This window comes from Nothoprocta perdicaria, unplaced genomic scaffold (assembly GCF_003342845.1).
Source record: "Nothoprocta perdicaria isolate Ctin4 unplaced genomic scaffold, notPer1 scaffold_150, whole genome shotgun sequence".
NCBI classification, from domain to species: domain Eukaryota; kingdom Metazoa; phylum Chordata; class Aves; order Tinamiformes; family Tinamidae; genus Nothoprocta; species Nothoprocta perdicaria.
In genome coordinates, this window is record NW_020454650.1 from 1,720,345 (window position 1) to 1,859,476 (window position 139,132).

The 139,132-nt window shown below is 40.5% G+C and overlaps 5 protein-coding genes across 6 annotated transcripts; 2 read left to right on the plus strand and 3 right to left on the minus strand.

Moving 5' to 3' along the window:
• Positions 1 to 12,232: 12,232 nt before the first annotated feature.
• Positions 12,233 to 34,043, plus strand: NPHP3 (nephrocystin 3). The gene is made up of 27 exons (XM_026034814.1): positions 12,233 to 12,589; positions 12,837 to 12,962; positions 13,876 to 14,026; positions 14,953 to 15,105; positions 15,605 to 15,738; positions 15,986 to 16,146; positions 17,799 to 17,946; positions 18,328 to 18,402; positions 18,923 to 19,111; positions 20,439 to 20,542; positions 21,129 to 21,243; positions 22,112 to 22,255; positions 22,784 to 22,881; positions 23,382 to 23,484; positions 24,069 to 24,151; positions 25,115 to 25,253; positions 25,993 to 26,157; positions 26,624 to 26,718; positions 27,217 to 27,339; positions 27,734 to 27,923; positions 28,063 to 28,304; positions 28,729 to 28,804; positions 29,584 to 29,711; positions 31,070 to 31,310; positions 32,470 to 32,595; positions 33,481 to 33,596; positions 33,797 to 34,043. Exons 1-27 carry the CDS (start codon positions 12,233 to 12,235, stop codon positions 33,975 to 33,977), a joined length of 3,963 nt encoding a protein of 1,320 aa, XP_025890599.1. The 3' UTR covers positions 33,978 to 34,043.
• A 2,384-nt stretch (positions 34,044 to 36,427) lies between these two features.
• On the minus strand, positions 36,428 to 44,625 carry UBA5 (ubiquitin like modifier activating enzyme 5). Its single transcript, XM_026034816.1, has 12 exons — positions 44,492 to 44,625; positions 44,149 to 44,194; positions 43,962 to 44,051; positions 43,353 to 43,462; positions 42,765 to 42,851; positions 42,079 to 42,163; positions 41,296 to 41,400; positions 40,952 to 41,079; positions 39,799 to 39,934; positions 39,300 to 39,375; positions 38,532 to 38,638; positions 36,428 to 37,934 (listed from the first exon to the last, which is right to left on the minus strand). Exons 1-12 carry the CDS (start codon positions 44,623 to 44,625, stop codon positions 37,851 to 37,853), a joined length of 1,188 nt encoding a protein of 395 aa, XP_025890601.1. The 3' UTR covers positions 36,428 to 37,850.
• A 130-nt stretch (positions 44,626 to 44,755) lies between these two features.
• ACAD11 (acyl-CoA dehydrogenase family member 11) lies at positions 44,756 to 72,611 on the plus strand. The gene is made up of 20 exons (XM_026034822.1): positions 44,756 to 44,892; positions 46,953 to 47,052; positions 47,305 to 47,430; positions 48,580 to 48,741; positions 49,171 to 49,335; positions 51,095 to 51,242; positions 51,942 to 52,063; positions 53,087 to 53,193; positions 53,336 to 53,462; positions 55,554 to 55,631; positions 56,020 to 56,158; positions 56,271 to 56,378; positions 57,588 to 57,686; positions 67,965 to 68,031; positions 68,782 to 68,867; positions 69,097 to 69,168; positions 69,922 to 70,076; positions 71,297 to 71,413; positions 71,881 to 71,990; positions 72,248 to 72,611. The coding sequence occupies exons 1-20, from the start codon at positions 44,756 to 44,758 to the stop codon at positions 72,360 to 72,362; spliced, it is 2,340 nt and encodes a 779-aa protein (XP_025890607.1). The 3' UTR covers positions 72,363 to 72,611.
• Positions 60,816 to 64,511, minus strand: ACKR4 (atypical chemokine receptor 4). The gene is made up of 2 exons (XM_026034824.1): positions 64,424 to 64,511; positions 60,816 to 61,901 (listed from the first exon to the last, which is right to left on the minus strand). The coding sequence occupies exon 2, from the start codon at positions 61,886 to 61,888 to the stop codon at positions 60,836 to 60,838; it is 1,053 nt and encodes a 350-aa protein (XP_025890609.1). The 5' UTR covers positions 61,889 to 61,901; positions 64,424 to 64,511; the 3' UTR covers positions 60,816 to 60,835.
• Positions 72,612 to 73,492: 881 nt separating the features above from the next.
• Positions 73,493 to 117,352, minus strand: DNAJC13 (DnaJ heat shock protein family (Hsp40) member C13). Of its 2 annotated transcripts, XM_026034871.1 has the most exons (56): positions 117,285 to 117,352; positions 114,353 to 114,428; positions 113,684 to 113,833; positions 113,304 to 113,345; positions 111,937 to 112,137; positions 110,737 to 110,943; positions 110,568 to 110,663; positions 110,333 to 110,424; positions 109,450 to 109,616; positions 109,268 to 109,347; positions 109,017 to 109,186; positions 108,214 to 108,313; positions 107,795 to 107,902; positions 107,100 to 107,255; positions 106,441 to 106,497; positions 105,150 to 105,271; positions 103,928 to 104,003; positions 102,837 to 102,932; positions 102,544 to 102,687; positions 101,360 to 101,374; positions 100,635 to 100,717; positions 99,352 to 99,505; positions 97,093 to 97,196; positions 96,858 to 97,017; positions 95,742 to 95,804; positions 95,269 to 95,370; positions 95,034 to 95,138; positions 94,033 to 94,235; positions 93,515 to 93,599; positions 93,146 to 93,300; positions 92,183 to 92,228; positions 91,833 to 91,987; positions 90,944 to 91,145; positions 90,090 to 90,205; positions 89,167 to 89,245; positions 88,471 to 88,606; positions 88,113 to 88,297; positions 87,475 to 87,549; positions 87,236 to 87,355; positions 86,327 to 86,506; positions 85,286 to 85,453; positions 84,575 to 84,688; positions 84,231 to 84,347; positions 83,541 to 83,718; positions 82,625 to 82,716; positions 82,212 to 82,311; positions 81,658 to 81,732; positions 81,420 to 81,532; positions 80,948 to 81,117; positions 80,526 to 80,568; positions 79,448 to 79,621; positions 78,335 to 78,514; positions 77,930 to 78,070; positions 77,453 to 77,596; positions 76,569 to 76,668; positions 73,493 to 74,268 (listed from the first exon to the last, which is right to left on the minus strand). In XM_026034871.1, exons 1-56 carry the CDS (start codon positions 117,350 to 117,352, stop codon positions 74,171 to 74,173), a joined length of 6,738 nt encoding a protein of 2,245 aa, XP_025890656.1. In that variant the 3' UTR covers positions 73,493 to 74,170. The 2 variants fall into 2 exon arrangements, with proteins under 2 accessions (XP_025890656.1, XP_025890657.1); XM_026034872.1 differs by lacking the exon at positions 101,360 to 101,374.
• Positions 117,353 to 139,132: the final 21,780 nt, after the last annotated feature.

The following is a 139,132-nucleotide window of genomic DNA, read 5'->3' on the forward strand; positions in this document are numbered from 1 at the left end:
TTTAGCAATGTGACATAGCACATATTTTCCCATAAATCTACACTCCTTCTATGTGTTTTTTAGTCTAAAAAAAAAAAAGAATAATTGAAATAGACATTCAACTACGTTTTTCCACTTTAATTTGTTTTGGGGAATTTTAGCTTTTTTTTTTCTGGGAAAAATGATTCTCTCCTTCCAGATTTCAAGCTAATGGGTCTGTGTGGCAATTATTCCTGCATGACGAGGGCAGTAGGGCCTAGAGGGTGGGAGCTGTGGGTTGCTGGCACCAGCAGCACTGCCGGCTTTGTGCAGAACCCACAGATGAATGAGTCTCATCCACACGTGTACCCAGAGGTTTCTGTGCAGCTTGTACTAGAAACTGATAGAAAAAACACCAGCCAAAAGAGTTGTTGAAACGAAATCAAGAAGTGGATGTGTTTTATCTGAAGAATGTTCAGACGAGCAGCTCAAATTCCAATACAACATACTCTAATAATTCTTTCCATCTCTGTTATCCAGTACATTTCTGTCACCCAGGAAAGGCTGGTGATAGCAGGCATTTATTAGCTGCGTTTAAAAATCCACCATCTTCCTAAAATCTTGGTCATTCTGGTAGAGTCTGTGTTTCAATTTCATATCCATTTTAACATATATTATTTAGAGACAGGTAGCTAGAGCATTATAGCAAAGTAAAGTGAAAGTGTCTCAACAGAAAGAATATGTGAAAACTAAGTAACAGACAAAGAAAAAACAACTTACACCAGAAACAAACACACTAGTTAAATGAGATATCAAGATTTAGGTAAGATACTGCTGAGTAGTGCAAATAATCAAATAGACTTTTAATTATAAAATAACAATAGAATAATCTACAGAATTTTGTTGTTACGAGTCTAGGAAATAATAATTTACTATAAAAAGTAATTCTTCAAGGCACTTAATGTCTTCCCCCTCTAGTTTCTCCTGTAGTTAATTTCCTATTCTCTTTCTGCCAACACTACTGCTTACTACTTACCCTTGCAAACCAGCTGAGGTAATGTAACTATAGAGTAAAACAGTAATTTCTCCCATTTTCAACATTCCCTAACAAACAAAGGGTTTTTTTAAACAAAGAACTGTGCATAAACACAAGAAAAATGAGGTCCAATTTTGGCACGGGCTCAAGTAGAGGGCAAGACCAAATCATTACTGTTTTAAGAAATCTGGTGAAAAAGCAGTTAAACTTCTATGTCATACAGAAGCTTTTTATTATTGTACCTGTCATTTAATCAAATTACTACAACACAAGCAGGCAGCAAAGCTTTGCTTCGTTATGCTGTGGCCTGATGAGCCAGCTCCAAGGCACAGTAACAAAATGGGCTTTAGACACAAGCAAGCACGCAGCTGCTTATCCATAGGCAAGTGCAGTTGCATGAAGCTCCATTAACATCCACTTCCCAGCTCCTCACTTCCATCCAAACCTGTTGCCCCGGAGCAGGCTTCTACTCTCCTGATTCCTCCATCTCCACTTGTTCCCCCCTCAGCTGCACAGAGTTTTCCCGAAGGAAAACTTAACAGGAAGAGAGACAGGGCCCAACACATGGAATTCCATAAAATTCCATAAAAACAGATTATAAATTAAGCTAACAAAATGCAAACCTATCAAAGAAGTTAATCTGCTAGTCTAATACTGGCAGCACGGAACATGTCTCAAACAATTATCTTTACCTGCTAAACTTACTGAGAGGTTTCAAGATGACAAAGAAATAACTGATCTACCATTTGCAAGGGCTGATTATTTTCTGTAGATTTTGTCATGGATAACATTCCTCCTTTTATTCACACAGAATTACAGAAGGAGGTGTTTTAACAGGAATTTGATTGTTTACTACATCTGATGTTCACCATTTTGTTTTAAACAACTGATAAGGGTTTAGTTCTCCTCCCGCAGTGACTCTAGAAGCGTGCTGTAAGAAGCAAGCAAGCTACCCAAACAYTCAGCACATTAAGAATTCCCTAAGGTGTGACTAACTAAATAGGTAGCTTCTTGCAGCTCATCACAATTCACAGGACTGCGCTGAAATGCAAACTCAGAAGGCCCAAGACCAAGTGCACAGTCTCTGCCTAAGCATCACTGAACACAATGCATGCTCAGTTCTCTTGCTCATCCCCCACGGGCTTCAGGCACTGCCTCCCATCTGTGCTCTCATCTTTTGCCTGTGAGCTGCATATTTGGGCTGGCACTCTGCTTGTCCACCCTTCTGAAAGGTCCCTGGGGCTTAAGGAGACACTTTATGTGTAGAAGAGCATTTTCTATAAACAGAGTCCTATGTTGCAGCTTGACCAAGGACAGGCCAACCCTTGCAAAGATGAATCCAAACACTGCAGCTTCCCATACAGGGGAGCAACTGACTCTGTTAGTACTGTAGTTTGAACTGCAGCAGCAAGAGGACAAGGACACAGCCCATTTCCTGAGCACAGCCTGCCTAGAGCACAGCTGAGGACCCTGGAATCCAATTTCCAAAAGGCCTTACTGCAAACAGAGTTTGGAGAACTTGACTGTGAGGGTAAGAGTCCTGGAACAGGCGGCCCAGGGAAGCTGTGGAGTCTCCTCTGGAGATCTTCCAAACCCACCTGGATGCCACCCTGTGCCACATGCTCTGGGTGTACCTGCTGGAGCAGGGGGGTTGGACTAGATGATCTCTAGAGGTGCCTTCCAACCTCAGCCATTCTGTGATTCTGTGAATCTGTGAGAGATTTGGAGCACCCGAGTTTGCTCTTTACTAAACACAAATACCCACACCTCAAGGCGCCTGGAGAGCATGGAGAAAGCAGGGACAAGGATCACTCCCTCAAGATGCTGTAGTTGTTTGTGGTTCCTTTGCAAGCTGTCCAGCCACTAGTGGAGAAAGAAAAGCTCACTGCTACTGGAGTTCCTGATGCAACCTGGCCCTTAACCCAGAAACTACAACTGGTTTCTTCCTTCATCTGTGTACAAAATACAACTGTAGCAGGATGACCAGGGACTCTGCTTACTCTGGGCTTCTCTTCCATGTGGCTTAATTTTCAAAGCAAACTCTGAGTGTTTCAAGTAGTCTCAGGCTTTCTTTTAACAGGTGCATAAGAATGAAGCAAAAGGCTTTAAGGAGGAGGAGGGTATAAAGCAATATTTGGAATGTTTCTTGTACTGTTAGATATTGGCAGAATTTATTCTAACGTATCACCTAATGTAAAGCCATGTCATTGGAAAGGCTTCACCACAGACTGCAACAAATTGTTTATTCAATAAAGGTCATTCAACTAGTGCTGCTCATCATTTAGCTTCACTGTGCACATAAGCCCAGCTCTGGCATTTAACAATCAAAAGGCAGGTAAGGTTACTATTTCCAAGGCAAAACTCTGGTAAAATTGTTTTGAAGATGCAGTGTGAAAATGTTTCTTCTGATTGACGCTTTTAACAGGTCTGAGCTATGCTTTTCATGGCTTTGTTTACCCTTTTTAAGAACGAAGTGTCAATTTGGTGTTTCTAAATACATTGAAAATAAGAAGTGTTTTAGAGCATATTTTTCCCTCTGAAGTTAATATAAAAGCTCTTAAAAAAGCAGAAAATTTCAAAAGTCTTTGCCTGATTTGTTTTTGTTAGAAGCTGCTCTGGGAAGTTTAATCTCTTTTCGCATTGCAGCTTTCTCTGTACAGAACTGAAGCTTTTAGTAAAAAATAAAAGAAACATAGCCCTTGTGACTGCAAAGGCAGCTTCTAATGTACAGAGACACCAGCAGGTATTAAAGGCTGCATCTCAGTCCAAGCGTTGTCTTTTCCCAATGATTTGTGGTACCTGTGCTCTGCTTCCTACCAGAGGAGATAATAAGAGATTCCAGTTTCTCAGCTGCTTGAGCCTTTCATCCATGTTGACTCTAAGCTGAAAAGCTCTCTCTGATCTTTTTCCCCCTTCTTTACCATACCTGATATTTCTTTACACAATACAGTTCAATAAAAAAAGAAAAAAAAAAAAAAAAGAAAAAAAAAGGAGTGAGGGGGAAATGGAAAATAAGATAGAGGAGTGAGTTAGGAGTTAAGGGAATGAGGGACAAACAAAAGTCAAACTTGGGATTTCTGGCTATTCCAACATCTATGTTTGAGTAGCAGGAGTGAGGAGACCTTGCTAGTAGCTGCCTGGTTGTGTTACAATTCCTGAGCCATGCACTGAAAGATGGTGAAAGGTGAAACTAAATGGGAATGAACTCTTGGAGGCAGGAAAGATCGGTTTTTGGAAGAGAAAGGAGCACAAGGTAAGCAACTTTAATTAGTATTAATGTATCCAATTGTATCCAATTAATTAGTATATCCTTTGTTTTGAAGTCTTCAAAATATTTTTGGTAATATCTACTGTAATACTCAGCTGTGAGATGCTTCTGTATCTACTACTGAACTGTAGAGAAGGTTGGCTCAGGAGCAAAGCACATACAGACAGCCTTGTTATGTGAAAATAGAGTTGTCATATTTTCCTAACAGAAGTACTACAGACACACTGCAGCTTGCAGAGCTTGGTCTGTAAACCCAGCATATCCCAAATCGAGCATGTGCCCTCCCTTTGAACAGGTAATCTGTACAGCAGCTGCACGGCGAGCTGACAGCTCCTACAGCACCAGCCTAGGTGTGCAGTCACTGCAGAGCTGCTCAGCGTGCCCATGGAGGGTAATCTTCAGCATATCTCACTATACAACGATGAGCTGGACCTACCTGATAAGAACTAGAACCACTCGATACTGCGATGATGCTCCCCAGTCCCAGATCTCCAGAGGCTCACAGGATCACAACTGGATTTCCTATCTGGTGACAACCCTGTCCTCTCCGCAGCTACATCTGCATAGTCACAGTCCACAAACTTAAGCTACTCCTAATGTGGAGACACAAGGTACTAACTAACACAGCATAAAACTCCACAGGTGCCCATTTCTGCCGTGTGTGCTCCAAATGAGTCTTTTCTCCCCTCCATTCTCTCTCATCACAGCTCATTGCTACAAAACTCCCAAAGTGAGATGAGTTACAGCATGAACCTGGAATGTGATCACAGACCTTTACACCTTCAATCTAAAGTCCTCAAAGCAGAGTTACTRTAATGGCATGGCTCACATGTTGCAGAGAAAAATTAACTAGATCTTTCACTATGTTTTACCCTGTTGTTCTAATTTCAGCCATGCCACAACATAGATCATTGTGTTTAAATAACACYTGTAACTCAATATAATCTATATCTGACCACAAAGCCTTTCTTCASCTGAGGTACATTTTTAAAATGATGTATGATTAAATGAGTGTATGTGGCTCCACTGTTCTTCAGCCTTTCCTATTCTGCAATGCTTATCTAATCATTCTGTGTGCCAGTCAATTATAGCCTCAGGATACTCAGAATCTGCTGCAGCTATAAAAAGAGAACCATCATCTTCATCAATGCATGTCTCATACAGAGAATCTAAAAACTACCAAAAAAAAAAAAAAAAAAAAAAAAGTGCTAGAAAACCTGCTAGCCCAATAGCCCAAGATATCTCTTAGAAAACCATATAAACTAACTTAAGTTACACCATGCAGTAGTTTAGAAATAAAACTCTGCATCATTCCATTGTCAGATCCTTGTCACAACTGCAAAATTAATGCAGTACCCAAGAAACCACAAGCTCTTTAAAATAACATGACCTTTGCAGGGAATGCTTGAGATTCCTTCATTCCTCCATTAGCAACTTYCCCACTGTCCAAGTTAATCGTTTAAAATGGTACCCTGTTCAGCAAAATAAATAATAAAATACATCTGCTTTCAACAGTTAGCAGTTCTGGCTGCACAATGAAAACGGGAGGGATAAGGGAAGACTGTAGAAATTCAGTACTGAATTTTCGGGGGCCTTGCTCTGGAAGGCAGGAGTTCAGGGCAATTAGGCTTTTCTGTTCACAGCTGAAATCAGAGTTTCAAATGTTACCAGAATCAAGTTATGTGACACTGTAGGTGCTAAGAACTGCTGGGAAGCTTCATTTTAATTTTCTCTCTTTCTTTGGCCCCTTGAACCGTGCCCTCTCTCATGAGCAACATGCTAAGTCTCAGAAGACTGTTGCAGAAGGTCCTAGCCCACTCTTCCCTACAGCCATGTGGTCAGGGCACTCTTCTAGAAAACCTTCATCTAAAAAAGATGCAGGATTGAACTGATGTAGGCTAAAGCAAAGACCTCGGTGCCAACCTTTGAGCTTGTGTGGCAGCACCATTTCCAGATGCRTTTTTAAAATTTTGCTGAACTTCATAGCATGCTCAGATAAAACCTRCTAGATGTATCCTTTGGGAATATAGTTTTGGGTGCCTAATTTGGAAATCCACATTAGGGTAAAATATTTGGACACCTGTTTCCAGCAAAGCAGATGTTCTTTGTATGAACAATGCCACACTCAAGTACTCAGCAAATTTCACTTAGATCCTATTGAACTGCACATTCCCAAGAACGCAGGAAGGTTTTGTACAGAGCACTCTAAAGCTGCCTTWAAAAAAAAGTATTCAGTGTAATCTTCAGCACGTTTCTTCTATGTTGATCCCATGTTGGTTACCTATGTAGTTCTGTGGCTCTAGGCTGAAGCAAAAAATAGTGAGGGGACAGCAACTGCTTGATACTAAGAGTTGTCCTTTTTCCAGATTATTTGGACATTTTCCTTCCTTTCAGACCCATTTCTGGTGATCAGGACTGTTTGGTCCTGGGGCATAGTGCCCACACACAACAACCAGCCACTTGGCTTGAGATGAAATGACCATGAGACTTCAAAATCTGAGATGTCCTTCTTAGTTCAGTGATGATAAACTGGACGCTCAAAAGCTCTTTTCTAGCTGGGATGATAACTCATTGTTGAATTTTCAGTTAAAGTCAGTTCAGATTTATGGCAAAAAATAGTTGCTTCTTCTGAGATTTTAATGGAGAAGTGTCACTGAGTTATTTGTCATGAAGATTGCAAAAGTTTATCTTGTCTGACATCCTGAGTCTATGAAGGTGAGAAGTTTGCTTCTGATTAGGAATCATATTATTCTAAACACAGTTTCTTTGCTTTGTATTGAAACATTTCAAGTGCTTGCATTACAAGCTGGTAAACATAAGCATGATTAAAGTTATTAGGTAGGTGCAGAGGCAGAACTTGCCTTTCCAATGGTTTCAGACTAGTTTTTCCATTCTGCAAAAGACTGCAGTATCCTTCCTACACAAGGACATTTGATTCTTTCATGTAAAAATCAGTGCACTGGGAATTATTTAACATCAGGAAAAAAAAGTCCTCTTTTCACTGAAATCAAGGCAAAACTACCAATTAATTGAATGGAAACAGTATTTGGCTATCAGAACTAGCAGGAATCATGCTTTTTCAAATAATGTTATCTATGACTGATACTGTAACTTTAGATAAACTTTGTTATCTGTATACCATTCTCTTTTGTACTTCAATTCCAAACAACTTCCAAAACTGTCTTATTTTTTAAGAAGCACAGTCATAGCTAAAACCATGTTACCTTTGAAATAAGACTTTCTTAACTCTATAAGCAATTTCCTTCTTTTYTTCCTACCTAGTCAAACACCCCCATTTTCCTGAAGTCTTGCTGTCCTCTAGTGGTGAAGGACCATGACGTTCAGAATTATGGGAGCTTTTAAAAGCCAATGTCCTCTCCTTCATCACGATTTTCATCAACTCTGCAGGTAATTTTCAARCCTCTCAAGAAATGAATTCTTGAAAGAAGCTGCTGATCTCAGCTTGATAGACTATAATAAAATTACTGARTGAAATGTAATAAGTTCTATAGCTATTTGAACTTGTAGCCATGCTCCAAGATAGAATTCGTTAGATAATTTACAATTAAGCACCTGTATATTGTTTTATTTTTAGTTCAGGAACAAATATCAGACTCACTAGAAATTCTCATCAAATATGCCTGTAAACATACATTCTCTTAAGACTTCGGACAAGATTTCCAGCACATTTCTTCAGACTTCAGTTGCAGTCCTATGTTACAAAGGTGTTACAAAGGATTATGGTGAAGTCCTGCTTATAAATGGAAACTTCTAACTTGCTGATCTAATGATGAACTGTGATCAGCTTCTGAGGTATGCCCACGTACAGCAAATTCAAATTACCAGAACCCCACRTTCACAATTTCATGTTGCATCACTGAAAGACTGTGCAAAAGTGCAAGTCACTCATATGACGGATATAACCCCAACCATGCTGGGCCACGTAAAAGAGGGGAAGGAGGACCTACCTCTCCATCCTCCAGCAGGCATTTCCTCAGCTGCCAGACAACACTGCCGTACTTTTTGGCGCCAGGCAGGACCACGCTGTCCAGTCACAATGCCTGGGGAATCATGGTGATGAGCTGCTGCTGCTTAGCACATTGGCCAGAGAGCAGGACAGAGGCAGATGCCTTCCATGCAGATGAACAAAATGCAAGTGTCACAGAAGGACTAAGAAAACAAAGTACCTCTCATGCTCAGAGCTTAAGATCTTGCAAATTCAGACTTTTTTTTTGGAATGACAGGGGTACTAGATTCAAAAAAATGGTCCCCTCAATTAGAAGATTCTCACTGACTTGGCTGTGTTTTACACCAGGCCTCATGCTATACAAAAGGAAGAAGCTGACTGAACAGACAAGTCATCTGGCTTATCCAAGCTTGTGCTTCAATGCACAGACTAGATAGAGCAGTGGAAAAAGTCAATCAGCTAGTGAAGAACAGCCCCATAACAGGTAACCTTTCAGAGCATGGTCTTCATCATCACTATAAAGAGAGGCAAAATATATACTCTTGGACAAAACTAATCTTTTAAAAAATACCATGCTACATCCTCTTAACCGCATGTCTTCAGCAGAGCTCTCCTAATCGTGTTGTGGTGGATACAGATATTTTTAAATAACAAATGACATCATAAAAAATGGTTAGCTTGTTTCAGTGCAGGCACAAGCAATTTAATAAGGATTTATGAAGGGCTTCCAAGATACTTTGCTTCTGCCTGTAGCATATAATCTTAAAAGTTACTCCAAAGTCTGAATTAAATAAAAGATGGTGTGTTAAAGTTTCTTTAGCTGCTTTTCACTTAAAGCATCTTCTGTTTACATATCATTACTAACATTTATTCTAAGCATAATAAAATTCATATTTTTAATGGGTAGTCAATTGGTGGCAACCTGTAATCTCAAATGATATTCCTCTCACCTTACTGCTTCTTGACCTTGTATGTTAAATTTTACACGAATACAGGGGTAATAACACACTGAATATATTATTTTGCTAAAGACTCTTTCACTAATTTGGAGCTGAATGTACTAATATATGTAAAAGTAAAGTACTTTTGTTTCCAGCAGAACTACACGTGTACTTTCATTTTAAAATTTATAAAAGATGCTGCACAGGGCAAACTCAGAAGATTCTGAAACCAACCTTCTTTCAGAAGTACAGTTCTTGCAGCTGTAGTTATCTCTGAGGGACACATCCACAGATCCATGGATTTTGCTTAATAACATTCAGCAACAGTTCCTAAAATGAAATAAAGTCAATATAACAAAAACAAAACAAAAAACAAMMAAAAAAAAAAGCACACAATAATACAAGGATATATTAAAGACAAAAGCTATGGTAATGCTTTTACAAATAACATGTAGGTATTTTTAAACTTTAACCCAGTAGTTTTATATTTAAGAGGAAATGAAGTTTTAACGATGTTCACACCAAGTTGTCTGTGCCATATAAACACTGTCGGACCAAGTACTGAGATCTATGGGCTCCTAAGTCACCTATTAAAAAAAAAAAAAATCAGTGTGATTGGAATTCTGGTAGAGCAGTTGTTCTGTGGTGGATCAGGAGTTTGGATTGTATATACACCACAAAAGGGCAGGAAGAAAAGTGAAGTTTTCAGAGGGACCAACTGTATTCCAAATGTCTGCCCTGACTGAGGAAGAACTTGATGACATAATCCACCCTCGAATGACTAGACCTTGGYCTGCTCCTGTTGAAGGTTAAAAAATGACTTAAGATGATAGTGCCATTTTTGAAGAACTTGATCTGATAATTTCTCCGTTCATAAGTTTTCAGGATCAATTTATTTTTGAAAGCTGAGATTGATTGTCCTCAGAATTTCTGAGRCACGATTTCGAACAGCTGTATACAGGTATGAACAGTTGGATGKCCATCTGAATGGTACTAATGGGAAATTTAAACCAATCTTTGTAAGTTTACAAATTAGATGTTCAAGTAAGCTATTTTAATCTCTACGCATTAGGAAAAACAATCCAAGAAACAACAGGGAAGCAGAGTAATTTTTCTGTTTAGCAAGGCTTCTGTTAATAGAGACTCTCCTCTCCATAAAACCTCTGTAAAGTATCTGGAGTCAATGTTAGAAAAACAGCATCTACAGATCTTCCAACATATTAGAAGACACTGTCTTACTGATTTGACCATCAAGTAGAAAGAATCAGAAAGAATCCAGGAGTTTTTACAATGCTGCACATTTTAATCTAGGCTTAAAWCCTGGCGATTTTGACTTTCATCAGCTCAGCTCCTGAAAAGAATTCAGTTCAAGCACAAGCACAAAGACATTTTTAATTATTCCCAGAGCTCAGAGTGCAGGAAAGTAGAAGGACTACTCATGCCTGATGCCARCGTGCAATTCCAGGAGCCCTGGACTCTTGGTTTGTTACAGGTTTCTAAGCTCATTTGCTGAATCTGCTAGGGTTGCACCAGCCACACTCATGTCAGTATTAGGGAAGACAAAGCAGCGCCCCTCGTCTTCCCGCAGTTATCTCMTACTTCCTATCCATCTTAGTCACTGAAATAAGGTCTAACTGGAAAATCACAAATGATATATAGACAAGAGATTACTCATWGTATACAAGAATAAGTAACTTTTCCCTCCAAAAGATGTTGAGATCCAGAACATCACTGAAAAGRTATCTCTAAAAGATTTCCTTTTCTCCTCTCTCTTAGGATTGATCACAGCCAAACACCAGGCACATATGCTGGGCAAAATTTGCTTTRAAGTAACTATATTTTGAATTTTCATGTTGACAGTAAAACAGTTTCTGAAATTTAGAAGTGATCCTTGTGAGTCTCGAGGATCTATTTTTCCCAAATACCTGGGAGGCACAAAGGAAGCAGATGAGGCAAGGAGAGGAATAGTACAGACCTGGGCCTGCAGGATAGCAGACTCCAGCTTCTGTCCAGAGAGAATTCACTTCCTTTAAAAACCAGTTGTTACAAATTTGTAGTTTCTAAGGATGAATTAAGGGACAGGAAAACCCCTGGCTGCCTCATTCCAGAAAGAGGAAATCTTTACAGGGTGAATTTGAAGGTTTAAAGAGTTGTGGAAGYAGAGCAAGACCAAGCAGCTGCAAGGCCTGGACTCTGGTGTGAGGCATCACCAGCACAGGCTTCTCAGTGAGGCAAGYACCAGCAGTTCTCACTTTTTCTTCTTTGGTGCTGCTCTCAAAAATCACCATTTTTGGGTGCTGAGGGAGAATCCTGCACGGAGTCCCTCTCTGGTGAAGACTTAAGTTGTTGGTGCCTGACCTGGAGGCCCATCCAAGGCCGCAGGGCTGGGATGCGGCAGCTTCTCCTGGCGGCAGTGAGTGAAAACATYGCTCTCGGAAACACGTGTTGGGGAGCCCACCACCTCCTGCCTCAGCGTCTTCACCAGGAAAAGGGGCTTGAAAAGCTGGGAGCAGCTTTCACATGAGTGCCCTCAACACATCCACTCGCCCCATCCCTCGTGAGGACAACTTTTCAGGTCATTGAAAGTAAAGTAAAGTAAAGTAAAGTAAAAGTAAAGTAAAGTAAAGTAAAGTAAAGTAAAGTAAAGTAAAGTAAAGTAAAGTAAAGTAAAGTAAAGTAAAGTAAAGTAAAGTAAAGTAAAGTNAGTAAAGTAAAGTAAAGTAAAGTAAAGTAAAGTAAAGTAAAGTAAAGTAAAGTAAAGTAAAGTAAAGTAAAGTAAAGTAAAGTAAAGTAAAGTAAGTATCTATTATTAAAGTATGTATTTATTAAGGACAAACTGAAAGCCCGGATTTTTTCAGGGAGAACTTCCTCTCCCCGTCCCTCCCCTCTTCCCCCTTCCCCTTCCCCGCCCCACGCTGGTCCGTCCCCCTCTTCCCTCAGGCCGGGCCCAGCCCCCGCCGTGGCCGGGGCGGAGGCCGCGGGACGGCGGCGGCGGCGCCGCTTCCCCCCGCCGCGTCCCGCCCCGCCCCGTCCCGCCGCGCCCCGGCGGCGCCGCGGCCGCCATGGGGACGGCGTCGTCGCTCGTGAGCCCGCTGGGCGGCGGCGCGGCCGAGGTGATCGAGGACGCGTACGGCGGCGGCGGCGGCGAGGCCTGCGAGATCCCCGTGGAGGTGAAGCCCAAGGCGCGGCTGCTGCGCGGCTCGCTGCGGCGCGTGGGCGCGGCGCGCGCCGGCGGCCTCCTCGGCGCCAGCTTCAAGTCCACGGCGTCCGTGCAGGAGCTGGAGGGCGCCGCCGAGTACGAGCGGCTCCGCAAGGAGTACGAGATCTTCCGTGTGAGCAAGAGCAACGAGGTGGCCTCCATGGTGAAGAAGGAGGCCAAGCTGGACCGTGAGAACAAGCGGCTGCGCGCGGAGCTCCAGGTGGGAGGGCGCCCACTCCTCATCCTGCTCCTCATCCTGCTCCTCGTCCCGCTCCTTGTCCTGCTTCCCTCCAAAAACTCGTGGCAGGGGCAGCAGGTGCTTCCCAGGACAAACTGCCCTCGCGCCATGTGGTTGACGCAGTTGTGGGCATGGCGGGTTGGGGCCTCAGCAGTGGGAATGTCACCTCTCGGCCTCTCCATTGCTCCCTGCCTCCCTCCTGGAGTAACAGCGCGTTTGATCCCTGCAGGCGCTTCAGAAAACATACCAGAAGATCCTCAGGGAGAAGGAGAGTGCCTTGGAAGCCAAGTACCAAGCCATGGAGAGAGCGGCTACCTTTGAGCATGACCGGGACAAGGTCAAAAGGCAATTCAAGGTATGGATCTGATCTTATCTTATCTTATCTTATCTTATCTTATCTTGTCCCTCTGTGGAAGTGACCAAAGGAAAGGGTGATGGTGCTGCATGGTCCCATTTGCGCAGTGAGCTCTTCATGAGGCCATCTCCTTCTCAAGAAAGTTGTGCTGTCATAGCTCTAGCTATTTTTTTTTCTTCAAGATAATCCTACCAACCATCYCCACAAAACAAAGGCAAAATTTAGGTTAATGAAAAAATAACTCTTTTTTTTTCTCTTAAGAGGCTATCCAGTGGTGAAKCGCACAGTAAATTCCTGTGTCATTCTTACACTGGTCCTTACCGCTTTCACAGCTGAAAGTGACAAGTGAACACAGGCTGCCTGGCTGCTACCTGTTGAACGAATGTATATATGTAAGCACAGGCTTTAATTACTTCTGGGTAAATTGTATATTTAGCRTAGTAATGCTGAACACTGTTAGCTAACAGGAGAGAAGAGTGCGTGCAGYACATCTCTTCTGGCTGCCAAAAGAAGAGACCCAGCTAAGGAAGAGTGTTAAGGCTAACTTTAGGATCACTTGAGAGGCCACRTGGATGCTTCTGTTTTTCCTTGACTGCCAAAATATGGCAATAGGCCCAGTTTTTGCTCTGTATAATTTACTCTGTATTTCCTCATACTCCTAAGGCAGACTCTGAACTTGCAGAATGATATACTAAGGGGTAAAAGAGAAATGTTAAAAAAAGATAATTTTTAGCTATGTTTTCCAACTAATTTTCATGCTCCTGATGTCTTTTTGTTCACATTTTCAAGCCTTTCCATGCTAAATGAATGGTAAAAACTTATATTTGTAAGTGGAAGTAGATAATATCATTCRAGGAACTGATACTGAATTTCTAGAGAGTTACGATTTGTACCTTAATTTTTTTTCTTATAGATTTTTAGAGAAACMAAAGAAAATGAGATTCAAGACTTACTGAGAGCCAAACGAGAGCTAGAAGCAAAACTTCAGAGACTACAAGCCCAAGGAATCCAAGTGTTTGATCCTGAAGAGTCTGATTCTGATGATAATTGTACAGATGTTACGGGTGAGAGTTCCATCTTTTGCATTTGTGGCTGCAGTCTATGATTGAGAAAGCCTAAGACAAACACTTTTATTCTGTTGATAAAAGATTTATTGGACTGGGCGTAAAAGGATTCTTTTTTTTCTTCATTTTTCTTAAGGGATAAAAGCAGCTGACTTTACAGCCTTTGTTTGYGTTGTGGAGACCCTAAATTTCTGGTCATATTCATGGATCAATGAAAAAAATGGAGCATTGTCTAAACACAGTGACTTGAAACTTTTGAAAGTTGTTCTATGAACAGTTCTGAGTTTACAGTTCAACTTGTTTTCTATGTATATTTTTTCTATCTTTTTAATATTAAATTCAGTATTGATTTTTTACTTCCCTTCCTACTTTTTTTTTTCTAAATCCTTTTCATTTTCTTTATTTTCTGCATGAAAGTTTTATGTAGTGCCTTGAAAGTCACATATTGGTTGGTAGAGCTGCAATCCAAGCATATGGGCAAGAGACCCTGTGAAAGCTCTTTCACACAGTRCAGAAAATTTATCTGAATCCTACAGCCACTTCATGCTGTTTTAATTGCAGAACTTTGCTGAACAAATGCTGAACAAAGATTTTTGTGACRTGCACAAATGACTGCAACAGTGCTGTGAACTGCTCTCCTTTAGTTGATCCAAGTGAGCGTTTGAACCCACTAGATGAGAGCAACGCATGCAATTAATAACAAATTCTGGTTATTTTGTTTTTTAGCAGCATGGCTTCTCAGTGCCTTTGAGCAAGTGCCCGGTTAGAGCTAGAGCCCACAGTGGTATCAGTGAATCTGCTCAGGGAGAAAACATTCTGATCAGTAGCATGTGAGAGCAGATTTCAGCTAGGGTGTTTAGGGCTGGTGTTTTACCTTGTTTACTGACAGTGAGGGGTTTACTTTGCTTTGTTTTTTTGATCCTTAGCTACCGGGGCACAATCTGAGTACTGGAATGGAGGAGCTTTGGGCAGCGAGCCGTCCATGGGGAGCATGATGCAGCTTCAGCAGTCTTTCAGAGGACCTGAGTTTGCTCATAGCTCTATAGATGTTGAGGGACCTTTTGCGAATATCAACAGGGGTAAGTAGTGGTGTACGTGCCAAGTTGTGCCTRTGTAACTGGTGACTTATGTGCAGCAGGGATTTTAGCAAATAGAAGTAATAACTGCTTCACTATGAAGCAGTGTTATTTATTATTCAGTTTAGCTGAAATGCACTTAGAGCTGGGAAAAAAATGTTGAATTAGGGGTGATCTTTATTATTCCTGCGTGTTTTCATAACTATAAACTTGGTTTTGTGGATACATTTCATCCATCCTATTTTAAATGAAATACAATTGTAGCAATAATATGAGTACATTTAACACTRTCATACTTTGCCACATTGTCATATTATATGGTTTTATAAAATTACGAATCCTTTAAATTTAAAATTTTAAAATTAARACAAAAATAGTTGAGTAAAAATATTGCTACTATTTTAAATAAGATGGGCTATTCATRATGTTAATAGGTGACTTATTATCTGTTCTATAGTGTAATCATATCCAAAGATCTCTGTTTCTGTTTTTTCATTTGTAGATGACTGGGATGCTGCTGTTGCTAGTTTGTTACAGGTTACTCCGCTGTTTTCCCACTCCCTGTGGAGTAACACAGTAAGGTGCTTTGTTATTAGTACTGATGAGACTCAGCTAGAAGTGGACGTCTTCATTAGGGTGAGTACCTCACAAACTTACATTTGATATGCTGAGTTTCATTTTCACTGTGACACTAGCTCAAAATTGGTCCAGTATTCCACAAAAGTTTTAATAACTGTMATATGATTTCAATAAAGTTAGAGGTAATGTTGTCAATGATATGGGGGGAGAAACTGTGCAGAGGAAAGGAACTGGGATTTATCTAGTAATCCTTTCTGTTATGCAGATGTAGTAATAAAGCACAGTTATTGAAATTTGCTTTCAGGACTGCTCACCAAAACTTCAAAGAATCTGTGAAACAATGGGATACTTCTTTCAAGTTGTTCATTTTCCAGCCGAAAATGAAAGTCGTTTTAAGGCTGCAAGGAAATGGGAAATTGAAAAAAGTTCATTAGTCCTTTTGCTCCTACATTTAACATTGCCAAGGTAAGTGTTTTTCAGGTTTGCAAAGAAAAGGGAAACTGGCAACTATGTGCAGTGCATAGCTTATTAAAATGCATGGGATCCATTGCTCAGTACATTTGCTAATCTTGGACAGGAATACTCCTTCATTGACACTCCTTGATACTCCTCCAAACTTCAGATTTACTAGTGCAGATAGTTCAAAGAATGCATCAGCTTCATAACATTTCCTTTCATCCTCTATTGAAAAACAGCATGAAAGATGCCTTCATATTAATATGCAAATATTATAGTTTCCAAGAACAGCACTGCCATGCATATTGCTGGAATTTTAGGAATTGAAGATGGTTGGGATGAATGGCTTCTGTGTCTCTCATTTCCTTATCTATCTCTATGCCTGTTTTATTCTGTTATGTATTATTTTCTGTCTCTGGCTCTTTCTGGACTGATTTCATGGCTCTTCTGTGTGATATCTTACAGGAGAGTCATGAAGACTACTTCCATTCATTTGTATTGTTTCTATTGTATTTTCCTTTCACTGAAGAGAAAAATAAAAGAGAATAGAAAAGATAATATTCAGGATCATGCAATGATAACTCCAAAATATCTGTATGAAAGTAAAAAATAAAGAAGTTATGTATTTCACAACTGCCATATGATTAGAGATCTTAAATTAACAAGACATGTTCTTTCTGTCTATAAAACATAACTTCCCTAGAGAGCTAAATGCCAGCAGCTAAGACTTACAGCATTGGAGTGTTTCTGGAAACAGTTGGGTACAACAGAAGATTCAGGCTTGTGTTCATAGAGGAGCTGGGCTAGAGCTGCCATGCTTTTATGCCCTTAGGAAGAAGAGTGTGTCAGCAGCTGTGGGGGCGTTGACGCCGCGAGAGACGCTGTCGCCAGATATTCCAGTTTTATATATGTGGGCCACAAGTGTTTACGAATGAAATCCATATTGAAAAATGTCTCAAAAAAAAAAACTTATAAAGAGGGCTTCCTGCCAACAATAGTCTTTTAAAATTTCTCATACGAAAGCTGTGATGAAAATTGTAGTGCTCATATGAGAAAATAATGTCTGCCACTGTGAGCATCCTCACAGTGTAGTGTTGTATAATCCTTTCTACAGAACTGCAACAGCATTGCTGTATACAGTAACATGGAATTGTAGTGGTTATTCCTTGACACATACAAATGCAAAGCACTTTTGAGATCAGAGGTCTGTAAGTTTCCAATTAGTGTAAATTAAGAGAGCTAGCTTATGTCTAATAAATGCAAAGAAGTAGTGAAGAAGTAGAACTAATAAGTAATGGCAGGACATAAATGTGACACTTCCGTCACATGTGAATCTATATTATTTTGATGTAAGTCAATTACTTTTCATTCTGTATATTGATGTGATAGGAACATCAACTTTTAATTTAAAAAGCAGCAATGTAATAATTAATAAGTGATTTTGATTTTTTTCGATAGAAGTAGCAAAAATCTATCTTTTAGCTGCTCTGTGCTTCAGAGTTTATCTTAAATTCTCCGATGAAATAGYTGGTTGCTCTTATAAGAGGGTAAATGACTTTTGAATTAGATTTTGCAGTGAAACCTGTCTTTGGAGCTTGTGTTGATTGAACTATTTGCCACAGCAGTGTAATATAGCACAAGAATGCTGATTTCCAATCTAGTTGTTTGCTGGAGGACTGTGAAGAAGCCTTCTTGAGAAATCCAGAAGAAAAACCCCGGGTGATTTACCGCAGAATGGAAGATGGCAAAGACAGCTCAGTCCTGGTGCAGCAGCTAATTGAGCAGATTCGTTATGTGAACAAAGCCAAGGTATGATACCTTAATGATGGCTGGGGTTTAAAAGGCTGCTTTGCTTTTAGGAACTGTGCTCGTAGCAGCTGATTTTAGGAGAAGTTGCATTACACTCATTCTGGATGCTCATTGTATAAGTAGACAGATGAAGCACATTTTATGAAGATAATGAAATTTTCATTAGGAAAAAACACTGCATTTTCACTGCAAAGCCCTTTGTTGTCAGACTAGATASCCAATTTTTTAATGCTTAGGCAAGATGAATCCTACCTAAGAATTACAAAAGAATGGAATTTAGATATATTACAGAATGTTTTTTGTGGGTAGTCATAAATACTGTTCCCCATTAATTTCAGAGTTGCTGCATGCTTTGTCATTTGCTTTTTTTTTCTTTTCCAGATGATTGATCATATGGGAAGTGTTGAAGAAGGAGCATATGAAATCTATAATTGTGTGGAAAAGATAGTTAAACAGGTAGAATACCTGATGCATTTCACCTTTTTTTTTTTCTGTTCCCACACTTGATTTCTGATCTCAAATGTTGCTAAATGCTACTTTACTGTAATTCAGAGGTTTATCATTAATACTTGGTTAGCAAGGAATTCTGCAAGTGGGAAGAAAACCCGGCTGAGCAATGCCTTACAGACAGAAGCAATGGAAAAGGATCAAATAGGATTCTAAATTCTCTGTTAATATCATGCTCCATTGTTGAGATGGGAAGAATAGTATCAGGGGATAAGGAGAGGATGCATAATCTTTATCATCTCCTGTGACAGATTCTTCCTCTGAGAGGACTAAAACCACTGTCCTGAGATCTTGGCATTCAGTGTTCACTTGGGATCATTTAATTACTCATTTAGTTACGTTTATTGTAACCTAAAAGGGAATGGGCCTGTTGCTGTTAATAGAGTTGCAACCATTTACAGGAGAATTTAGAAGGGTATTAAAAGTGTTTAAGATTGTACTTTCTCCTAGTAATTTTCTTTTTACTCAGGATATATTGGGCTGTGAAATGACAGAGCTAGAAAGCAAGGATGGAGATGATGGAGATAATAAGGAAGAGTCCAGTGCTCCTGAAGAAGAAGTTTTTGGTGACGTGCTGTGGGATGCACATGATGAACAAGAACAGATGGAAGCTTTCCAGCAAGCCTCTAGTTCCACATGTGAGCTGGGATTTGAGAAAGTAAGTATGACAAATGTGTATGGATGAAGAGAAAGCTATCGCTCACTCTGTCTCTTGTGGGACAAGATATACTTCTGCAGAAGGACCTGTGTCTGAGAGCATCCCCTTATGACTCTTATTCCTTAGGCTAGAAGAGGCCATATGTGTTAATGTAGATGATGTTTTCTGGCAGTTACACCAGTTTGCCGGTTCCTGATGAAGAATTGGTTGCATTGATGAAGAAGTGGTTGCTGTTTTTACACTGGAGGAAAGCACTGTAACCATATGCCAGAAATAGGATGTCCTTCTCGGCTTTTGAAGTCTGTAGGAAAGACTCTGAATGTGGTTTTTTTTTTTCTTCTTTTTAAGGAAATTAGAGCTCTTTCTTGACACCCAAAGTTTTATCTTTTGGAGATCACTAATGAAAAGCTTTCCTCCCATCTTGTAGCTACTCATGTGTGAGAACACAGGAAAATGAAAAGTAGAGCAGTGCTTAAAAACTCAGTATTTTTTTCATTATTTGAAATCTGATTTTAAAAACATTTCAAACTAGGGATGTCAAGAGCAGGTGTATAAACAGGGAAAACAGAGGAGTGTATGAAGAAGAAATTCGCAAGTGGCCTTTAGCAAGGACTGATATTGCAACTGGATTTGTGCTGCAAAGATTTCTTTGATCTTGTGCTATAGGATAAGAATACAGGTTCTTTATTATTATAATTATTARCATCTTATTTCTTCCTTTGACTTCATTGTTTGTATTTTAGCAATGGGTTCAAGAAATGTACCCTCTTTGCTACATGCTAGAACAGTTCAAGAAATAAAATACTAATAGAGTATTACACATTGTAATACACATATGTGCATCTTAACCGAGTTTCTACTTCCCTTGTGCCATGACAAGCTATCCCAAGTGGATTAATGTTATTTTATGGTGCTAAACTCTTTCACAAGACCCATGGGCATTCATGTGGTTGTGTGCATGGTGCCTCCAAATGTAATAGCAGGTGTCGAATCTGAAGGCTGAGTCCTGATAAATGGGACCTGATTGCTTTGCTGTAACACCACCAACTCAGTTTATTAGCCCTAAAAATACCTACTGAGTCAAAATTTTTAAAGTTCATATATCTTATGTTTTCTTTAAAATAGATAATAAATTTAGTATTTTTAATGCTTAGCTAACAAAGTTATTTCCATATGTGTTAAGTTACATTTTAGTGTTTATTGCCTTACCTCTGTTAATCTGCACATGCATCTTGTAAATTAGGCAATTTATCATACCTAGCAGAATAGCACATTTCTTCCTTAAACAGTGAAATACCTTGTAATTTTTATTTTTATTTATTTATAGTATTTTGAACGTCTGAATGACCTAGTAGCAGCACCGGCACCTATTCCACCTCTGCTTGTATCAGGAGGACCAGGCTCTGGGAAATCTCTCCTTCTGTCAAAATGGTAGTTAAAAAATATTTTTTCCCTGTATGAAATTCAAGGAAAAAGGTTCCCATTACATTCTGGGCATTGTATCACCTTAATTAGAAGTAAAATGGCAGAAATTAGAAAAACACAGGCTAAAGTAGTAGAGCATCAGATGGTTTCAGCAACTCAATAGTTTGTCTTTTTCTGATACTCAGTGAGATCCTTTGGAGACTTTTACTGGAACTAGTGGAAGGAAGGGGCTGACCTAATAATTTATCCCAGAAATGCATTTTGCAGTCACTTGTAGGCTGTGGCAGAATTTGCTGCCATAAAGCTAAATTGATAGTGTCATTAGCTCCTACAAGCTTGATAACATGTGGCAGTTTAGTGCCAGGAAGGGCAGTTGCTAATGGCTCCAGTTCTGGGGAGATCAAGAAGGGAAACTGACATAAAAAATCCAATTACATCTTACAAAATGCCTGATTTACTATCTCTGATAAATAACCCAGCACTGCTATCTAACATCCTCTACCTGCTTTGCCAAAACTGATAATTTTTATTTGAGATGAAAATATATTTGCAAAAACATGGTCTGTTAGATGCTTTTTTCTTCACTCATTAGGATTCAACTGCAACAGAAGCATTCGCCAAACACCCTAATTCTTTATCACTTCGTGGGGAGGCCCATGTCTACCAGCTCAGAATCTGCTCTGATAATTAAACGCCTGACTTTAAAGGTAAGTTGTATTATCATTTACACTGCATAGCTTGATTCTTTAGAAAGGGTCAGTAAGTGTGTGTCAAAAGCAACAAATTTTTATGGGCTTTTCTACATCARCTAAGAATAATGCAGATGAAGGGCATGATAGAAGTGGGAGCTCTCATCCTATATACTGAATGCAGACCAATTAAAAGGCATCTGTGGGATTTTCTTAATAGACTAGTGTTAGGAGTCATGCTGATGATGACCAATATTGATGGCTTATACAACCATAGAAACTTCTTCCAAAATTTCCTACCATCTGGCCAAAGAGAGAAGCAGGTGGCATCTCTTCTGTCTGTGCATTTAGAAACCTGAGGCTGCAGTTGCCACTTGGCACCGTATTGTTCCTAGACTAGTCTCTCTCCTATGTTAATTTATTTTTGAAGTGTGTGTTTGATATGTAGGGAATAAATGAGTATTTCTGTGCCAGAGTCTGAGCTTTTTTTCCTTTGCATAATAGCACTAAAGACCTCACAAAATTAAACCCTTTAGAAACACAAGATCAATTGTTTGCCCCTTAAAATTTCTTCATGTGTTTTAGGGATCTGCATATTTTAACCAGTCCAACTTTTACGCCTTTTTAAATCTCCAAATTCCTTGTCCATTGTATTAAAAAAAAGTCCCTCTAGAATTTATGCACTGAGTTCTGTAAGTATTCTTAGCTTTGAGGATTTGCCAGCTTTATTCATGTAGTAGCAGGAAAGTAAACTCTGAGCTTRTTCAGCGAATTTGCCCCAAGAATGAGTGTTTTCTTTTTTAACTCTGGAGCCCATAGGTCTGTCTTCAACTTTGCTATTTGGTTTTTAAGACAGAATTTTTAATATATTTTWATAATTCTGCAGCTTATGCAGCATTCCTGGCTGGTGTCACCGTTGACATTGGATCCTGCTAAACTTCTGGAAGAGTTTCCCCGTTGGCTGGAAAAACTTTCTGCACGTCACCAAGGCAGCATTATTATAATTATTGACTCTATTGACCAAATACAGGTATATTTTCAAAATACTTGGCCATTTGCCGGTCTGAAATAAGCTGCCACGAGTCTAGTGGGTTCAGCAGTATCTGTGTAACAACAGTATAAAGGACATATATAGAAAATAATTTGAAATTAGTGCTGATGGATTAAAGTAGTATATTGTTTTTATAGTAATATTTGTGGGGTTTGTTATTTGTTGGGKTTTTTTTTTGTTTGTTTTTAACCATAATATTTGAGCGGTCTGGCTRCATTATTTATGCAAAGGATCAGGGTTGTGAGCAGACCTAGGAGGCATGTGAATAGCCTAGACCTTATGCAGAGAGCTTTTGAATTATAATATTCTAGCTGCTTTATATAATACTCAGTCATGCTGATACATACCAGAAATTGAATCATAAGCTATTTTTAAGGACACTGGAGAAATTAAGACCCTTTTTACTAAGATAAAGTAAAAGTTGATGAAGCCTATCGACTTCTTGCTTTTTTTCTCCTCCTTTTTTTAACAACCTGAGTGTTAAGTAACRAAAATTTTGTTTTTAAGCAAGCTGAAAAACACATGAAATGGCTGATAGATCCTCTGCCAGTGAATGTGAGAATGATTGTATCAGTGAATGTAGAAACGTGCCCCCAGGCTTGGAGGTATGTTATATTTCTGGGATGTCTCCAGAAAGTTTGGGTGAAAATTGCTATTTTAAAATGCACTTAGTGGTTGAAGAACAAAAGGCCAAATTTATCAAGATCTGAMGATGAAATGAATACAATAAGGTTCCAGAAAGGAGAGGAGCCATAGAGAGGAATAAAGGAAACTTCTGTAATGATACTGCAACGAGGAGAAGTTTTCTCTGTTGTAAAACTGTACTTTTCTTTTAATGGATCTTTTTGCATGAGCTTGTGAAAAGAGAATATTGAATGTAGTCATGTGTACATTAAGAACACTATTACAGTGATGTAGATTCAGGATAAGGCTAAAAATGGAACTTTGACTTGTGAGGATTAGAATTTCTTAGTAGCAGAGAATAGCTTCAATTACTGYTTTGACATCAATCTTTAAAAAAGTCTACAACTTTTATGTCTTTTTTTTCCCTCTTGCGTGCTCTTTAATGAGGTCTGAATGTAACTTTTTTCTCTGTTGCTGAAAGGTTGTGGCCCACTCTTCATCTTGATCCACTGAATTCCAAAGATGTTAAATCTCTCATTAGTGCAGAGTGTAACACTGCAAATGTTAAATTGACTAAAGAGCAGGTATGTCCATTGTAGATCTTTAAAGGTTCCTCACTATACTATAACTCTTAAGGAAAATATGGGAAGATGAAATAAGCAGAGCCACCAGAAGGAAGATTATATTCAGCCAACTGAAGTGTGCTGGTCAGGACAGCATGCAATTTGAATAATTTTTACCTCAAGGCTCATAGCACGAAATRCAGATGGAACAGCATAAATTATTAACAAGAAAGTGCACAGTTGTACATCCTGTTGTAAACATTCTCTTTCATTTTAGAACTGTAAAAGCTTTAATGTTGTGTGATACTGTGACAGTGATTGGCTGAATGGAAAAAGAAATATTTTGTCTCTTTGCCTCATGGSCTGATTCTGTAACATAATCTTCATCTTTAGTAATCTAATGATTAGGCTGTAAGTCATTTGATCCTAAGTTTGAAAGGAAACTTTGACCTGCATGCTTCACTACCTGAGAAAACATGAAGTGTGTTTTTGAAATAGCTCTCTTATCACACTCTTCAGATGTTACAGATAGACACATATCTACAACTTCTATTTTCTTCTCTAATCATTAACTTCTGATTGGTATGGTTCATTTTCCTTTGTAGGAGAAGAAGCTTGAGAGACACTGTCGTTCTGCCACAACTTGCAATGCCCTATATGTCACTCTTCTGGGTAAAATTATTGCCTGGTAAGTTGACATGATCTTGCAATTATTTCGCTGACCACTATGTCAGAAGACTCCAAGTAGCTTTGCTGTGTTTTTTGATACGTTGATGTGACAGAATGAATCCTGTTAAGAAGTAGAATAGAATAGAATAGAATAGAAAGTTGTTCTCCTTTCGCTGGCTGTGGATTGAGTGGGAGAAAAGATCAGATAATCTTTTTGTGACCTTTGCAGTTTCAAGATGAAGTGAATCCAAATAGTTGTTTTTTATTTTTTGGTGGTTCTGATTTCTGGGTGTATTGGTTGCTTTAATATTGTTTGGAGGATGTGGTATTGTTTGATTAAATGGTTTACCTGAAAGTGGTTGGGTTTACTGATGCGCCAGGTGGTTTGCATTTTGTCTTGTAAGTTTAAAAGGGAGCTCAGCAACTGTCCAGTCTGCCATCCTGTACACCATACTTTGCCCTGTAATTCCTGCTGTTCAGAAGATGAATCTTCTGTGCAACAGAAKGTATAAGAAGGGCATTAGCTTCTTATTAATCTAGATTTTATCTTGTTGAGAAAGSAGAGGCAATGTTGAGAAATACTGAGACTCTCAAAAGATCATACTTCAATAACTTAGCCTGCCTGATTTTCATTATTTTCAGTGATTTATGCTCTACAATGCTTAATTGCTTTTGAAAACCTTGCTCTATAAATGCATTAAAGGAAACAGCAGCATCTAGTTTCATGTTCCTATATTTCTGCAGCATGATGTTATCACTCTGTGTTCTTGCTGGAGGAAAAGAACGCTGCAGCTTGAGAGTGTTGTAGATATTTAGAAAAATCAGACAATGTGACATCAGGCGTCATATTTTTGAGTGTCATCTTGCCAGGTGCTGTGCGTCTTTTAAATCCAGGAGGAATTCAGTGCACTTTAGAGATAAGAGTTCATCTTGCTGAGCCAGATTGCATGTGCTGAAGCAAGCTTTTTGTCCATCTGCTCAGTGCTGGAGGTACAGGAAATATTGACSAAACCCTTCAGCAGTGTTTCCAGTGCCAGGACACAGTGTCACTCTACAGGCTTGTTCTGCGATCAGTTCAGGAGTCTTTGCGGAATGATAAGGAGAAGGATCTTTTGAAAGAGGTAAGCAGAGAGGGCTTCAGGATTCATACAAGAAATCTATATTCTTTCCTATAGACAGTTTTTATTAAATGAAAAKTAAATACAGGTTTGTGTTGGTTCGTAGGGACAATTAGATTAGACAATTAGATTACTGCATTTTTCACTTAGAGACAGTTGTGTTAATCTAATTTTATTTATTGCATAAATACAGAACATACAGCCTCTCTGTCTTAAATTTCAACAAAGGTATTATTTTACAAGACAGAACAGAACCCTGTCACAATTATGTGGTATGACATCCGCACTCTTTTTGGTGTCCTGATCCGATGAGCAGCTATTATAACTGCTAAAATTTTACCAGATGTTTTTAATGTAAATTCATTGTATTTACTTTTTAGGCTAGGCCTTCTTTATAACAGTTATCTGCTAGAAAAAGGGACTCTGTTATCAGAATCTGTTTCACAGGTCAGAATATTGTAAGGAGTCCCTTACAATAATGAAGGTATTGATCCCCAAAGTGTTTTAGARTGAAGTTCCTGGAACCAATTATAATGTAAATGTCAGTTATTTGTCCAAATTGGCACGTTATCTGCTAAAATATGAGTCAGTTAGCACTGAGGATTGCTCTGTGAGGACAGAAAGGGGAAAGAGTTAATGTGGATAGTTGGTAAATGGTAATATACAATGATAGGCAAGATTTTCCTTTGGATTTCAGGCTGAGCTCGCTAAGTGTGTAAGGTGCTTTGTCTGCTCTCTGTAGGTGCTGTGTGTCATCGGGGTTAGCCACAACGGAGTGAGTGAGTCAGAGCTGATGGAACTTTATCCAGAACTGTCTTCAGCAGTGCTTGCCTTGCTCGTGCACAGCCTGCACAGAATGTGCTTGCTCACCTATGGCTGTGGTTTGCTAAAATTTCAGCACCTCCAGGTGAATCTTATATTTCTAAATATGTGTGGCACTCCACAAGTGCAAAAGCTTTCGTGCCAGCTCYGTTTTTGAGTCTGTTAAGTGCGGGGAGTGTTTGGGTGCATTTTTGTCCACTCAGCTTTACACCCAGCTACATCTCAGCAGAGTTCATCTAGATTTCCTGTCTTCCTTTCCAAGAAATGTGACTAGAATTAGACTAGAGTTCTGCTCCATTCATTGCTGATTCCATGTGTCCTAGTTTCAAGGTCTGAAAACAGGAACTTAAGGGAAGGGAAAATGATCTGCATAACCCGAGCTGTGGTCTAATACAAGATGATCTGTTTATGGTATCTTTGGCATGGAAAGATTTTTTTTCCACAATACAAGACWTGTTAATAATTGAATCTCAGTTTTCTGTGAATCAACAGAGATTATTAAACAATTTAAATAAATTTATTTTCTCTCAATTCTGTTCTTCTTTTTTTAGGCTTGGGAAATGGTGAAATTAGAATATATGGAAGGTGAAAATGCTATTTCCACCTATAGACAAAAATTAGTAGACTATTTCACCAGGCAGCTAAGGTAGGTCAAAATTCTTCAAGTTCTCAACTGCAGGCTTTATGGCTCTCAGATATTTTTGTTTTCTTCATATACTTTCTTTGGCTCAATCAAGATCGAGGACTATGGTAGGTGTGGTGGACATACAAAAAAGCTACTGAGTGATGAGATGGGACATGAATTCACATTGCATCTGTTTTTTTGTGGCTACCTCCCCTGCTCTTCCCCACCTTCCTGGGTCTTTTAGCTCCATGTAAATGCTAGGAAATTTGAGGTTTCTTGAAGACAAAAGGAAAGACTTCCTTGAATGTAGCAGGTAATAAGCACATACACAAGAGGAGGTCCCGCAGAACAGCTGAAAGGCTGCAGGTTCACATCCAGCCTGGTAACTGTTTTGCATTTACAGTCCTGACTTGGTCCCAACTCTGGCTGTGAGCTTCTGCGCGCCTGGTTTTCACTTCAATTTGACAAGTTGTATTAGGCCACTTGAACTTTGTGTTTTGTTTGTTTTTCTTTCCATAGTCAAGACCGAGTGACTTGGAGAAGTGCAGATGAACTTCCGTGGCTCTTCCAGCAACAGGGTGACAAGCAAAAGCTACACAAGTGTCTTTTGAATCTCTTTGTATCGCAGAACCTTTACAAAAGGTACCAAAGTAGCCACTGCTTTGGTGGGTATAAACATTTCAAAGTAGTTTGTATCGAATACGTGAAATGTGAGGAAATACCTAATTATCACCTTTGAATATAAAGAAATAAGAAAAAAAAAAAAAAGGATGAAAGAAACTTAAAGTAGTAAGAGGCTAAATGTTAATCTCTTGATGACCCTGTGTCCTATGAAAGTTCTTTCTATTCTGTTATGAATGGGGCCTAGTAAATGAACAAACACTGCTGTTGTGCAGTAGTCCATCTGTACTGTCTCTGCAGTGTGTTTTAGCCAGAGCAAAATTAATGTTTGTGGCCCTTTTCTTTTAACCTAGTGTGAATCTGAAGAGAGAGATCTCAGAGATAAGATGAGCTTCTTATTTCCTTGTTAAAACAGGGGACATTTTGCAGAATTGCTGAGTTACTGGCAGCTGGTTGGGAAAGATAAAAGCTCTATGGCAGCTGAATATTTTGACTCTCTGAAAGAATATGAAAAAAGCTGTGAGGGAGAGGAAAGTATGATCTGCCTGGCTGATCTTTATGAGACCCTGGGACGGTTTCTTAAGGACCTAGGTCTTCTCAGTCAGGTGAGTACATTTAGAGACTGTAACAGCAAGCAGGCAAATTAAGCAGAGTTCAGTCTGTACCTTTTTTCAGCACTTGTTAACTATTGCAGTGCCCAGGATGTTGCCTGCTGCCTTCATAGCCTCTGTTCCCCTGTTGCAGGCTGTAGCTCCCCTGCAACGTTCCCTGGAGATTCGAGAGACTGCCCTGGATCCAGACCACCCAAGGGTGGCCCAGTCACTCCACCAGCTGGCAGGAGTTTATGTGCAGTGGAAGAAGTTTGGAAATGCTGAGCAGCTCTATAAGCAGGCGCTGGAAATCTCTGAAAACGCTTATGGAGCAGAACATCCCTGCGTAGCCCGTGAGCTTGATGCCCTTGCAACCTTGTACCAAAAGCAGAACAAGTAAGATTAACTGCACTGGTGCTTTTGTTTCCTGTGGAGGTCTGTAACCTGGACCTGAGTTTCTTCTCCTTGAAGCCAACATACTTGCATGGCTCCTTTCCTTGATTTTTCCTAACTCTCCATGTAGAAGTGACCATCCTATGTGTAGTCTTGGGGCAGGCCACTCAGCAGCCTGGACCTTTGTCCCCAGGATTCCAGCAAGTCAGAGTTACCAGAAGAACGCTATTTGGCTTAAGCATTTTGTATATTTTTACCTTTTACAAAAAGTGTATTTTTTTTCCAGAATTCGTAAATAGCTTTGGAATTCAAATGGAATCTCTTCTCTCAAGCAACTTAGAAGCTTTCTAGGCTGCTGTCCAAAATATCCCCTGATGCTGTTTTTGGCATTTTGCTGGCACTGCATAACATCTGCAATTCTTTTCAGGTATGAACAAGCTGAGCAGCTGAGGAAGAAGTCCTTCAAAATACGCCAAAAGGCAGCAAGGCGGAAAGGCAGCTTGGTAAGGAAATACTTGATGTTTAATAGAAATGCAGTAAAGCTGTGGCTCTCTCAAATGCATAATAAAGCGTGTCTCAGAGCTGTTGTAGTAATCTAATCCTCAAGTGCTTTTGATAACTGTGAAGGAGTATATATGGTCAGGTGGTGTAGCACCTAGCTATAACTGTGGTGGAAGTGGAAAGCTGCAAAATGCGGATCTTTCCCTGGTGCTTAAGTACAAAAGTATTCAGATCACAGGGATTTTGTCACATTTGGTTATGAGTTTTGCTACACAAATATTTTTATAGAAACTGCAAAGGTCAAGAATTGGGTGGACTGTGTAACAGAGGCTGCATTTCTTATTTTTTATTGGTTTGCCTAGAAGTGTTTTTTTCAGCATTTTGAAGGATAATATTCTTTTACTACTTGCATACAGGATTCAGAGCAGGAAACTAACTTGATTTTTATTTGGAGTTGAAGTTTTTTGCTTTTTTTTAATAAGAATTTAATCTAAATAGATTATTTGAATTAACTGGGCTTAAGGAACTTAGCCTGTATGGTAGAGGGAAGACAGAGCTATAAGATGATGCAGTAAGTTAGCCTGGAAGTCTGAGTTATTTTCTGGAAGCATGGTGGGCGAAAATCACTGTTAGACTGTAAATGAGCAGGATGCCAATGCCTCTTAGCCTGGAAGTAAGAGGTAGGTAGAATTACTGTGTTTCTTTGGCACAAAACTGCTTGGCTTTTCCATCCTCTGGAGGTGGTGACAACTGGCTTGCGTTGCCTTGTGTTTTGCTGCAGTGTGGCTTTGCTCTCCTGCGCCAGCGGGCCCTGCAGCTGGAAGAGCTCACGCTGGGCAAAGACACTGCTGACAATGCTCGAACCCTCAATGAGCTCGGCGTCCTTTATTACCTGCAGAATAATCTGGAGTAAGTTTTGCCCTTTGGGACACATCCATTGATTTTTCTCATAGATCTCAGTAGAAGCAAAGCATTGGGTACAAGTATTAAATCTGGAGACAAGCTCAGAGAGAGTGCTGTTCCCCATTTATTCTACAAGTTTTTTGTTCATTGTGAAATTCACTTATATTTTCTAGAGCAGATGCCATCAGGGAGTATTGACCAGCAGAGTCAGTGCATTTCCTGAATTTAGGATTGATGTTCTGCAGTTCAGGTTTAACTACCCTCCCTTTGCAATGCTCCTCCTTGAACAGAGTATTTGCTGTTACAGCACTCAAAACGTTGGCCTTTTCAGAAGTCACAAGTTTAAGTATTTATTCAGCATGGTGAAAATCAGCGCGTGCTTACCCTGCAGGCCACGTAAGGCCAGAAGAGGACAGAGTGACAGAAAAGCCACTTTTTTTCATGGGAGATTGTGCTTCTCTTCTAAATCAGCAAGACCAAGATTGATTTTTTGGTCAGTGACAGAAGGGTGCATCATTTTATCAGTTGTTATACATTATCACACTTGCTCTTCTAGCCCTTAAATATATAGAACACCTTTTGGCACTTGTTAAGAGCTCCAGAAGTGGACCCACAGTTCAGTACATGGTCTCTTTCTCTGTAGTATAAAATGCATTTTTCCAATTTATTAAACCGACCTCTTGGGAACAGAGTCACACAGAAAGTGTGTGTGTGTGTCAGGATGACAAACTACCTAGTTGCAATGAATGCTGCCAGTATTATGTGGGGATCACCCCTTGTTTGTGATAGACAAGTCCTGTGAATTTGCAGTGGATTAATACTACACTACTGAGATAATAAAGTGTGATAGGGAAATGCTAGAATGGTGCTTTTCAGAGAAAGTCTTTCCCACAGCATCACTTCTAAACAGATCCTGCAATGAGAATCTAGCTCATAACACACACAACTCCTGTTCCTGTCTCTCCATCTTTGGTGTTAAAACTATCTGCTGAACCCTCTAATTTGTGTTATCATCTTTAAGGTTAGTAGAAGAATGTGTGAGCCTTAACTCGCTCAAATGTTCAAGTATTGCTTTACTCAGGAAAGCACCTGGCTGCTGTGAGGAGATGCACAGAAACGTGTTAATGTGCCTTCCTTCTCATGGTTAGCCCACATGGCAGGGTTGTGCCTGGCCAAGGTCTTCACTTCCTGCTCAAATGCCCTGCTAATCCCATGCACGCTTGTCCAGGGGGAGTGAAAGCCCATTCCCAGATGTCAGAATTCCTGCAGTTTCCCAGGCAGAGTTTATTCCCTCTCCAGCAGCCACTGCAGCCCCTGCAGGTGTCACCAGTTTCCCGGCAGTGCTGAACACGCGTGTTTCGCAGGACAGCAGAGCTGTTCCTGAAGCGCTCCCTGGAGATGAGAGAGAGGGTCCTGGGGCCCGAGCACCCAGACTGCGCCCAGTCCCTCAACAACCTGGCAGCCCTGTACAACGAGGAGCAGCGGCACGAGCAGGCGGAGCAGCTCTACGAGAGAGCCCTGGACATCCGCCGGCGGGCCCTCGCGCCCGACCACCCCTCCTTGGCCTACACCGTGAAACACCTCGCAGTGCTCTACAAGAAGATGGTGAGCATCGGCCTGCCGTGGGCTTCTGTTCATTTATTTATGTAGAAATACTGTCTCCGATAACTGTAATCAACGGCTGAGCCCTGATTTGAGTTTTGATGTTGCTCGAAACCCATAACTCTCCAAAAACAGATTCACAGATTCGAATCAAACAGCTTTTCTGTCAGCTTGAAAGAGCATAAATGAAAATGCAGGGTGAACCAGTCATACAAGGAAGAGCGGAGGAAGAAAAGGGACAGGAGTAAAGGAAAAAGAGACAGGAGTAAAATAAAGACAATTATTTACAGATAAGTGCTGAATCCACATGGCTTGCTGAGCATCACAACTGGAGTATGGTGATGCTTTGGAAGAAAAAGGATGAAATTTGAAGTTTGTAATTACAGTAAAGTTTGCAGTTACTGATTTTGTAATTGTTATTAAGCATGAGAATTCACTTTCGAATAGTGGAAACTAAGTGTATTTCTCAAGTACATCCAGTTAATGTGTGAGCAGATTCAAACTTAGAGCAGAATAGATTTACTGGGAAAATAATAATCTACAATAAACTATTTGGAAAAGAAGAGGGGCAGGGAACCAAAGTCAAGAAGCTGAATTCCCAGCAGGTGAGATGGCCTTGAGCATGCTGGTGTTCCTAAGGAGGTGCTGTGAACACCACTTCACTAAATAGAAAACTGCTCGAAACTGCTCAAAAGTTAAGGCACCTACATCCTCATAAAAAAAAAAAGGCCCTTTAATACCAAAATAAATGCTCTAGTCTGTCATTTATGGCAGGATGAAGGAATGCAGATGGAGAAAATTATTTAGATAAAAGTAAAGCTGAATCTTTTTCTTTTAGTCTTCTGAATTGGACACAATAGAAAACAATATTGAAAGAAAAGGAGGATGTAGCCAGTAGTAGATACAGTCAAGAAGCACATTCCCAATCCTGCAGCACACTTAACTCTTAAATTAGATGTAAGAATTTCATTGAAAGTTGAATTWAGCAAAACTAGGTCCTAATATTCATAATAAAGAATCTCAGCTGAATATAACTATGAATTGACCGAAGTTGAACCCTTCTAATTTGAACTCCTCCGAGATTTTTATTGTGAAAAGATTTTACTGTTTCCATTCCAGTACACCAAGATAACAGAGTCATTTTTTCTCGGTTGTTTTCTAGGGGAAACTCGACAAGGCTGTTCCTCTGTATGAGCTAGCTGTCGAAATTCGACAGAAATCATTTGGCCCCAAACACCCTAGCGTAGCTACTGCTTTGGTGAACCTTGCTGTTCTCTACTGTCAGATGGTGAGTTCTCATGCTGTACATGCTTATTATTCCTTGCTGAAGCTTTTATTTTTTTAGTGGCTGCACCTAAGGGATATGGAAGGAGCGTAATTGCATTTGAAAGAGATCTCTGTGTAGGACTTGCCAGTTCTTAGGTTCTGTGTTAAAAAGCTGGCAAGGGAAATGGATGTAGGCACCCAGTACCTGCTGTGACTGGTGCTATACATGGCCGCTTGGGCTAATGCTCTTTAAATTATTACTGGAATAGAGTAATTGCCCCTGAAGAGCAGTAGCCCCAGCATGATGGAGCACAGCAACCCCCCGGGCTCACTGGGAGATATTACCCATTGAAACCCATGGCTCTGGGTGACACCAGTGCCCACCCTGATCAAGCGTGGCTCTCTGTAACTAACAACCTGATCTGGCTCCACCACTTGACTTGTAGCCCATATTAGCATGAGATTCCCAGAAAAGCGGTCAGCCTGTGGCCAAACCTGACAGTTTTAGAAGTAAGCTGTAGATTACTTATTTTTCACACTTCTGTAGCGTGCCTAGCTAATTGTGAACAGGGATTATAGCTGGTTCAGGAAAAGTGCTTAAAGACCATTGATAACTCAAAATATTCAGGTATGCAGGCTGAAATTTTCAAAACTGCCAGAAATTTTCAAAACTGTCTAGACCCTAATAAAAGACCCAACTTTGTTTGCAAGTGAAAGTCAACTGCTCTGGCAGTCACAGTCATCTTCATCTGACAATAGTAGTTTAAAACAAAACAGAACAGAAATCCTCAAAAGAGCTTTTCTGCTTGAGTATGGATGAATTTCTACGTGCGATGTACTGCAGGGATGTAAGAAAAGAACAACTGTAAAACAGCTCTCTAACAAACGACTCTTCTGCTACCCAAAGAAAAAGCGGATGGAAGCTTTACCTCTTTATGAACGTGCGTTAAAGATTTATGAAGACAGTTTTGGCCATATGCATCCTCGTGTGGGAGAAACTCTGAAGAACTTGGCTGTGCTCAGGTAAGATTTTTAGTTCTGGGCATAAAAAGGGGCAATTACTATTAAAAAAGAAAAAAAAAGTAGATAAAATGTGCTAGAATTGCACATTTGTTAAGTAAGCAGACAGCTTTGAATTTGTATTTAGCAGGGTGTGCATTTGAGACATGGAGTTCATGGAGAATTTTCTTTTGTTTCAATTTTATTTTACTCTTCTCCCAAAGCTACGAAGGGGGTGATTTTGAGAAGGCAGCTGAACTTTACAAAAGGGCCATGGAAATAAAAGAAGCAGAGACTGTGCTGATAGGTGGAAAAGCAACTTCCCGGCACTCATCAAGTGGAGATACGTTCAGTCTGAAAAGTGCTTTGTCACCAAATGTTTTCCCAGAACATGGACAAAGGTGATATAAAGCTGTTCAAAGGTAAAGGCAGTAATTTGCAGCAAAGTTAGACTTAAAAATACTTAAAAACTCTATGCTTCCTGGAATGAAATAGTATTTTGGTACCTAAACATTCCAGAATGAAAAGAGGAACATGTTTAACATGGAAATCCTTTCATGTTAGCTTTATGGACTGTATGGTACAAGCTTAAATTTTTCAATTGTATATAGACATGCATGTGAACACCTTGCTCAAGTTAAACTTGATGTCAAAAATACGGTACTTTGATACCTSTTAGGTCAAGAGCTGGGACTATAATGACAAAGACAGGTTAAACTAATTGTATATACTCCACATGACACTTATTTCTACATTGCAATAGCCTGGCTTAGGGCAGTTATATWTTTTTTTTTGTTTTGTCTTTCTGCCTCTTCAGAGGATTTTAAAGTTATTTCTGTATAGATGGTAGTTTTTAGAAAGCCAAATACACCTCCACCTAAATTTTTATTTGCAGCTTGATTTCAGCTTTGAACAAGCTTATATTCCAGGGATTTGTGCAAAAATAACAGTTTCTCTGGGGAAAATTAATCTAACTGCAAAATAATCTACAGTTAAAGATATCCAAAGGGTGCCAGATTCAGCTATGTTTAATAGAAGTATTTCTAGTGAGCACTTAGAAGGGAGCTCACGACAATATTTCAGATGTATCTGGTGTCTATTTGATMCAGGATGGAACTGCAAACGGCCCTTACCTCAAAGGGGTACTTGTCTTCCACAGTCAGTTGTGTTTTTATAAGGGAGTTTATTTAAACTTAGAAATGATGTAATGTTTTGGTAACTTGGCAAATTACCAGTTTCATAGTGTTCTGAAACATACAAACCTCAACTTCATCTTTAAAATTAAATATTAAATATATAATAAAAAACACTAAAGTAGCACTTGAAGGTAGTGCAATATAGCTATAGCTCRTTTGTAATAGATTTCTTCACATTTTTTCTTACTTCAGAAAACAGGTCCCATCAAAGCCATTTATTTACTATAGGAGAACTATAGGCTTGTCTCTGAAGGATTGCTACAGTATTAAGGAACAAATAACCCCCCCAAAAAAGTATCTCCCTTCTTCACTCAGAAGCCCCTACTTGGTCCTGTTACACACTCTTCTGCAAGGGCAGTGTTGCAGAGCAGCAGGTGCCTGCTCAGATTTAACATACATACATGTAAAACATGTAACATAACAATGGTGTCTTCCTCCCTTCAGTAACGGTGCAAGGGAAGAGAAACCATCAACATCCTATTAAGCTTTCCCCAGCAAATGATTCCTAACCCTGAATTCCTAGTCTTTCCTTAATTTACTTCTCTTCCCTCTATTCATGTATGAATTTAATAGCAGTTCTTTTTGAAAGAAAAAGCAGTCCCTAAAAAGCAGCAAGTTGTAACCACCCCTTGTCCATCAGCAAGGCCAAGGAGCAAAGTTTGCTTTCCCCGGCCCCCTGAAGAAAATTTCTCATGGAAAAAGGCATCGTGCGTAAGAGTGGAGGCTCCTGGTGCTCACAAGCTTAAGGGAGGCTCTAGCCCCAGCTGCCTATGCTCAATGCAGTTGCTCCTAGGTTGGAGTTTTACCTCATTCATGGAGGAGTAACTTACTCGTATATCTGCTATAAGCCAAATGCTGTAATATATTTAATACCTCTGCACGAGAGCGTCACCTCAAGAGAAGGTCTTCAGAYGCAAGGGAGACTTCATACAGTCACAATCTCAACCTCTCACTAGCATTTGTGATGCACTGTAAAAATGGAGTGGTTTTAAGATTGCCAAATAAAAGTACAAAGCTCAACTAACTGTTGCACTATGTTTCATTTATTGTATCACAACAAAAAGTCTTAATTTTCCATTAAGTTTTCCAGTCAGAATGATTTATGYTTGTAAAGCCTTTTTAATTGGAAAAATTATTTTTATTTTATTTTTAGTCCAGTACTGAACTGAATTTTGCACCGTTAGTACACTCAAATTATTTAGCAATGATTTCAAGTTTTTGCTTGTGATTTGAAAGTGAAGAWGTAATAGAAGAAGCCTTTGCATGCTCCAAAAGTGTGCTGACAACATTAGCTTACTCCTAAAACTGTGCATGAAATAAAACTGTAAACAGTTGCCTATTGTAAAGCTGGGAACYGCAAGGTAGCAGTAATGCTTGCAGCCAGAAAGACTCTTCATGGACATGARTCTGCCCTTTGCCTCCCCCTCTCCAGTCACATGGGTGCCTTGTTTTCATTGTTGCCAGAGGAAAGGTTGTCTCTCCTAAAGAAATAATTTAAATAGAATAGAAATAATTTTGAATAGAAATAAATTTGGATCCAGCTAATGCAGACTCTGAAATGATAGATTCTGGACTCTCAATGTTAAATCAAGTGTTTACCTTTTTAAGGGCCTCAGTCTTTGTTTTTGTTTGCCCTTGCTCTGCGCAGTTAATTCCTAAACTCTGGTCTCTCCAGAAATGAGCTCAATGTTCTGTTTTATACTGTAACACATTTCCTGTCCAACAGTCATCAGTAGCCTCAGAGCTGACTTTTGTTTAAATATACTATCACCAGGAGTGTCTTCAAAATAGTAGATAGGTGTTGAATACTGTTACTGTCACATACTAGGCAGTTCTGTGTTGGTATCAGCCTGCTCTGAAAAGGCTTTTAGAGCAGAATTTGGAAATACTGGCACTATGTTACAGRCCAAAGTGTACATTCCTCTAAGCTGAATCTAAATAGCAGTAGAGTCTGCAACAGGTAAGGAGAGCAGATAAAATATCTTGGTTCTTCCAGGATATTGGTCGTCTCTCAGGTAGCGGCACTGCAGAATGCAAACATCTACAGGAGAATTTACAGGTCAGCTTAACACATAATTATTTAAAAGTTAGTAGTACTGTACTACTATTTACAAGACAAATACTTCAGCTAATCCACTGAAGACACCTTCAACAGAACAAGTTTAGAGCATCTACTTTCAGAAATTTTTATAGGCAACTCAGATTAATGGTTCTCTAACATACCCCATGAAATGGGTTTGCTTCAGAAATAGTTACAGTCTTAGAAAGGAACAAAAGTAAAAGATTTAGATTTTCAACAAGAGACAAAATCTCCTATGCATTCCAGTGTTACTGGTAATTCTTACAGATTTCATTTTAAGGATTATTTGCAGCTGAAGTGATGACATGTTAATACCCTGCCAGCTAGCACAATTACCTTCTAACAAAAACCTCTTGGGCCTCGTTATGGCCAAAGCACCACCTCTGGGGAAACATATATGCAGCTAGTTAAGAACACACAGGAATAAAGCTGCCAGAAACAGAGAAATTCAAAAATATTCCATCACAGTGATGAAAAGGCTAAAAACGTTGCATTACTCAAAAAATAACCCCAGCACAATCCATGTCAACAACCCAGCGCTGTGAGCAGTAACTAGGACATATGCATGGAAGATTGGAAGCAGCAGCAAGAGTGAGGCACGACGAGCAGCCACGGACCTACAGGCTCCACTGCTGCAGAGGGCATCTCACTTGTCCTGTTATCTGCTCAACTGCCGACACGAGATTGCAGATAACGGGCCATGCTCTCAATAGTTGACTCATCACCTTTAATTTTCCACTGAATAGCTGGACCCTAGACACGCTGAGAAGTTAAAACTTAGAGAACTTAAATAGCACTTTGTATTTTGAAGACTTGTGAATAGACAGACAAATAAATACGAACAAGGTCACTGTCTCTTCCCCTCACCCCAAGTAACAGTTCCATTTCTTCAGAAGTTCAAGGATAAACTTCAGTGGAAAAAAACAAGACAAAACACAAAAGGTTTTTCTTCCTCATAATCCAACGGCAATCCAAATTCCCAGAAATTTGATATATGTTTTGTTACATGCTTTTCATTTTGGCCATGAGTTCTTCTAGGCTTTCCTCGGACTCTGGCACCATTTCATCAGTTACAGCATTCTGTTCCTATCAGGAAAAGGAGAAAAAAATTAAGAACAGCAGCACAGCCGCACAAGCCCTTCTCTCCACCCTACTGGCTTTACCTCAGTTATGCCCTCTTCTGGGAACCAAGAAGCCAGCTCTACTATCAGGCTCCAGTGACTTAACAGCAAAGACTTAACAAGCGCACGCCCCTTTCTCAGGAGGATTTAGAACATTCTAGCAGCAATACATACAAACTGTGGCCCCTGGACATATTCATTTCACTGTGACTACGTAATCCTTTTAAAAGGCAAGCGTGGTAAAAAATATTAATCACCAAAATAGCAAGTGAGAAAGTCCTGTTTGCTTACAACTAGTACAAAAAATATGAAATAAAATCACTACTGTCATCTCAGAACTATATTCACACTAAATAAAGTTGTTTTTCAGAAGGACAACTGAGATCAGACCATAGAATACTCTCACAGAATGGGCTTAGATACATTTTGATTGGAATTGTTTAAAATGGAATTTTATTGTAGGTTTAAATGGTACTGAAAGTGATAGCTATTATAAATTTGATGTGTAGGATTAAAAAAAGAAAGAGTATTCTAAAAGAATAAATTGTGGAGTACATATTACCTTGTTTGGGATAGTGTATGCTACAGTAATCCCCTCTGGAAGATCTGGTACTGGTCCAGAAGCAGCCTTCAGCTCCTCTTCTGAAGTTTCTGATACTAATTCAATGCCTTGACATTAAAAAGAATTGAGAGGCCAGTTAAAAAAAAAACATGAAATAATTCTTCAATCAATATGTTCAGAGAAAAACTGCAGTCACCTTTCTGAAATAGAGAAAAGTGAATATCTTCTAACTGCTTCATTCCCATTCCCATTATCTACCTTTAGATTATATGAAATATTTCCATATCTCTACCTTACGGGCAAGAATTGCACTTCTATAGGACTTTATTTTCTCACAGGTTGAATCTTACCGTGAGGGCAGCTTTCCCAATGATATGGGAAAATTATTCTATATATAATGTCATAAACGAAATCTGTGTAAGCCTTATAAACATGTCAAAAATGCATAAAAATAATTCAAATTTAAAATGATTATGAACTCAGATGATTATGAACTAGGAGGATGCCTTAGGATAAGTAGTGGTGGAAATAATAAATGCTCTTAAGTCTTAAAAGGAAAACACTAATTGAGACACAAACCCAAGACTTGTTTTGTGTATTAAAGGTACCCACCATGTAATGAATATGCATTTTGACATCTTCCTATCTTCAGATCATCACCTAAGCTTTAAACAGTTAACCCTTCAACCTAAAGTTTGCTCTATATACTAAAAATGCAGCATCAATTTGTGTTAACATTGCTATCCAGCCATCCAGTTGATTACTTACCCCAGTCATTGTCTTCATGTACTACTGCTTCTTCCTGTTCAACTACTACTTCTTTTGATTGCACAGCTTCTTTCTTCTGAAGAAAGAAAAGAAAAACACACACAAAAGGACTAAAAATACATGCAACAGTCTGACTTTCAGTAAGAGCAAGGAAGATCAAATTGAATATTCACATGTATTATAATATTTAGGAGTCACAATTTAGAACTTCCTTAGGCAAAAGAAGGCAAAGTATAAGCAAAAACAAACTTTTAATACTCAAAGACAATAATATATGACTACAAGAAAGGCTAAGCAATTACTGCAGATAAATCTTACCTAACTGCATGCATGTCACTTTGCCTGCCTTTAATGTAACTAAAAAATATTTCTAAGAGTTATGTAATCATGTGAAGATAAAGCCACTGAAAACTGGAATAGCAATGACAGTTTTCTTTTGCGAGAGCTTCACAGCTTGCTCTATTCTCAAGACTTTACTAAATCATAAGACCATTTTTACCTTATAATTTTCTTGCTGTTTTCTGCAATTTTGGTCACTGCACTGTGGGTTTGGCTTCATAGCCATAGTTGGAAAGAAATCTTGCATTGCGTTGTAACCAAGATAGTAACTCACAGTGCCAAAATTCAGCAAATACCTAGAAAAACAAAAATGAGAAAGTAGGTCCTTATACAAGGATACAATCAAGAGAGTTCAATTGCTCAGGCAATCACTTTTTTTTTCCCTCCCCCAAAGGACACCTGAGCGGCACATTCACACCACAGACCAGAAAGTGAAGTACTGGAAGGTTACTGCAATTGTCCTGAAATGAGCTATGGTCACTTGAGTTACTGAAAACACCATAGCTGAATCAAAACAGAATCAGGTATTTCAGGGCTGTTTTGGTGTGAGAACGAGTCAGCTACAGTTTCTGACAAAATATGTTTAAAATAAGGCATAAGTAATTCTCCTACGCCTAAACTCATTCCTACCGGACAGATGCAGATGCCAGCATTATGAAGGCAGTTTTCAATAGCTGAGTAGAACCAGCCTAATTACCCTCTCTCCAGGGTCAGATGTACAACACAAATGCAAGTTAAATTTAAGTGCAACATTTGAAACATTTGTGAAATGAAACATTTGAAGTTAGTCTTCATTAAAGACCAACTGCTGTTGCTATGCAATATCTTAATAAAACGTTAAAAAAAAACTACAAAAAATTTCCTTGCAGAGGGATGCAAGTTCTTTTTTTCTTTTAATGAAATAGTATTTTATATTGCAAGAGAAATTGTTTCTTCTTTGCTCACATACAAAATTTGAAGGGTGAGTTTGCCCTCATTTCTGCCTGGAAGTCAATAATGTCAAATGGAAACTTGTTTAAATAAAGAATTAAGAGGAGAAAGAAAACCACACACACACACGCGCTGCATGTGTACATGCTAAAAAACTCCTAGGAATTAAGACCTTTCCCTACCCCTAAAAAGTTCTATTAAAAATAGCAATGCTGAAATAAAGTCTTCTGCGATTCAAGCTGTAACATTAGACAGGGCTCAATACATACAAATACCTTTGGGAAATAAGCCACAGATACTTAGGAAGAAGCAGACCAATCATTTTGAAAAATCTCCTCAGAGTTCTTCACCCTGCACCGAGCAGCAGCAACTCAGCCACTTACTTCAAAACATTCTGCACAAGAATCCCYGCCACAACACCCATGGTGGTAGGGAGACTGGCTGCACAAACTCCTTCTCGCTTTAACGTCTTCTCATCAATATTTGCAGCAACTACAAGTGGAGGAGCACACTGCGGGAAATAAAGGTTCTGTTTAAAAATGCATTAAATAAAAACACAGATCACACAACCATCGTATTCTAAGCTACTCCCATCAGCTGTGCCAGAATGCGACGCATTCACCAGCCAGTTGATCTTCATACTCCCAGTCCCATTTTAAGATGAAGGGAAAAAAAAAAACCAACAAACAAACCAACCCAAACGGCAATCGTGCTGAGTCGTGCGTACCGCAAAACAGGCGGATTCACCAGGTATGATCAGCTGTATATGTCCTGACACTGCATTTTCACTCACTCCAGATTCCATCCAGATTTGTCCAAGTTCATTGCAGGCCTTAAATAAATAAATAAATAAACCCCAGGAATGTACCTATCAGCAATGCAGGAGTTTAACAGAAAAATAAGTTCTAAGTTAAGACTGATCAAACACAGAACTTTTCTATCTTAAAGCCAGCAGATAAATAGTCACGAAGAATAAAAAAGGCAGAAAACATAAAAGTAAGAATTAATGGACAGATTGTCCTAATGAAGGTAGACCTTTGTGCTTGCATGAAGACCTGTTAACCCAGTGTTCTAAACAGGTACTGGCATTAGAAAGACAAGTAGTGTGATTAGGTGCACAACCATAAGACATTTTTAATAGATAAAACCATGTATAGCTAATTGTACACTTCATATGACTTTTTAAGGAAGATTCAAGATTCTAGACTGAAATTACATTTAAAAAAAAAAAAGATATGGAAATTCGGAGAGTTTACCATAGTCCTTTAGGGACTTAGCTGATAATGCGGAGGAAAAGTCTACAGTTGTACTCACGCACACAGAGTGCTTCACCCAAGAACTAGATAAAAGCTTAGATTAATTTAAAGAAATATGAAGAAGAACTTTCTCAACAGAATTTTGTAAATATTCTGTCTTTTCTCTAGCCCCCTGCAATTCACAACTACTGCAAAGACAAATTATTTACTGCACAAGTTCACTGAGAGTCCAGGCGTGCCCCGGATGGCCTTACCGTGTTAATCGCCATGCGAGCTTCAAAGTTGTCCACGCAACTCAGAACGAGGTCAACGGGCTTCCCTTCCTCTAGGGCACCATTACTGAAAGAAATATTCATTTGCATGAACTAGCCCCATGGCTAGTGGGCCAAAATACCAACACAGCATCAACATGCATCTTGAAATTAGAAAAATACACAGGAAGCCAATTTCTAACAAAACTTGCAACTTTTTTGCACTTGTACAACTAGTATTTCAGTAGTAAAAAGAACTGCCAGGAAGAGCAGCACACTGAAGCCGGGTTCAAATATACAGGTATTTTAGGTTAAGGGAAGGTTTTTACAATATACATCTGCATCTGCTTTCTTTATGAAGCATATTTCAAACTACCAGAGCAGACAAAATGTGATTTGTTGTGCTGCTGTAATTGGAAAAAATGACATGACACTTAGCTTAACAACGTCTGATTGTTGGAAATCTAAAGATGTACTAAAAGAAGTATTACAATTTTATAGCTAAAGTAAATGTTTTCTAGCACAATTTCTTGGGGACCATGAAGAAATGTGTTTTCATATATACATATTTCCCACTGATTTTCAGTTGGAATTTACTAAATTACAAGTTTTCAGTGAAAATGTGAGACCCTATTTAGAACCAAACACCAGAAGTTAGTTAGTGTTCTGCTTTTGTTGTCAGATTTTACCTTATTCTATCCATGAAATGTTGAAAGTTGTCCAGCGTTGTGATGTTGTAGTTATGTACTTCAAACTCAACATCAGGGTTAATATTCCTTATAGAAAAAACAAAATGAGTCAACACTAATAAATATAAGGATAACTTGCACCCTACTTCCTAACTTCACAGATGTTGCGTATCTTGAACTTCCAGTTGCCTCTCAAGCCTAATATGCCCATATAGACAAAAACTGGCAGATGAGAGAAAAAAAAAAAAAAAGGAAGCACAAATGGAGTGGCAAAGCAATTTTACAAGCAATGATCTATACCTCAATAGTACAATTACATTAAGGTTTTTACCAAAACAAAAACGTCATTAAAGTACCAATCACTTCTACTGATGTTTTATACTCAAATATTGAGTATAAATATTGCTGAGTATAAGTATTGGGCTTTATACTCAAATACCTCAAATGGGTATATATTCCACTGACATTTTTATATGCAAATTTCTAATTTAGACTATGCTACTTTAGCAACAAGTATTTCTCTCCTGATCGCTTTCATAACAACATCCCGGATAAATACAGGTGATATCTACTTGGCTATCTACGTACCTCAAAGTATGCTCTGCTGCTTGCACCTTGCTTAACCCAGCTTGATGAGGTTGGAAGAAGAGTCTGTTCATGTTTGCCAGTTCCACTTTGTCATAATCAAACAGAAGCAGCTATGGAAAAGATTATAYCAACATAGGTGATTTCCTGAAGACTCTGCAAACAAAGCACTAAGGTGACCCATTTTATATAGCAAAGCTCATCCTTGTGCGTATGTGTTGGGCAGGAGGGAACTCTGATATACTTTATATCACTTTTAAAAGGCTAAAAATTTAGCAACAGTTAAGAACTTCATGCTAAACTTCCTCTGTTTTCCTATTGCAATAATCCCATATGAYGAATATTGCAAGACAGCTGGACTCCTTTAAGAGCACAGAGAAAAAATTCATCCAAATAAGAGTCATCCATACAACACAGGACCAAACCCTATCAAAATCATTTTTACTAGCATAAAATAGACAACAAGACTGAYGTCTACCCAAGCAGTACTCTTGAGTGCTTTCTTCAAGATACTTTTACCAGGACAAAATCAACTATGGGAAATCTTATCTCCCTCTTTACAGGGAGAACTAGCCCTTCTGCTACGAAGGGGAACAAGTTAAAAGCCATTACCTTACCAATGCCACATCTGGTCAGCATTTCAGCRGTCACGCTGCCAACTCCACCTACACCCACAACCGCAACTGTAAAGGTGCGGATTTTCTGCAGAACGCAATGAAACACAAATCAGCGCATCAAATGTGACCCCAATGAGAGAAAGAGAGAGAGAAAGGTTGTTTTAACGCATATACAATCCTACCTCATAGTCTTTGACTATTCCCATTCTTTTCAGTGCCATGAGACGGCTACAAAGAACAAAAGCGATAGTTTAATCAAGAGGCTCTCTACGTTTCCAAAGGGAATTTTGGTTTATAGGCACCTGGAGTGCCTGTTTTAAAGAGAAGTCAGGCTAGATGCAAACTCCCAGCCCCACAGCAGCTGCACACGGTGCAATGACTCTCCAGGTACCTTCCCAAGAGCAAGGGGGGCCTCGGCCGCAGTCTGGCCGCCGGCCCCGCTCGCTCGGAGCCGCCGCGGCGGCCCGGGCCGCCCAGCGCCATCCCCGGTGCCGGCAGCCGCGGCGCGGTCCCGGGCGGCGGTACCTGTACGGGTTGCAGGGGGTCACCTCGGCGCTCATGCTGCCGATGGGCGCGCGCGAGGCCCGCCCGCCGCGCTCGCGGGCCAGCTCGGCCTCCAGCTCCCGCACGCGCCGCTCCAGCCGCTCCAGCTCCGCCATGGCGGCAACAGCGACACGTCGGCCCGGCGGAGCTTCCTTCCGGGAGCGCCGCCCCGCCGCCTCCCCGGGCGGGCGGAGCGAGGCGGCCGCGGTTGCCGCAGCGACGCGGGGGCGGAGCGGGGCTGCCGCGATGGTGGCGGAGCCGGGCACCACGGAGGTGCGCTCGCGGCACCGCTTCGACCAGGGCCGCCTGGAGCACTACCTGTGCCGCTGGCTGCCCGGCTTCCCGCGGCACTCCGCCGCGCCGCTCGCCCTCCGACAGTACAGGTACGGCCGGGCCGGGCCGGGCCGCGCGAGGGGTGCGCGGCGGCCGCCGTGGGCCGTTGGCGGGCGGCCGTTGGCGGGTGGCCGTTGGTGGGCGGCCGTGGGCCGTTGGCGGGCGGCCGTTGGCGGGTGGCCGTTAGTGGGCGGCCGTGGGCCGTTGGCGGGTGGCCGTTGGTGGGCGGCCGTGGGCGGGCGGCCGTGGGCCATTAGCGGGCGGCCGTTGGTGGGTGGCCGTGCGCTGTTAACGGGCGGCCGTTGGTGGGCGGCTGTTAGCGGGCGGCCGTGGACCGTAAGCGGCCGTTAGCCGGGCGGCCGTTACGCTGAGGGGCAGCCCGGGAGGCGCCGCCGCCGGGGGAGCCGAGCGGGGGGCGCCTTTGGCGAGGGGGGCGAGTTCTTGGTCTCGGTTGGGCTCGCTGGGCCCTGGTTCGCGGCTGGCAGTGCCGCAGAAGGCAAAGTTCGCCCTGACAGAGGGGGTGGCCTTTCCCCTAGGTGGCACCTGGGCCACTTAACGCAAGTCTCGGGTGGACTTTCTTCTGGTGGCAGAAGCCCCTGGGGTGCAGCCTGCCTGGGCACGTGCCTCCATGTTTGTCGCCTTTCACCTACTTATGGATCGTGGCTTATCTGCCTTTCATTGCCCAACGGGTGTCCAGAGTCACCATAGCGGCTTCAGGTGTCAATTAAACAAGGCAGGTACCAATGAGCAGCCTTGTGCTGGGCTGAGGTTCCCCTTAATGCCCTGAGGGCAACGTGTGGCACAAGTGAGGCCCTCGCTCTAGTTCCAAAACCCTGTTTGACAGGAGAAGTTTTTTTTGTAGCTGGCATTTCAGCAAATAGCTGATGTATCCTCAAAGCAGAAGCAATTAGGAAAAAATGGGATTCTGAAAATATATATATTTTAATTTCACAGTAAATATGACCTCAACTGCTTTATCTTAAGCTATCTCTAAGAAACTTTGCTAACCCAATTTTTGATTGTGTTCTGATGCAGTTCTGAAACATCCATCCAAATCCTTAACTTTACCCAATCTTCACAAATACTTTGATCTGAGGAACTTTACGAAGGGCCTCAGGAGAGCACCCAATAGTAAAATCTGCTAACAAGTTGGCAGTATTTATGCTTCTCTTACTTGATTCATCTTGTAGTTGCGCTTTAAGTCTTCAGTTAATCCAACACTTTATTGTGCCTGGTAGAGTGTTGGTCTGCACAGTGCACCTGCTGAACTCTTGTGTTGATTGTCCTCTGCCAGGCACGGGGAAAACAGAAGCCTCCTAGGGAGCATGAGAGCAAAAATTTGCTTGACTTTGTTTTTTTTTCTTTTTTCCCCCCAATAGTTGTCTAATCTTCCATTGGGCTACATCTTAACKATTCTTATAAATAATCCAGAATGGAGAGAGAACCGCATATGGATTAGCTCATTTTCCTCAGCCTTTAGGAAAATGAGGATCTAGGTGTCATGAAGAATTTGTCTAGAATGGTCTTCTCTTTACTTGCATATATGATTGAAAAGTCTAATTTCTGTGATTCTTTGTCACTGTAGCACTTGTTGGAATTGCTTTAGGCAATGCCTTATGTGTGTAAGTAGATGAATAGACTTGGTACTGGAGTTCATCAGTTACTTAGAGAGTTTTCTGTACATTTGCATTGTTGAAATTGCAGCTCACCAAAAGGAAAAAACGCTTATGATCTTATGCAAATTCTGCTCAGTTTGACTTCTTTCACACTAGGTAGTTTAAAGGCTAATACCATCCATTCACTGCAGACCTTCAAAACGATCATAATACCTTTTGCGGGAGGGGAGAGAATGTTATCTTCCTTTCACAAGAGAACAAATTACATCCACAGTGAAAGTAGACACCTTTCTTATATGTGGCAATAGCAGGTCTGACTTTGTAGGCTGTCACTAACATCCTTGTGAGATTTTATTTGAAAGAAAACTCTTGAGAAGAACTCTTTCTTGTGTCTTGCCATTCTGTTCAGGCCAAGTCACAGTGCACTTTTCATTGCTTATATTAAATGCTTGGGGACTTGAATTCATAAGTAATTCAAATCATCTTATTTGTAGCTCAGGCCAGTCAAACCCAACCTTTTATCTCCAGAAGGATGGGCAGTCTTATGTACTCAGGAAGAAGCCTCATGGTCCCCTTTTACCTGGAGCTCACAAGGTAAGTAACTTTCTTTGACAAGCACCAAACACTTTTTATTGCAGGTGTTTAAGTCCTATAAATGATGTTGCGACAGGTTTCAGTGATTATCTGTCTAAAAATGCAATGAATTAATGAGAGCATTTCCAGTTTTCTGTGTGATATGTGAAACAAAGCATTAAAAAGGATGATTTGTCGTGTACTGTGTTTAGCAAAGTAGTGATTTATGTTTGGGAACTTTTTACTGAAGCTAAATTTCTATATTTTCTTCAGATTGACAGAGAATATCATGTGCAGAAAGCCTTATTCTCAGCTGGATTTCCAGTCCCTGAGCCCCTGATGTACTGCAGTGATGTTTCTGTCATTGGAACAGAGTTTTATGTAATGAAGCATGTGCAGGTTGGTCAACCAATATGAAAGCATTTTTTTYCATTGCTATAAGCTGCTTTTAAATTATCTTAACTTCTCTGATGATAAGTATGTTCATAAGTTTGGGGAGTTTARTATGTATATCAGTATATCCTGAGGACACAAAGAGAAATAATTTCCTGATATTTTCAGAAAGTGCTACTTATCAGAAAGTTCTTAAATAGCTATTTATGTTATTTAAGCTTCAGCTTTTGCAAAGTGTCCTTCTCTTTGTGTTGAAGTATTCAGCTCAGCATTTAACCTTTTTACATTTTGAGCTGCCAGGAGGATTTCTTGAAAGGAGTTGAAATAATGTGTGAAAATCATAGGCATAAGTTAAGGGAGGTCAGGTGAGGCTGTAAAGTTATGCTGAATCCAATCCCCGCACCTTTTTAACACTGAAGATAGTAATCTACATAAAATCACATTTTCTTGAAAACTAATTTTAAAGAACTGAGATTTTGCTTGCTAGTCATATCTCAGCCTGCAACCTTTCTTGCTAAATATCAACAATTTGATTGTTTTAAAACTTAAAAAGTTACCAGGATATTGAGGAACATTTTTTTTAAGCCGATGAAAATGAGTAGAAAACCACACTAGAAAAGGAAAGTTTGTAATGCAGTAGGATCTTTGTTCTATAGTGGGATTTCTCAGTGAAGATTGGGGGAGCATCGTTCTCAGCTTTGTTGTCTTGTTTCTGTGTCTGCAGCACTGGGTTTGTAGCACTCACCCTCAAAACCTGTGGTGGGGTAGAGGAACCCAGGCCCTTTGTGAGAGCCAGTGACACTCGGCATCCAGAAGCTTGGCCACTTCTGTGTTTAATCATTGTGTGACAGCAGCTGTCAAGGGGAAAAAAAGTTATTTTTCTTAGCTATTAATGGGAAAGGCCAGAAGGCCAGTCTCCCTCATTCCATATTGATCAATTCCTCAGGGCTCAGCTTTCAGTGGACATCCTGGGCATAAAGGATTTGGGATTCCTGTGAAGCTCTTCACCTGTACTGGGCAAGAAAGATAGTAAATAGAGATCTTTGACTGCACTGGGGGCATTAGTTCACTGYATTGCTTCTGATATGCATAGCTTTCCTTCTCTCCTCCTGATGTGTATATCTTACCAAATACTTGATTTTATGATGCTTCTAGGGTCGCATCTTCCGAGACATCTCAATACCTGAAGTGGGCCCAGCAGAGCGTTCTGCTCTGTACATTGCAATGATAGAAACACTGGCCCTGCTGCACTCCCTGGACTTGAAGTCTTTGGGTCTCCAAGGATTTGGCAGAGGACCAGGATATTGCAGAAGACAGGTAGAGATCTTCAAATATGATTGTTTTGTCAAGTCTTTGAAAGTTTATTGAATTGCAAGCTAAAATATTAATGTCCCTTAAAAGTGACCATCATATTTAAGCTATTAAACAGCTTTGCTTTATTCAGTTATTTGTACAATTGCAAAATTATTGCTACATTCAAATTGCTTGTAATCTGCAAGTGGTGAATGTTATTCATTCATTTAGGTATAACACTGGATTTGGCTACGTAAGTAAGATTGGAATAAGAAATGGAGGAAGTCTTCATTGAGTCTTTTAATCACACAGTGCAAAGTGCGAAGTGACTGGGTTTTATTGAATTCACAAGTAACATAGTCAAAGCCCAGAAGTACTGGCTTCATAATTTTGTGCTTTTGAAAAACTTGTCAGTCAGTTTGAAAAAACTGTTTGAGTGTTTTATGTTTCTAGGTGTCAACTTGGAAAAAACAGTACGATGCTGCAGCTCATACGGATATTCCTGCCATGAACCAACTGGCTGAGTGGTTAGCAAACAACTTGCCCCCTGATGACAATGAGGAAACGCTGATTCATGGGGATTTTAGAATAGATAACATCATCTTCCACCCAACAGAGGTTCTGATACTTGTTTATACATGTCTAATACTACAGTAAGGTCCTTTTTTTGCTTGCAGCCCTACCAGTTAATAGGATGTTTACCTGATGCTTTAGTACGTGTTTTGTTCTATGTCTGTGTAAGGCCTGCTTAGAATATGTGCAGCATGAGTACTGATTCATCAAAGTTGCTTGACTCTCTTGGCAAATCATAATGCAAATAATATTTCTGTCCTTTGTATCCTGATGTTATACAACTTTAGAAAGTAAAAGTAGAGAACTTAACCTCTTCCATATGTTCTGGGCAAGGAGCTTAGGTACCTAATAGAGTACAAGTTTCTGTTGTAGGAGTTAATTACTTGGATCATTCATTAGATRTCCCTATTTTAAAGTCCAGAAACAAAACATTTCATGTATATAAATCCTGCTGGATGCACTGAAGAATGAAAAACATGCTGAAGGCTCACTTCACTAAACTACATAAGCATCTGCTCAAAAACCCCTTGAAATCTGCAGGAGGACTTGACCACAGCAGCTTTTGGAAGAGGATCTAAATGCATCATATGTGATATCAGTGGACGCAAAGAAAAATTTCTAGAAGCTACTTAGTTATGAAAGATGTGTAAATCATAGAGACCATTAATGTTCCTCATTCATCTTGAAAGGAAAGGAAGAGAGGTTTTCTAGTTTGTAGGAGCTATGTATCCATGCAATCAAATTTAGTTCATTATGATTCTAAGTTATTTGCTTGCTTGGTTGTGAGCAAAAGATATGCCTGCTATTTGTAGTCAAGACTCTGCAATAYTTGCAGAATATAGCAATTTTGGACTTGAAAATATGATTTGTGAAGTAGTTTTACTTCTGTAAGGGACAAACAGCCCTTTTATGATATAGAGATAGTAATTTTAAAATCGACTGTGATCACCTTACCAGGCTTAGCAACCTTATCTCATAAGTTAATCTTTAAGTAAAATAGAATATATGCATTCTGTGTTTTCTGTTTTTATTCCACTATTCATCATGAGATGGCAAGAGGTGTCAGAGAGTCCCTAGAATTAATTCTAAATCTATTCTGTTTCTGACACCTCTTCGTAATCAAGAGCAAAACGTATGCACCTTTGTTATTAATAAAATAGCAACCTTAATGTATTTTTGTTTACTTTTGTATTAGAACTGCTGGAAGATGAAATTGTAAATAGTCCGCAGAAATTGTTCCTAGGTATGCAGGAATTGCCACATAAGAAAGTCTTTCGTACCTAGTTCAAGATAATCAATAGTAAAGGATCATGCAGAGACACACATGGTCATGCAGGACTACAGGACAGCTAGACTACAAGCACTCATTGCAGATTATATCTTGGACTATATGAAGTGGATTGTATTTGGATTGGATTATATATAAAGGACTAGAAGCGAAAGAAACCTATCGATACTCTTAGGATTCTTCAGAATATTGTATTTCAAGCATATTTGGAATAGAACAGTTTGGAAATTTATGACAAGAAAGCCATTACTCGAAGGTGTATGGTATAGAATGAGTTTCTRCTGTTAACATGGCCGCTTGTCTACAACTACGTGAATCTTAAATGCCTCTAGATCCCATTGTGCACTGGTTTTACTGCAGACAGTTACAACGYGTGTGTCTAATTTTATATGGTTACCTCAGAGCACATTCCAGCAAAAATATTGTTGAATATTAAGTGGATTGAGCATTTGTGGATGTAGAAAATTCAACTTGTTTATCTGCTGTCATTCATGAGAGTTTTTATTTTTATTTAAGGCTCGTGTTTTGGCAGTGCTGGATTGGGAGCTTTCAACTGTTGGTCATCCTTTGTCAGATTTCACATATGCCACTTTCTTCTACTTTTGGCCTACATCGATGAAGAACTTAGGTGAAAGATCTGTCATTCGTTTCCAAGGAACTATAGGTATGAAGTTGTTTTGTTTTATTGAAATGTACTGCTAGTAGGGTTCCTTATGAGAACAGATAATCCTGTTGTAATATGTTGTTGTTAGATTAGCCACAGTAGTTAGTTTTACAAAGGTTATTTGTGAGCTTTCTTGGAGATACCAGAGGAAAATTTATTTAAATAGGAGCTTATTAAAAAAAAAAAAAAAAAGAAAAGAAAAAAAAAAGAAAAGGAAAGAAAATGTACTGCTAGTAGGGTTCCTTATGAGAACAGATAATCCTGTTGTAATATGTTGTTGTTAGATTAGCCACAGTAGTTAGTTTTACAAAGGTTATTTGTGAGCTTTCTTGGAGATACCAGAGGAAAATTTATTTAAATAGGAGCTTATTAAAAAAAAAAAAAAAAAAGAAAAAAGAAAAAAAAGAAAAGGAAAGAAAATGTAGTGCAATTTGTGTCATGGCTGGGGTGGGATGTGGAGTGGGAAGTTTTATGCTTGCCTGGAATTTTGACACTTCTATTTCTTTTCACCTCTTCATGTATTTCTTAGCTCATGAGAGAGGAGTCTTTTTTGTTCTTGTTTGTTTGTTTTCTTTACTGTGCAAGTTGAAGGTATCCTGAAGCTGAAAAAGCAGTTCAAATGTTTGAAAAACAATGTGGAAAAACATAGAAAATGTTGAGTATCATTAAAATATATATATATATATTTTTTTTTTTTAGAAACTCCTTCATTTGAAGAACTGATTTGCATTTACTGCCGCTGCAGGGGTATTAACAGTACTATTCCCCACTTGAATTTTTTTCTTGCTTTATCATATTTTAAAATAGCAGGAATATTCCAGGTAATACATTCACTGGTATTTTTCTGAAGTGATGTGTATTTTTATTATAAGTATTTATATATTAATAATACTTCTTCAGAATATGAATTATGTTTCAGAAATAGCTGAAAACATTGTACTCCAGTTTGTCCCTTTGTGGTCATGACTGATGACTCTCTAGGGTAAAGTTCCTGCTGCATGAAGTACCTTGTCTCAGATGTAGCTAAATGCTTAGGAGAGTACACTAAAGCAGAATAAGAAGTGGAAGTGTGAATTTTTTTTTTTTTTTTTTTTTTTGTTATCGATGTGCCAGTGTGCTGGCAATCCAAATCATTTGGATTTGTTTTGGATATTCTGGTTAGTTTAAATCTCATGACACAGGACCAAAGATATTAGTAAGGTTTTGCAGCATTCGTGAAAGTAGTCAACATGATATATAAATCACCTATACATGAAAAGGAGGCTGTGTCAACTCAGGCTTTTTTGAGGAAAAATGCACACATTAGTCATGACGTGACTGCAGGAGAAAATAAGTTTTGTTGATTGACTGCCAGTAGAAGAAATAGTTTTAGATTTTCAGCCACTGTAGGATATGCATACARTTTTATGAGAAGTTGCAGCGTGAACCCAGCTTAGTAACATAAACTTTCTGGTCTTAATTTGGGGTTAGAGTGTAGGTGTGGGCAGTTCATGTAGCTTTGGATAATAAGCATACATATACTGGTATCAGTTTAAGAACAGGCTGGGCTTGCTTGAAGTACTGTGTGCAAATACAGTCTTTATTTGCTTTTCTGGTTCTTGTGGGATTTCTTTAGTTTAGCTTAGGGGGCTTGAGCCTTTGCATTATATCAGATGGGACCAGAAGTAATGCTATCATATCTCGGTAAGCTCAGCTTGTAAGTCATAAAACTACATTGACTGCTGATGTATTTYCTATTATATATATTTAAGTTTTTGTTACCTAGCAGAAGAAATCAACTATCTGTGAGAGAGACAATATGAAGTGCCTGGTTGTACCACAGATGCCTTTCCTTTTGGTTTTAGGGCATATATGCTAGATATCTCCTTGGAAATGCTTCTTCAGAGAACAGTCATGAATTTGGTGAGATGGTGAAGCCTTTGGCGGAGAGAGGGCTAGAGCTCTCGAAAAGGTAGGAGATCTAAACTCCTGGCCTAAGGTCAAGCAAGTGCTTGCAACTCATTCACTGATTTAAATGCCCATATTAGGCAGCTTACATTGTTATCAGGGAAAAATTGGTGGTATTTCTTAATCTATTGGATATTCTTCTTTAGATCATCTTTCAGCAGCAAAGTAGATCACAGAATTTCAGGAGATGTCTTCCATCAAAGTGAGAAAGGGAAAGAAATTCTGGAGAAGGTAAAGCAGTTCATGGCACAGCACATATACCCAGCTGAGAAGGTAAAAGCCTTTAGCGTTCTTTTTATTTTAATTGACTTAGAATGTCCGTGTGGTTACGATGCTTAGCTGTGTGAAATATTTGTTCTTTTTTCCTTTCCTTTTTTCTGCTCCCTTCCTTTTTTCTCCCCCGCTCCTTTTTTCTCCCCCTTTCTCTGAATTTATATTCACAGAACCTTTATTGAAAGTACTACTTCTGTGAATTCTGGTATATTATCATAGACACCAGAACATTGGTGGGGTTGTTTGTTTGTTTGTTTGAGAGTTTTTTGTGAGTGTATTACTCACCTTCCTTTCTTTTGTTCAGAAACTGAGAGTAGCCAGAAAGCAGTTTCACAGAACAGCCTGGTACTAAGTACTGCCTTGTCTCTGCTGCTGCTYCTGTGCTTGTTGCAGCACACTCATTACACTGTGGCTGTCAAATTTCTTGACAGAAATGTCATAATTAAGTTAGAGAAAGTGAGTCGTCTTCTGCTAGAATAGGGACAAGCTTGTTGTTCTTCTGATATTTTTTGCCTTTGGTTTCACTTGCAACTATCCTGAGTTGTTCTTGTTCTGGAAAGGTAATGCAATGCTCTATGAAGTATTGTTGCATAATTTCTGTGGTTGCATATTGCCTTTTTTGCTGTGACTCTGCAAATCTCATGTTTTGAAAATATTATGATTTTGGCTTTTTTATTTGTGTCAAAGAAATATACTTTAGGTTGTCAGTTCAGAAAGGAAACTACTGCTTTTAGCCATGAAATGTTGAATGCTTCTGTTCCTTGTCTTTTAAAAAAGATTATTATTAAGGTATTATTTGTATAGTATTGAACATGATTCCATAACATATCAGTGTAGCCTCATTCTTAGATATATTATTAATAATACCAGTGAAGGTCTGAAATCAGAGAGTGGAAACAGAACTATCTAACTAGAGAAAGGGAAAATGAGGTGAAGCTCACTACTTCTTAATCTAGGGAAATGTTAAAAATGATTTATTTGGAAAGTTAATTTAATTTTCAGCTTAGTGGAAGCACAGGTGACATTTGTTGCCAAATTCAGTGTTTCTTTGGGAGTGATGGTTGATTGTGGTTTTCCTTTCAGGCAGAGGTGTAGAGAGCATACTAATCTAAATGACCTGTGAATATACATGCATACCACAAGAGATTTCCCATGATGTATTCAAAGCTTTATTGGTATCCAAAGCTTCTTAATCCCAAACTAGTTAGAGACAGACTTTTGTTCTGGAAGGGAATCTTTTAGGTAATTAGGTGTACTTGCTTTAGAAACAAGTGAATGAACCACAAATAGCATGAAAGTTCTATAATGAAGAGTGGTGCCCTTGTATGTTATTTCTGACAATGGGGCAGGCTTGCAAATCACCACTTGTAGGCTCTAGTTCTGGAATTCCCTTATTGTAGGGTTTTTATATGTAATAAAGGGAATCRTGTACTTTCATAAAATAAGCACACAAAAAATGCTTACCTGGAATTGAAATTTAGGATTACATTTCAGTRTTGCTGCAGAAGAAGAAGAATACGGGTACAGAGAAGGGAGTGTTTCTTAGACACTATTTTTTTTAATTGTAAAACTAGTACTGGGGCCAAATTTGAAGTGCCCCACTAAAATATATTTGTGAAAATACTACTCAAGAAATTATTTTGAGAGAAGAAAACTTGCATTCTTTGTGGTTTTACTCTATTAAAAGTAATTAACTAGCTTGTATATCTGGGTGTTGTGATAGGAAATCTATATGTTAAGTGCCAGTACCTCAGGCTAAGCTTTAATTGGTATTTAGCTTTCAGGTATATTTCTCCTAGTTGGTACCAGTTACTTGTATCTTCAGAAGCCATTGCTTCTACTTTTATCATCACATATTTTAAATCATTGTAAGCCATTTTCATGTGTGAAGTGCACTGATTTTAGTCATCTTCATGATGTGCTTGATGTCTTGTAAAATAGATTGTGGTTTAATTTTTGAATTAGTGTATAATATTAGAAGAAAGATAACTAGTTCCTTAAGTGTAAGGCTGAGAAACAAACCATATAATCATTTGTGTATGTTAATTGTGTATATGTATTTAATAAGCAACTTTTTGATTTCTCTCTAAGGAAATAATAAAATACTATGCTGAACATGGAGAAACTAAGGAAAAATGGAAGAAACCACCAGCACTTGACAGACTGAAGGTATTCAATAATATTCTTGTTCACTTAGCAATAAGAGAAACAAAAGCAGTGACATGAAGAGTAGGGAAGTTTGCTGTTGGAGAACTTATTCTGGCTTCAGCAGTGAAGAACAGTGAAAGGAGAGAAAGAAGTAAGCAAAGGAAACATGCAAGAGGAGATGAGACGTGCAAATGAAGGAGGAGAAAAGCAAAGCGAGTTCTGTAAAGGATATACCTCAACTTTAGCTCAAAGGCTGTATCTATTGAAAATAACTACTTGGGAAAAAAAATAAAAGGTCATATGTGTTGGACTGTGCTAGGCAGGAAGGAAGAAGATGGGTATCAGGCCAAACTTCACTGCAGGATGAAGGCTTATTGCTAGTGTCCTTTTCCTTTAATTCTTTCAACAGGAAATGGCAAAGGCAGAAGGGCTGTGGAACCTTTTTCTCCCAGCTATCAGTGGTCTCAGCCAACTTGACTACGCGCTAATAGCTGAAGAGACTGGGAAATGCTTCTTTGCCCCTGAAGTTTTCAACTGTAACGCACCTGGTTAGCAAGCCCTGTGCCTTAGTGACAATACTGAGAATGGTAGAAAGGTGGGCAGCTTATGCCATACCAGTTAGGTGTATCAAAAATAAATGTGCCTGCTGATTTCCTACAGACTCTGGAAACATGGAGGTCCTGCACATGTATGGGACTGAAGAGCAAAAGAAGACGTGGCTTGAGCCTCTCCTTGAAGGGAAGATTAGCTCTTGCTTCTGCATGACAGGTAAATTTCTGTTTAGAAGAGAATTATAGACAACTGGCACAATTGTCATAAAAGCCTATGAAAAACATAGTTGTTGTGTCTTAATCAGTTAATGCAGATAGTTCCACTGGGTTTCTGAGTGTGAACACGGAGACATCTCTGAGGTGTGACTGCAGAGTTACGCACTCTTGGTCTACTTCCGGAGCTCACTGTCTCGTTAGTTGCCAGGTCTCACTGGCAATTGGTATTTGCTTTCCACGTATTTCAGTTTATTTTGAATACTAATGAAATACAGGTTATTGTACAAAACAGATTTACAATAGTATGGACAAGCCAGATTCACAATAGCAGTTACCATTTGTAATATGCTTTGGGGATTCTCTAGAAGCATACATGTAGGTACCAGCATGACGATTTTGACTAAACTTGCGTAGCTATCATGTCATAATTGGAGTTTTTGAGGCATAACTCTAAAAATAACTAGTGAAACACATGATATACTTTATGTCTCAGCATTATATGCATTTTTACTCTTGGAATCTTGTGGCCTTCAGCACCTCTGAAAAACCTGACTTTGATATAGGAAGGTAACATTTAAATGTGTCATGTCAAAAAATTTGGCCTTCCTGTCTCAGCAGGAGTTGAGAGAACTTGGTCTTAGAGATGGACCCTTTCTTTGCCGCTCTGTTTCACTCTGTTTTCCAAGAGTAAAAAGGTGCTTTTACTGAAAACTTGAGAGAAATTGTCCTAACAAAGAAGATTAGTGTGAAAGGAGAAGAATGAATCTTTTCTGTTCAAGATCATTGCTGACACTGCTGACAACCAATTGATGTAACCTATTTTGTAAAGCAGTCAAGTTCTGTCAAAAAAGAGGCTTAAACCCCTTTTACTTTCACTTGAGAGCAGCCTAGAAAAAGGATGAGAAGAGATATGACTGTTATCTATATAAATAGTAGGTTGGAAGGGGGGGACTTAAGGGAAAGGGGAAGGACTTAACCTTCTTCCCTTCCAAACATTTTTATTTAATATAAAGGGTATTTGGGGCCCAAGAACAAGTCAACTTAAGCTGCCTATGAATAAAATATCACAAGAAAATGGATTGTCGCTGACCACAAGCAGTGAGATTTTGAAACAGCTTTTCCACTGGGAGCAATATAGTATGTATACAACATATGTCGATCCCTGTATTTGTGATGGTAGTACTAACTATATCCATTTTTTTTAACAYAGAGCCTGATGTAGCTTCCAGTGATGCCACCAATATGCAATGCAGCATTGAGCGAGATGGAGACAGCTACGTGATCAATGGCAAGAAGTGGTGGAGCAGTGGTAAGCACAGAAAATCTAATAAGAGTGGCTGAGTCTAAATTTCTTTCTTAGAATTGGTAAAACAAAAATATCTGAGTTCCAAGATAGACTTGGATGTTTTATTTATGAACCTTTGTTTGGGAAAACTGCATACTCTGCTCTGCTTCTGCAGTACTCGGGCTCACCAGGAGATAGGGCTCTTTGTCTCCTTTCTGGTGTTTCAGAGCTAGAGGGGCAGGGTATGAGCTGGACATCTTGCCTCTGCATCAGAACTGTTCCCTTGCTCTGGGGCAGTGTCTCCCAAGTGTGCATTGCAGTCCCTGAGGGGTTGGTGGGAGAATTGGTAGGAGATCAAGCACAAAAGATATTGGTCATAAAATAAATTACACGAATTTTAAAGAAGGGAGAGAGCAAACGTAAGACAGCGTGACTTGGCTTGTGTTATTTCTAATAAAATAATTAGGACAGTCAGATTTGTATAAAGACAGACATGGAAAAGGGACCGAGACTCTGCCAAGAGTTTGTGTTCCAGTTCTGTGTTCCAGCCAGGGTCTCCTATTCTGCCTTTTCTTTGGTGTGGTTAGTGGGGGATTTGGGGATCTTGAGGACCTTGGCTGTTTGTCTGGAAATTCCAGAAGCCTGCCAGCCTGGTCGCTATGTTCCCTCAGCAGCAACCAGTAGTAGTATGAAGATAAATCACAACTCGCATCTGCAGCAGGAAGTCACCTGCTTTGTAGAAGGAAGGGGCCAAACTCTTCTTGGTGGTGGCCAGTGATAGGACAAGGGACAATGGGTATAAGTTGAAACACCGGAAGTTCCATCTSCAGGTGAGGAGTGACACTGTGAGGGTGACAGAGCCCTGGCACAGGCTGCCTCGGGGGGTTGTGGAGTCTCCTTCTCTGGAGGTCTTGAAAACCCACTTGGATGCCACCCTGTGCCACATGCTCCAGGTGTCCCTGCTGGAGCAGGGGGTTAGACTAGATGATCTCTAAAGGCCCCTTCCAACCTCAGCCATTCTGGGATTCTGCTCTGCAGGGGTACCCTGCACTTGCTCAGTAAATACAGCATGGCTTAAACATGTCAGATTTGTGGTGTCCGAGTAGACCATTTGTGCAGCATGTGTCAAACACTTCTGAGTGCAGTTCACGCTGTCGTGCTTCTACAAAATACTGGACAGAAATTCTGTAAGCTTCTGACATCCAAAGGAGAGAGTGAAGAGGCCCGTTTCTTGTTTATACCACTGTTGTTTCTTGTCTGTTATTTTGGAAATTTTTCTTCCAGTCTATAACTGTGTGACTAGGAGCGGTCTCCAAGAATGAGAGACTCTTGCTGGCTTTCGTAAGCAGCAGAGGATGTGGGGCAGTGTGGCCTATCACTACTCTTTCAATTTGAAAGCTAATGTATCAAGACATTTGGACCGAGTCCTGCAATCCATGAAAAATTGCCACTTCCCTTGAATCTTGGCCAGCTCTGGACAGGAGTAGCTTTGTACCCCTCTATGAAAGAGTACAAATGCCTTCARGCATGAGCTCCACAAGGAGTCAGAGCCTTCTTCATTTTTCCTCATTCATGAAGCAAGGGCTCTGGCCTTTCAGATGAGAGATGTCAGTACGTACTAAAACAAAGCAAAGATAACGAGACGCACAAAATGGAAGCCAATGCAYTCTTCATATATATTTACATTTTATTACGTCTTCATATACTTTATTTTGGAAGATTATAATTATTGCAATGTCTGGTTCATTTCACAAATTCCTACTAGAAATTCCAGGCTGTGACTCAGAAGATTAACTTAACCCTTTTTCTTATGTTCTTGCTAATACTTTATACTATTTTGACATTTACAAAACCAAATCTTCACATGGTGCCATTCAGGGACATGGTTGAAACTGTGTGCCTGCTCAAAATGAAATGGCTCCTGGAATATGAGCACTTTCTGGAACCTTGGGCAGAGCAAAGACACTAAAAATATGGCAGAAGTAGGTAGGTAGGTTTTGTGTATACACACACACACACACACACACACACACACACACACACACACTCACTCACTCACTCACTCACTTGTTACCTTCTTGCTTTTGCAGGTGAGGGTTTCCCTATCCTTAACTTCTTCCTTAAGGATATAGCTGTCTGCGTCTGGCTCTTTGGCATGTAGTTTATCCTCCGCTTTCAGCCAGTGATGTGAGTTTTTTGAGCTAGGTATAAAAATTCAGAGCCCCTACTATGCACGTGAAAGCTGTAGACATGCAATAAAGGTACATACAAAACTCTGTATTTTTCTTATAGATCAAAATTAAGATATGTGATTGTGGCAAAATATAAGGCCATTCCTTGGTTGTCCTGATGCTTGTCGCCTAAGGATTTTTTGAGAATGAGAAGAAAGCAGAGCCATTTCTTAGGAAATGACAAGAATGAGTGCCTGGATAATAATTTCTTGGGAATCTAGATTCGGAACCAGAGAACTAGAATGTGGCTCTGGTGGGCCACTGAAGTCCAGAGTGAGCAGAAAATGAGAGAGAAATGAAAGGTCATTTTAGATAGATACTTCCAGAGAAGGACTTGTTGGTTTTCATGGGGGATGTTGTTAATATGTGTGTATATATAAGTGTATGTATGTATGGAAACATGCAATTGCTTCCTCCACCCCATTTTAAATCTCTGCTATGAACTGGTTCCTCATTTCATTCGTTGCTGCAAGGGTATCTATGGAATGATAGCTAGGGAAAAACAYGGAAATTATTTTTTTAGGAAAATGTTCCAAGCTGTTACAAAATACAGAAGCACGTTTACAAGGTTACATTTAAAAGGCATGAAAACATAACTTTTGTTATATAAGTTCCCGTACTGTGACTTTATTGCTGTTGGTTTCTTTTTCCATTTTAGGCAYGTATAGATTGTTGAATTCTCAACTACATAAAAGCTGTGACCCTTTTAAAGCATTTTTTTAACCTCACTATCTGCATTGGTTTCTAGCACTTTTGCTATAACAGTTCTYGCCTGCTGCTTGTTTTTGATCAACATGTTCTATTTTGAACTGCATTGTTGTAGTGTCTGGGTTTGTTTCTAGGTCTAGAAATTCRTCTGAAAGTTGACTTGCAAGGCAGATGTGGAAAGCATACATCTTCATTAGTAAATAATTCATTTGTTGAAGGAAAGTAATTGTCTGTCTATATAGTGAAGCTAACGGTTTCTTCTGTGTGATCTTCGTAATTCATAGAAATCTCTTCAGTTATTCCATTCTGTTGTTGTCTCCTCCTGTATCCATATTTTTTTGCAATTTTCAAAATATGTGTTTTAAACGAGGCTCCCAGGAAGACATACAGAAGAGGGTTCAGGCAGGCGTGGAACAAAGCAATGCTCTTGCTTACCTGGAGTGCAACATCTATCACTTTACTGGCGTGACAGTCAGTAATCAACAGGTAGATGATGTCTATGGCTCGCCAGAACTTAACAATGTTGTAAGGCAGCTGGGTAATAATAAAAGTGGCCACTACTGCCAGCAGAACTATGAAGGGTCTGGTTTTTTTAGCGTTTGGAGATTTGAAGATGGCTATTGCGGTAGCTGAGTAGCAGGTCAGCATAACTAGGAAAGGAAGCAGAAATTCCAGGATAATTTCCAGGATTTGAATGGTTGCTTTTAAGAGTGTTTCCATGTTCAGTGGAAATACAGGAAGACATTCATTCCTCTCGTTGTATTTCTTCACCTGGTTAAAAATCAGCTCAGGGACGCTGAGCACAAGAGCAGCCAGCCAGACCCAGATGCAGGTTATACTGCACTGTTTCCCAGCTCTTCTCTGACCTTGGGATTTGGAGATGGCCCTGTATCTATCCACACTGATGCAGGCCAGGAACAGCATGCCAGAGCTGAAATTCATGGTGTACAAGGAAGACGCGAGCTTGCACATTGCACTTCCAAGCTCCCAGCCCTGCACTGCATTTGCAGCCCAAAAAGGGAGAGTGAAGAGCAAGAGCAAATCAGCAATGGCCAAATGCATGATGTACACAGCCGTGTTAGTCTTTGGTTTCTTGCAGTAGGCAAAAATTGCTACCACTAATGAATTGCCAGCAACTCCAACGGTGAAGGCTAATGCATAGAACACGGGGAGGAATAATTTACTGAAATTCCTTACATCGTCTTTTTCACAAAGCAGCTCGTATGCGTTGTAATCTATCGCGGAGTTGAGCTCACCCTCAATCCAGTAATCAGTTGAGTTGTTCATAGCTCAGCCGTGCCTGCAAGACACAAGAAAGAAGTGCAACTTTCTTCTAAGTTCTAAAGTTTCTGTTGAAATCTAAAATTCTATCCCTAGGTTGCTTATAAATCTCCAATTCCAACAAGTTCGGTATGAGGAATACATTTGCAAACAGTCAAAGTATTGGAGCTAGTACAGAGCTATACAGTGACCGTGGCAGAACAGACCAGCTCTCGGCTGCTCCCGTGAATTGGGTGATGGAGCATGACCTGTGCAATGCCAGGGAAAGCGGATTCACTTGGAACATGCTCAACGCTGCAAGGGGCTTGGAGGGCACCTCGCTGGTTGCCACTTTGCAGCCCAGGAGCCAGCAGTGCTTAAACTGCTCTGACTCTGTTGCGTATGACCAAATTCTCTTGCAAAATTCATTTGTCTGCAGAATTTATTTTTCCTCCTCTATACAAGCTTAGCAAAGCAAAGTAGTGCTGGTCAAAGGCCCTGATTGCTATCACCACGTAGTGGATACGCAGCACTAACAGTTTAAAGCTGAGACGAAAGCAGCAGCATTTTGTGTTTATTTACATATTTTAGCAAGCGCAGGATGTGACTATAACAGAGGGAGAGCGTGCTGCTTTGTTGCTCAGGCACACCTATACATACCGGTCACTTAAAGCTGGCTAGTGGAATCAGCCACCTGGCTAGTGGAGCGGGCAGTGGAAGCAAATTACTTGGTTCAGTCTCCGTCCCCTGCAGYGCCCGGCTTTGTGCCCGAGTGGGATTGCTTATGGAATCACTGCAGCGTGGGTGCACTCATTCCCACAGCTGGAAACTTCTCAGCATGTTATGTATGGAAAGGAATCTTATCGTGTACATAACAACCCACAGATTCCCAAACAGCTCAGAACCTCAGCTGGTTCTTTCAGTTCATCTCATGACGTGACTTAATGCTACCAAACACTAAGGTTATGTTCTCACTGTCTGCCTAAGGGTGAAGTTTAAGTGTTTTTATCTTCAGACTGAATCTGAGGCAGGCTGTCCCCTACAGTATATTCTTTTCTTCCTGTAATTGTATGCRTCTTATCTTACTGAAAACTCTGCTGAAAACTCCAGTTCTGCAGGACTCCATTTTCTTGAAATAAATGGGATTAAGATTGCTCAGCAGCAGTGGCATAAAGCTGCTGAAAATGCAAAACAGATTTGTGTCTCATGTTCGGGACTGATTTGGAGGCCAATAGTATTGAAAACATATGCTGATATTCTGTCCAGAGCTATTATTTGGCATTTTTAAATTTGAAAAAAATCCAAATACTACAGATACTATTTTTGTTTTTTAAACAAAGTTTTAAATGAAGAGTTGCTGAACCCTTCTAAACCCAGTAGCTCTTCAAATTTTTTTCCAAGTGTTCTCCATCTCTCATTACAAATAACTTATTGATCTCATACTCAGGGATACAGACCAAATACTTGGAAAGAATGAATAACTTTCCCCCTTGCTTGATATTTATATATTTCTTTTCAGTGAATCATCTATCTAAATTTAAAAACACTTGCTAGTTAGAAATGAACTCTTTGGCTTGGTTTTGATCCTTAATGACTTTGTTGAACTTTCACGTCAACATTTCCAAACACTTTAAACTACTTTAAACAATAAATTTGTTCTGACTCCTGTCATCTGACATTTATTTTTGCATAGGTAAGGTGTGCAGAATAGAAAARGAATTAATTTTATTCCTTATCTTGGTAGATTGTGCCTACCTTCCCAACCATGCAGGTTAGCAAGATTTTTTAACAGCAACTACATTTTAAAGCTTTATAGTGGTTTCCTAAAAGAGATTAAAATGGACAGAAGCAAATATTCCTTCTTCACCAGAAGAAAAACTGCAGTACGGAGAGTTTAATCCATTTAGTCAAGATTAGAAGCAAATTAAAAGTTAATTGCAAAAGGTTTGGCTGTACTGTAAGCACTTATTACAAAACCCATCTGGGGATGTTTGTTTAAATTGGATCACTGGCAGATATGTTTRACAGCAAAGAGATAAACAGACTTTTTGGTGCAGGCTTGCAGAAGTCTGGGTGCCACAGAGCAGTCTGGCAGTGCGAGGGAGCCGGCTCCACTGCCTCACTCTGGTTTTGGCTAATCTGAATTCTTGGCAGCACCAACCATTATTTAATACTCAACAGTTGCTATTTCTCTCAAAATAATACAATCATGTTCTGGCTGCCCTTTCTGTTCATATTTGTCATTTCTGTGCATTCTGTTAGACACCTCTTTTCTAGGGGGCTGATTAATAGACAGCTTTRCATGTCTAGATGATGAATTCAGTTAGCATTCCTAGCGTAAACAGATTTTGTTCTTTGGAATGAATTGATCAGTAACCTGCTCTGCTATTTAACRCATTGGTTTTAAAACTTGAAATGAAGAGATACGCTAGCGAAATGTTGATTCTCTGTAAAGCCAACCTCCATAACGTCTAGTAAGAGCAAATCCTGCCTTTTCTACTTATATGTAAGGTCAATATATCATAATTAATACAGATTAGTAAAGAYTAAAAGGAAACTAACCTTTGTCAGCAGCCGGTAGCTGGTGCTGCAGTTGAGAGGAGCTTCACTGAAAGGATCTCAGTGGGTCTGGCACATTACACTTTGTTTTCCAGCACCACACCCTCATCTGGAAGGCAGTTGCACTTTCATTTTGTCTTGCCACTAAAAAAAAAGAGCAAGTCCTGCGTTTTTGAAAGCCCTGCTCTGTGTGAACACGCGTTTCCTGCCTTCTTCCCTGCTCCAGCTAGGCTGCAAGTGCTCTTTGGAAAGTCAGGGATCTTACTATTTCACTAGCTAATAGCTTGTTTTTACCTAAAAGGCCAAATATTTTTTACAAAATCGGAAGCTTTTTAACAAGTCACACACTTTAAAGGTGTAAAGGAGAGGTCAGCTTGGGGCAGAGACACCAATGAAAAATCAGTATGTAATTTCATCTGAGCAGTATTGCAGTTTCGATAGATGCCTGCACAGGCTTTGAAGGGATTCTTATTTTAAATAACTCTTTAGCAGGGTGTACTAGAAGGGCATGCTTCATTTTTTGAGTGATTTGAAAGGATTTTGGCTCTTTGCGTGGCTATGTGAGGGTGAACAAAACCAGGGATATGGGAGGGAAGAAATATAAGCAGTGGCAAGTGTTTAACCAGAGATAGAGCGGGTAGCCCTGCAGCCTGGGAGCGAGTTCACAGTTTAGGTGAGTGCTTGATAGTGTTTGTACAGGCCCTGCAAGCAAAGCRGGAAGGCAAGAGGGAAAACAGAAAGATACCGTTCCTGCCATTTGCAGTTTTCCTTCCCTTTGCAGGGTGCTGTCTGGCTTATGAAAAGCTGATGCTATTACAGGAAAGAGAAGATGGAAAAGTTCTGCGGTCACATGCAGACAGTGTTACCTCTGTGCTGAGGAATGGACTCTCATAATAAGAATTCCTAAAATGACTGTAAATTATTTGAGTTTGCACAGCCTGTTCAGCATCGTATTATTTTCTTGTATATGGGGAGTATCAGGGGCCTCCCACAGCCTTCCAAGGACTTTGTTTTGTATGGATTTTCCTATATCTTATAGAAGCAACCCTGTGAATTTCACTAAATGCAATATTGATACCAAATAATAGAGGTTTAGAGCGGATTTGGGTTCAGGTTTTTCTCTTGGCATCCTGACTGAAAGGATAGACTTGCTACAGCTGGACTAGCCACATCTGTCAGTGCTTAAACTGCTTTGGAATTTGCAAAAGGAAAGAATTTCTAAATGAAGAGCAAATAAGAGTGCAGCAGGCAGGTGTTTGCTAGTGCTTCTAGCTGCATTTGAATTCACAGAAGGAAAGCAAAATAGGTTGGGAAAAGAAATAGAGACTGTGGAAAGCGCTTTGCAGCACCATGCATGTTTCTGTATTGCTTTCCTCTTGAGTTATCATAGTACTTGTGTTCTTTGCAATAGCTAAGGACAAAAGAACTTTGCAGTAGATAAGGATGTTTTGGTGGCTTTGGTGACCTGCCTTTTTGCAAGGACTGTCGCTGCTTAGAGGCCTGAGCCATCTCTCTTTAAAGCCCAGAGGGCATCTTGCAGTTCCTTATCTCCACATGGTGCCCAACACAGTTAGAAAAGCACGGGCAGGATTGAGAAGACTCCCAAAAACTACATGTGTGCCGTGCATGGGGAAAAGTACTCGTGCCATCAGTGGCTAGGAGGCCCTGTGGGCAGGCTGGAGCAAAGCAACTCTGTAAAAACTTATACAAAAGTTTATTAACATATGCTTAAAACTGACCTTCTAAAATCTCTGCTCTGTTTGTTGAATTTTGAGTTTCTAGGCAAGCTGCTTTCAATTCTTGCAAAAATGACAGTTTTTTTCCTACTCTTCCCCTTGTCCTCCTACARCTTCTTTGATTCCTGTAAATAAAATAAAAATGTCACTTACAAATGAGAACTTTATTTAATTCAGACCTTCTGCATTTGTTCCAAAGCACTGGAGTCAGCCAGAGTCTTGCCTGAGATGAGAAGCTGTTTCTAGTGTTTATGGTCAGTGTTGGGTAAAATTTATTTTGTGCTTTCAGTGCTTCGGGCTCTAAGGAGCAGAAAGGCCAGGAAGCCATTTGGCATGTTCAGAGAGGAAAAATACATAGGAAACTGAATTACTCATTTGCCTTCCAAGAAATTATTTGTACGGGTGATCTAGGAGTTCTGACCAGATGTCCAGCTCGCTGTGAGCTCTTTGCTAGGTTCAACATAAAAGCTTCTTAATTTTTTTTTCTTTCAAACAATGTGGTGAAATTCTGTCTTTGGAGGTTGTTTTTGAGACAGAGATGCGAGTTGAGGACAGTTTATAAAACTGTTGGAGCAGTCATTACAGAAAGTCAAAATACCTTTTGCTGTAATTCTCATTTCAAGGTGAATGTGATTTAGAAAATGCCACTTGTGCAAATCTTTACCTGCTGTGGAGAAGGAGAAAAGTCAGAGAGCTCTTAAGAGTGTAGAATTGCTCTTGGCAGGCGAGCTTACTGTAAAACAGCCACTCTTTTATTCTTTAGCTGGTCACCTGCTTCCTCTAGCTGCCCAAATGGGACATCTCTTTGACATACCCCTTTTTCTTAATGGTCTGATTCCACTCTCTTCTCATTCCCCAATTTTCACTCAGCTATTTTAGCTCATCAGGGCTGTGCAGCTTTGAGGGTTCACGCCACAAGTAACCCCGCTTTTAAAGCCTGTTACAAGCAGCGTGTTGCGGAAGAGGAATATCAACAACCAGCAGTCTCTGTTAGATAYTGAAAGGAATGAAATTCTTCCTTTTTCCTAAGAAATTTTTAAAGAAAAAATAAAATTGTGAGGATTAAATTTTCTTAGAAATATGATGCAGTTTAAACTGGGGCAGAATCTTCTTTTAGGACTTTTCCATTAAACTTCGAGCTTTCCTGCTACAAAAACATGTATCAAATAATGTTGTCGTTGAGTTGAGATGCCGGCAGATAATTTTCAGATAACAATTTCCACTGAGATTTTTGTTTGAAGAGTAAACTAGAATCTTTCTTATAAAGGGAGGAAAACCCCTTCATCCAGAGAAGTTGCCTGAAATAGTAGCCAAGTAGTCATGGAACCTCTTATGCTAGTCTAATTTGCCAGATTTGATGGCTATGATGTGGTCAACATTTCATTTCTGCATAGATGCCTTTAGCCTTTATAGCTTTAAGAAGCTTTGCTTCTGAAGTTCAGCATCTAACCTTCATGTGTCACACTTGGTTGCTTAATTTCTGGGGGGCAGCAGAGATAAGTAGATTCCTTTTCAAGTACCTTCTTGTCCTCTCTTAGTAGGAATAGAAGTGGAGCCAGGTCCTGGCAGGGTTGGATGTTTGGCTTCTGAGCCTTCACCTCCCGCAAGTCAACTCCCTTCGGCATGTTAAGCAATAAGATGCATCAGCCGCATTGCTCAGGGTGTAAACACAGAAAGGCCCTGCAGCCTTTTGTCCCTGTAGCACGAAAGGAAGAGCGTGCAGTCGGTTGATATGAAACTTAATGCTGCCACATGGGCGTTTTTTATATTGGAATTGTTTATGATTGTGATTTTTTTTTGCTTTTTAGGTGCTGGAAATCCAAATTGCAAAATTGCCATTTTAATGGGCAGAACCCCAAATTCCTCAGCCTCCAGGTATGGCTATCTAGGCTATTCAAAGACCTACCTAAACTTTGCTTTGCAGAGCAGTTACTGCTTACAAAAACTTCATTAAGTGGAATAGTATTAGTTGCTTTGATCTGTTGGATGTGGTCATGATTTACAGGGGAATTTTAACGCTCTGTGATGTATCTGTTTAGAGAAAAGTRTGTCTGACCAAGCTCCTATTTTGCTGTTGACTGAAGTCTCCCAACCTTCYCACTGTCACTGTCACTAAGCTACATCTGTGTGTTTTCCTCTGCTGTGCACCAGCTCAAGTGTTTGTGCAGCTACATGATGAACTGAATCCAGAAAATGCTTTGGGTTCACTGCCTTCACAGTGAACCCAAAGCCAGTGCCCTGGCCACATTGTTTTTAACCTGGATCGCTCCTCTGACCCGCAGGAGAGTGGAAAACCTTCCTTTGCTGGCRGTGTTGGCTTGTCTGAACCAGCTTACACTGGTGGTGAAACTGATGATAAAAGCAAGCCTTTTTAGAGCGTTGCTGAAGAGGCTGAATATAAGTGCTGTGTTTGGCACCTGAAGTTAGGTCAGGGAGCACTGCGGGATGTGTGTCCCTCTGGTAGCAGGCAGGATGGCTGTGGTCGGTCTAGGCAAACCCAGCCATTGCTTTAGGCAAGCGCTAAGCTGAGGCTGTAAGCTAAAAAGTGAAGGTGGTGGTGGTGGTCTGGCAAAGTGGCCAAAGTTGCTGGAATTGATGAGAACTTTTTGCTCTTGTTTCCACCAGGTACAAGCAGCACAGCATGATCCTTGTTCCTATGGACACTCCAGGGCTGAAGTTGATAAGACCCCTCTCAGTGTTTGGCTACCTGGGTAAGGAGGACATGTTTATCGGCTGGGTTTGTGTTATTTGGTCGCGATCATCTCGGAAGCTGCAGTAATACTAACAATTGCTGAGTATGAAATAGGCCAGGAAAATGCACATGTAGAAAAAGGGATAGGAATCAAAAGCCTATATGTTGTTGTGTGTTTGTTTGTTTTTTAATGCATGCACCAGCCTCCCTTGTTTTACCCTCTGTTGTGTTTTCTGCATTATTTGTAGATGAAATCCATGGAGGACATTTTGAGATACACTTTACTGATGTGCGAGTACCTGTCTCTAATATTATACTAGGTAAGTTTCAGTATTAATACCTTTAGATATAATGATAGCATAAATTTTAAGAAACAGTGGTTTGTTTTATAAGTCACCATAAGTTATTGCAGATACCTGGTAGGGTATTGTTTAGGTAAGATAAGTAAGCCAAGCTCTACAGCTCTTTCCCTGAAGCAAAGCAGAAAGGGTCAGTTGTACACTTGCCCTAAACCCAATTTTCATAGATTTTACTGTTAAAGAACCAGAGTTCTGCTGTAGTGTGTAGCTGTGCTAACCTAGGTGCCTGTAAGCACTGGGGAAAAAAAAAAAAAAAAAGGGGGCAGGGCAGCACTTGTGACTTGGTGGGTGGAGAACTCTGCTGCCCTTGCACTTGTGGAAGCCAGGGTTTACATAGTTCCTTCCCAGCTACATTTCTTTCCCGGGAGAACCTTCTTGCTCAAATAGATGTTAGATCTGGAAACCTCAATTCGTTTCCTCAGATTCTCAAACAAATCTCATAAATGTATTCTGCAATGTAAGCTTAAATAATATTTCAGTTAAAAGAAACATATCAGACCCTCTCAGAACTCAGRGCCCTCTACAGCTTAGCGTGCTGTAACTAGTATTAACAATGCATCAGTATAGATTTAGCTAAAGTGAACAAACCCAACAATCCTGCAAAAGCAACTTGTAAAGAAGTGACGTCCAGCTGCCCAGCTGGGTGGCCACTTCAGAGCCAGGGATGTCAAGCAGGAGCRGGCTGATGGGCACGTGTGTATTCTCTTCAACCAGGTGAAGGAAGAGGGTTCGAGATAGCTCAGGGTCGCCTTGGGCCGGGCCGCATTCACCACTGCATGAGGACGATCGGGGCCGCTGAGGCGGCGCTGCAGATCCTGTGCCAGCGGGCAGCAGAGCGGGAGACCTTCGGCAAGCGGCTCTACCGCCACGTAAGCCGGGCCCGCCGGGCCTTGCCCTTGAGCGCCGCCGCTCACCGGGTGCCTCTGGGAACGGAGGCTGCGGCGCGGGGCTGAGCCCGCGCTGCGCCGCGGCTGCGTCTGGCCGGCTCTCGTGGTGAAACGCTGGCACCRGAGCACAGTGATTACTGTATTTGGTTAAGGGGAGTAGGGAAAAGAGAAAAGCTCCCTTTTTGTAGGGAGCTCTAGCATTTGCTGGTGGGCCTGTTGGATTTTGTGTGTTCCTGATTCTCATCCAAAAGATAAGATGAATTTATYGGAAAGGAACAAGTATAGGCAATGGAAAGAGGAAACTGAATTAGTGTCTGGCACGGGCCGTAGAAAAGGCTTGTGCAGATGCAGAGAGAGGAAGCTTCTCTGTTTGCGTTATGTCATGGCCAAATTTCCACTCCCTGCCATGAGCTAGAATTACCATAAGCGGGTGSAGAGAGCCCAGGGTTTCTCAGAAGCCCCGTGAGGTTAAATAACATTTGACAAAGCTGCAGCCAGGTCGCGTGCGTCAGAGGCGCAGCTGGGGTAGGGACCATGGTTCTTCCCAGCTCCAGGGCGCTTAGCGACGTGACGCTGTTGGCTCCCCTGGTGACAGGCTCTCCCCTTGCACATGGGGAGGCTCCAGCGGCTTCAGTGCCAGTAGGCACAACGCTCTTAGGGAACAGTTTTCTAACAGGGCCCCCAAAGGCCACTTTCAAAATCTTTTTGCATCATGGGCCTCCTTGTTCTGCATCGGCATGGCAGGGCCAAGGCAGGGGCAGTGAGTGCAGCTGTTGGTGGGGGAGGAAACAGCCCTGCTCGTCCTGCTGTGCTCCTCTGGCCCCTGCACTGCACAGGGGAAGGGCAGAGCCTGGCTGGGAGTAGGGGGAGCAGGTCGAGGATGGCGGAGAGTAAAGAATGGGCCCTGAAGGGCTGCAGGAGGGTGGGTTGCAAGGTGCCTTGCCAGGGAAATGAGCAGGAGTCTGTATTTTTTTGCTCTTGCGCTTTCCTGCCAGGGAGATTGCTGTAGCCTTAGCATTTGTATCAGTCACAGGGCGGGGGTTTTTGTTTTGTATCAGATTGTGTGTCAGAGTAGCTTTAGTTCGCACCAAGACACCGCTAAACAAGTGGAAATGCAGAAGCTGAGGAATCTAAGAAGGGTTTGCGGTAGGGCAGGCYGCCTTAGCTGACTTTCTGCCCGTTTGCTTGTCCTCTCTCTTCAGGAGGTGGTTGCCCACTGGATTGCTGAGTGCCGCATCGCCATAGAGCAGGCCCGGCTGCTCACGCTGAGAACGGCCAGCATTATCGACCGGCTGGGCAACAGGCACGCGCGGAAGGAGGTGACTTTCTTTCCTGGTGGAATAGGAGTGGGTGACAGGCAGGGAACGGGGGTACTGGTGCATTTTCAGAAGGCAGCTGCTTGAAATGTGAGCTGCGGTATTTCCTGAAAATTTGGCCTTCTGGCACAACTTCCTCTGGAAGGCAGATAAAGGAGCTAAGAGTCCATCTTAAGGTTAACAATATTGGAAAGTTCTCTCCCTTTGAAGACTTCCAAGATCAAGCTGATGAGGTATTTAAAAATGAAAGAAGCAAAAGCATTGCTCAATAGTCTGTTAACACAAGGCTGTAGTTCTGGGTAGTCATTGCCATTAATCTTACTTTATGTACTGGAATAGGGACAGTAGAGCTGTCTTTCAGTCTAAAGAGCACATCCCGTCCTGGGTACACTGAGGCTTCGATGAAACTGTCACCTAAACATCCCCCTCCCTCCCTTGTAGGGCTGATATGTGAGTTCTTTTAACTGCAGGTAGCCATGACCAAAGTGGTTGTGCCCAGAGCTGCCCTTAAAGTGATCGACCGTGCAATCCAAGTCTGTGGCGGAGGTGGAGTGTCCCAGGATTTTCCTTTGGCGGCTATGTGAGTAGGAAGAAGACTTATCTTCTTTAAAGACCATATGGTTTTTTAATGCATGTAGCTGCCTGCTCACCTCTGATAGCTTGTGTAGTAGTAAGCTTGACTAAGGGGAGGCTATGAAACATCAACTGCTTTTGATAAAGCAGGTGCAGGGCCCCTGCTTGCTGTAGCTGCCGTGCAGGCCTTAGTGCCCCGCAGGCACTTAGTGCTTCCTGGTTGGCAGGCCTCCCCTCCCCACCTAACTGAGGCTCCCTACACAGGTTTGCTAGCATACGGAGCCTGCGCCTGGCCGACGGGCCCGATGAAGTTCATCTCTCCACCATTGCCAACTGGGAGCTTCGTGACCAGTCCAAGAAGCTAACTGCAAAAATTTAATGGCCCCCACCGGGCATCACCTACAGGGGGAAGATCACGGAACGAGTGTAGTGTTCAAAGCAATAATYCTGTTAAAGCCAGAGCTGGATGACTACAAAAGATTTGCTTCTGGCTTGAAGCAAGGTGTATTCCTATAACCCTTCCTTATAATCACTGCACTTACAGATCAGGGGCKTGGTGGAAGGCTATAAAATTTCACATCTCTGAAAAATATTTCAAATGCTCTAAACTCTCTGAATTCTTTATAGCATTAAATAAAATTCATTTTCTAACTGACTTAAAGTAGTTTATTTGTACTGAGCTAAACCCTTTTAACCTTTCTAATATTTTCAAAGGACAGAAGTGCCTTAACTGCACTGCAGCGATACCCTAAGGCAGCAACTGTTCAGAGCCAGGCACAGCCTAGGAAACAGAAGTGAAGGGCACGGTTCTGTAAGGTAGGACAGTCTTTCTTCCATCAGGAACAGAGTTACAGCTTGGGTGGAGTTAACACCAACTGGCTTAGGGATTTGTGCGTGCGCATACGCTAAAGACCTCTAAAGAATCTTTCACTGCAAAGATGTCAATTCCCAGGTAACAATTACAGATGTCAGGCTGGAGCCTGGGRAGTGAAGAATCCCAGAGCTCAAGCGCAGAAGGTGCTGGGTCTGCTGCTCAAGGAAGAGCCAGATCCCTGCTCGGCTGAAGGGCAGCTGCTGCAACCAAGTAGCAGCCCCCCTGACAGCTCCCAGGAAGGGGCAGCTGTCTGCAAGCAAGTTCCACACGTTGCTCCATCACTGCAGGGAGTGGAGAAACCACGATCATCATCTTGCAGTAGCAATTGTTTACATTTCCATCCATCCTAGTTTCCTCCCACTTCCTGCCGAGGTTGGTTCATAGGAAGTTGAGAATATCAGCAAGTCCATGGTGAAGTGCAGTTCTACCAGAGCAGCAGCGACCCCTCCTCAGAGCTGTGCTCAAGGAGCTCTACTCCCTTAGGGAAACAGCCAGGACCCCCAATCGCAGCCCTAGGTACCTGCACTCAGATTAAGGCCCCCTTTCCCGTCAAGAACAGCTGCATAAGAACACCTCCTTTCTCATTAACAAGGCTCTTAATTCCCTTTATTTTTAAAATTTTATGTACATATGAATGATCTGTATAATGTACACTCTATATAGAAAGTTTTTATATACTGGATAATGTATAGAACATTTCACAATTACACTAATTTCTTACATAACATGTCAACTTTAAGTTTTTTTTTGCTGAAGCTTTTTCGATTTGGTAAAGCCAGTTATACATACGAATGTCTAATGCTGTTTGATCTCAGGAGGATCATGTTAATGATTAAGGTCAGTGACGGGGACAGGGACGAATCCTTTGCAAGTCGCGTTCAATGGAGAGTGATCGTGTCAGGCTGGGAGAAGGGGGTGCCCTTTTAGTGGGGGTCAGTGAGGTCCAAGTGATTTAGCCCAATTCCTCGAGACTGTAGCTCAACTCCAGTCATGCTAATTCATAAAATATAAAAACTAGGAAAGTTTGATTCACAGTCTTGTAAACAAATATAAAGGAACAAAATGTGCTTACGTACAACAAGAAAAAAAAATTCTTGTGTACCCATTTCAACTGATCCACAGAGTGCTTTCTTATGTTACAGTGTGATAGTTAGAATCACTGACTTTTCCTAAAAAACAGTCATAGAAAAAGGAATAACACTGTCATTAAAGATTTGGAAAGGTAGTAAGTTCACTTCAACATTAGAGGAAAAAGTTGTTTCCTCATCACTGGCCAGGCTGCCTTGGTGTCTTCCCACGAAAATTTCCAGTCCTTAGCTGACATCTCCCACATCGTTGTCTACAGGAGGTGGTACATTGGGCATTACGGATGATGTTGTCCCTGCAGTGAGGTAACCAGCAACTCCAGGGCCTTGGGGGGGGGGAAAAAAAAAAAAAAAAAACACACAGAGAACAGTGATCATTATTACGCTTTTGAAGTCACTGAGCAGCTGTATTCTCTGTGGTAACACTCAAATACATCATTCAAGTCAACCTCCTCAAAATAATTTAGGAGTTTGGGGTTAGATTCTTCACAATCTAGAAACACTAGAACTAAGACCACTAAATTTCTTAGCCACTCAATAGAGTCTGACCTAGGCCCTTCTTAGGTCCACACAGAATATTTCCATTTCTGTATACCCTRTGGATGACAAAAGCCCAACAGAATCAGCCATCTTGTCTCCCAGCAGGGAAGGGCTGGAGAGGGGCTTCCTGGTGCTAAGGACAGGACTGCRGAAGTGCCATGGCCCCAGGCACATGCTGCAGTGCTCCATGTTTAAGCCTTCAGCACTGGCAGGGTTTTCCCAACCACTGACTGCAGCAAGTTCACCAAACTGCCTCATGGTTGTCCAGGGCAGCTGTCTGTACCTGCAGTTAAAGCAAACGGTATCCTTGGGATGCCCAAGGTGCATTCCAGAGACACAGAACACCTGACACCAGCCAGTCTAACAGATCACTGCATGGGGCTGTTTTGTACAGAAAGGAAAGCATCTCTTCTCAGCTTGGACTTGGGCAGTATAGAAATCTCCACCAAAAGCAATAAAACTGCTCTATTGCAGTAGGAGGCGTTTTGAGGACAAGTCTTATCAGATTAGTAATTGCAGAAAATTGCCCCCACTCAACACACTTGCGCATTGGTAGGGATTGACTTGGTACCAGATCTTCAACTTATCATGTCAATAGGCCCAAGTAGGGAAAAGTTCTGCTTGGCCCTTTACACTTCCCTTRAATTCTCCCACATTTATTGATCCTTCATCCCCACCACTCCCTTCTCACACCACAGCCTGGAGCTGGAATCTCAGGGTTTTTCAGCAGCAGTSCCATGCTGCTGCTGCAAACGCGTGCGAAGCACATGGTGCCTTTGGTAAAAGCTCCCTCGCCCCCAGGGCACTGCTCTTCACTAGCCTGTGGGGACATTGCAAGATGAGATCCTGACCCACTTGTGCATGTCCTAGTGCAAGGCAGCCACTCCTTTGCCTTCAGATCTTCCCATAATTGGGCACTTGAACAATTTAGAAGATGAATGCATCTACAGAACCAGCAAGCACCAGCTGCTGCACTGTTAGTTTTCTGCCATGTGCATAAAGATGAGAAGCTTCAGTGTTTGGCAGCTCGGGGCTCCACATTTGTTACAACCTCGACACGCACCGGTTCTGTGGAGCGCAGCAAGCACAGCATGCATTTCAGAAGGTGGTATCTACCTGCTTTAGAGAGCTACACAGAAGTTAGCAAGCTGCCTGGCACAGCAGACCTAAAGCCCACTTCTCAGGTGAAGGGGACTGCTGCCAGTTAGAAGGGAAGGAGAGGAGACACCTGAGGGAGAGAAATAAGCAAGGGGAAGTTTAAGGGAAGTGCAAACAGCAAAGCAAGTTGAAGCTAGAAAGAGGCAGAGCACAAGATAATGCAGATTAAGAGAAGCTAAAGAAGCTAGTAGTTCCATTTACAGCATCTTCAGTCTGCACTTACAAGTACTTCAACACTGGACAAGTCAAACGAAGCACAGGCCTCAAGACAAGTTCGTCCCAGCCTAGAGCTGCTGAGCCACACTGCCTCTGCTTGCAAGCCTGACAGTTTCCAGCATAGTTGGTTTTCTGGCCAAGCTTTACTCRCTAATTTACAGTTTACAGATAATTAATGGATTTTTAGCACCAATTAACAGTTTACATTTTTTGATAAAGTGGCATCAGAGAGCAAATGGTGCAAGAGAACAGACAACTGCTCTTCAGGGGTGCAGTTTGGAACAAGTCTGTGGAACAGGGTAAGGCTTCAAGCACTGCCCCTTCAGCATCTAGCCCCAARCTAGAGCACCTGCTTCCAGGTCAGGTCTTGTCCCCAAGCCGGGAGTGCAAATGCAGCCTCAGCAGCACCATCAGGGGACCCCCTCCAGGGACACTCCATGAGCACATTCAGGTAGGTGCCACAAGCACAGGCCATCACTGGAGAACCACTGCCGAGTGAGGGGCATGTCCCTGCACTCCCGGAAAGCCACTAGCACTCACACTGTCTCAGTGCTCTAGCTAAAGCAGTACAGCAGAGTTAACATAGTTCAGCCATTTAGGCCACTTGGATGGCACCAGATCCTGAGCATCAGCACTACCAGAGCTCAGTCTGACACAACTGAGTCAAAGAGGTCAGTATTATTCAGAATATGAACAGGAAAGAGTTGCGAACCTGTGAGGTATCCTGATGTTTGTGTCTCAGAAATGAACAGGTCGTGTTTCTGATCTTTGAAGGCACTCCACACAGAAGAACGAGACAGAATTTCATTTACCTACAGCATTGAGAGAGATTAACACAGTGAACAAGTGACACGGGTCTAGAAGAAAGAACCTCCTTTTCAAGAGAAGTCATTTTGAAGGGATCACCAAGTAGGACAGCAGTAGTTATGATTCCATTTCCTGATCTAAAGCCCCAGAGGAGACTAACAGCTTGTTTTTCCAGCCGAGCTGTGCAGCTGAGCGCTGCAATACACAGTGTGAAAAGCTCAGCATGTTTAGGAGATTGATTTTCTCCCTTATTCTCCAGTTGGAGACCAGGAAGAGCAACCCTGGGAACAGGCACTTGCCATATGCCTAGAGCTTAAGTTTACAGCAGGAAAATAGGCCCAATTTGAAGGAAAAAAAAAAATCCTGCTTTTGACCAAGTCTTCAACATCGGGGCAGGGGAAAGGGATCAGGGACTAGCAGTTAAAGATTTTACTTGACTTGTATAGAAGTATGTTATATGGCTGCAGTTGTCTACAGCAATATTTATCACAGCAAACAAAAGAGCAATTTTGGTTTCCAAATGAAGAGTTGTCTGCAAAAGCCTCGCTGATGCTTACAGCACATTCCTGCACTTGGATTTTGTCTCCAACTAGTGCTTTTTTACCACTCATTGAGCCAATACAAATTCTCCACGAGAGGGAAGTTTTGCACCATCATCATTTTGTAGCTATGGGTTGTTAATGTTCCAGGGGGCATCAAACACAAAAGCCACAGTAAGATAGGACAAGACTTGTCAGCGTTGGATCTTGCAGGTGCACAAAGCCCAACTAAGGGCTTGCCAGAACCTACCTGCTCCCCATACTGTAGGCTGCGAGACATGGACTTGAGAGTTTTCACAATCTGAGCTTTTGTTGCAGATGGGCTTTCCAGGTTTTCAAGRCCAATACCTTCTAGCAGTTTTAGAAGATAAGGAACCAAATCTGCTTTCAATGCCTGTAAACAGACCCAAGTGAGTTGTCTTGATATGCACTTAAGAAGTCTTAACAAGCTTAGTTTGATTAGCAACCTTCACATCTTTGCTGCCTTTGCAAGAAACAGGCTAAAGCTTAGTGCATATAGGAGAAGGTTTCAATCCTGGGTAACATCCTTGAACAAGTTTATGTTTTGAGTAAGGAGTAGGTAAGTTTGTCTTTTCCAATATGCAAAGTACATTATTGGGTGGCTTCTGACATTGCTGGGCACTCAAATTGGATGGTACCTCTTTTTATAAGCAGATTAGATAAACAAAAGTTACATTGTTCTACAGAGTAAGAGAATGCTACTTACCTGGGCTACTAAGTCATTTTGTTCCTTCTGAAACATCCGGTTCAGTGCTTCGCAGGCTACACCAACTATATCCGATCTCTTTTTCATTCCATTCATGAGAGGGCCAATGGTCTCAAGCGATGCCATTGCTCGAACACAAAGCTGCGAGGAGACAAACATCCAAAATGCTTTATTTCATCTTTTTTTAGGCCAACCTTGATTTTAGCTTATCTGATCAGCCAAGACCAAGCTTTGCAGTGTCATTAATCTCTTCCCTCCAGTCCATCTGTGCTTGTCTGCTATGCAATATAGTCAGAATAATGCACTAAGATCAAAAAAAAAAAAAAAAAAAAAAAAAAAAAAAAAAAAAAAAAAAAAGCCTGCTTATAGCTTTTTAAAATAAATTTCTCAAGAGTGATTTGGTACCTCGTTGTCAGACAGAATGTGCATGACACGAATGGCACTTTTCGGAATGGCGTTGTTCTTGTGGTTCATGGCCTGGATTATCTTGTGAAGATGACCAAGCGGAGGGACTTGGTCAGCGAGCTGAGGCTGGGCGCTGAATAGGCACACAGTTGCTGTGGTTATAGTTTCTAAGGTCTCCCCCTGCAGGGAGAAAAAAAAAAAGTCCTTAGTAAAACCTAATGTCTCATCATATTAGGAACAATGATTCAACCTTCCATGCCATTACAGTATACACTATTACAACAGCTAAAACAAGGAAGTTGGAAGAAACAGTTGCAGTAGCAGTGGAGAGATGTGCACTGAACTTCACAGATTACGCTGAAATCGGGCACTGTTTCTGGCTAGAGAAGGTGCTGGCTGGCAGCGGCCCACGTGCCAGCTTGGTGGTGCTTGGGCTGCCTGCAGGGATTTCCGCAGTGCCCGCGGCCAGGCTGATCCCACCTGCTGAATGCTGCATGTCCCTGCAAACTCCAGCACATCYGTGCGCTAAGGCTGTTAGTCACATCACACGTAAATTGCCTCTTGTAATTCTACCCTAGCATCTGTCTGAACACTTTAAAAATCAGTTTAGTACCAGTGTCATTGAGCCACTGACTTGCACATAGCTCTTATTCAAACTGAAGCATTAGTTTTATTGTATTAAGGGAATTTGCCAGGTGGCATCTCCAGGTCCTATAAATTCACACCACACCAGCATGAGAAACCAGTGCTGCAGAAAGACACCACCAGAAAGTGCACTACGACCTGAAAGATTTGAGGCTGTGAGAAAACAAGTGCCATATCTTTAGATCAGTCAGCTGCAGAATAACTAAAACTCTTATGAAGACTCATTAGTACCCTAACATATGACTCAGACTTGCTGGGGCCAATTCTGTGGCTTCAGGGACTTGGAAAAAACCTACTGAATTGGGATCAGAGACTGCTACCTTTCTGACTCTATCTAAAATAACAGAGATATGATTAGTCATTTATGCTGAGAAGAAAGCGTGAGAATCAGAGTTAACTAGAAACTACCTCTGTAGCAATACCAGACTACTAAAGAGTTCAAAGAACAGAGTGAGAAAGTCTGCTTACATGGGGGTTATTTTTCTCCAGTAGTTCAGTAAGTTTTTCCAACAGTGCAATGAGAAATTCTCTTGGTTTCCGTAAAACCCAGGCCGGCTGGGCAATAAAAATCCTTAAGAAGACACCCCCTACTGAAAGTTCACCTTCTGCTTCACCATATACCACAGCAAAGTCTTCAGGCAGCTGCAGAATTGTAACACAAATAATTATTACCTGGCAAGGAATATTTGCGAAATCAGTTTCTACAACATCACACTTCTCCGCAGACAAGAATTCTGAACCAACTACAATGGAAGCTCCATTGGTACAAGACCAACAGATATCTAATTTTTTTTTTTTTTTTATAAATGTGAAAAAAATGGTGATATGAAATAAAAATACAGGTAGTATTACCCACAATGGACTTTCCTTGCAAAGAATCCAAGTAGCTGGCTGTGCAGCTAGATCAGTGCTGAGCAAATTCAGAGAAGCAATATTAGTTGTGTGGCTGATCAGTCAGCCCTTTCCATTCTTCCTTTCACCATCCAACCCAGGGAAGTTTCTAGCTTGTACTCTCATCAACATAGTTTTCTTGTATCTGTTTAAAGCTTATTCGGAGTCTTGGCTGTTGTTTTTATAGATACTGGGTAATGCTAGGGAGCAAAACATCTCTCACTGATTGAGCTGACACTACGGAACAGCTTGGGAGAGTCACTTGCACTGCAGTTCAGTGGCTCAGTGGTGTTGCTGAACACCCACCAAGARCACAGTTACTACAGCGTGCAGCAAGCAACCTGCTCTCCCCAGGAAGCCAGTGTTCTCCTTAGTTGCCAACTTTTGAGAAGCTTTAGAAGGGCCTGAGCTTTTTATAAAATTCAGAATATTTAGAACCTGCCCTTCCAACAACAGCAAATAAAGTAACCCTGATTTTAAAGTATAAAAGCATCAATTCAATGCTAAAATACTATGTTAGCATAGTGTCAAGTTTTCTTGGCACTTATCAATACAAGAACAAGGAAACCATATGAGTTGCTACATGTGTATACATTTCATCAGCTTTCCTGCAGTCTCCCTGAGGGCACCCAAAGCAGAGATGTTCCACTCTTACCTTCCAATTAGTATCAGGGTTGTCCCTCTGAAGTTTAAAGTGCCTTTGAAAGAAAAAAAAAAAAAAAAAAAAAAGGTTTAATGATTAGTAGAAGCATCAGTCTGTCCCTCTTTGCTTGTTCTTAGTCTCTCCCTCCATCATTCATGAATTTGGCTCCAGTTTCTAGACCCCACATTCTCTCCTTCCAGAATCTGGTCACAACGAGCAGTTACCTGCAGCGTGCACAGACTGCACGTGGCCCCTCACCAGTTGCATACACAATATACAGCAGTAAACAAGCTTTTTACTATAAAGTCTAGATTGTAAAGAACCTCCTATCTAGAGGGTTCAGTTTGACTGGTTTTCCATAGCAGCCCAAGCTCACTAATGTTAAGAGCAGTGTCAGCTAAGACCATATACTTAGGCAGCAGGTCTCCACATACTCTAGCATCATTTCTCGAACTGTTGTTGATACTTTCTCCCTGGAGTTGTCATTCCAAATTAATTCGGGATTTTCATGAGTTCCCTCAAAGATGTGAACAGCAGCTTCAGGGTTATCTCTCATGGCATCCATGAAGACTCCAGGCAGAAATTTCATTAGTGTAATTCTAACCTAGAAAGGAGAAACCACATAGTTAGTACARTATAAGACTGAGCTGTAGTCAATAGTTATGGTCAATAACAGGTCTGAAGGCTGAATATCTAATGATGAAGTCATATTACACATGGAAACCAAACTGCTTATACTAGTTACAAGCAAGAAAATGGCTTCTAAAAATCTGCTTGTGCATTCATCATGAGGAAGTCAGTTTGCTCTTCACAGGAATGTTTGTCATRAAAGAGCTGTTGCCATGCAGTCTTGAGAGAGAGGGTGCTAATGCCAAGATTACAGTTTCCACAGGCAGTGATTCTTACCTTTGGACCCACCAGCTTATCTGCAGTCATTTTGGCAAAAAGCTCTGCTGTCTGGGCTCTGACTTGGGGATGAGTTGAGTTACAAAACATATCTAATAAGTAGATTAAAGCACCTGTAGAAGATCATAAGAAAATCTGAATGTTTAAGTCATACAAAATTAGCTTCCATGCTGTTTTAAAAATGAGACCACTAACCAGTACTGTGGAAAAAAATGTAGCTTCTGATTTATTACTATACCTTTTGCCATAGCTTCTTTAATTATTTTTGTGCTAGATGTTAAAGCATATAAAGTTTCAAGAACAAGTTGCCGACCTGTCAAAATAAACAGGAGAAACCTTAAGAATTATATCTGCCRTATACATGATTAATCAAAGACAAACTAAACCAATCATTTTAACAGAACACTGCACCAAAAGAATAAAGTTTAAGAAGGTCTGGTCAGAAGTGCATACACTAAGAATCAGCAGCTTAAGGATTTCTGGCTAAGATAGGTTAGGCAGGTTAAAGAACATCCAATCATACAATCTAGTTACACATTGCTTGTTTAGAGGATTTAGGCAGTCAATATTCAATAAGCAATCAGTGATCTGCTGAGCAAATTTTCCCAACTCCACCTTTTCAGCTCATACCTAAGACTATGAATTGGTCACATAGAATAGCTTCCCAACGATCCCCACTAAAACCCTTTCACACAAAAATTAGCCAGTAAGCTCAGTCAGCCGCATTCTAGCCAGTTCTGTGAGCTGAAACCGGTTGCCWTGCAAGACTCAGAAAAACTACATGGGACATACTTGAAGGAAGGGAATGCAGGAGGGCCAGCAAGTTGGCAAGAACCATTGCCTCCGCAATGTTGTTTACACATTCTTGATTACTGGTTACTATGTTCACTACCTGCAAGAGATGAGAAGCAAGAGTTAACTGCCTTRTAACTTTACACCTCCATCACGACAGCATAGTATGCAGTGAAGCAAGCAGTCTTGTCAGTCAAGGGTAACTGCACTTATCTTTATTCCTGCCACAAAGCTAACTTTTATTCCTTTATCTGCCTGACAGGACAAAAGACACAGGCATGGGGCTATTGTTTTATTCCTCAGGGAGAAGTTGCCTGACACCCTGAAACCTCAATTTTGGCTGTTTGTAGGTGCCACTTTACAGTTACACAGTTACACTGTGAGTACCAAATCCGTGATGCTTTTTCTTTTACCTCCAGAGCCAACTGCTGCACCAGGCCAGCTCCATGAACACGCAGAAGGGAAAATATCAACTTAAAGTGCCCTATGCATTCACATTCAGAACCTGCAAAAGACCAAATAAGTTATTCTCAAATTAGCAAAAACATCTGCTGAAGGTCATTCCAAGCCCACATCTGGCTGCATAGGAGGTGCCAGAGATGTCTGTACACAGCCTGGCACAGCAATTGCAACAGCTCCCACAACAGAGAGTTAGAAGATTAAATTCTGTGTAGAAACTAGACTAAGAGGCACTCTCAAGGCAATAATATTTCAGGATTTCTTCCTTTCTCCAAGGCAATTAAGCAAGCCAATTGTTCATTAGCAGTTTTTGTTTTTCCAAGGTAACTACAAGTCTGAATATCTAACATTAGCCACCAGAACCGCTCGTCGCTGGAGACACTTCCCCCTTTTCCAATTCTCAGTTCAGAGGCATGCTACGATCTACACCTTATCTGCTCATGGGTCTCTGCACTCTTAAGCGCATCTCCTCCTTTCTTGAGATTCTGATGAAAGTATTTACTAGTGTACAGTTGAAGGGGCTTCCTTCATGCAAGCAAGCTCAAAAAAAAAAAAATCAACTAAAGATAATTGGAAATAATGGAGGATCAGGTTTGATTCAAGATGTGTACAGCTTTTTGGCAACTGGCTTGCTAGAATTGTTTCAGGGAAGGAAAATGGACAAGGCCTAGACTTCACACAGAAGCAAGGTGTTTACTGGGAATGTTCTCCAGGAGAGAAAGCAAGCCTATCTATAGCCTATTAGCAATACTAAGGCCTGAGAGTCAGCAAAAAGGCTTCCTTCTATATAGGAGCTAAAAACATAAAACTCTAAGTCTTATTAATGTGGTCCAAAGGAAAGTTTACTAGCACAGTTCACGTTAAGCCTACCTGGATTGTGTTTTATGACATTTCTCAGAGCCTCCAGAGCCATTTCAACCCTTCGCAGGCGATCTCCATGCTGATGGGACTCTACTTTGCCAGTCTGCGTTATTGCCATCAGCGTGTGCAGATACTGAGCTTGGGAGCCAATATAATCCAAGAGGCTTGCTGCAAATGCTTTCGGAAGCTTTATGTTAAATACAAGAGAAGAGCATTTTTAGCCATGTGATGAAGCAGTATTCACATTAGAGGATAGTATGACTGACTAGCTCCTTCTGATATACCAGCTTCTTCCATACACAAAAAAAAATCCAGTATAACAACTGCACGTACAGACTATACTAACACATTATGTCTAAATACACACTTAGAAAGTTATTACCCTTCTTTCAACAGCATTTAAGCTATGTGTATTATCTGCACATGCAAACAATGCTATTGGATAGAATAAACAACAACTAAATTTACTGCATCAACCTCAGCATCTGCCTTGCAAGCAGAAGGAGGAAAGGCACTGAAGCATTTGAAGCCGCAGTCTTACCCTGACAGACTCACAGTTCTTCTTATTGCATCTTGCTGCAACAGAGAGGCATCTCAGAACATGACACTYACATTGAGGCATTTTGTCCACTCTAGGTCTTATGGAAGTAGCATCAAGTACTAGTTAGAGATTTAACAAAGTTTTTAGCTAAATCTCACCTCTAGTTGAAAGGTAGGAACCTCATTGTAGACTCTAACAAAGATCTCTCCCACAATAAGTTCCTTTGCATGGTCACTAAAGACAAAGTCAGATCCATAGCTTTTGTCACAGTCTCCCTTTAAGCAAACAGATGAGTAGCATAAGCTCAGATGCACAGAAAACTTGTATAAAGCAGTAATTTGAATAATATAGTATAGCAATACTTGAAAAAAAATGTAACGTCGGTATATTTATCAAATTGCCCAAGACAACTGGAAACACTAGAAACCCCATCAAGATATTTATTAAATAATATATTAAATCATTTATTAAATAATTAAATCTATCTTTAAGAACATCTTACTCTCTTCATCATGCTTTCTTGCTGAGATTCCAAGAATTCAAGTAGTTCAGCTCTTGTCCTGTTGTTCCAAATCAAGTAGGGGTTCTCTGTGTTACTGTTAAGCATCTTCAAAATCTAAAAAGGAATAAGGAATTCTGTAATTTAGCAAGTGTGAAAAACGCTAATTGAGGATCACTATGCACAGTACCCAAAAGGTTTTCATGATACAAGTTTGATCTAGCTTGACTCACAGATAGACTGATTCCATAGGTTTAAACTGTAAACCTCTCCATATTTTCAGAAAAAAAAAACAGTATGTGGAAGCTATTTGGTACAGGAAAAAATTCTTTATATTTCTTCCAACTTCACTCTGCTTCTCAGACTCCTCTACTTTTGATAGCAGGCAGCAACCATCTACAGAGTCTCATTTTGAGATTTCCTTGGCACCACTTTGAGAAGAGTTGAACCTTTGATGTCTACTATCATCACAGCCTCCAGTCTGCACAATTTAACTCCTATTTCGTCCCATATGTGTTTTGGGAGTGTTATTCTCCAAGCTATTGTTCATGCCGAGTCTGACTGTTTAAAGGACATTTCCCTTGCAATCAGTAACTTCAGCTGCAGTTGCACTGCTGTTCTCCGAAACCACGTTTTCCTAAAAGGAGCTGTGCTAAAAGTGAACAGTTACTTCCTCTGTGAATCACTGAAGAGTTTTAGGCAACCACAGCTTACCTCAGTAAGTCTGGTCACAGCAAGTTTCCTTGCAATATAGGGTGTCAACATCCCAGCCAAGCTTTTCCTGATAGCTGGATTTTCAGGGGTAGCCTGTTCTTCAGAGAGGTACCCTCCAAGACGACTCAAGGCCAGAAGACTGAGTTTAGCAAGGCTATTTGCTACCTCCTGAAAAATGAGAGACACGAGCAAGCGAGAGCTAACTGAYTGTATATCAGAAAAGCTAAAGAGTTCTCCAATACTTGCACACCAAAATGAGCAGAACAGGGTCCTCTGTTTATCTGCATCACTGCTAATACAGGAACCTCTCATAAGACATTAGGTGCTGCAAATCACCGTGTTGTGAGCTTAGTAGGTTTAGTTAGATATGATCGTTAAGTGGGAAACCGAGTAACTGAGATGAGCTGAAGGCTACAGAATCTGTTTAGCTTAATACTTCTGACAGAGTAATGGTTCTTGTAAGCACAGTAATCAAGCATCAGTACAAGCCTCTGACAGTGCTCCAAGAGCTGAACTTTGAGCCATCTGTTGTAGGTATCAACCTGTCCAGGAGCAGAGAAAAATAGAACAGCACCACTTAAGGAGGGCATTTAAGTAGAATGAACCTGAAGGCACTTCCAGTCACAAGGCAAAAAGAAAACAGCCATAAGGTGGACATTTGAAATAAGTTCATGACATTGTTTCTATACTATCTTTTCAGTTGAGTTTCAAGAAAGTTTTTTTCTTCTAAAGGAAGAAATCTTATTTTTAACTCATGAACAACAGGTTATAATWCCTCACTTCACTATCCATTTCAGAAGACGTTTAGTCTATGTGCAACCCGTTTTGCAGCATTAGCATTTGAACAAGACACGAACTACTTAGGCTTCTTCTAAAAGTTGGATTTACACTTGTGTCAAGCACCACTTTGGAACAGGTTCAAAATACATGAACAGTGTTAATTGTTCTAAGCAAGCATCAGAACATTTTTTGTTGTTGTTAATTTGAGAAGGCAGGCAACGTCCAGGGCTGTCTAAAAGGCAGGCCCGTTGTTAGCATTACCTGATGATTGGAATCCTCACTTTTCTGAATGCCACTTTCTTCTAGCGTGTAGTCATAGTTGAAGAGATATCCCAGTAGGTACCAGAGAACTCCAGCTTGGAACAGGTGGGTCTGCAGCCAGTAGTCTAAGGCAAAGGAGCTAACGCACTCGACTCCCAAGGAAGCCACTCGTGGGATGTTCTGGAAGGGCACGAGGGGAGACAGAAGCAATTGATTTCAGCACTTGTGACCAAAACCAGGCAGCTGATTACCTTAACAAGCAAAGATTTAAACCTTCTTGCTAATTCTGGAACATTGCTTAAGCTATATGGAGGCAGAAGTCAAAGTGTTGTGCCAGAACTAAGGAAGTGACAAGTACCTACAGTGAAGCAGTACAGCCAGGCTGGTGCTTCTGTTTCACGTTTCCCCTGTAAAGGTCCAAGATAAGATTCCCATTCTTAATTTAGAAAGAAAATTCAGTATTTACATAACACAAGGCAAGTTCCCAAGAACTAATGGCAACAAGAATTCTTGAAGGCTGTTCCCAGAGACTGGGTTAATTTATTAGTTTATCTGCTTGCACAAGATCTGGCTCAGGAATTTACATCTGTGATTCGGTGCATTCAGCCAAGCAGCTAGACAAAATTCAGTTACGAGGCACAAGCTGGCGAGTTTTTGAAGTGACTGAATTAAGTTCAATAAATGGATGCAACTACAAGCATTAAGAACAATACAACAGAGCTCTGCACACCATATTGTCCAGCTAGGACCTTACAGGTGTTTGATCAGTTTTCTCTAATTGCCCAGTTTCCACTGAGAGGAAGATACTTATGTATATATATGAGTAATCCCACTCCCCTAAACATTTAGGTGTAAGGGAGTAAGTAAAGGCAGTAAGTATATGTTTAAGCAGTGCAGGAGAACTCTTACCTTGCCATAATAAAGTAATCTACAGAGGTCCTTAATGATGTTGGGCATTTCTGTAATCTTCTCTCTGCAGTCTTCAAACTGAGCGGCCACGCTGTAACACTTACTTACATAGCCACATACCTATAAAAACAATACCTGATGAGTTCCAAATGAAGGGAAGAATATTTATAAAGCTTATTAGATATACACATAGAGTCTCAAAAGACTGATACAAATGAGTTATAGTTGCTGCAACTTACCTGTACAGACATATCATCTGGTTTACTAGAACGGGTCAAGACTGCCACACAACGATTAAATGCTTCTTGCAACACCTGCAAGGATTGGTTGATGCATAAGTCGTCACAACAGAAAAAGAATGAAATAAAGTACTAATTTGTCAGTATCTTGAAAGGAAACATTTCATAGGACAAAGCAATCTGTTGCTGGCAAAAGTGCTCTTTACAGGGCAAAAGTTCCTTGGAAGAGCCAGTATTAGCACACCATGAGAGTTAACAGCATTCCCACATGTGTGCTTCTGTGTGCAATGAAATTCTGCCTGCAAAGCAACTTGTTTCCTTTCCTCTATTCTTTCACAAAAGGAGAAAAGAGAAGACCTCAGAGTTTTGTAAAGAAAGAGAGAGCAACATATGTAATTTGCTAATCCACATTTTAGTAGACAAGCCTAGGTCCAGAAAGGAGTATGTTCTGCAAAAGGCTTCTCTTTGTTGGATACAGTAGAGACAGAAGTGGACAACTGTTTTGACAAGATCAGAAGTGATTCACAAATGCAGTGAATATGCATTTGGGGAGGGGTGGGAGAAGAGAAAAAAAAAAAATCAAGGATCTGCAGCTTTAACTATATTAAACCAAAAATCCACTTTAAGTTTCAGTCTACCTCAATTCCATTTTCTCTTCTCAGTTCTTCTGCATTTAGCGCTGAACAATTGACAGTGTGGAAAGCAAGTTCTGTAGCAGCAGGCAACAGAGGAGATTCTTTGGAAAACAAAAGGTCATCTGATGTTTCAATGGTAATAGTCTTTATCAGCATAGGATAGCCTGCATACTTGTAAGGTYTCAACTCTGAAAGCAAGAGAAAAGCCTCTGTGTTCATAAATATGCAGAGTTTAGGCCATTTTAAATCAGCATATAATCAGCTGCCATATATTGTAACTACTTAATGCTATGGCAAGTTGGAAACCAAATCAACAGGACACTAAGAAAATGACCATCAAAGTCTGCACTATCGTGCCTACCTTCCTTATGCCTGTTGAAGAGGATGCTCTGAGTTTTCAGGATCAAGATGATATTTTCTGGATCTGGCCCATCTACCACCTTGGCAGATTTTGTGCAGAGAAACTCATATGCTTTATTCACTTTTTCAAACATATCCTGCAGATAAAGAGGAATCAGTCTTTAGCACTTCTAAACACCTCTTAAATCACTACAACTCTGCAGTATCAGCTTAACCACAACCAGAATTAGAGTATTAGATGTCACAGTACTTGGAACATTTTCTGAAATAAGTAATAGTAATGCAACAACATAAGTAACTGGTTCAAAACACAGTTTTAGGGTTATTTCCCATGCTTCACCACAACAGAGGAACTAAAACAATATATTGACTCCTCTGTGGAGAAGGAGTAGGTAAAGCTTTGATGGGCAGAGGAGGCACTCCGAGGAGCAGCACTGTTTTATTCAAGTAGTGGGTAACGGTTCAGACCAGACACTTCCTGGCGTGATTAGATCTTACCACACTTCTGAGCTTACTGTAGAAATGCTCAAAGTCCTTGAGTAGCACTACTTTGTATCCCAAGATTCATTTAGGGTATAACTTTTACAAGAAAAAAAAAATATTCACAGAAAACTTTCAAAACAGGGATCTCAAATCTTACTGACATTGGCCAATGTCCTCCCCTCAACCTCACACCACAGGTTTGGGTTGTACATACCCGGCCTTCGGGATTCTTGTCTGGGTGGTATTTTTGTGCCAACCTGAAATAAGCCTTCCTGATCTTGCTCTCATCATGCCTGGAACAAGACAAGTCCTGTTACACTGAGTAACATGAAAAGAAGCCTAGATTTTGACACCATCATTAACAATAGTAATTGTAATTAAATGAAGACTACAAAGTTTCCATTTGATCCATTTTAAATTTGTTTCAAGTTGAACACTGAACGGAGCAATCTGGCCTGAGAATAGAAAGATTTTTTTGTGTATCCCTCACTCAGTTTCTAGAACCAGAAGGAGCTCAAAGTCACTGAACCTTCTGAAAGAAAAGGTTAAGGGAGCTGCCAGTGACGAATGACATTTTTGTTAGTGATCTGTTAAGAAAAAAAAAAAGAAAAAGAAAAAGGCAACTTACCGTGTTTACACTAAGCAAGTTTTTGAAATATTGAGTGTTGTTAGTTCACTTCTAAAGGCCTAAAGTGAGAAGCCAGGAGCAAAACAGGAGGGAAACGCAACATCCTTAGGGTGTTGCTACTCAGAAAAGATGACAGTTGGGAAGGGAAAGGAGAGGAGGAGTTTCACTTTGAACACAGTCAAGTTCAGCTCATTAGGGCTGCATCTAATGTTTTTGTCCAGTAGATTAGCCTAGTGAATGCTTTGAAGAACAGCTCAGACTTTTTTTTTTCCAGTTTTAATTAATCTGGATGCAATTCTCTCTCAAAAAAAACCCAAAGTAGGGAGATGTTTTTTCAGGCTTTGTTTCTTCCTAAAGCAAGCAACATTCTCTTGTGAAGAGAAACAGGTGCTAGACATAACTGAACTGGTACCAATAACTGGTTGCAAGATAAGCAGAAGTTTGCCTGCTCTACCAGATTATATAAACATAACAATCATTCACTGCTTTAATTGCTGGAAATAACTTACTGTCCTTGTCCTTTGGGAAGGTTAAGGACTTCATAAGCGTCATCTATTGACATGGTAGGTGGCTTCTTCTCTACCTCCTTCTTCCAAGCTTCTAGCGTATCTTTCAACAGTTTAACCTGAATAATTAAAATGCATTAGTGTTTAATTTATGCAGACTGAAGTGTCCCCTTTTGCTTTACAGTGCTGCAACAGGAAAGTGCTGCTTTAAGGAATTCTTATCACCCACCACACTGAGCTCAAGGATGTTTTATCTAACCCTCTCACCTTCAGTAATCACAGCTCCCCCTCCAGTGAATTCAAGGTTAAGACTTGCCTTCACTGCAATGGTATGTATTTTATTCATTATTAAGAACAGATGAGATAAGAGTATCTATTTAAGAATTGTATTAGAAGAGGCAGAACCACTTCACCGAACTCCCATCTCCATACTAGACAACCTGCAACAAAACTGCAGGAATAAGTGAAGCTGACTAGACTGATCTAGGCCACAAAGTAGTACTGCAAGTAACACCAGTTTAGTTATGTACTAGTATGAAGCCAACTCAGTTTCATCTCCAGCATGGTAAGAAACCAAAAAAGTTGATTTTTTCCTCCACTTCAGGTTAATTTAAACACTATCTAGAGCTTGTCAGAGGCATTACTGTTCTCACTGACTCACTCTATTGCAAGCAACAAAGAATATTCTACCTAAACAACATTTGCTATCTTTGAGACATCAATCCCGACTTTCAGTTCATAAGCAAAAAATCACCTACTTGTAACAAATCTAACATTTAGTATCTGTAGTATTTGCTTTCAGACTCCTGAAAGTATCCATGGCAAGAACTAAAACAATCCCTAAAAATCTTTCTTACTGGATCTTTAATTGGCCAGTCTGGAAAACGGAGTGTATCACATAGATGCTTGAGGTAATATATGTTACAGAACAGTTCATTTTCCAGTTGTGGATAGTTGATAACTGGAATAGGGCAGTATTGGTAGAGTGCTCTCGTATTGCTTTGAAGACGAGGGGTGAAGTCAGCAAGATGAGCAGCAATCTTCTCGATCATAAGACGCCTGAAAGTCAGAAAGTTGGGCTTGACACTTGCTAAGCATAGCCAGAGAATCACAGAATCATTATGGTTGGAAAAGACCTTCCAGATCGAGTCCACAAGCCCATGCCCACCAACCCTGCTAAACCAAGTCCTTAAGCATCTCATCTACACATTCCTTGAACACTGCCAGAGACAGTGACCCCATCACTTCCCTGGGCAGCCTCTTCCAACATGACTTTAAGTTCAATTGTTTCCTACAAAAGCTTTACCATTTCAGTAGGGATTATGGTCTTATACTGTCATGAAATTATTTCTATAAAAATTGAAATACAATGACAAGATTCTAGTGCTCTTTAAATATTTTTAAATAGTTTAAATGACATTTGAAACAGTCCCCATCCTGCATTGCTTCAAGACCCCCTAAAAGTATACAGTTGTCTTAGGAGCCTATTTACTAGAGATGCAAGTAGTCAATGAATATACTAAGTACAAAGGAGTCTGCTTAAAAAGTTTCCTTTCTTGAAGGAAACAGTGAAGGATGACACAGGCAGACAAAGCATGCGCTCAGGTGTGCAAGGAAGTAGTCCCCTTCCTTCTGCTAATTTCACCCGAGTTGTTCTTTATTGGAGACAAATGGGGCCTAGAATTCAGTTACTTCTGATGTTCTACAGAAATGCCAAAGATCTTTCCTTCTCACAGAAATGTTTACCTCATTTCATTGCTCCAAATTGCTTCTGGAGTGTCAAATTCTCCAAGGAATATCTCAGAAAACTTTTCTGGCTCGTAGTTCTCTAAATAACACACCATTGCTTCTGGAAGAATATGTCCAAGTATACTTCTTTGAACTATATCTTGACCTTTAGTCTAAAGAAAGGATCACACAGTCATCTCAGAGGTTAGTCTGAATTCAGTCTTCCTAATTAAAGATATAAAAGCACCTTCCCCTTACAAGTGTTAAATTCTAATTCTTGAAAACTTGGAAAAGGAACAAACGATGCTATTAAAGCAGTTAGTCTGGCAAGCCACCTCTATCTGGGAAGTTCTTTATAGTCTACTTACTTCTTCAGACTTGAAAGCTTGTTTGGCATGTGTATATTTCAGAAACCTGAAAGAAAAACAGCAGATAGTGAGTGATACTTAAGCTACAGTTACCAGATAAGTGTCCTCTGGTTCAAGAGTTCTCATTTACTTTGAAATGAGAACACAACTACCACCAAATGCATCTGTAAACAGAGCTTGTCAAATTCTTGAGAACCCCACCAGGCCAAAGCCAGAAGGCTCATCACGTGGAAACGCTTATATGTTTATCATGTTGGTTTGAAAGTTCTGCTCTTGAAAGCCTGTTTTTCTCACACCAGAAAGGAAAGCTAATAAGGAGGCAGCACCTTCCTACAAATGTTTCCCTACATTCTCAGACCATCCTTACAGAAAAGGAAGCGAGGTGGCTTTAGACTTGGCTTAAGGACCCTTGTTACAATGGAGTCCTCACTTTAACATGCAATTATTTCCCAATCCATTTRGATGAAGAAATGGTCTAGACTGAATAACAGCGTCTTATGAGCCATTGCATTTAGGAAAAGAGAATTGGAATAACCTACTATAGTCATTTGCATGTGAGGTACAGCTTACATTTGGCAAAAACGGTTGAACCCTTTGAAAAAAAGGGTTGATTGAGCTGTTCAAAGCCTCAATTCTAAAATGGAAYATAGGATTTTCCAATCTCAATAGCTGGGTACTATTCAAAAACTAGATTAACTCATCAGTAATCTGCATTAATACTTTGSTGCCTCTGGTGAAATTTAGTTTTGTGGTTAGCAGTGTAGCTAGACTTGGCTTTATGTATATGTACAGTCAGACACACCTTTTTCTCCCCCAAGCGAATAACCTCTAGAAAAARTTACATCCACACAACTAAGCCAACCACTTCTTCACCTATGGCTCCTAGAGATCACATTCCTGGAAGCATTTAGAATAGCAGCCCGCTTAGCACAGTCAAAAGACATGAAGCATTCTCCTTCTCACTTTGCAATAGGAAGCACATTGGAACCCGTATACATCATGATAAAGAAGAACACTCCGCTCAGGTAGAAACGAGGTAACTGGGGGTTATCTTGCATGACGTGAAACAGCAGTATAGCAACCTTCTCCACAAGGATAGGATCAAAAGTCAACAGCAGCTGAAAGCAAAGAAAATAAGCACTTGTATTAGCCACTGGAGTTGTGCAAGTTAGCTAGTCAAAAGTTCAATTTTTCGTTAACTCAGCATTGGGACAAATGGCCAACTTATTAGAATACTTCAGTTAAAGAATTTCAACTTGAAAATAACAAACTCAAAGTCAGCTTTAATGCTTGTTTAGAGGAGAGAGGAAAGAAAAAAATGGAGACACTTACTTGAATGATATGAGGAAGACAAGTACTATCTGATAGCAGCCTTTTCACTCTAGGTAGAGGTCTTATAATAGCATTGTCTTGATCCCTTAAAAATAAATAAATGAAGTGGTACAACAGTAAGCAGATACATGCACTTTCTTTCAAGAAGGGGCATCTTCATTAACCCATAAGTACCAGGCCCTCAAGATCATATTCAGTGTCACCATTCACTTTGTTACACCTCACTGGATAGATGTGCTAAGCATAGTTTAATACTTTTATTAAAGTAGCTTTATTTTTATCAAAAAAAAAAAAAAAAAAGGACTGCCTAGTGCATTATGAACATAGCTTGTTCATAAATTAATATTTAGAAACTTTATATYTGCACTCAGGATTTAAGACTTGGTCCTACAGTGGAAGGAGTTCTTTAATATAGAACATGTATACACTACTTGGATTCCAAGAAAAGCTTCAAGGTAGAAGAATGTACATATAGGCTAAAGGCAGTTAACCATTTCCACTGAGCCAATAACATTTACCTGCTGGGAAAGTATCCACACATGGTTATCAGCATGTTGAGTACGAGCGTGGCAAGGTCCGTCTCATTCAACACAGCCTGGCCACTGGCCAACAAGCACCACTTCAGCTGGGGGATGACCTGCAGCGGTCGCCACCCGTCCATGCCCTGAGCCCAGCAACGTGTCTTTGAGGTCAGCTTCCCACTGTCCCACAGCTCCTGCATCTATCACAAGATTAGAGATGAATTAGTTGATTAAAGCATCCAGCTAATCTTTGTTCCTAAAAGTTCAGGATCACAAGCTTGTTGCAGCTATGAGACAGCCTTCTACAGTGGCTGCATGAAACCCCCACATTCATAACTGCCAATAAATATGGAGTGGACTTGTTTATTTCCAGTCCTCACCTTCAACTGCTTTCCTCAGGTACAGAGGGCATGGAAGGGCAGGCAGCCTTACCGAAAAGGCAGTACTTGTTGCAATTAACTTCTCAGCTGCTGGGAGAAAGAGCTGCTGAGGTGTTAGGGGGGCTGCTATTTTAACAGCAATAGCCTTTTCTCAAATACCATCTCTACCCCTTTTCCTACTTCCACTCTCTCAGGGCACCTGTATATGACAGAAGAATGACTTAAGACTTCTAAATTAGAGAAACCAAACTGATAAAAATAGTGCATGGCAACCGAGATGTCATGAAGAAATTTCAGATTATGGTAAACAGACAAATTGAAGTCTTTATGTCAGAAGTTGTGAGCTCTTTTTGCGAGGCCATCGTTTAATAACTGTTATAAGAATTTCTTTCAGAATTAGGTCTTTGGTACTGTCCCTCTATGCCTTTGAGGGATGGATTTTTGGCACAACAAATCAAATCATTCACATACATTTAGAAGAACGGTTCTCTAGCTTTAATCCTTAAGTAGTTAACTATGAGTACTGCTTTGTATTACTTAGTTTTCTATCACAACTTTGAAAATCACTCTGTCAAAATGAAAATATTTAACAAGCTTGAAAGTCAGAAGCAGAGGTACCTCTTGAAAGCTGTAAGGACCACTCCTTTCTTTGTCAGCATTGCCAAAGTACCATTCCTTCTCACTCTCCCTCTTCATATCAGGTGCTGCCTCAATCACATTGCTCTACAAGTTGATGTTTGTATGATTAGTTACCAAAAACAAAACAAACAAAAAAATCACTTCTTTAGTATTTGCCTTTGAGTTTGCTTTAGAGGAAAAAAAAGATATAGAAGAGTAAAATAAAACCACACACCTGCAGTGGGACTGTAGCCCTGCTTGTGTGAAGATGTGCCAGAGTAAGCAGATCCACAAGAATCCTAATGCCATTTGAATCCATGAGGTCTTTCACATTTTTCTGGAAATTAAGGTATTGGAATTAACAGGAGCATATTTTAAATGGGGGCTTTCACAAATACAGTTTTGACCAGGTCAGTGAACAGTTTCATCCAAATAAAAAGCTCACATGAGTGAAGTGAGAGCAGCCTCTGAGTTACCTTACACAAGGTACTATCAAAGGCTCCACGCTTTCTTCAGCTTTCCCCAGCGGTTACCCTAGTGGCTGCCATAGGCAAGAACACTGCACCAAGCACTCACATTTTAAAGACCTGACCACTGGGCAACAAGACTTAAGCTTTTGCTGAAGTTAACCTTGAAAGGCTAGTTCAGTAAGCAGGAATTTTATTAAGYCAAAAGATCCATGAACTAAATACAAGAGATGCCTCTTACCTTGTTAAGGATCAGCTTGTTGAGAAACAGTATCAGTCTGTCCCGTTCGAGCCTATCAGTGCACTGTTGCAACAGAMGAACAAAAACATTTGATAGCATGTATTGTCAGAAGTTACCTTCAAGAATCAATACAGTGGTGCCTGCAAAGGTCTGTTTCTTTTCTCTTCATGCCTGGAATAAACTGTCAATGGCTACAGTTTATGGCTACGGTTAATGGCTACAAAGGGTACAGTTTTAAGCACAGCTAATGATACTAACAGCTCTCTGCCACTGAAGCAAGAAACTCCTGTTCCTGTCCACCATTCAATTTGTTCCTTTGGATCTGAGGCGTAGGCCCCCTTTTCTGCCAACCAGCCTTCTGCTGCATACAGGAGGAGTCCTCAGACTTCCCAGGCAGCCCAACCAAGGCAAGGTGAGCTCTTCTCTGCCAGCACACAGAGGTCTTTGCTGTTACTCCCTAGTGAGACTATCAAAGGTTCGAGGTACAACAAGAAACTACTGGTCCAGTTTAAATTACAACAAAACTAAAGTCTCATACTAGAGCTAGCCAAGAGCCCTGTTAAACTACATAGGAATGCATATTTACAAGCTGTATCAGTTGTCAGGCATGATTTACACAAACACTTTCAATGGCTAAAGTGGCTACCACTAGAGACTGGTATATTATGGGCATGTCCATCTAAAGCTACCCTTTTATTAGTCTGGCATTGTGGCTACTGCTCATCAAGTCAGTCTCTCCTTTACATTCCACCTCTATACAGGCTATAACATAAGGTCAAGTCAGAAGCTGCATATATGAATAAACTATTTTGGAATATCTTTGTGAWCAGCAGTTTGCTAATGAAACTTCAGTTTAGTTATATGAAGGTATTAGGAACACTTAGCAATATAATAAAAAAAGGCTCTCACATTTACTTGTATCCATACTCTTACCAAGATTAATAAGCTCCTCCTAGCAGAAGGAAAATTGAAATCCTCTGTAAATTTGGTGTTGAGATAAAACCATCTAAGACATCATGCTGAAAAACCAAAGCTCATGTTTCAGAGCAACTTGCACGGYCTGAACACCACTGCACTAGCTATGTAGTACTACAAGTCACTTAAAGTAATTCTTACCCTTTCTAACATCCCAACGATGTATTTGGTATCAGAAAATGGGCCTATTTCTTCGTGACATCTTCCGTAAACAATGGCCAGTGCTTGCAGACATAAACACTTCATGTTCACTTTTGGGGTGAGCAAGAAGCGATGGTAGAGCTCATTGAAGAACTCATACCTAAGAGAAGAGACAAGATTTTAGACAAGAAAACAGAGTGCTTCAGAATGAGAGAAGATTTTAGTAATGGCTCACGATTTTTTGATTGCTCCACTCTCYTCAGTTTCATCTTCTTCGAGCAGCAATCTTAGGTAATAATCCCCTATTTTTATTTCTTCAGAAAGGCACTCGTATTTTACCTATAACATGAAAATAAATGAAGATGGTTTTCCCTYACTTCTTTACTTGCATAATACTGTATTTACTTGTAGCCATACCCTCATCAAGACTAATAAGCTAATAGGAGGAAGATCAAGTCCTTTGTAAATCTGTTGTTGAAGAATACAAGTCTACAGCATTGCACTGTAAGCTTTTACTGCTCCCTAGAAACAAAGTTCTCATCTTAGCAAAATCCTGCCTTCCAGTCTCYAACGTACCTTTTTTCCCCGTCAGATTTGTTTCAGTAACTAAGTTTGGATAATACACGATCAATTCAGTGACTCAAGCTTTAATAGGTAGCTTTCTCACTGTACAGTATTGTAAGTGTTACACAAGGATGAAACAAACATCACATAATTACTGGTCGTACTAGCTAGTGCACTAGGTAATTAAAGCCTAGAGGCATCACTATGTACAGCAAGAACCTAAAATGAAATTGCACAATGAAAACCATCATTAAGTTCACAGTAACTACATTAAACATTTAAAGCCCTCTCGTTAGCTTTAACAGCTTTAAATATTTGGCCCAGCACTTCAGGAGGTGCCTCTAATACCACAAAAGCCACTCTACTGTAGCTGTTCTTTACTGTGGTCCACAAGTCCCTTGTTATTAAGTAACTTATGGATCTGACTGCAGCACACGATGAAGAGGTCCCAACTGGCACCCTTCCAAAGCTCTCCTGAGCAGGAGGCAAGTGTCGCATTCTGGTTTGCAGAGAAGTCTTTGGTCAGAGTTRGAGTTGGATCAAAACACCCAACACCTAACCTAACAAAAGTCTTCATTTTAACAAAGCCAGCCTGAGACAGCAGTTCTGCTCTAACCTTGCCTTACAGAAGGCCCTCGAGCAAGTCCCCAAGCCTTCTCAACTGTAACTGCAGAAGCTGCTCCAATACTGCTCCAATCAGCATCCACAAAGGACAGATTGTGTTTTATGCACACCAACACCTTGTAGTGTTGGAAAAGCAACATTTTTCAAGGACAAAGGCCAGAATAAGAGATTACTTCTTCCTACTACCTAGCACTGTCAAGGAAAAGCAGGCAGGCTAGGGTGCCTACAAGTGCTTTGGTTGATCAATATCTGAAGAAAGTTTGCAGAACTGAMTATCAGTGCAGAGGCATTGCTTCGAATTTAGCTAGATACTGCATAAGGGCCACAAGGAGTCTGCAGCTGTGCAGTCTGCAGCTGTGCAACAGCAAGCAGAGAGCAGACATATGCTGGTGGTGCTTCTTGGAAGAATTACATTGTCTCACACTTGTCAGAGTAGTTGTTAATGTGACATCTGCAGATTTCTCAAGAGCAGCAGTTTTTTAACTAATACTCCTCTGCTCAGATTGTAACCAGAAGGACAACAAGAGAGACTGTAACCTTGTGTGACAAGGCTGGCACTCAGGGGGCCCAGGAATACTTTACTGTTGAAGTCTTGTTTTGCTTTGGCATTACAGGCCAAAGGCACAAACAGCTATGTGAAAAATGTAGCAGTGTGAGACAAGAGGAAGTTACAGGAAATGTTTACACACGATACTGGAAAACCTCGTGAAAGTTGTTTCCCAACGTCTCCACCCTCCCCAAAATAATTAGAATGGTATCAACTGCTTTGCAGAAGCCGGCACTAGTTTGACTTTAGCACTACCATTGCTAGAACAAAGACAGGCTCTTTAATGCTGCAGAGCAGCATGCTTTTAGCCCCATAACCCATGCACAACTTGGCAGCCCAGGATTAACAGCCTCAGAATAACTGAGGCACAGAATTAGCAGCCAGGGAGCTTGCCACCAGGAAATGACTTATGAAGCAGCCTAAAATAAGTTCTTTAACATGCTCCCTCAAGCATGTCTCTATATCTCTGTAAAGTCAGTTTAACTCTTTCCCTCTTATACAAGTGTTAAGGCACTAACTGGAACCCCCGATTCCACAAGGCCATATCAGGATGAAGTGATTCCAGCCTTAGAAAGTGACACTGGTGAGTGGTGTCTGCCTCAAGGTCGACATATTAGCCCCTTACTCCATCACTCTCAAGAGAATTTCATCTTCCATGTACAGACTGTTAACACAAGACTCACTGAGGCAGCTAGGCAGAAAAGTGACATTTCAGGTATCTGTACTGTACATATGCAGGCTCTCCTACAAGTCACTTACCTCAAACTCCTGATGGTTCCATGAGATGACACTAGCACTGCCAAGTTCTCTGTCAATATTAAAAGCTCTCATCTCAGATTCAAGAGTATCTCTCAGTTCTTCCCGTGTTTTGAAGTTCCATATCAGGTTTGATCTAGCATGATCCTGAAGAAATCTAGGACAGAAGTTACAGTTTAAGCCCTTCAAACATTATCTAAAACCACAAGCAATGCTCAACAGGCAACCTGAAGACGATGAACACCAGCAAACCTTACATAGAAGGCTCTGAGTAGTTGCTTCTAGTTTGTTAAGTAAGACTGTTCATATAGAGTCACAGTCCTACAGGTTGGCATAAATTAAAATGCTTTTTGTCACCTTTTGGCTCACTTAGTTGCATAACTACTTTATACACTGGAAAGATCTTGCCATCTGAACTGTGTTTGCCAGTAAAAGCTGGAAGGGAACAGTACCTTAAGGCAGCAGATAGACACGTCTAACATCAATGTTGTACAAGAGCAGCTCACATAGCAAAACTGAAGTTGATGGCCAAGCATCACGATGCAGCCGGCGTTAGGGGCAACTACAAAGCGGCATTTATGTCCAGAGACCGAGCACAGTAATCTCTATTCCAGGCTTAGGAGAATACTCAAGTCTTCCTCTTTCATAGTGCAGCCCTGTGTAAGTACTCTCTGCCCTTTAGAAATACTAAGTACTGGATCAAACTGAGCTCACTGGATTTCCTCAAATCTTACCTAAGTTTGATGAATGATTTACCTTTATTGGTGCATTTGGTATAAACATTCCTAGCTAGATCAAGGTGATACTCCCCCTTGCAAATGGGAGTCTCCTCTGCTGTAAATTTTGGGGTTTCTAAACTAAAAACCTCAAGACAGGTAAGCAAGTCACACTTCAGATTTGTGACACTACCTGCATTCTAATATCCAGGCTGTCTGTTGGGCTGCCTTATGTGTTTTAATTTCTATTCCAAAGGGAAAAAGTAGCTTACAAGTCAAAGCACCAGCTCCCTACTAGAGCTTTCAGGGATACTTTGCTTAGGCTGAATCTGCACGTGCAGCCTGCATGATCACAGCTGAGAAACTCTTTGAGTCCCTCCCTTCCTTAAAGGCTAGCTAAATCCCTGCGTATTTTTGCATCTCATTTTTYAAGAGGATCCCATTCCAAAACACCAACAGCACTTCAAGGCAAACAGTAAATGGAAACAAAACACAGCAACTCAGTAGAAATTAACCAAAATATCCAGCTAAATAACCACCTGTACTACCATATTGCTATTAAGCTTTTACCTGTAATAGAAGAGATCCCAGTTTGCTTCTATTTTTATTCTTTGCCTTCGTTTCCTTAGTATTACTGGCTTTTGAATGATGTTCTACAAAAGAGTCAAGTTTAAGAGATTGATAGCAACAGATACTCTCCCCTTTTAGAATAAAATTAGTATTCATTCAGAAAAGTTACACCACACCTTAACTGAGGTAATAAGYGCTCCTTTCCTAGTAAACAGCAGCAGACTTTCACAAGTGTTATTTACACCAAATTAAGTATATTTATGCCAGGGAAACTTTCAGCTGTTAGACAAGTCATTTGTTTAAAAGCGAGTTCTCTCTCATTGAGAAAAGCTTATTTCCCACCACCGTTAGCACACTGAGGGGTGCCAAGACAACTGACAGTTTAAGCCAGTCTGTTTCAGTGTTCTGTATTTCATGCATACATCCTCCATGCAACAGGACAGTACTCTCAGCACTAAGCTGGACCAGAGGCAAAGCTCAGCCTCTCTCTCAAGGCAGTAAGAGCAGCAGCTCCGAAGCAGATGGAAGGGAACTCCCACACCAGGGCTGCTCTGCACTCTTGCAAGGAGAATGAAGGAAAAACAAGTCACAAACCTGACTCAGCCACTGAAAGGTTCCCTAGTTTGAYCAAGCATGAAACCAGTACAGTATTCTAGATGAGGCATCACATGCAGGCAGAAGGCAGAGCAACATAATCCACACAAGTAGCAGAGATACAGACTCACCATATTGTTTCTGTCCTGATTGTGATTGGAAAGTTGGAAGAAAAAGAAAAGGAACATTTAACAAGCCACAGCCATTGAATCCTTCCTAGTGGTCATGTCAAACTTGCTACAACCCTTTCCAAATTGCACATGCATGAAACCTTAGCGTCAAATTCAGTAGCTTGGAACTCCAGAGAGGAAAAAGCAACTGCTTCAACCCACTATCTACATAGGATATTAAGAGATGCTACCACCATATATACTACAAAACACCCTGCATTGCCCTGCAGAAATCAGGTTGCCTTGGACAATTCACACCTTGGCAATTTTTGTCTGCTAATCCTCATTTTCAACTTATTTCACTACAATTCCAGAGTCGTTACCTGTCCATACCAGTCTACTTGAAACTTAAATTACATTTTGCCAAGTTACTCTTCCTAACTTCAAGTGTATAGTTACATGAGAGCAAGTGCAATAGGGATGGGCACATTCAGTACACTGCAACCCACTGCACTTTTCATCCTTCCTTATGTACAGGGAGTTCTTCGTTTCCAGAATGCATGAAATCCAACCTTGGTCAGGGGACTACAGAAAATAAGGGAACCTCATGGTTCCAAATTTGTCATCATCATTGTCACGTTAAGTATGAAAGTGGACCAATAATAAGAATTCAAGTGATCCCCTAGGCATTCCAACTGCCTCAGATCAGGACAGACTTTTCAATTTGATTTTAGCCAAGGTTTTAMATGCAGTTTTATGCCGAGATACCCAACACCCGCTTCTAACAATCTCAAATGAATTATGGCTATGATTAAGAAATTCTATTGTTGAAAATCTAAGGCAAATCTGAGTTTCTTCAAGAGGCTCTGTAACTAAAATACCATTAGGATACAAAGTGAGTATTTTGGATACAAAAAACATACAGTTTCTTCTAAATATAATTTAGAGGCCATTTTTGGAAAATTTCAAGAAATTTTCCTGTGCAGCAATCTTGAAAGAGATGCACACAGAGCAAAAATCAACAGTAAGCAGAACTGTTCAGTCCCACAAGTCCCCAAAGTCCCCATACTGACTTTGAGTGGTAGGAGAAGTAACTAACCACTCTCCTGCTTCTCTGCATTTAAGTGTCAAATTGCTGTAAGCAAAGAGCTTAAAAAAAACCAACAACAACAAAAAACCACACCCACAACCAACCACACTTTTACCTCTTTCTGAGCTATGCCCATTCTATCCCTCCAGTGCATCAAGACTAGATCCACCTTCTCTTTGGCAAATTTTTCAACTTCCTTCGCAGCTTTCCCAGCTAATCTCTGCCATTCTGGTACTTTATTAAATTTGCCATACTGATCCTGCAGAAAAAAAGAGAGGGAAAAAAACATCCACAAAGCTGCATTTCTAGAGCGTTTGATGCAGACTAATTCAACACTTAAGCAGCCATATTAAACAAGTTTTAAGGCTATACATCTAGCAGACAGAGAAGACAACTACATTTACTTACAGTTGCAATTTTTAAGTTATCTCTAACATGCATCCTATCAGCATCCTTCTCAGGAACAGGATCAGCACTGTCAAGGTAGGCCAGCAAACCTGGGGGCTTAAAAATTTGAAAGCAGTATAAACACCAGTGGTTTGTAGAACAGAAACCATCAAAACAGGCAATGTCAAATACTTAGAACTATTCTCTTTTGAAAATGAGCAATTTTGAAGAAAGGATGTAGAGATACAGCAGCTTTGTTTTTTATAACTAAACCACTTTTTGTTCTATCTAAACCAACAGGCTCACCTCAGTAAGTGCACAAAATTAGCTTCAGTGCAGTAGAACTCTTGCCCATCTATGCTGTTTTTTTTAAAGGCATGCCTGATGAAACTAAGCACTGCTGATCCTACAGCAATACTGTGGATAAATCCCCAAAAACACTAGAATTCACACATATCTTCTCATACAGATTGAATGCTGTATGCAACATAATGGATAAGATGGCCTAATTTGACTAAGCCTTCAAGACAGTGACAAGCATCAGACCAACCTGCACTGCCATAAAGGCAAGAATTACTCTTTTGAATCCCAAACTGGCATGCAGCCTGCCCCCARTTTAGGCATTCCTAGCCTCACTGAAGCAACTTAAGGCAGAACTTTTCTGAAAGCTGTAAGAGTGGAAAGCCAGAAATATGGGCTTGCACCTATGTTTAATAGTTATAAGCAGCTGAAGCTGTATAGGCATGAAAGGATACACAGAACAGCTGCCTTCATTTCTCAACAGCACTAAACATTAAGACTTTTATCATGTTTCCTCAATCATATTTTTCCTTCCAATGGAAAGAAAAGGGCCAGATGTGACATTCYGATTGCACCAGGCACCGTTTTAAAATTGTGAGAGGGAGCAATAGAATAACAATCTCAGAGGTCTGAGAAATAGGTAGCCAACAATATCCTTCAAATAGCGGGGAGCTCAGCAACCCAGCACCATGTTGAGCTTCCCCCTCAAAGAACAGAGGGGAGGTTGCTACCACACAGCCTATTCCAAGGCCTGCAGCATTACAGCCTGTCAGATTTTTATCCTTTCCCCACTTCATACCCCACTTACTCACCAAAATACGTTTCAACAAGTTCATAGCAGTTTTGTTCTCAGCTGTCCAGAGGCCAACCAAATGTCTACTTAACTGCCTGAAAAAGCCATTAAAATGAACAAACTGCCAGTTAATATTTTTAGCAATGCTTTACTCACTAAACTCCTACTCTTACCATGCTGACAGAATGAAGATGGCTACTCAAGTGAGCAATGGCACAAAGCATTAGATGGTTCCAGTTCAAATATATGCTTGCATGCTTTGAAGTGTTGCCTTTAAGAAGTTCTAGTGAAGTTAGTGGAACATTAGCAGCACATGCTTTTTCATCTAGACCTCAAGAGAACACTTGAGCAATAGAGCAAGAACTAAACATCTAATGACCAAGTGTAAATTCATCCAGTCCATATTAAAAGRCAGTTAAGATTAGAAGTTTAAAAGCTATTAGAACTGTTAATTACTCCTTTTGGAGATTGGTTATTGGCTAGAAAGCCTTTTACGGGATCGTGCCTTCTACGCCAGCTAATACTTGTGAACACTGTCAYGAGGGTTCTAATACCAGAACTTCAAAGAACCACTTACAAACCAGTCGTAAGTAGGTCCAGACCAAACTAGCGTGAAGTCTGAAGTCAGACTAGCTCTCCTCAGAACGCCACACCGTGGCAGGAAGCTTCCCATATCACTACATCGCTTATTAGCTTTGTTTCTAGCTCTTCATAGAAGCTTTAGCTGTACACTCCTAGTCTTGCATTTTGAAAAATTAATTGAATCATCACTCCCATATGCTTTTCAGCATCACCTCAGACCCAGAGTCACGGCCCAAATTCTGCTCACTGAAGTTTATGAAATGCTTTGCCTAAGAGGAGACTTTTCACTCAGAGGACATGAGTGGACCCTAYCTGCATGCAAAATGACTGTGGTGTGGTATAACTTTTGAGATTTTGGACAACCTGACATTCTACAGGCTTTTCTGCTCTGAATATATTCAAAGAATTAAGACAACTTAAGACCCTTTAGCACATAACTGAARTCCCATTTGGAGAGACAGAGAAAAAAAACAAACAAAAAACAAACAAACCACACACCACAAAAGTTTAAGCAGCTGTAGTCTCAAGGGAAGCTTACTCAGTTTAAGGACACTAATTCCTGAAGAATGGMAGTTTCTTCCTGAGCTCCCAGTTTCTTAGCATAGCTGCCCATCACTTGAGACTTTTAAAGCATAACATATCAAGTGAGACTGACATACCTATTCGTAAGCATCCTCTGATCTGTGCTTATTGTAAACATAGCAGTGTGCAAATGACGAGGTAAGGCACCTTCACTGAGGGCAAGGTCTTGCATTTTGGTAGCAATCTCTTTGTCTCCTTCCTTTGGAAACAGGGCAAGATGATTACTAGAGAAAGAATCTTTGTTAGGTTGCTTTTATCTTAATCTACAGTTCTGAAGCCTTCTTGACCACCAACTACGTCAGCAAACAGCCAGGGCTACAGAGTGAGGAACTTTGTCTAGGAGGTTCTCAAATGCAACTGATCAAAGCTGCAGGAAAACCACAGACCACAATAATGGCAATTATGCCCGTGAGGACAATAACTGGGTAGGATAAGATGCATGAAGTGTCTTTCGGCACAGGTTAGGAAATCAGTGCTACATTTACGAGGGTTGCTTCCAATTGCAAGTTAAACAAAGAGTACAATCAAGTAATTGCTTGCTACTTGACTTGCAATAAAATGTGAATGCAATAGATTACACAGCGTTTTTTTACTTGCCCGTGTCCAACACTAGTTGGAGTGACAGAGCTACAGCCCTGACAGAAGCAGTAACAAACAGCACAGCATCTTTGAGCTAAGAGTAGCTGGCATACCAATGGAAACCTGCAGGTTTCTAGCATCTCTATTTCAAGTGTTCATTCGCTTCCATGCCAGGAAAGTACTAGATGCAGTTCAGATGCGTAAGCCAGTGTGACGCGCTGAGGCAGAAACTTAAGCCCTGAATTTCAACACAGGAAGTGTCGAGAGCCAGACAGCAAGGTGGCTCCACAGCAGTCACGAGCTGCCTGTGACACTGGGCTCGGCCCGTACGTCACGGTGCAGCTCTGCTATGGGGGTTAACAAAGCCAAATCCTTGGTTGAAGCGGGAAGTGCAACAACAGAGGCTGACATCATTAGCCTGCTCTGGGCACAAGATCTCACAGAATACGGCCTGTCTTCTTTGAGCCCTCCAACATGCAGAAGTCTGCTGGCTCTGAGGCACGTCGCTGAGCTACATACCATTAAACAGCCAAACCTGGACTACGGTATGAAAACATGCAAGGCACTACCCTAACAGCCCAACTCACATGCCTGCCACCCCCTCAAGTATTATAAAGCAAGTTGCTATATTTAAACTCTCAATTAAGCAGGTTGTTCTCTTCCTTCCTTCCTCTCCTCAGCAGCTACCATAAGCAGCTACTATTTTGGTAAAACATTACTGCAGTTTTGCCTTTGAAACAAGCAACAGTTTATTATGTTGTCCCAGGTAACATCTAGGAAGCGTCTCACCTCTATTATTGCCTTCATTACCAAACCTGCTCCTTTCACAATTGCCATGGAAGGATGCTACAAGAGAAAGTTCATAAAGTTAAAGTTATTCAAGTTCAGAATATGAATGCTTGATGATAGCTCCTCAGTTTCCTCAACTCACCTAGACTGTTTTACTTCCTGCATAGAGCTGGAGAGCGAGTCCCCCAGTCCCAGAAGAGTCCCTAGCACATATCTTCAAACAAAAACCTGCTATGCAGCCAGCACCTGGATTTCTGGGCAATGAAGAGTGGACTATCAAGGATGCTGCAATAGTGCTGGGGGAGCCTCACTTATAGTGCCACCTTATATCAGACAGTATATTCACTATAGAATAACCACCCAAACTGATACCTAATGCTAAAATAGGCACCCAAAGCTCACCAAGGTAGAAAAAAATCAAGGTAAAAAAGGGTTTGGGGACACTAAACAGTTTGCACTCAACAGAAGGCGCACTCAGTTTCAGGAGAAGAGCACAACAGTTCAGATTCACTGACTGACTGCTTAAAGTGTCCAATGACACCGTTCACATGCCAAATGAGTAACACTAGTGTCTCCTCTACCCAAGAAATTCACTCTATTTCTAAGAAGCATCAGGAATTAAATCATTCTTATCTCACAAAGCATAAGTGAATTCTCACCTGAAATAACTTAAATAGTGTTCGCCCATTGGATGCTACCATTTCCAACAGCATGTCAAACTGCTGCCCTTCAGTAGTCTCACTGTATGGAGCACACAGGGCAAATGTCAGGAAGTCCAAAAGTGAACTAATGACTAGGGCACCTGTCCCATGATCCTGAAATTCAGAGAGAGACAAGTAATACATGGAACTTACTGTGCAAAAGGACRTTCATGCAAGCTGTATTCAGGAATCACAATTTCAAAAGGACTCTTCCCTTACCTACCAAAATACTATCTGAAAACAGAAATTGCAAGTTCAGCATAGCAGGGAATTGCCATACTCTGTGGTAACAAAAGAYCAACTCCAAGAGCAAGCTAGAGACTCACAAGATCTATATAGTGCAAGTTACTTTGTGACCAAATTACGTGTGCACTATCCTTTCAGTTAGCAGAATTTAATAGGAATAGCCACTTTCAAAATTGAACATGAGAATGTTGCTGCAGTGGGTGTCCTAAAGTTGTGCAGCAGAGCTTGATTTTAACTTGTCTAGATGGAGCCCTAAGATAGGGCTCTTTTTCAGAGCCCAACATCACTGCATTTCCTATACTTTAATTTTAGGCAGCAAGATGTTCAAAGGTGTGTTCCATTATGATATAGGTATTTTCATATCARTGAAAAAAAACTTTAAGAAGCTATTTCAAAGTTTGACTTACCACATGGGAATTGAATTTTTCTAACAAGTTTTCTAGAAACTTCTTTGAAGAAAGGAGAGAAGCTTTGTTCAGCTGCTCCTGTCTCAAGTCATAGTCATCATGCATGGGCTATATTAAAAACCAAAAACAATCAAAAAAATGTGYGTGTGTRTRTRTAWRTATATATATATATTTATTTATTCACAGTGTAGTCACACTTCAACACTCAATTCTTAACAGCTGTAGTCCCGCAAAGCTTTAACAAACAGTGAACACAAAGTTGGGGGCACCACATCTTCTTTCAAGCTGGTCGGGAAACCRCTATATCACAGGTTATTTCATGCCTGAGCACATGGCAAATTAACTTGAAGTCCCTACTTCTTTTTTCATCAGTCTGAAGTTCACACATTCCAGAGTGAGATACTGAATTTAATACTTACACACATAAGAGCACACAGCATATCTATAGAGGCATGGGTTACTCCATCATTGTTCCTCTTGAGAGCTTTTACAACCTTCACTCCTAAACGCTCCCGAAATCTTTTCAAAGGGGTGGGAGAAGGGGAAGCAGAAATAGCAGTTAGATTAAAAAGAAGTCTTAAAGTTGAGACAAAACCCTGCCTGCATGGTTTTTAGCAAGCCAGAACTCAGAAGTTCACATTAGTCTGAGATTCTTTGGTAGGAACACCAACATAGACTTCAGTTAACAATATGCTGACAGCACTTCCATTAGGATCATTTGTGTAATTAGCAATTTAGCTCAAGACACTAATGACACCTACACTGTGTAGCTTCTAAAGATCTCAGACTTAAATCTGTTACTCTTCACAGCATTCAGCTGGGCCATAACTTTAAAAAAGGAAGTCTGTTCTTACAACAAGAGGAAAATTTCATGTTAGAAAAAGTATACATCTTAATTACAACTGATGATTGCATAAACTTCAAGAATAAAAAAGTGTCTATTTCAAGGAAGACCGAAAGTTTTTTAGAAAGTCTTCTAAAAAAGACTTTAGTGTTCCAATTAAAAAGCCAATGGTAGAGAATTAGCTCCAGCTGGTCACTTGTGACTCTCAATTCTCAGAGCATGTTAGCCTCATAGTGGTGAAATTRGTATGTGCAGAGCCTTCCAGCCCTTTGCAGAAGAAATCCTTAATTCAAGTGCGCAGCTTGAAAGATCACACATTAAAAGCTCCCAAACCTCAAGTTWCCTCCTGCTTCCAAGCTTAGGAGACTTCTCACTTACTTTGGAAGCTGAGTAAAGGCAAGGAAGCCTGCTTTCGAAGCCACTAGTCKTCTTACTGCTTGGAATTGGCTTTCGAGCTCTGCATTAGATGCTGCAACATCTCCCTCTTGAGAGAGTAATGCTGTTATGGCATTATTAATCAGTTTCTCCTTATTTTCAGAGAAGAGACCCTGTTTAAAAAAAGGAAAAAAAGTTAATCCCTTTATACGTTAACAACATCATAAGAGGATGGGCAGAGGAGTTATTCTTACATCTTGTGTTACTGCATGCAGTACCCCACTATAGGAAATGTTAGCATTGAACCTGAACACAGCATCTGCAAAGTTGCCATCTGCAGGAAGACACAACAAAAGAGCTGAGTAAACAGTATCCAACTAAGAGTTACTGGAATTTTGAAGTGGACTGTAAAATGATGAAGTAAGTGCTAGCTTACTTGGGGGAGCAGCCAAAAACCTCAGATGAAGGCTCTCTACTTCCTCATCTACAGGCATACTGAGTAATCCCCAGCGCTGGCCTTTGTGCGTGGAGGTCATTTTCACACAGACATCTCTATTACCCGAAGCTCTCACTCCATCCAGCAGGCTGGCCAAGAGAGAATCTCTGTGTTGGGACAAGATAACAAAGTTTACATCCCTTATATCAGAAAAAGCCAGAAGAACAGAAAAAGTAGGCAGTGAATGGCAGAAATCCTTAATATCATTTACCCAGAGCAAAGAGGCTGCTAACTTTCAGCATTGCTTTGCTCACCCTGTGAGCAAAGCTGTCTCGTACCAAATATAGCCAGCTGCTGCCTTCCACTAAAGRAGATCAGCTGTAGATTAGCTGTCAATGAGTTACAGGTTGTGAATCCATCTCTGTACCTTCTACAGAACCTCACTTAGCCGGATTAGACTGCATTACAACCACATGTGCATTCAGACTATTCTGCTGGTTGTCCTAAATAGAATCAAAGACGACTAAGCTGTGCAGACAGCTCACAGGATTTACAGCCCTCACATTTCCCTGCTAATTACTCTTTCTTCTCAAATACAGTGCCTAACCAAGAACAATAAATACAGAGCCACCTTGCCTAAGAGAGACAAGCTGCACCTAACACCCTTACATGGCAATTAGAAGCTTTCTAAACATTTAAAGAGGAGATGATTTGTTCCCAGATCTAAATCCCTCCCTCTACTTTCAAGACCTGTAAGAGACAGACCACTAGGATAGCAAGGCTTTGAGTTAACACTGTCAAGCCTCAGAATTTAAGGAGGTTGAGATATTAAGATTGGAAAAACAACACCCATTTGAGTTTAACCCACATGAGCCCCTGTTACCGTTCAGTTGAAGAATACTTCCGGATTTGTCCTTTGATAAATTCAATGGTAAAAAGCTGTGGATTTTCACAGTCACATACTATTGCAAATACCTAGAAGAATCCATAAGAGATCATGTTTACGAAGAGGCACTATTTCTACTCTGCAGATTAAGGCCATTCTATGTAAAACAAATTTTTATCTTCATCTTTTAGAATCTCAGATTGTTTCAAGTAGTATTCAAGTCTTCTCTTACCTCTCCTAGAGGTTTCAAAGTTGCGATGTTATAGGTAGCTGGATCCCTCTCAACTAAACAAGTTTCTGTAAGAGCTAGTACTCTTTTCACAGGTTCCTTAAAGAAAGGACACGTTAGAAGAAGGAACACTTGCACTTAGCAGCAACCACATATTGATTTATGCTCTTACCAAGTGTCTAGGTGTTATTTTTTGAACAACAAACTCTGCTAAAGATGTTATGGATTCATCATTGCTGTATTTCCCAAAGCGAAGATTCAAGTATTGTTCAAATTCCAGAGACTCCTTCCTTATCCGCAGAGAGATGCCTATGAAGTTGCCAGCATGCTCTATTGCACTCTTGATAATTTCTTCCCTTTGCTCAGATGCAAACAGGTGCTGCAGATTGACAGGAAGCAACAGGTGAAAAAATATGCTGTATCRAGAAAACAGGCTGTGAAGTATCACATGTCTAAGTCCTCCAACCACTACTTTCCCACTGATGACCAGTRACTTTCACAAGCAACACACTTCCCTCCTCCACTAGATATTTGCCTAATTAGATATTGCTGCTTCAAAAGTGTACAGCAGCTCTTCCTGAAGGACACTCCGTGGCACGGTAGCCTGCTTTAATGCAAAGGACTGCAGGTCTGAGCACCCTTGGCAACATGCTCCAAGAGCCTGGTAAGAGGGTGTCACACTGACAGGCCCAGCAGTTACCCACAGGGCTGCTAACCAGCCTTGCTGGGCAAGGTTAGGGATGCTCTGTAACATTTATCATGTGCGATTTGTTATTCAGAGAAAAACATATCACAGTACTGCAGAAATTCATTCTAGAATTCATTCACTGGTAAAACACCAGTAGCGAATAGTTATATTTAAACTACTAATTTTGAATTCCTACAGATCTATTTCAATTGCTTACACTGTAGTACACTGAAATCCATTTTTTTTTATTCTGCCATTATGCTGCAGCAAGTACTTCCTCAAATCATGCTGCTGTAYCTCAGATGACACACCTAAGAAGTTAGCTCAATCAGTTAACTTCATAATGTTGCCTGCCACTTTGGTAACTTAGATAATTAACAGCAAACCCACCCCACTCTGTGTGCAGCCTGCAATCACGTTTGGTACCCAAATATAGATAACTATATTCTCTGCTGTGATTTTGAAACAGTTAAGGTAATCATGCTTGAGAAAAACGAGCAGCTTTTGCTTTAACTGATTTCCTGTTGCTGTGGTAATAAGTGTTTAAAAACCACGAGCTAGGACCAACCACCGGGTTCCACAGATACAARTACTAGTATTTTCAAGTCACGTTTCAGCTTCATTACTGAACACAAAGCTATACATTTCAACAGCCGCRCCAAGATTGTGTTTTTCAGTACTCACCAATCTACTAAATCCTCCATAGAGGATACAGAAACCTCCCTGATAGCCACCAATATCAACAAAGCCTTCAATATTTCTGTAGTCGTAGGAGCACAGGACTTTATTTGTTGCAGGATCAATTTGGTCAATACCTCCAGGGGTCACTTCCAGAACCACAGCTTTCCTTGTATCACTCCAGTGATGTTTATAGCAGTTGTACCTCTGCAAAGACAGCACCTTTCAGACTTATCCACATACACAATTCTCCATTACAGAGCAAAGATTTTTCTTTTTAATTCTAATAAGAAACATGAGTATAAAGGTCAAAGAGTCATACACAAAGCGCTGAGGTAAGTGCACTAAGAAGATTATGAATCAAAGGAAAATAGCCATGTACTGACAAGAAAGTCATAGCAGTCAAAGTTTAAACAATATCTTCTTTTGAAAGAAAGAGTAATAATTTCAAGACAGCCAACTCGGAGGACGTAACTTTCTCCTGCTGCAGAAGCAGGTCTAGGGTCATAGCATATGCACATCTGATTAATCAGAAATCACTTATTGCACAAGGTGCTGCTTTTCAGCTAATAAAAAACACAGTGCAAGATTATTTTTTCCCCTCCTTTCACAGTCATGTTCATTATGAGTAACACAGGCTCACTGAAGTCAGAAAACTTAATGGATTGTGCTAGACCGAAGAAAGACAAACAAGTGCCTATGTCCCAGCAAGTGTTCCTATGCTCATGACTGCAGACTTACTCTGCACAAGGCTTTAAGCCATTGCATGCCCTAGCATATGTGATCAGCCGGTCAGGAGGCTTTTGGTATCATAGCTGAAGTCCATAAGACACAAACCCACAAGCACAAGTCACAGCTCTGTATATTACCTTTCTTATTTCCAAAGTAATAAGATTCAGAAAATAACCATTTTGTCCTGACCGGACACAAAAATCTCTGCTAGGAAACAGTGTTTTTGTATCAGGAGTTATGTTAAGCAGAAAGCTTCAGTCAGAAAGTAAAGTACTGAAAATACTAACAATTAAGTAGTGATTAATACTTCTTTCCTCCAAGTAACAAACCACATACCAAAGCCTTTTATTTCAAAGATAACATTCAGTCTTTATAGGCACTGGAGGGAAGCTCAGGCCAACTGAAGGCCTCAAGGACTCAAACATTCAGTTAGAAAAGTTTCTTCTCCTTTTGAATGAGCTCTTAAATTCCTCAGAGAAGAGGCTTCTCTTCAGACCCAAGCTTATGAGATGAGATCTATTTTAGGTAGTGCATATAGCACGGGCACAGCTCATAAAAACTTCACTGTGGAAATTTAAATCTTGAGATCAGTTTATTAAACAGCACATGATTCAGACAAGCCAACTTACAAGCCAACTTACCCGTCCTGTGATTTTTCCTTCTGAGAAGTCTGTCCTGAATCTCTGTTTTTTAAAAAGAGTTAGCCAGGAATTAATACACAAGTTACAGCCAATCTACCCAAAAAGTCTAAGTTGAAGCTGACACTGTTTTAAATGACTTGGACTAAACCTTATTACTCTTTGTGTAAAATAATAAATTCCTAAATATCAAGTAAAGCTATAAATGCTGAATTGCACACAAGTTACTGCAGCTCACACTAGATCAATCACATTAGCATAACTGCTCAATACACCTTGGTTTCTTACTTTCTTTTATGTAGGGAAAGCACATTAAACTCTCTCAGCTTGTAAAGGCTTCTAAGTATCCATTGCTCACTCGACGACACCAAGCAGAGTCTTACCAATGCTTCTGTAAGAAGTTCTGTTCTGTGCTCTGTGGAAAACTTAAGAGTTTCAGACTTCTTTCCACTTCCTTTCCGAAAWGTGAGGCTAAATTCTGTTCCTTGTCCTTTTCCAACAGGAGAAATACTACAGATATCTCCATAAGGCCACTAGATAAAGTAATGAGGTTAAACCATTAGAAGCTTTAAATTTCAAGCTGCATGTTTTTCACTCAAAACACCAGAATACCTAAAACTAATTTGATATGAGACAACAGCTAACTATCACACAAGGAAGCTTCAGAACAAGCCACCTGCTTGACACATTGCAAAGTAAGCCCCAAGTCCCATCTAGAAATGCAGTTCACGCAAGATAGGATGAACAACAAATTATTTATTGGCCAACACAGACAAGCTGTCTGAAAGCACAAAAACCTGCTGGATATCTGTAGCAGTAAGGAAGAAAAATAAATAAATAAATTTTTAAAAAATTTTTTAAAAAAAGAGGGTAAAGAAAAACACCACAGTTTTCTGTTATATATATATTTTTTTGCAGCAGTTGCTATCCTTGGTTTTCACAGAGATCTCAGTACCCTCCAAAAACAGAATGTCACCACGTTCTCTGGTTAGCGAACAGAAGTCAAAATAAACTCAGAATAGCTTTGAACTCTGTTCAGAGAAGATAGTTACCTGATTTGTAACTTCTAGTGTGTTGGGATTGTATGTGGTGACAGCATGGGTTCCAACTGAAAAGACCCTCTTATACCTGGAAGAGGTAAGAGTGTGTTAGTTTCAGAACTCAAGATAAAACCTTGTTGAGCTACAAAGGCTGTCAGGATATTATAGTTTAGCGATTGTTAGGRAAAAAAAATCCGTAATCATTTCCCAAATTGTTACTTTGGTTTTCAACAGTTCTGCTATATTCAGGCTGTTACAGTTCTTTGAATGCAAGAAAAGACTTCTCGGACTGATTGTTCCTCCTCTTTCTGCACAATTTAAGTAGGCATTTTGCCCTTTACTTGCTTTGCAAAAAAGTCTATGCTGTTCTAAAGAATTTACTGCAATAAGCCCAAAGCGCTGCTTAAGACTTAATTTATTGACTTAGTATACTGAAGAACTTCAGTCTTTTGTAGTTTAAAAGGACTGTGCAGTGACAGCAGCACCATGTCTTCTACCTTACATATACAGCACTAGTATTTCAAAATATAGGAAAAATTTATTATCCAGCATTCCAACATTCTTAACATGACCCAGTGAGGAACATAAGATTAAAAAAAGCAGATTTGCCGAGTTCATTCCCTTTATCCTCTCCCTAGACAAATTCAGGAGAGTCATTTTGTTGTGAGAAATGAAGAGACTGACAACTCTTGACCAGATCTTCCACCTTTAAACATAAAAAGCAGACGTATCTGCAGGCTTCTACGATTTTACCATGGATTATACTATGTGTACTATGGAGTAGCTTGAGACATACTGCTAGGCTGTTTTAAGAATAAATTCAGAGCAAATGCCCTCTCTTCCCATTAAGGGAGCTATTACCTACTCACTAGTTCCTTATAAGCACTGCAGAAGTCAGACATTCYGATTCAGGCTCATCTTGATTAAAACTGCTAGATTTTTTCTCTCTCCCCATACTGCCACACTTAAGGGAATACAACAGTGTTAATTAATTTTACAAAACTACAGATCTATGCTGTGCCTCACTTGCACTACTCTGAGGTAGCTGAACTGCCTTGCATACAGCCTGCATCCCACCAAGTGCTAATTCACATGACAAGTCAAAGCAGATTCAGGCTCATTTAGCCCTCCACATTTGGATACTGGGATTTTTGCATAGTATCTATAGATGATACTGAAAACTTATGTATAGCAGCAAAATTTCCTCAGAAATTATGTTCAGAGAAATGACTGAAAAGATTCATGTTATGAGAACTGTCCGGAGGTGAGATTTAAGCTACAGACAAGCAACACTACTGTTCTATGCACAGAGTGAACTTTAACACTCAAATACAAACCTTGTAAAAAGTCATAAGCTTTTTTATGCATTGCAGGAAAAGGCAACTACTTACTGGGTTAAGTAGAAATAAAGAATAATGAAAAATTTAAAGAAACCCTCAGTTTAACACTTAGTCTTGTTACAACAACGCTACCAAACTTTAAAATAATCTTATTCTATCTACTAGCCTACATAATACAGGAACAAGCTCTTTAAAGGGGAATACTGGACAAGAGAACTAAGTGGAGTACTGTGTATTTTACTGCAGCAAATAGCTCCATTTTAACTCTATACTTTAGGTCCACCACATTTAGAGGTCTGCCACAGAGGCGCCACAGGGAAGGACAACACATGTTCTACTGGCAGGAGGAGTTAAAGAGGGAGAAATTATTCTAATATTCCCCCTCAAAACAGTATTGCCTTACTAAATGACACAGTTTCCACATCTGTCCACACAAATCTAGATGTGTGGATCATAACTCCATTATACTTGGATAATGAAGTCCTCAGTTAGAATTCTAACAGAGCAAACTAAGGTTTTCCAAGTCAACTCTTTCCCAAGTCCATTGTGACTCCTGAAATGGTGTTCTATCCTTGGAAGGAACAGCTGCTCAGTCCATTGCGGACTCTGAACTACCCAAGGCCTTAGTTACTGTTGATCTTTAAAACTTAAGAGCTCTCTGGTTATAGGCTGAAGCAAGTTCACGGTTCCTGAAAGCAGAGGTTGAGAAAGATTTATAGCTGCTGCACCTTACACAATCATGTCCTCCTGCATCCATCCATCCATCCAATATTCATGGATTCCAGCAAGCATCAGTAGACAGTGACAAGGCCAGGTTCAACTTGCCAACCAMAATTCAGAGAGCCAGACACAACCTTTCCATATAGGTGTTAGACTACAGCAGTTACTTGCACTGTTAAAGTTCAGACAAAATGTTTTCTTTGTTCTGCTGATGTTTAGGTAGCAAGAAAAAGTTCCACAGTACTGTCATAGATAGAGGAAGCACACAGGGCAAGGACACCAAATTGGTAGAAAATTCTAAGTGAAGTAAATGCCTACGATTAGATATCAAGCTTCAAGAAGTACACAACAGCTGACTTGTAACTGGTATCTGCTATGTGTTTCAAGAGTTTAGTGGATAGTCTTACTTAGAAATTCCCTGCCTTTTGCAGGCAGAAGTACTGCTGAAGACTTGTATAAGCATTTGCCTGACTTGTATTGCTAGAAACAGTCTCACCAGTTTAATAGATAATCTATAATACATGTTAAGTATATGCCTGGACTAATGACCCTCATCTATTCAAGGGCACAAGACTTCCAAATAACCTTTTCCAGGATAAAGCCTATCCACTTGAATGCTTCATGTTGCAAGATCAACAGAATCCCAAACTGCATAATCCAARGGATTTATTCCAGTTATACCAAAAGTGTAGTCACATATGCACAGAGGATAAGGCACTGTTTTATCTCCAAACTGATGCTAGGAAGGACACAATCAGTTCACAGACTGAGCAGCAGAAGTTTTTAGGTCAGTTTTAGCTTGAAATACAGGAAGTAGGCAGTTAAACTCAGGAACAGAGGAGAAATTTCACACTAAACATTTAAGAAAAACTTAAAGTACTTACTTTCCCCTCCATGAATGTTTTGTCGTGTAGAAACAAGCAAGATCTCTGTTTTCCCTAATTATATTCATTTTGTGCCAAGACCTGAAAGTAAGAGAGACACTGTTAATATTCATTTTTATTTAAGACCAAAGCCTATTCAATCATTCATCAATATCCTTCAAGAGCAAGGCTTGATTTTTATCTTTGCATAGAACTGACAATTAAAGCAGTGACTGAATATACCAGGAATATTCCCGTTTAGCAGACAGAATAGATGGATTAACTGCCTGAGGAAAGACAAATTATCAGTTTCTCATTTATTGGTCTACCAATTACTCTTCCAGTATTACGTTACTTGCCACATTGTAATCATTACTACATTCTTTTCACCTTTGATTTTTCTTAATATCAAAATGATTCCAATAGAGAGGCTATGCCCATAACCCTAGCTAAGCCAGATTCCTACRGCTGTTTTGAATAAACAGCAATGAGAAAGCTGACTGGACAGAACAGCTCACTTTTCCATCTGAAACAGAATCGAGAACCCAATTCATCAGCCAAATGTTACGATTTACAATTTTTAAAAAGCCAAGTACCCTTTCTGTACTGTAGAAGCTAATACAATTCCCCCACTGACATCCTGACACACTTAGTTCAAACAAGAACTAAATACACACAGGAATGTACTTAAACTTGCCCAAAACTGCTTGACTTGATCTTTGCTCCAGGAGCTGCTAAATTCTGAGGAATCCTTCTGAGCCCTAACATTGTCTTCTGCAATTGCTCAACGCCGAGTATTTCAGAATTAAACTTCCATTTTGCTTCACTTTGCTTTTATTACCTATAAAAGGCATTTAAGTGGAGATAGCCAGATTCAGTTGCAAGGCTAGCAATTACCGCTCTGAGTTTATTGCTACAGCACTTGTTTTATTTCTTGGTGTGTCAAAACAAGCTTCTCTGTTCTCAATTACTCTGCTACTATTCTTAAGTTCATGCTATTAATGTATCTGTGTAACCAAAATATGAAGCTTAAGAAAACAGTCTGCAAGAACCCCTACTTGGAGCTTGGTAAAGCAACACTGGAGTAACCCAACCCCACTCTCAGTACCCCACTAAGAACAGTTAAGCTGCAGCCCCAGTTATCTTAGTGTTCATTCTCTCCCAGTTATTCTGGAAAATGTTATCTCATTGTTAACTTCCACCCCCAGAACTTAAGTCTATTTACTTCCCAAGCAAAYGCTGTGGCAGTTATCTAATCATGAACCTGAAGAATGCATAACCTGACCAAAATGAAGAACTCCTGTTCTCAAGGTGGAGAGTGAGCAGAGTCATCACTTCCTAGTGAAGAGTTTTGTGTAATGTCTCTGGAAAGAGATATTTATACATTTCAGTAACTTAAATTTGACTCCAGAGTTAACACCCTTCCGTCATGAAGAAATTCCCCCCTATGCAACTTTGGGAGCAGAGTTTCATAGCAAATAAGATGTTCAACAGCATTGTTCAAGTTCTCTGTTTGCCTCCGCACTTAAGAATGGTGTTTTATTACTAAACCAATTCATGTGCAAGTATCAAAACATTGCAAATTACAGAGCGTTCTGTGAACTTTCATTCGTTTTTGTGATTTAATGCTATCTTTCAGAAGAAACTGCAAGTTACTCTCTCCATATCTTTTTTTTTTTAAAAAAAAGAACAGTTTGGACGCTCTTATGACTCACATAAGTGGAATAATAAGCTTATAACAAGACTTGTTCCACTAAGTCTTGGATCTGACCAGCTCTGTTAAGTCTTCCAGACCCAAATACCACCTGCTATATAGAATATTTAAAGCAAGGTGTCCTTATGCTTGCAGAAACAGTGTCTAGCATCCAGTCTCAACAATACAGCTCAGAGAAACATTGCTATGAACACATACTCACAGACCCCAATAATTTTTCCCAGCATATCACCAGATTCAGGATACAGCTGCATGAAACAGTGCATACAGTCGAAAAGACACAATCTGCTTTGGTATATTTGGATTTATTCACACTAAAACTATTAAAGTCTTTAAGGTTGGAGGCTTTACAAACCATTGTGCTGCTACATGTGCAATCACTGATTGTAACTCTCTTGCTCACCAAAAATATTATCAAAGAGGCAGAACATGCTGAAAGTTAGCAACAATTCTTGCACACATTTTCCTACAATTTAACAAGAAATTTAGCCAACAATAGCCTAGTGCTCCAAGCAGCTATGTGGAAGTTCAGCACTCATTTTCATTGCCTCACGGCAGAGCAAGATGAAAGAGTTTAGTTCATGCCATTAAACAAAGACATTTCAGAAAAARGAAACAAAGTTATCTTCCTTTACTCATTCTTGTAAAACAGCATGTGGCAGGGCTCATGTTGTAATATCTAGTCACATATACTTCTTGTRCATCTGAAATAGCATGTCCATTGATTTATTAGAGCACACACTAGGATTTAACTTGCTAGAGCACATGTTAAATTTTAGGCTTCAGTTCAGCCATACTGTCAGTGATTATAGTAGCTTGCTTAATGATAGTCACGTTCAGTTTACAAAATAAGATAACATTCTTATGCTTATATATATGCTTACATGCTTCTTATACTTATTAAGCAAAATATAGGCAAAAATATTCCATAGTTTCTACAGACAAAATATTGTCCATAATCTAATTTTGAGTGCCTACCTAAATCAGTTCTTKATCTTCTGGATAATTTAACTGTTCAAAGCAGAAGTTCAGCAGTATCTTTCTACTCTTTTTCCTAGTACTGCAAGTAGCAGTGGAACAACTTTGGAGGAAGAGCTAAAGTTGCACCTGCCTGCACTGCATAGACCAAAAACAGCAGTCCTTAAAATTTAAGTATACTGAACTGCTAGAGTTTTAGATATATGAATTACCTGCACACAAGCTGTGTGCAGAATTGAAATCACATGTTTTCCTGGATACTATCAGACATCTTCCTATGCTAGYAGACATTTTCCATAACTTTTTTTTAGGTTAAGGAGGCATTTCAGAACCCCAAGCAACATTATTCTACACCACTCATGCTTGACTCATTTTTTGTGTTTGTGCGGCAATAACTTTTTAGCAAGATTGTATTTCAAGCTGAGATGTGGTTTTTCGTCCCAAGAGAAAGCAGTTACACATACATAGTAAAGTAGGGAAGAACTAAAAAGCAGCAAGAACAGGGCACTTAATAAAAAGTGTTTTTTGTTTTTCCTACACACATTTTCTAGCACGAAGAACTAGAATTGATTTCTAATCATCAGCTATAGCATTTAAAAGCCTTAGTCATTACTTAAACTGAAGTTTTGTTTTGTTTTTCCTGACATGTTGGAACTGGCTCAGTTTGATCTACCTCTTTCACAGTTGTGCCTGTTAGTTGACAGAATTTTGCACCTTTACAGATAGCCTTTTTTTTTTAAAAATTTAATTTAAATTTAAGTCCCATTAAACTTTCCCTTCTTCCCCAGACAGTACTCTACTCTCAAAGCACTGTAGCCTAATTAGTTTTGGAAAGAAGCTTCTGAAGTTTCTTCAGCTCTTGTGCAGGCACTCAACAGCCCTTTCGGAGGGGAGCCAGACGAAGCCTACTCAGCTCTTTAAAACAGTGCCAGGCATCTCAGAGACGGCAGCACCGCTGCGCTCAGAGCTTCAGGTTGCAGATCAAGGAGACGCACTGGGAATCCAGACCTTGCTACTACCAGAAGTGATGGAGATGATAGTATCTGTTCTTCAGCTCTTCCTGCCATTCCCTTGCTAAGGGTCAACACTGAGGATCACCAACTCATCTATATTCAGATTCCTTTTCATGTGCGTTACTTTTCTTCTGGATCAATGAACCAAAATGACTCACTAGCTCGTCCGGCAAAGAGGGTTATTTGCTGAAGGGAAGAACAAGCTTTCTTTCAGGAACAATATAACCATCTTCCTGTGTGTGTATGTATGTATATGCATATACATATGTATATATATATATACACACACACACACACAACTGCATTGTTCAATTTTAAGTATTAGTTGTGGAAAATAATTGCATTTTTCTTTTTGGACAAAATAGATTTTTTGGAGGCAAACCGAGGGATAAAACAGTTGAAGGAGTCATACAGCTCAATGTTAGCTGGAGAGTTATTTTAAGTCAGAAGGCTTCATTTACCAGCTTCAAACGTAATCTAAAATCACTTGCTCATTGCACTGCAACATACTAGTCTGGCCATTAGAAGCATTACTCCCTTGAGGGCCACTTAAAAGAAGAAATCCGGAAACATCCAGTGATTCAATCCCTCAAGACAAATAAGTATTTGGAAAATATGATGAATACCACATGTCATCAGAAGACCAGTTATACATACAAGATAACTTAGGATTCTAAGTAAGTMATTTCCAAAAGCCTAAAAGGTCAGGTAGATCTCCTGGAAAGCCGATGCTACAGAGGAACTTGGTTTTGACTCTCCAAACACTTGGAAATTTATTAAAGGTGGGAAAAGCCAGCAGCAATAGTAGTAGAGAGAAGTCAGGAGTATTTTGGTGCAAGTGCTGTGGCATTTGGCTGCCTACCGCAGGCAGCAGTCAGACCAAGATGCCTATCTGTATGCTCAAGGATGTGTGCCAAGCACAGTTTGAGTGTAACACTGAATGTGTTTGTGCAGTAGCTTCCTAACCCAATTCAAAGATGAAACTAGAGTAGCTAGCAAGCCCTGTGACAGGTTTCCTCCCTTTCTATATACAAGCAGCCTATTGCTGGGGAGACAATCTTGTCATTAGCAAGAGGCAGAAGTTTAGATATCAAGCAGCTCAAGTTCTAAAGCTAGCAGTGTTTTCCAAAATGCAGTTTTATTTCATCAGTAGTAAGCACCAGGAAGCAAAGTAGCTATCTACTCAACTTCTCAGAYTCACTACTATAAATTTGATTTGCATGAAAGTGCACAAAAGGACAGGGAAAAACATTCCCAAATACATTAGCTTTAAAAGCAGCTACAGAGCAGAAGATCAAAGTGCATTAATAGGTATAATATAATAACTATAAACGTATCTCCCCACATTTCCCCCCATTAGCATGCCCACGCCCCTCTGTSAGCTCAAAGGCAGCAAGCTCCTTGGCAGGGGGGAAGGACGGTCCCTTACACGACATCTTCACACCCTAGATCTTGTCCCTGTGGGAAAGTGCAGCTACRGAGACACGAGCTCCACACCACAGGGCAGGAGACTCTACCTCCAAAGCTGTCAGYGCTTCACTGCAGCCTCAAAGCCACTCAGCGCGCCCGCCTGCTCTGGCTTCCAGAAGGAAAGAAGCAGGGAAAAATTAAAGACCCCTTGGCAGAAAGGAAAGAGAAAAAAAGAAATATTCAGTGGGGATCTTCTCAAAGATGCATTTAGTTCTTCACCTTCTCTTCAGGCTCTTATCACTGATAAAGTTGGTCTTGCACAAACCTTCACCTACAAGCTCCCATTCTTCATAAATTACCTCCCCAAAGCACCCCATGATGGCTCTGTTTTGATCTGAGGCCAGGAGCAGAAAAAAAAAAAAATAAACGAAATAAAGCATCCTTTCTTAACGGMCACGCAGGGACTCCCGCGGGGAAGGAGCCGGATGCCACCCGGCAGCTACAGAAACGCGCCCGCGCAGCGCGGCGCCTCCGAGCCGAGGCCGGGCAGAGCGCGCCGCGCAGCTCCCCTCCTCCCGGGGCGCAGCGGCCGGGGGCGCCGCTTTCACCCCCGCCATCGCACCTTGTGCCCCGGGCAGGGAGGGCTGCGCCCGCGGAGGCGACGGCGACAGCCCCGGCCGYGCTCTCCCCCTCCCCCCGGCCCCAACGGCCGCCGCCAACGGCCGGCGTGCGCCCCGCCCCCCCACCGCGCTGCCCATCGGCTCCGCCCGGGGCTGCGGGAGAGCGGCCGCCGCCTCCTCGCTTCCCCCGCCGCTAGGATTTACCTGGCCGAGGAGCCCGCGCTGCCCGGGCCTGCCCCACCACGAGCGCCAGCAACGCACGTGCCGCCGGCGGCGGCGATGAGGGCCGCAGAGCGGAGCGCTGAGCCCCCCGCGCAGGCGGCAGCCGCGGCGCCTCTCCAGCCCCCTCAGAGGCTGCCTCTGGAGGCCGCCATCTTAGCTCCGGCAGCGAGACCGCCCAGCCGACGCAGACACCGTCAGGCCCGGGGCCGTCACGGGACGCGGTCAGCTGATATAGGCGCTGCCTCCCCGCCGCCCTCCGCCGCCCTGGTCCCGCCCGCCACGCCGCCTCCTTCGGCCGGCCGACCGACCGACCGCCCTCCGGCCGCTCCTTCCCCGGCCGGAGCGGAGCAAAGTCTCCTTGCCCCGTCACCTCAGCGCGGGGCGGGGAGGGAGAGGAGCCGCTGGGGATGCGGGGGTAGCCGTTAAGTGGGGGAGGGAGGAACCGTTGGGCATGGGGGAGCCGTTGGGCAAGGGGGGGAAGCCATTAGGTGTTGTGGGGGGAAGGAAGGAAGCCATTAGAGATGGGAGAGGATGGAGGAGGCGTGTGTCCTGAATGGCTTTACCGGTTTTTTTTTGCTCCCTCTGGTGTTTTAGCGACAACTCATGGGTGAAATTGGTAACGTCCTCAGTGCCCAGCTCCTGGAGGCTCGTGGTTACACAGCTTTTGTGAGCAAGTATTTTCTTAGTCGGAAGGATGGTGGCCTGAGGGCATATGAGTCCTCAAGGCTGCAGCGGTGGTGGTGGCAGCTGGCTGCCATTTTGGTCATGCCTGTTGGAAGGCCGCAGTCCCACAGACTTCAGCCCCCTCTCATCATCTTGGAGAACTTTCCTCCAGGTGTGTTAGCAGGTCTCTGAGGTAGCTCACAGGTTTGCCCTCAGATGGAAAAAAAATGGGTGTGTTGCCAGTTTTTGATGCCTTCTGCACCCATGTAGCAATTTTGAGGCCTGCTTGTGGCAAAAGCACGTCATAAGAGTGGTACCTCGTTGGTATGGAAAATGTACCCAACTTGTGGCTTCCTTTTTTGAGCATAGACATCACTGAGCCGTGCAAAGCACGCTGCACAGTCAACAAACCAAGTACACTTAGTTGTGTGTTGCTTGTGTGGCTGTACAAATATCATGAAGTTCCACGTTAATAGTGGTGAAACACTGGTTTATATGGTTGTCTAACCAGCCTTGGAAATTATTACAGTGTGTTATGCTCTTCCTTTCATCTGTTTCCCATATTCTGTACAAGATACACAAGATTTCCCAACATGCTGTAAACTACAGCAGTGTTATGACAATTTGAGGCAGTCTCCTAAAATGCCTGAAGATTGGGGTAAATATTTTGAAATATGCCTCAAACTGAGACACTTGGTCCCACCCTGCCTTTCTGTGAAAGGGTGTTCTTAAAAAGTGAACAGCTGAGGAACATRTAACTGTTATGTATTACAGTAGGCTTTAGATATATTAGAACAAGTATCATAGAGAACAGATTAAAATTATAAGMTGTGTATTGCTTTTTAATATCCTTTGGTACCATATAATATATTTTTATGTCTTATATTTTGCAGAAAATATTTACAAGATTACAAGGTCCTTTTCGTAATTGYAGTCATCTGAGTGTGAGGCATCGAGGCAGAATAGTGCTAATGGCAAAAGGGCATTACATCCGGGGGGAACTGATAAATTACTTTTAGTCACAGAAGTTTGGGAAAAGAAAGAATGTTTTATTAGGAACTGCTGRAAACTGCCTTCGAAGAAAAGTGGTGAGGTTCAGAGGAATTTCTTTAGCTGAGGGCGTGGAAACTTTTGGAGTAGTTGAGCGAAAATTTCCTGTTCTGTTATATTGTCTTGAATGGTTGGTTTGTTTTGGGGATGGGAGGATTATCTTTTATCTTAGTACTTTGTGTTGTTAGGTAGGTAAAAGCATAGTAGCTGCATAGTCACCTTGATAGGTGCTTTACTGGATACCAAAAAAGAACATTTGTATCATGCAATTGGTGTGCAAAACTAGGAATTAGTATTTTTAGGTAAATTTTAACCTAAACACATAGATTATGTTTCAGCATATTTATTCAGTTCAAATTAATATTTCAATAATAAACTTTGTGGTTATCTGTCTGCTTTTCTTTTAAAGACTACCTGTACTTTTGGATGAGCTTTGGTGTATGCAGTGATGCTCTCTTTGGTCCTAAGGAATAAAAGCAGAGATATGATAACAGGAAAGGAGGACACAGATTAGAAATGAGATACTATGAGAGAAAGAGGAACTGACAGAGAAGAAATGATGATTCAGGGAAAAAGTGAATGAGACAGGTATGAGTAGCAATKGAGAGAAAAAAATATAGGTGCTGCATTGTACAAAATGTTAAAATATCTGGAATTAAATTAGGATTTCATGACTGATTAAAGCATCTGTAAAATTTACAATTTACTTTTAAAAATCAAATAGTAAGCAAAATCATCACTCCGTTGACAATTTTATTACTACCTATGAGAGAGACAGTGTTGCAGCTCTGTGTTTTCCCAATCACTTAACAGAGTCAGGAGCCRTATAATAATGAGCATTCTAATTATTAAAGGAAGAATAACAAAGCAGTGTCTTCTTGGATGTCTTCCTRTAAGATAACATGTTTGGGTGCTTCAGTCCATCTTGAAAACGAGCACCCATCTTCGTTACTTCTAGAACTTTCATCTGAAGAATTACTGCATGTGTCTGTCTGACCTTGCCAGTTTAAATGTTGTCGTTTGCAAGACTTAAGGCCGCCTGCAGTCTAGTGAGCAAGGTCTGTCCTTRTGATCCAGTTATTGAAATCCGGAAGGAATGAAGAGTTCCAGTCCACTACTAAATAATTAACACTCCACTGGACTATTTTGGTTATAGCATCTAATCTGAAAGAATGTGGTTCTGGATGGCTGAATTCAAGTGCACTATAGTACAGAGCCAGTTCTGGGGTTCTCTGCAGTAGCAACGAAGATGGTGTTTATAAATACAACCTATAATAGCAAGTCTTTTGCCATTTTTGAAACATCTATAATGTGTTTTATAGAAATAACAAAAGACCCAGACTGTACACAGTGAGCAAAGGACAAAACAACTCCCTGTCCCGGTCCTGTCTATAAAGATGGAGCAGAGTGTCAGCTTTCTGGAGAAGCAGGAGAAGCCYCCTCCAACCTTCCTTGTCTTACAAGGAAATAAGTTCATAGCAGAGCTGGGAAGAGCTGCTCCACYCCCCTACTCATAACCAGTTCCCTGTGTAGTGCGTGATTACCCACTCTGAGACAGGGCGCTGCTATTCTGCRTACACTGGCTGGACTCTCTCCAGTCTTAGTATGGGATGATCTATATGGTGTACACCAGCTTCCTGTTAGCTTTGGTAGGATAATTAATCACAGGGAGGGCTGTGCTTAGTAACTGTTTCTTTTTTTTATCAGCGGTTAACAGTAACAACAGTGCTCTGAAGCACTGCAGTGTGATTTTAATCATAGAGGATTATAGGAAGTTTTTCAAAGACACAATGCCAAGGTAATAGCCAAACCTCACTGGAAACCAGGAAAGTAAGATCCCTTTGAAAAACCTCTCCTAAGTTTTATACTTTTTACTCCTAACGTATAGCAGATGCCACAATATGGGTTGCTCAGAGAACTTCCCAGGATCAGATCCATGGTGCTTTATCCATTTTTGTTCCACTCTTTGCTAAGCTAAAGGTGCACAGAGGCTATGCTGTCAATKTGCCAGCAGTTCAAAACTTACATAATTTTTTAATGTATCTGGACATATTTTATGTCCAAAAATAAATGCAGATAACTGATATTTTATCATTTCTGTGAGATTAATTACAAGGTAACTTTTGGATGTTCCCTTTTAACAATTCTATCTTTCTAGACAGACTTATTAAATGATAGCTTCTTTGTTTGCTAGTATCTTGAGAATAACTGTAGCCTAAGCTAACTAGGATCACRATACTATTATTGAATTTTACCGAATGATTAATAAAGAATATCTTCAATATATTGAATTATGCTGAATATTATTCATATTCAGACAATTTGTTTTGGCTGTGATAAGCCTCTCTCTTCTGATTGGCTAATGCTCTCATTTTGACATCCAAATAGATGTGGTAAATATTACCATCTTACCTTTTGATTTCCTTGCTTTTTGGTGACTATTCTGAAGATAATTCGTAGATTATCTTTTTTAAAAAAATTTTGTTTAACCTTCTAAAAGATAGATTCTCCTAATGATATGGTAGAATGACACAAAGAAGAAGGAGAATGAAAAAGAGGCAAGGGGTCTAGGAGCAAGCGGAGCCCAGGAAAGGAATATTGGGTCTGGGGATTAGGACATATATACAGGAAAAGGATCAGTTATTGCATGTAGAAATCTGTAGGAGGGTTAAAGATCATGGAACAGCTGAGGGGAAGTCAGGGAAGTGACAGATTAATTTAAACAGACTAGATCTGAGATCTAGGAAGATGGGGAGTTTTGTGAGGTTATGACTTAGACAAATTTAAAAAAAAGTAGGCTATGATCAGAAGAAATGCTTATATAAGGGTAAGGGACTTTTTCTCAGGGAGGCTGGTACAGAGAAGCTGCACAATAAGGTTCTTGCAGGTAGTATCTGCAAGATTMTGCAGCTAGTATCTGTTAGCTCTCACATCAGTGATTCGTTATGCAGATCTAAATGTGATATGTCACAAAATCCAACATCATAATTTTGTGGGTTTTTATAAACCTAGGGATTTATACACCTACTCACATAAGCAGCTATACAGTATTGACAAGACTTGTCAAAAGATAGAAAATACCAGAAAAATAGAACTGTCTTGCAAATAGTTTCATGTTTACGATCATTTACTTTTCCATGAGATGTGTGCCTTATTCATTGCACAAGATGAAAGGACGGATTGAATGAATATGTATCAAATACTGTGCTCTGTCTTGCTCAGTTTGCTGGCCTACAATTTATTTACTATGGGTTATACAATCTCTATTCTTCAGGTCCCAGATTTATTTATTTCTATATTGGCATTTCTGTGACATTCTTCAGTACACTATCTGAGTGCTTCAGGAGCATGAATGGATCTATTTCATAGTGTCCTTGCAATATTTGAGTGACATTAATGTTTCTTTTTCAGTAGATTCATGTCTGTAATTTCCGAATATCCTAGAAAAAGGTTTAAAAAYGATTTCTCTCTTAGCAAAAGCACACTCCTGGGAAAAAGAAAAATAGCTATTTTATTCTATCACTCTCTCTTTTTATGGAAAATAGAACAAAAAATAGAGAATAGAACCAAAACAGAAGATAATGCACATTCCAGGCTTATTCAGTGTATTGATCCATTAGCTGTCTGTACTTGTGTTCCTACAGAGAATACCATGTGCCCTGCAAGGGCTGCTCAGAGACATACRAAAATGAAGACGCATGAAAAATGAGGATTTTAGGCAAAAAAAAGAAAAAAAAAACTTTCAATGTACAGTTATTTCTGTTCTGAAATCRTGATCTTTTTGTAATATTGAAGAAAGCACTCAATTTTATCACATCAATTCCATATTTATTCCATAGTTTTCCAAATTTCTGTATTAGCTCTGTTACTGTACTGTTTACTTAACATTTGTAATATTCATGAAGTTTCTGTCTCCCCACTTACAATTTGCTTTCCATCTAAAAGGCCACTGTCTTCAGTTCACTGTTTGGCTCTAAGTTTGAACTGTGCTTCGGAATTTCCCACAGACCCCTCTGGAAAATCTGCTGGAAACTTTATTATTCTGTAATATACTGTATTATTTTTATAGTCCTAATGGATATGATCCTACTAGCAAAGAACTAGCCAGCTCCTAGCTGAGTAGAGAGATTAACTTCTCTAATAGAAGATAGAGCAGTCCTTCCAGGAGCAGAAATGGTAAGCATTTGCAAGAGAAAATAAAAATACGATTGCTCAAACTTTGCTTATTGTTTAAGAAATTTACTTTTGGAGCCACTGTCATGGCATCTGGCACCTGCTAAGGCTATTAGCTTTCCCAATTAGATGAGAATTTTCAGTGTAATGCAAGCCTTTAAACTTTATTGAGCTGTGGCTTGGTATTATTAAGTTATTTAGACCTTGGCTGTGCAGCTGGCCTGTTTGCTGCATGAAACTCTGCAGATCTCCTTACAAAGACTGATGGACAGTGTCTTTGCAGTTTGTTGGAGTAGTAATTCTTCCTTCAGGCAGTCTCACTGCCTCGGGTTTGCATTCAGCCTAGGTCAACAAGGGGGACATACAGATATTTGACCTGTCTTGGCTATTTGTAAGAGATGTGTTGGGGCTTTTGGAAAATCCTTAAACGCAAGCTAGGCAGCCAGGAGCCTCGTGAGTCACTGGGTGCAGGGGGCGGGTCTAATTCAGCAGAAAAAGAGCGAGAAAGAAGAGGAAGCAACAGCTTTTTGCTATACAGGATCAAGCCAGTTCGTTTGCAAAAGCAAAGAAGAGATAAAACTAACTTTAGGGTTATTTAATCCATATAATTAAAAGCTATAAAAGCCTCTGAGAAATTTTGTTTTGAAGAAGATGCATGGAACCCTTTCATTTGCTTTCCATGTGACTAAATTTCTGACTATTTTTCCTTGCTAAATAGTCTTTGCTAATTTATCCAAGATAAGTCAATATTCAGGATTTGGGATTAGTATTGTAAACTGCATGGAATATGTTTTTTTTTTTTTTTTTTTGATTCAAGAAGAGTCAAAATAAGCATAAAATAGCAGTCTGGGCAGTTGCTTCTTGAATCTGAATGATAAACTAACCAAAATAATCTAGCTTCAAATTACATTCTATGCTTTTGGTTTTCTCCAATGTCATACTTTATTAAATTTCCAACCATACTTGGGTTTATATACACTTATATGTAATTTTCCTTCATTACACAAAAGGCCCAGCAGAACAGCCTAGCTATGGTAGGAATTTACACTTAAAGTAAATATGCAGCATCATTATTACTAGGTAGCGGAAGAATATTCTAATAATAGAGTTATTTACACTAATGGACTATATTTTGCAATAAAAGGTGTGTTTAGCAGTAGACAACAGTAATGCGAAACTCTTGCACTGTTAGCTGCCAACATAGAAAAGTTAGTAGTTTCCCTTACCCCTGTTATTTAATGACTTCTGCAGTATAAGAATGACCAACACAGTGAGTCATAAAAAGAACATCAGTCAGCAAAATTTTCAGCCTTTTTGCCTCTTTCTATAATAAGCAGAAGCAGGGCTTCTAAGTTTCTGTTTTCTTTCAGGTTTTTGCAGAACAGATTTTTTTCCCTAGGCCTTCAGAATTTCACCTTGGTTTTATTCATGCTGTTTCTGCTTGCAGTTCTCTCATTTCCCTACAAGTCTTTCAGTGTTGTAGAGGTACCAGCATTTCAAAGTGTTACTTCTGATGACAAAGAACAGTTCTCACCTTTAATAACTGTAGATGGTTGGCAATCATATGACTAGGACACTTGCCCAAATTTATGGWAATAGCAGTATATGAATCTCAGCATAAACAAGGCAGAACTTCACACTGTAAGTTAACACCACTTCTGTCATCTATTTCAGGCAGTATATTATCTATATTATCTTCCCACTCGTTTTGCTTTGCTTTGACACAGATCGTGACCGTCAAATGGTGTGTAAGGTACATGCTGTTGTTTTTAAGCATAACCATATGGATACTTATATAATCTTATTTATTCCCTTACTGTAATGATACTATTAATGCTTAACTTTTGGCGACATTTCCCTGAAGGTTCTGCTGTCCCATTTTTAATGTAAGGCAGACAGGTTGTTAAGAAACTTGAATATATGCCTATTTATACTTAATTTCTGGTAAAAACATTCAACTATTAACATTTTATACTAGTAAAATGTATTTGGATTATATGAATATGTTATTTGATAAATTAGAGTGGAGGTTAGACTGAGTTATTTTAATTGCTTGAACTTTATCCCTATCCAGATGATGCTCTTCTTTCCAGCAGGCATGAAAGGAAATATATTCTGTAATGCAGTACACTGCAACTAATAATTTTGATAATAAAAGAAGAATTTATTTCCTGTTCTTGTATAAAAATGACTAGCTATAATGTCTTTGAATASAACTTCTTTTTCTCTATGATCCACCATTAGAGATCTCCTGCACTCTCTTTTTTTCGTCCCTCTCTCAAAGAGCTGCATAGGAACACTAAGATAGGGTATTACAGCAGCCCAGAGTGGTAAGTCAGCACTTGGCAGATGAAAGGCAAACTCTTCAGTCATGGCCCTATATTTATTTCAGTTCAACCRCAAAACAGTTGTGAACTTTGCTGATCAAAAGCAAAACTAGAAAACCTGAAGCTGGACTCGGCAATGTTCCAGTTTGTAACAAGCTGATAACATGTGATCCTTCTTTCTTTCTTTCTTTCTTTCTGTCTGTCTGTCTGTCTGTCTGTCTGTCTTCTAGTATATTCAGCTCCTGATAGCTGTTGGCTTCAGACATCCCCATACAGATTATTACTATTTTGTTCTTTAGTTTCCTCTATCAAGTTCCTAAGTTGAGATATGCTTTATACCAGCTCCAAATTAGGGAGATTGTTTACTTCTTATAGGTTCTCTGTTCTTGTGCTGTTCTTGTGCTTTTACTGTCTAAAAGRGCCTAGTGAGGATGTGACTCTGCAAGTCCTTCACAGTCCCAAGCACTGTCAGGATGTTAAACTCGGTGGAAGTGTTTGCAGGTGAGATGACTCTTTGCCCAGATGAGGATTTTCAGGAGGGGTCTGCAAGTTCAATGCATACATTTTTGCCATATCTTTACATTCTGTTGGCTATATGCGGTCCATATATATGATCTTATGTTTCTTCCTCCTTTGTTTTCTAAAGGTATTTCAGTCAGCRTTGCTGTGTGCTTCAAAAGCTAACACTTTTAGCTTTAGAAACTGAGATAATGCTCAGTTTCTTATCATTAACTTCAACTGCCCCCAGAATGCCWTGGCACTGTTAAAAGCTGTATAAATTTGCAGGAATAGTTAGCTTTCTGTTAGTATTTTACCTTTTTCAGTAGTTGCGCTAACATAAGATCTCAAAGGGAAACCTTTGTAGCATTTCCTTGTCATGAGACAATTCTCAAACTACTATAGTTTTATCCATTAATGATTTGGTTTTATAGTTTTTTTTTAAATTTATTTTCTAGATTTTTTTTTTTTTTTCCGAAACAGGATAAGTAGAAAGTTTCAAACTTGCTACTCCTGAAAAAGCTCTTAGAACAAATGTGTCCTTCATTGACTTCTGATGGARAGCTTGCCTCTGCCAAAATCCCCGGTGTCAGATTGACTGGCCAGATATGGTGGGATGGGTTCATGACTGTAATCAGAAGAAGTGAGAAAATACTGTCGGAAAATCCCTGGTCAGCTTGGAAATTAAATGTAAAAAACCTGAGCCTGTAACCAGCAGCTATGCTGTGAGCAAAGATATTTCTCTTCATGTTCTTCCATTTAGGATTCCGCACATTAGCTGGCTACAGGAATTAAGTGGTCTGACATAAGATACTCTCCTTCCTTACTGTCATCAGTAATTTTGTGGAAAATGAACTTCAAAACCTTCAAGTTGTTACTTAAAAGGCTCCTGTCAATGGCTTTCAGTCACGCTGAAGTCATTAAACATTAACTGCATCCCGTGCTACTGATTTCAAGCAAATGCTATGGGACTAGCACTTAGCATGTTACTTGTCTGATAATAWTAATACATAGCTAAAAGAGCAAAACAAAACGAAATTGTGACATGAACATAGCTTCTCAGATAAAGTAACCTAAGAATTCATACACTACTTTAGTAGAGTAGAAGATGCCACAAAAATASTGCATAGAACCAATACTGAACCTGGAATACTGATCTGTAAAGCAGAACTGTTCCTTCCCACTGTATAGCACAGGCAATGATGGACTYTCAGAACAAAATTAATTATCCCATAAAGTTGAAGATGACTGAATAGAATTTTCATTTGTGAAAAACAAATACTGATTAAGCCAAGTATGCAGGAAAGTGTTCTAAGAGATGGAAAGATTTATTTATTTGTTTGCTACTAATCTGTAGCATATAAACTTTCTGCATATAAAATTTAGAGGAAAATAGTTAATCTGTTTTCTAGAAAAGAAAACAGATTAGAAAAGAAGCTACCTCTGGGAAGGCACAACTGCTCTTATAACATCCAGGAGAAATTTGTCTCCAAATTCTGTATTGTGGAAGTGAGCTATATCACATTTAAAACAAGTGGGCTTTTTACAAGCTGGGTGGAGAGCTGCAGCACAGAGAGCTGGTGTAGTCAGTAGATGGCAGACTCCTCCCAGTAATCCGCAGGAAAGGGTGAGTCAAGCCCACGGGATTTCAGGTAAAGGTGATGGGAAGATTTACTAGTTTCTAACCTTTGTGTTTGAGAAGTTGTTGCAGGCCTGGGGAGATTCCTTGCTTCCATAAGGTGTGCCAGGGTAAGTCCTTGCTGYGGTGAGGAGTGGCAAGAGGAGACACTGCTCCCAGGCACCCAGTGTTATCAGCGTAACTGCAGCAGCTGAGCCAGGGTGACCCTGGTCTTGTTTTGTTGGGTTTGCTCCTSTTGATAGCAAGTGCTAGTGCTGTGATGGCTTTGGCACCTCCAGAGAGCAGTATGCCCACAGCTGGGTTTTGAGCCAAAACAGAGCTTTACAGATGGATTATTACAGCTGAGGCTGTGTGCAGGTAAACCAAGACCTTCACTCCTTGTTACACACGTGTGACATCAGTGTTGTGTCTAATGTCCCCTTCTGCTAGTGATTTATTTAACTGCAGAAATATCTGTCCCTTAGCTTCACTTTCATCTGTTTCATTGTAATGGAGGCTTGTGATGTTACCCCAGCTCATTTAAGTTTTCATCCTGCCCTTTTTCTGGTTGGCAAAGGCCCTGTCTAAGTTATTCTCAGATATTCACCACTGGCCAACTTGGGTCACCCACCTAGGACTGAATTCCTGTGTCACAGTGGGCACTGCCTGAGGGCTGCTGCAAAGCGGGTGACTGACACACGGGGGAGCTGCCCATCCGCTCCAGCTCCGCTCTCCCTGTGGAGTGCTGTGGTGAGCAGCTGGCGGCTTGTCCGGGGCCACTTTTGCCACCAGACAAGATTGAGAGGCGAAAGGATCTTTCCACCTAAACCATAGATTTGCAGTAGTGGAAAAGAATTATGTAAGATTATAAAACAACAACAAGCCCCCAAACATTGTGAGGATTATATTTTATATATATTATTCTGTTATTAAAATTATTGCTTCTTAACTACTTCTATACTTAATACAGCTTCTGGGACTGACCCTTTAGGCTTGTAATGGCCATTATATTCTATTAATGGTTACTAGGGCATCCATGAAGAAACTTAGTTCTTTTCTTTTTGCTTTCCTTTTATTGTTTGTTTAACATTTCCACTGCGTGCTTCAGTTAGACTGCAATTTTACCATCGCCCTTGAAATGCTTTCTCCTGCTTTTATCTTCCTTAAAATACGATGGAATAACTTTGCAAATTGTACATGACAGAAAATTTAGATTGTCCAAGACCACAACAGGATTTGCGATGTTAGCTTGCTATCAGGATTGGTAGGTATACAAATAAAAATYGGTTTTGAGGATGAGGGAGCGGATGTGCCCAGCTTTCCTTCTCCCTTCCTTTTGTCACTGCAGCATTTACTAGGTGATTGATCACACGATTAAGCGCATAGTGGAAAATAAAAACTCCTTTTTGGACAACAGAAGGAGTACCTTCAGGATCATGCCAATCAATTTCTGACAGAAGAGTTGATTTTCAAAAATTTTAGATTTTATTGTTAAGACACTCCAAAAAATCATTCTTTTGCATGGTTGTTGCTATAGTGTTTGCAGTTCTGTTGGAATTTCTTTTGAGCCAGGAAAAGTCTGTGAGAACTTTCTGCCTCAGCAATGCAGTACTTCCACAGTTCATCATTTCAGGATATTTGGTGTCTGCCTTGCATAGTTAAGACCCCTCGTCACTGAGAGCCCTGTGTAAGTCTTTGTGTTTTCTTTGTTACTAAATATACTTTGGACTACATCTAAAATATGCTTTGGACTACATCTAAATATGCTTTGGACCACATCTAAAAAACCTGTTTCTATAAACAGTTGTTCGTAGAAAGATATGCCATTAAAAATGACATACTCGAGAAGAGTCAGAGTGATGTTATATTATTTCAAGTGGCAGTTACTTCATTCTAGTATAGTAGAAAGTTTGTTTATAGCCCTTAAGCTGCTTCTGATAATGTATGCTGTGGTTATGAGAATCTCCTGGCATTTGGTTCAGAGATGCTTTTCTGAAGCATTAGGTACATAATTACTAAATAATTGTACTCACTGTATACTTGCCTGAGATTCTGCACAAAATGGAATTCCTCTTGAGGCTGAAGTGAGACAGTCATTAATGGCAACAGCATTTAGTGACGGAGAATGTGGATTCCTTGCAGAGAACTGCTATTCGAAGYATAACATAACATCAACCAGACTAAAAAGAGAATGGAGGATATGCACTTGCCTGTTTGGGCCTTAAGCTACTTTTTTTTTTTTTTCTCTAGTCCTTTTAATTCCTATCTTAGCAGAGCAAAGACTTTATAATCACCCTGTGTCTTAGAACTTTTCTTTCTGTACTTTAGAGGATAGATGAGCTGGCAGAATTGGTGTGTCTAGTGTCTATTGAAAGGGCTCCCCATAGGAAGAGGATGAAAGCTTTAGCTGTCATAACGAGGAAACTGATGACTTTTTTTTTGACATAACTCCTACTAAATAYAGAAAATGAGAACTGGAGCCAGGACCATTTTCTTTCGCCGCTGTTTTGAACTTTCTGTATATTGACAGTATCTTTCCTGTCCCCATGGACTTTTTAAAAAGAGCACTGGAATCTCAGTCTGCAGGAGGAATGAATCTGACAGGGTACTGTGAGTATCAGCAGAGGAAGCAGTGGCATTGCTCTGCACTGGGAGAAATTTCAGAAAGTCGCACAACTGGACTATGGATATGTCTTTTTAAATGTCTTTTGAAATCATATTTGATGTCATATCAGCTCATATCAGCTGTTATCTTGCAGGCCCTGTTAATGTTAAAGTCCCTTTGGAAGCAAAGCTGCCTAGTCATAGAAGAGACCTTGTGATATAATTGTTCAAAGTACTTGCTGTTATTTCAGCAGCAACTTATCTATATTTATTTGAGTRTTAATACTTGGCAACTTATGATGAAGAAGTATCATAGCATAAATCAATAGAGCCAGCCCTCTGTGGGTAGATGTCTAGCTTCTCCATCTTTACTGACAAGAAATGTTTTGAAAAGAAGAGCGTTTTCAGGCATTTCATGCCTGGAATACAGTGCTTTGTAATATTACTGAGATCAGCTCTACATGAATTCCTAAAAGCCAAGATGATACATGTCTGGGCATAAACCATCATCTAGCCTTATTAGCAATCTCAGATTCTATCACTGTCAATATTTCTGTATAGAGAAGAATTCCTAGCCTTTTTTTTTTTTTTTTTTTTTTTTTTTAATGAGGAAAAACAGAAACAAAACCTTACCTTTTGGAGTATAACCCAAACTCAAGATTTTTGGACTGATATATATATATATATATTTTTAATAGAGTGTATTTGCAATGCTTTTTGGTGTATATTATGACACCTGACAAAGCAGTGTCATTTGGATCAACTGTACACACATTGGCAGGTACAGATGAACCTGAGAGCTCCAGAGTAAGCCACTAATATCCTAGAAGTCAGGTGGCTGTGCTTGCTGGGTTGGTGATTTTAGCTTAGACTTAAATAGCATAAACCACAAAAGACGTCTCAAAATCACAACATATTTTACTTTCTGTGGGAGTACTTTTTTTAAGAAACGAACTTGGAAAAACACACCCCATTCTGGATCTTGTGTAGTGCCACTAACTGATGGTTTAATTTCTCAGAAACAGTTCTTCTTGCTAAATATTATCAGTCAATGATACATCTTCATTTGTCAAGCATCTGATTGCCTCTAACAAAAACATATCCAGTCTAGGTTTAAGTGAATACCAGCAGCAGTGTGAAAGGGAGCTCAGCATGAGGTATCCATTGAATATATGTATATAGGGTCTAGATTCAGTTTTGCTGTTTGTGCTGAGCTGTGTGAGTGTACTGCTAACAGGAAGCCATTCAGTCCAGGCTTGTTTGCTAGAGCTCCTGTAACACTTTTGGCTGTAGTTAAAACTTTCAAGTCTTTGCACACAGGATCAGAACTACTAGTTGCAATTTGTGAAGCTGGGGCAGCCAAAACGTCAGATTTAAGGATAGTCTTTCATCTTTTTGACAGCTTTGCCTGAAGCTATTATACAATAAAACATCCTCTCCATGGAGGGATCAAACCTATTATTTGATTATGACATTTCCCAAAATAGACATAATGGATACGTCAGGGATACTAGAAAGAGTTTGTTACTGGAGTGGGACACATTGCTTCAAAAGCTAAGGTCCTTAGTGGCTGAAGCAGGCAATGATGCTTGGAAAGATGCTTGCTATATTCCCACAAGTCTTTGCTATTCCATTTGATTTATGCTCTTTGGTATCCATGCATTTAATTACATCACATTTATATGCATCCAAGGCTATAACATCTGTGTGCTTCACTGATACTTCCATGTGCTGTGTGGAAATTTCAGTTCTGTGAAGTCATCTGGGTCTGTGGAAGAGACAGGAGAGTGTGTTGTGTAGTGATGGTGCAACGGTAATACAGGATTGCAGTCCTTGGGTGTGTTCAGATAATGGTGGGTCCTGTTTATTCCTGTGTGGTTGTGCTCTGAAACAGGAGACAGATCAGATCTCTCCATTCAAACAGAAGTGCTAATGAAGTTACTGCAGTGGTGAGAAGGGGCAGAAATCTGCCTTCTGAGAGAGCATTTCCATGGCAATTACAAGARCTGTAAATGGAGGAGCACTTGCAGAGATTGAGGACAGGGCTACAGGTCTCGGTAGATGAGAGCTCGCTGATCCAGGCTCCTGTGCTCCAAACTGCAAGCCCAAGATGTGAGCCAAAGTCAGCCCAGAAGCAGGGTATCCACAGTGATGCTGTGTCTGAGCTAAACAGCTCCATCTCTCAGCTTTCCTTGGATTTCTGTACATCAGCAGGACTCTCTGTAGCACCTCTCCGTGTAGAGATCTTGATTTAAAAAAGGCTTCTCTACAGAAGTCTTATGTAGTTCTCAGTATCCTCCACAGGACCACAGGATAAAGGTCTAGCACTCCTTGAAGCCTTGATAATAAACGGTATTTTGTACCATAYGGTAATTTATGATAATGGTTTATGATACTAGATACTAGCATGGAAACAAATTCCCTTTCCTTAGGAGTTTACAGTCTAAAGAAACAAAATACGATTCGCAGAAGAAATCAACATAGAAAAAGCAGAATCACTGTTGTCTTGCTTTCAGTGCATGTCTTGCATGTGAGCCCTGCTGAGCAGAGCAAGGAGATATTGTAAGTTGAAATGAAAAGCGAGGAGCAGAGCCATGGGTGAAAGAATCATTCAAGCAGTGGCTCAAAGCAGTTGAGGTTATAGGAGGGAGCTGAAGCAGGGCAGGTACTCATGGAATCAGAAGACAGATGCAGTGCAAAGGATTATTCATGACTGAAGGTTCAGATTAACAGGAAAGAAATATAGCAACAGAAAATGGATTTAAATGTATTTCCTTGTATCCATGTTATTGACACTCTGGGCCCTGTCCAAGATCCTGGTGTGCTAAGCTCCTTGCTTGACACCTGAGTATGTGACAGAGCAGCCCAGTTTCTGCTGACCTCAGGGAGGGCTGCGGTAGCACAGGTCCATGGGAAACACGCTGACAGCTTTTGTGAGCTGGAGGGGAAGGTCAGAACCCCTGCATAGATCTGCATGAT

Coding starts and splice junctions, on each gene's coding strand:
- ACAD11 (XM_026034822.1), top strand. CDS start 44,756: ATGGTGGCGGAGCCGGGCACCACGGAGGTGCGCTCGCGGCACCGCTTC. Junction 71,414..71,880: donor ACAGGCACGCGCGGAAGGAG/GTGACTTTCTTT, acceptor TTTTAACTGCAG/GTAGCCATGACCAAAGTGGT. Junction 71,991..72,247: donor GATTTTCCTTTGGCGGCTAT/GTGAGTAGGAAG, acceptor CTCCCTACACAG/GTTTGCTAGCATACGGAGCC.
- ACKR4 (XM_026034824.1), bottom strand. CDS start 61,888: ATGAACAACTCAACTGATTACTGGATTGAGGGTGAGCTCAACTCCGCG.